Source organism: Saccopteryx leptura, chromosome 1 (genome assembly GCF_036850995.1).
Source record: "Saccopteryx leptura isolate mSacLep1 chromosome 1, mSacLep1_pri_phased_curated, whole genome shotgun sequence".
Lineage (NCBI taxonomy): Eukaryota > Metazoa > Chordata > Mammalia > Chiroptera > Emballonuridae > Saccopteryx > Saccopteryx leptura.
Genome location: NC_089503.1, coordinates 10120348 through 10249796, shown reverse-complemented (window position 1 = coordinate 10249796; position 129449 = coordinate 10120348). Strand labels below are relative to the sequence as shown.

The window sequence follows — 129449 nt, the reverse complement described above, 5'->3', positions numbered from 1 at the left end:
CTTACCAAAAACAGTACTTAGAATGAGTGGTTTTTCTCCATATGAGGACAGCAGCTCAGTAAAAAATAATAATAACAATAATTTTTTAAGAAAGCTCTTGGCTTAAAACATTAATTTGTCTCTTAGATATGATTCAAGAGGCAAGTGATGTTTGGAAAAACAGGGTGTTCAAATAGAGAAGAGCAAGGCCTCCTGGACCACCAGCTCGAACCCCTGATGGGCCTCGCTCTGTGCACGCACCTGACACGCCTGCCTCCCACAACTAAATTCCTAGAATTTATTTTCTAGGAATTTAGACAATCCACACCGGCTGCCTCCACTCTCTCACTTGACCTCCCTAATCTGCCTGAAGGGCCCACTTGAAATTCAAGTTGTAGCCGAACTTGCACTGTTACAAGGAGAAAATGCTCTGTCATTATTCTCTCCTGCCAGCTCACATTCCAGCCCTCCCCACTGCCTGGCCACGGACACAGAAGACAGTGACATGGGCCCTGGAGGAGATGGCACGCCCAGGTTAACACACAAAACCCAGGCCACAGGGTACCGGCCAAAAAGGCCAGAGGTGAACTTAAAGCATTCCCCCTCATCTGGGACTGAGTGGGGACCTTAAGACAGGCAGGGGTGGCACGCCCCTCTACAGCCCCAGCCCAGAAGCTGCAGCTCAGCGTCTGAGGCTTTGTCAAGTCCCCAGAGGGGAAAGCAAGGGGAACATCAACCCATGTTGTTTGTGACACTTCGCTAAATGGCTTTCCTGTCCCAAAATACTCAGAGCGGGCCGCCCGCGGGACTGAAATAACCACCAGGAGGGCCTTTTTAAATGGAAATAGTCCAAAGTGTTAACATATAAGGCGCGGGCACTCTTCAGCACAGCAGTACAACGCTGTCGATTGAAGGAAGTCCGGGCTAGGAGAAAAGCCTGAGTAGGGGCTCAGGGACCTACCAGGGTAAGGGAGCTAGCTCCCGCGGCCACGCCCTGGAAATGTGAACCTGGCCTCGAGCCACTTCAAGACAGCCTCTCAGAGTCGTCCTTTCCTGCTTCTCTATCCTCTGGGCCCCACCCAACCAAGGCAGAAAAGAAGGCTCACCGCAGTCCAGAGGTGGATTAAAAAATCTGCCTGGCAACGGATCACGGGACCCGAATGCGGCCTGGCGATTGGCAGTTAGGCCAAACGAGGCGTGGCATCAGCTGCTTCCAGGAGACTCGGCCTCCCCTCCCTTCCTCGCTCCTCCCTCCCACTGCTCTGGGACAGCTCGCTCTGCGAGGCAGCCTTACTCCCTGGACACTGGCGGGTCCAGGATTGGGGGTTGGGGAGGGGGGTGTCTTAACGGTGTCATCTGGTTTCTGGCTGGAGCGGAGAACTTAACGTTGTAAGCACGCTGCTTTACTTAGGTTGTAAGTTCATTCGGGGCGCCAGAAGGAACTTACAGAGATGGGGAGGGGCGCCAAAGTACCCCCGAAGCCACTTGGTGCTGCCCCTGCTTTCTGTGGGTCCTCTCTTCTTCGCTTCTCTCTCCACGCCCTTGCACGTTCGCAGCCGTTCGTCCCAAATCTTCCCTCTCCCCTTCCTAGGCCCTAGGAAGGGCTTTGCTCCTCCCCTGCTGCCTCCTCCCCCTACCCCCCTAGCCACGCTGCAACCGCCTCTGCCCCATCCTGGGCTCGCTCTTCTGTTTTCTCCATTGATTTCTGTTTGCTTTCTTATTCCCTCGCGCCCCGGAATGAAAAGCCAGTGATCCAAGCTGGTGGAGGCCCCAGTTCCTTCTCCTTGGGCGGGACGCAGGTGATGGTGGGGTGGGGGGTGAGTGGTTAGGGCTGTTCTGTCCATACAGGAAGCAGGGCTGCCCCCCTCTTGTTCACACCGCTGGTTAAGTTCTAAAGCCGGGCTCCAGTGGGCCTCAGCCCTGGAGCCTAGCAGGGCCAGCAGACAAAGGGATTAAAGAGGGAGACTATGTCCACAGTTGGGAACAACTCGGTTCGTCCAAAATTCCTCTTGGGAGGCCCCTCACATTCTCAAGCCCTGCCCCAGAAAGAGGGCTCAGCCCCACGGGCCAGAGGGATGTGCACAGGCCCGGCTTGCATTCCCACGGCTGCCAACGCTGAATCCACAAGCTGGGGCTGGTCCAGAGGCTTCCAAGTTAAGAGGAGGGCGGTCAGGGATGGCAGCTGGGGCTGATTATAATGCAAATACTTTCATTGTTGCTTCTCTCTTATTTACCATCATCCTGGAACTGTGAAGACACAGGAGGTTTTGGAAAAGACCCAGGGTGACACCTGGACAGAGGGACCAGCAGACCCGAGGAGGCTTAACTGGGGCCAAGGGCTGACTTTGCTTGGGGCATGAAGCCTATCTGCTATCCCCCAGATGGGCAAATTGGTTAAGAGCCTTGCCTTGCCTTGCCTTTCTGGACTGGACCGGAAGCCAGCCAAGCTGCAGGGTGTCTCAAGTTACATTGCAAGTTATCTGTTCTCTTGCTCCTCCTCCCCCCGCCATGCTGAGCCTCCCCACCCACCTCACCCCCTGCACTTGACTCCTGCCCCATCTCTCTGCCTGGAACGCCTCCCTATGCTCCTCTCCAAACCTTGGAACAGTTATAAACTGTTACTAACAGTCTTACAGAACGCTGTTAGTCAAGCAGAGGCTTCTCAATCAAGCCAGACCCACGTTGAATCCTGTCTCTGCTATTTACTAGCTGTGTGATATCATTTCTCTGAGCCTCAGTTTCTTTGTAAGAAAAATAATATCCACCTCATAGGGTGTTGTAGAAGTTAATAAATATAAAGCATATATGATACACGTATGGTATGCCTAACGCAAAGTAGTATTCGATAGTAATAGCTAACACTGACAGCATTTATTACTTGCCAGGCACACGGTATGTGTTAGCTAACATCTTCACCACACAGCTCTGAGAGAGGCACCAAACCATCCCTGTTTTACAGGTAAGGACACTGAAGCCCAGAGAGATTCGATAACTTCCTCAAGATCACACAGCTAGGAAGTGGCCGGACTGATAGCTATTATTACTGTTATTATTATTATTCCCCTACTAGATTGTAGGCTCACTAAGGAAAGAAGCTTTGTAAATTAATAACTAGTTCTGGGATGTTGTTAAGAGATCAAGGCCTTCCAGATTTCAAAAGACATCTTCCATTTCCTAAAACCTGCTCAGAAAAAAATTCTCAACTTCCTCAGGGACACAGCAATGGCATCATGGGAAAGAAAAACACAAAAAAAAAAATTTTTTTTTTTTTTTTGGCTCTGGCCAGATAGCTCAGTTGGTTATAGCATCATCCCGAAGCACAGAGGTTGCAGGTTCAATCCCCAGTCAGGGCACATACAGGAACAGATCAATGTTCCTGTCCCTTTCAATCTCTCTCCTTTCCTCTTTCAAAAACCAATAAAATAAACATTAAAAAAAAAAAATTTTAAATCAGAACGCTTGGATTGACGTAGGCCGAGTCACCTCTTCCCAGCTCGGTGAGTTGAGGCCAATCACGGCACTCCTCCCAGCTTCGCCTTTCTGTGCCCTTCTTGCCAGAGTGGAGCTGAGAACCCAATGTGAGATCTCAAGAGATAAAGCACTATGTGGACTAGAACGCCAGGTCCAAAGAGAAGGTCCTTTTATTCTTAACCCTTTCCAATCCTGGGCCCCGCTGCTGGGAAGTTCTCCCATTGACACCAGGCCTCAAGCTTGTGGTGGAAAATAACAGAGGTTTTTAAAGGGATCAGAAACCACCCTCCTCAGCAGAATGTTCCCCACACACTTGCTGTGGCCCCTGGCAGCCTCTGCTGGGAGTGGTCAGCCTTAGGAAGCACTTGTGCCTGCCAGAGGGACGCCGCAGGGCCATGGGAGGCTGGTAAACAGCACATGGCATTCTCGGCCTATGGCAAGCATTCATGCCTCGAATTCTTTGTCCTCGTGAGGAGAGACAGAGGGCTGCTCTGTGCTGCACAGCCCAAAGCCAGAATGCCACTTGCCAAACCCCCGGCCGGAGAGCGCGCCAGGGCCGAGGCGCGCCTGCCACCAGCCCGCTCAAGTGTGCTTGCGAAATAAATTTGCCCAAACTTGGAGTTCTTTCTTGAAAACTTGGGTTTACTTGTTAATTCCAAAGGGAAACCATGGCACTGTTACAATGGAAAAAGATCAGCCATCGACATAATCGAGAGTGGGATCATTTGGGTCCTGAGAAGTGACCCCACGCCACTTCTGTGGTATTCCTGCCCCCAGAATGCACAACCTGAACCTAACCACGAGACAAAGCTGCATCTACACGTCAGACAAACCCAGACAGAAGGACATCTTTAAATCAACTGGCTCAATCAATATATTTAAAAAACATCAATGTCCCAAATGACACCAAAAAGCTGAGAAACTACCTGATTGAAGAAACTAGAGATCGTGACAGCTAAGTGTCACATGGGATCAAGGACATGGATTGAAGACTAAACAGGGAGGAAAAGAAACATTGCTATAAGGCAGTGGTTTTCAACCTTTTTTTAATCTCACAGCGCATGTAAACTAATTACTAAAATTCTGCGGCAGGCCAAAACGTGTATTTTTTGCCTATCTGACAAAAATAAATAAATAGGAATAATTTTGATTCATTCACCCCAGGCAGCTATTGCTGTGTTGGCTGTTGTCATTTTTATTTAACAACCTAAGGGAAAAAAGTCAGGGCCCCTGACTAAATGGTCAGGTTTTGCATGTGTTAAAAATTCCCACGGCACACCAGTTGGGAATTGCTGCTCTGAGGAAATGATTGGTTGATGAGTAAAAATTGAATGTGGACTATATATCAGGTACCAATGTATCCATGTTAGATTTCCTGAAGTTGGTGGTTGTATGCCTGCTATATAAGAGACTGTCTATACACGTTCAAGTGTTTAAGAGTAAAGGGTCATGGTGTTTGCATCCTACTTTCAAATGAGTCAGCAAAAATAATGATAATGATGACATCTATAAATAGAGAGATTAAAACAAATGAGAGAAAATGTGGAAATCTAAGTGAAAGGTATATGGATAAGCATTATCTTATTCTTGTAACTTCTCTGTCATGAGTTCAAAATAAATACACTTTAAAAAAAAGACAAAAGGAACCTCAATTGTATGCTTAGCTGCATCTCCTACATACTATTCATGTCACAGCTACTGTGCGACACCAGAGAGCTAAGGTGAGACTGAGGAGGTGAAGCACTCGTGTACTGGCAGCGTGCACAGCCCTGGTGGGGGCTGTGCTTTCGCTTCGGGCCACAGGAGACCCGGCAGTATTTTCGTAAGGCGCTCATAGCTCAAAGCATCTGATCCAACCTGCTAATCACACAGGAAGATTGGTTGCACCACATTATTATCACACCTTGCTTTTGACCCCAAACATCCCCATCCCCACACAATTAACCAGGCTAGTTTCTGAAAGGCTCACAAGCTATCGGAACTAGCCAGGACCTTCAGAGAACGCATGCTCTATCCATATTACAAATGAGGAAACTGAGGCTGAGAGGAATCTTAACTTGCCCCAGATCCCATCCAATCTCACTGACTCCCGGGCCAGTGCTCTTTTCAAGACTCTGTCCTGGGAATTTTGGAGTATCTTCCAAGCCTTTTGGCTTTTTGCAAAAATCAAGAGAGGAAGATTCCCCCCCCCCCCCAAGAAAATCGTTGTTTAACGTACAGGTGACATTGAGAGCAGTTCCAAGAAAGAGGGAACAAAAATATGTTTAACAATACGTGGAGGTCAGGGTAGAATTCCCGGCAGGCCGCAAGGTCCTCTCCGTGGCTACGGTTCCTGCCGTGATCCTTCCTCTGCTTCCAGCTCGCGCTGGATTCTGGGAACACCATTCCTCCCCCGGACCCCTGCAGGCCCGGGGTTGCTTCCCACCGTTCCTGGGAGACTCACCACCCCTTGCTGGCTCCTTTGCCCCTGCCCACTCCTCCACAAACAGTCCCCTTACTCAAGTCCATCTGCAGTGGAACTATCTTCAAGTGGGAATTCTATTTCCTGTAGGGACCCTGACAGACACAGAAATGAATTTTGAGTTGATGAAAAATATTTACATCCATTTGCGAGCATTCCAAAATAATTCGATTTTCCAGCTCTCCCTTTAACGATACCACTCCCCACCCACGGTCACACTGGCCGCAGCAAGCTGCACAGTGACGCTGCAGTCCCTGCTAGCACTCCATGCTGGAAACGTCCTTCCCAGCTCCCACGGGGACCGGGACCTGAGTTTAAACCTCGCACATCTGGACCCTGCAAGGACTTTGGGGGGGCTGAACTTGGACCATCCCCATCAGGGACTGAGAGAGGGCAAGGTGGGTGGCGATGACGGTATCAGGGGGAACAGAAAGAGCAGGGGAAAGGAGAGAGAGCAGGCAGGTCAGGCAAAGAAAGCCAGCCGGGAAGGGCCTTCCACGAGCCTCTGCAGCCCGCGGCACTCCTCCCTGGTGCCCCTCTAGGGTTAACACTCACTGCAGGGCGGAGGGACCCCTGGCCTGTGGCCACTGCCTCGAGCCTGGGCCTGGTGTAGGTAGAGGGCAGCTAAAAAGCGTCTCCTGTTTGAATGGCCTGGTGGTATGTTCCTTTTCCATCATACTCACAGCCCCTGACTGTCCTGGTCAACAAGAGACTTCATCTTGAGAGCCCGGGAACCATTACCACCCTCACCCTCCCTGGGAAAAGTATCATTTGCCCAAACCCACCATATCATTTGGTCTGTGGAGGTCAGCAGAGGAGGATTCCGAGGCCAGTGGGGCTCAAAAAATAGTTATGGAATGAATGAACACCGAGGGCCGTTACTAGCTTATGTCACCCCTTCCTCAAGCTTAAATTAAAAAATTAAAAAAAAAAAAAAAACGCACATATTTAATTGATAAACTATTGAACAACTTGGGTAGTTCATCCAGAGGGTCTTTCCAGTGTCCCAGGGGGCATCCCACACCTCTCAGGAAGCACACTGTCCCACCCCACATAGCTGTCAGCTTCCGAATTAAGGATCAGGAATTGGGCTTTGAGCTGTGTTGAGTGAAAGAAGCTTCCCTGGAGGGGCCCAGACCCAGCCGGGACAGAAGGCAGCTACGTGCAGGCATGTGTGCCAGCAGGGATGCACATGCTCTCACTCGAGTGTGTGCAGGGGCTCACAACCCCTCTCCAGGACTCCATACCCGCCCTCGTGCTCTCCCTAAGTTACCACGTGGCCGTGCCATGAATGCCACGTGTGTAAATGCGGTGCCCCTGCACAGCAGACAACCCAGCCACCGAAGGGACTCAGCCTATGGATATTACCCCACTGTATGGGCAGGGAAACTGAGGATCCAGAAGGGTTAAGTGTCTCGCCCAATTCACAAAAACAGCCGTAGGTCAGTCATCTTGAGGAAAGCAGCAGGGGGCCTGAGTGGTGGGGGCGCAGTGGATAGAGCATCAGCCTGGGACGCTGAGGTCCCAGGTTTGAAACCCAGGGCTCACCAGCTTGAGTGCGGGGTCACCAGCTTGAGTGTGGGATCATCAACATGATCTCATGGTCACTGGCTTGAGCCCAAGATCGCTGGCTTAAACAAGGGGTCACTGGCGTGGCTGGAGGCCCCCAGTCAAGGTACGTACGAGATGCAATCAATGAACAACTAAGGTGCTGCAACTATGAGTTGATGCTTCTCATCTCTCTCCCTGTCTGTCTCTCTCTCTCTCAAAAAAAAAAAAGAAAAAAGAAAAACAGCAAGAGGATCAAACACCTCCTTTGTTAACTATCTCTTTTCAAAACCAATAGCAAGCCTTGAACACCAACACCCCCAGGGACACAGGCTGTGGGGCTGAAGTGGGAAACACTCATTTGTCCAAGCAAGGACAGGGCAGGTGGAGCCCGCTGGGCAGTTCCCACTGCTACGTGCAGAACCCCTGACAAGCTGGTGCCGGAGAGGACGGTGTAGGGGCAGCTGTTATCTGGTCTGAGGGTGATCAGAGAGCTGCTTCCACTGGCAGAAAGGGGCAGCTCTGACAATGACAAGGGGGAAGAGCTTAGTCTACTTGCTTTGGCAAAAGTGAGCACTACCCTCATTGGGAGACCAGGTATTGTCTGCAGAGCTAGAAATCAAAAGGGAACTTTGGTCGGACACGTCTGCCACAAGGTTCAAGCCCTAAAATGGACTAGCGGGAACCAGAGACATCTAATAAAAGATCAACGCCCTTACTTTAAAGAAGAAACTGAGGCCCAGACAGGGCAGGTAACTAACTTGAGGCCACCCAGCAAAGCTGCAGCCAGGTCAGGATTAGATGGCAGGCCTGCGACCCAGAGCCAGATCCCTTTCTCCACTCCCAACAGGCCATTTTGAAAATTCACCTCTGCATCATTTTACCAATTTAGACCCACTTCTGAACTGTGTATTCATATCTGGGGCAGCAGAGTCGATCAGTGAGTCCTAAGCTTGGGCGGCCAGCGTACCAAGCCGCCCTTGATTTCTCAACAGTGGTGCGGCCAGCCTCCCCGTGAGGATCAGGAAGCCAAGAATTCCTCCCATCGCCCATTAATGAGACCAGTAATGCCACTGGATCGAGTGTGGGCTGTCAGGGCTGTGGTGCAGCCTCCTCGGGTTTCCTCCCCCCAACACACCAGGCAGAGGCACAAGACATCAGGTTAACAAATTTTATTTGCCTTTAACAGCATCAGTTTTCTTACATTCTTAATTAAGTTGCCATTAAAGTGCGGGAAAATTTCTTAATCATGATAACATTTGTTACAAGAAATCAGAACTAATACCAGGAGTATGGTGCCCATGAAGAAAACATTTCTCTTACAATACACAGAATGGAAGCCGCTCCTGTTGAGCTGGTGGGTTGGCCAATTTGCAAACAGTTCCTAAATCCCTCTCACCATGAGCACCACACTGGCTGGGACCACCACTCCTGGGGAAAAAAGCAAGGCTAAAGAATTCTGAAGTCACACCCACACGCCCAGCCTGCCGACTCCTCCCGGGCGTGTTTGGATGTTTGCTGTTTGAGGAGATCCACTCTTTGGAGAACTGGAAGTCTCTACTACCCTCTACCCCACCCACCCTTTCTAACAAAAGCCCCCAAAGTCATTACAATGAAAAAGTGGGTTTCCATGACCCCAACACTAACAATGTTCAGTAAAAATGAAGATAATAAACACAAAAGCTTGCATAGTAAACAGGAGCTCTCAGCATTCAATGCAAAAATAAAAATAAAAATGAAATTTTAAGGCAAATACTGTTGACGCCACACGTGGGCTGGACGGAGCACTTTACAACCCTGTAAAGCTCCGGGAGCCGCAGGGCGGCTGGCTCGTCAGCACCTGCCGCTGGCCGAGGCCAGAGCTTTGCACGATTGCTGAGGCTGTCGGTGTGTTTCTCTTTGGAGGTTATATACAAACACACCCAAGGCTGATGTATTTTTATACATATGTATGTACACACAGGCCTGCTACTCTTTCTTTGTGGACACCGCCAGCTCCACCTCGGGAAGCTGGATACCAACCTTAGTCCCACTGTCGTTGCTAGAAGAAGAGGACAGTCGGGACTTCTTAGAGGCCAAGGACACTCCGCTCCCCTGTAACTTGCCTGTCTCATCATCACTTCCAGTCACCTCATAATGACCTTTGCTCTTTGACCCTAATCCACCAAAGGTACCGAATTTCAGCTTCCCGTGCTTTCCTTTGACTTTTCCACCTTCGAGCGACACTTCCCCACCTTCAAACTCCAAAGTCCCGGTTGGGGTAGAAGATGCAGACAGCTCCCGTTCGTCGCTGAAGGAATTGGAGCGGTCCCGTGGCTTCCTGCTTTTAAACAAGGAGAATTTGGCTTTGGGTGAAGAGGCTTCGGCCTCTGCTTCTCCTTCCAAAGAGCCGAGGCTGGCCTTGGAGCTCTTCAGGTCGCCTTTAGACCCTGAAATGGATGCTTCCGGTGAGCTGGTGACGCCGCCTTTCCCTTTAGGTTTGGAAAAATTGAACTTGGGCATTTTGATTTTGGACTTTTTAAGTTTTACGTCGGATTCTTCCCACTCGCCCTCTCCGGCACCAGCCTGGACACTGGCCTCCGTTTTGGGGAAGTTAATATCCACCCCCACTTCTCTGCCAACCAGCTCGCGGCCAGAGGTGAATTTGGGGATCTTCATCTTCGGGAATGTTACTTTTCCAGATCTGCTTTCCAAGTGACCTTGAGGCCCAGACACACTCAGCCCAGGACCCTGGAGTCCAATCTGGGCTCCTTTCACACCTCCTTCTGCCTTTGGTCCTGAGAAATGAAGTCCCCCGGCAGAGGAGACCTGGGGTCCTTTCCACTCAACCCCGGAGCCTTTGACACTCATATGCCCTTCACCCAGGCTGAGATCCGGGGTGCTGACACCCCCTAAAACATCCACACCTCCTTTGATCTTTGGGCCCGTCAAGCTGACACCGAAATCGGACTCGGGAGATGTAAACGAAGGCCCTTTCACACTAATGCCAGGAGCAGTCCCGTGGACCCCCATTCCTGAACCTTTCAGATTGCCTTTGATTTCAGGGCCAGAAATCTGTCCAGTGGGGACTTTCACATTCACACCTTGCAGCTCCACGTCACATCCAGAGGCCTTAATTCCAGGCATCTGGAGGGTCCCTCCCAGGCCTTGACCACTGATGCCGGGAAGACCTCCTCCACCAGAGGGACCCTTTATCTCACCAAGGCCCCCGAAGCTCCCTTTTACTTTTGGTCCTTCCACGTTCAAGTCCACGTCAGGTGCTGAGATCTGAGGGCCCGAGAGCTGAGGCCCTTTCAAGTGGAAGCCTCCGAGGTTCACATCCATGTCTGGCCCCTTTAATTCTCCAGTAACCTGTGGCCCCTTGACATTAATGTCCAAGTCAGACCCTGGAGCGGAGATGCCGAACTGGGGCAGTTTCATTTGAGGAAGTTTAATACCACCTCCAGGTGCCTCCAAGCTTAGATCAGGGGCACCTACTGATACTTTAGGGCATTTGATGTCACCAGAGACAGCCAGGTCTCCCTTAAGACTTGGTCCTTTCAAGTTCAAGGCGAGGTCAGGTCCAGAGACTTTGGGCATAGAGAGGTTCACGGAAGGCAAGTCCACTTTTGGCCCCTGCAGAGACACCTCAGGCCCTTCGAGCTTAACATCTGGTGCGCTCAAGCCTCCTTCTAGCGAGGGCAGCTGGGCGTGGATTTCGGCTCCTCCACCCTCCATTTTCACACCAGGGACGCCAATCTTGGGCATTGAGAACTTGGGGAACTTGATTTTCGATTCTGGACCTTGCAGATCTATGTCTGGTCCTTCCAGTCCCACACTGGGGATGTCACCTTTTATCTTTGGTCCTTTCAAGTTAATGTTGACATCAGGGATGGAGACTTGAGGGGCAGAAATGCCAAAGGACGCTGTTTTCACTTTAGCATCTGGGCCTTCAATGCTGATGTCAGGTGCATTTAAGTTTGCCTGCACCTTGGGGCCTTTCAAGTCCCCCTCTATTTTAGGCCCTGAGACATCCACACCTGGCACCTTGAACTTGGGGGCCTTCAGCTTGACATCAGGACCTTCCATGTTAATCCCTGGTGAAGAAATATCCAGGTCATGGGCCTGGAATTCACCCTCCATTTTGGGACTAGGGAGGGAGGCTTCAGCTTTAAACTTCGGTGATTTAATGTCAAATTCTACATCTGGGAAGTACATTTTTCCAAACATAGTTTTCTTGGTTTTAGGAGATTTCACATCAGCTTTGAGTGTGGCATCAGGCCCCGCAACATTGATGTCCACATCAGGGGCCTTGAGACTGGCATCCATCTCACCTCCAGGAACATTCAAGTCAAATCCTTGTTTCTTGGCCTTAATTTTGGGACCACTCATGTGAATTTTAGGCATTTTAAACTTGCTCTTCTTGCCCTTGCCGCCAATGTCAGGAGTCTCAATGTTCAGCTCTGCCTCAGGAACAGTCACATCAACCGTAGGTGACTTGAAGTCAGCTTTGGGGCTTTTTGTCCCAAATCCAAATTTGGGTTTCTTAAATTTGGGAATTTTAACATCTGGCCCCTCAAGGTTAACATCTGGGCTCTCCAGGTGTACATCTAAATTTGGAGCTTCTAGATCAACTTTGGGCCCCTTAAAGTCCAGTTCACCACCTTCTAATTTGGGACCAGAAATTCCAATTTTGGGTGCCTTGAGATGCAAATCAACATCAGGAGCAGTTACTTTAGGCGCAGATATATCCAGTGATGGCATCTTCAAATTTGGGCCACTGAGTTTGGCATCAGGGCCTTTGAAATCCAGATCTGGACCTTTAAAGTCTACTTCTGGGCCTTTGAAAGTACCTTCAATTTTAGGGACAGATACATCAAAATCTCCTTTGACTCTGGGTCCTTTCAAATCTAGGTCAACATCAGGCATGGAGATTTTGGGAGCTTTGATATTTATCTCAGGCATCTTGAACTTGGGGCCCTTCAGTTTTGCATCGGGACCTTCGACATTCACATCTGGAACATCAATGCCCACCTTAAGTCCTGAGACATCAATGTCAGCCTTGGGCAGGTTCACATCTACCTCTGGGCCCTCTCCTTTGAAGCCAGGCATGCTGAACTTAGGCATTTTCACCTTGGGCATCTTCAGGTGCCAGTCTGGGCCATGAACGTCCACATCTGGGGCATCAATGTCCACTTTGGGGCCAGAAATATCAATGTCGGCCTTGGGCAGGTTTACATCCACTTCTGGGCCTTCTCCTTTGAAGCCGGGCATGCTGAACTTGGGCATTTTCACCTTGGGCATCTTCAGGTGCCAGTCTGGGCCGTGAACGTCCACATCTGGGACATCAACATCCACTTTGGGCCCTTTGATGTCAATTCCAGGGCCCCTGAGGTCACCTTTCACCTCAGGCAGGGAAACGTCCACATCGCCCCTCATTTTAGGGCCCTTCAGGTTCAGATCAAGATCAGGCATGGAGATCTTAGGAGCTTTGATGTTCATCTCTGGCATTTTGAACTTGGGGCCCTTTAATTTTGCATCTGGGCCTTCAATATTCACATCTGGAATATCAACGTCCACTTTGGGGCCTCTGATGTCAACTTCAGGCCCCTTGAGGTCACCTTCCACTTTGGGCAGAGAAACGTCCACATCACCCTTTACTTTGGGACCCTTCAGATTCAGGTCAACTTCAGGCATGGAGACCTTGGGAGCCTTGAGATGCAGGTCAGGCATTTTAAACTTGGGGCCCTTCAGTTTCCCTTCTGGGCCATGAATGTCGATGTCAGGAGTGTCAATGTCCAACTTAGGGCCTTTAACATCCACTTTGGAGCCTTTCAGATCGCCCTCCAGTTTAGGAATGGAAACGTCCAAACCTCCTTTTACTTTAGGGCCTTTCAAGTTCAAATCAATGTCACTCATGGAGATTTGTGGGGTTTTGAAATGCACATCAGGCATCTTAAATTTGGGGCCTCTGAGTTTCCCTTCAGGCCCCTCAATGTCCACCTCTGGCCCTTTCAGACCACCCTCCACCTTCGGCAGTGAGAGGTCCACGTCACCCTTTGCCTTTGGCCCTTTCAGGTGTAAGTCAAAGTCGGGCATGGAGATCTTAGGGGCTTTAATGTGCATCTCCGGCATCTTAAATTTGGACCCCTTCAATTTGCCTTCTGGACCTTCAATATTGATGTCAGGAGTATCAATGTCCAATTGGGGTGGCTTTATGTCGATTTCAGGGCCTCTGAAGTCACCTTCCACTTTGGGCAGAGAGACGTCCACATCACCCTTCATTTTAGGGCCTTTCAGATTAAAGTCAAGGTCAGGCATGGAGATCTTGGGGGCTTTGATGTTCATCTCGGGCATCTTGAACTTCGGACCTTTCAACTTTCCTTCAGGTCCTTCAATATTCACATCTGGGGCATCAATGTCCACTTTGGGGCCAGAAATATCAATGTCGGCCTTGGGCAGGTTTACATCCACTTCTGGGCCCTCTCCTTTGAAGCCGGGCATGCTGAACTTGGGCATTTTCACCTTGGGCATCTTCAGGTGCCAGTCTGGGCCGTGAACGTCCACATCTGGGACATCAACATCCACTTTGGGCCCTTTGATGTCAATTCCAGGGCCCCTGAGGTCACCTTCCACCTTAGGCAGGGACACATCCACATCGCCCTTTACTTTAGGACCTTTCAGGTTTAAGTCAATGTCAGGCATGGAGATCTTAGGAGCTTTGATGTTCACCTCAGGCATCTTGAATTTGGGGCCCTTCAGTTTCGCATCTGGACCTTCAATATTCACATCTGGAACGTCAATATCAGCTTTGGGCAGGTTGACATCTATTTCTGGGCCCTCTCCTTTGAAGCCGGGCATGCTGAACTTGGGCATTTTCACCTTAGGCATCTTCAGGTGCCAGTCTGGGCCATGAACATCCACATCTGGGACATCAACGTCCACTTTGGGGCCTTTGATGTCAACTTCAGGCCCCTTGAGGTCACCTTCCACTTTGGGCAGAGAAACATCTACATCACCCTTTACTTTGGGACCCTTCAGATTCAGGTCAACTTCAGGCATGGAGACCTTGGGAGCCTTGAGATGCAGGTCAGGCATTTTAAACTTGGGGCCCTTCAGTTTCCCTTGTGGGCCATGAATGTCAATGTCAGGAGTATCTATGTCCACCCTGGGTCCTGAGATGTCAACGTCAGCCTTTGGCAAATTCACATCCACATCCGGGCCCTCTCCTTTGAAGCCGGGCATGCTGAACTTGGGCATTTTCACTTTGGGCATCTTCAAGTGCCAGTCTGGACCATGAACATCCACATCTGGGACATCGATGTCCACTTTGGGGCCTTTAATGTCAACTTCAGGCCCCTTGAGGTCACCTTCCACCTTAGGCAGAGAAACGTCCACATCACCTTTCATCTTAGGACCTTTCAGATGCAAATCGAAGTCAGGCATGGAGATCTTGGGAGCTTTGATGTTCATCTCGGGCATCTTGAATTTGGGGCCCTTCAATTTTGCATCTGGACCTTCGATATTCACACCAGGACATTCAAGGTCCACTTTGGGGCCTGAGACATCAATGTCAGCCTTGGGCAGGTTCACATCCACTTCCGGTCCCTCTCCTTTGAAGCCGGGCATGCTGAACTTGGGCATTTTCACCTTAGGCATCTTCAGGTGCCAGTCTGGGCCATGAACATCCAGATCTGGTGCATCAATGTCCACCTTGGGGCCCTTTATGTCAACTTCAGGGCCTTTCAGGTCACCTTCCACCTTAGGCAGAGAAACGTCCACATCACCTTTCAATTTAGGACTTTTCAGGTGCAAATCGAAGTCCGGCATGGAGATCTTGGGAGCTTTGATATTCATCTCAGGCATCTTGAATTTCGGACCTTTCAACTTTCCTTCTGGTCCTTCAATATTAATGTCAGGGCCCTCAATGTCCACCTTGGGTCCTGAGACATCGATGTCAGCCTTGGGCAGGTTCACATCCACTTCAGGGCCCTCTCCTTTGAAGCCAGGCATGCTGAACTTGGGCATTTTCACCTTGGGCATCTTCAGGTGCCAGTCTGGGCCATGGGTATCCACAGCAGGGGCATTAATATCCAATTTTGGACCTTTGATGTCGATTTCAGGGCCTTTCAGATCCCCTTCAATCTTGGGAAGGGAAGTATCCACATCCCCCTTCACTTTGGGGCCCTTCAGGTTTAAATCAATGTCAGGCATAGAGATCTTGGGTGCCTTTAGGTGCATCTCTGGCATCTTGAATTTGGGGCCCTTCAATTTCCCTTCTGGGCCTTCAATGTTAATATCAGGAGTGTCAATGTCCACTTTGGGGCCCCTGATGTCCACCTCAGGGCCCTTTAGGTCACCTTCCACTTTTGGCAAAGACATGTCCACATCGCCCTTCATTTTGGGACCCTTCAGGTTCAGATCTAAGTCTGGCATGGAGATTTTGGGAGCTTTGATGTTCATTTCAGGCATCTTGAATTTGGGGCCCTTCAGTTTTGCATCTGGACCTTCGATATTCACATCTGGAATGTCAATGTCAGCCTTGGGCAGGTTCACATCTACCTCTGGGCCCTCTCCTTTGAAGCCGGGCATGCTGAACTTGGGCATTTTCACCTTGGGCATCTTCAGGTGCCAGTCTGGGCCATGAACATCCACATCAGGAGCGTCAATGTCCACTTTGGGCCCTTTGATATCAACCCCTGGCCCTTTCAGATCTGCATCCACTTTGGGCAGAGAAACATCCACATTGCCTTTCACCTTGGGGCCCTTCAGGTTTAAATCAATGTCAGGCATGGAGATCTTGGGAGCTTTGATATTCAAGTCAGGCATCTTGAGTTTGGGACCTTTTAAGCCTCCTTCTAGACCTTCCACATTGATTTCTGGGCCCTCAATGTCCACTCTGGGTGCCTCTATGTTGATATCTCCTTTTGGCAGGTCCACAGCCATATCTGGCCCTTCTGCTCTTATGCCAGGCATGCCAAACTTGGGCATTTTCATTTTGGGCATTTTTAAATTCCAGTCTGGGCCATGTACATCCACATCAGGTGCATCAAGATGAACTTCTGGTGCCTTAATATCCACTTGGGGTCCTTTAAAGTCACCTTCTAAATTAGGACCTGCAACATCTAAGTCTCCTTTGACTTTAGGACCTTTCAGATTTAACTCCACATCAGGCATAGCAACTTTAGGAGATGAAATACTCAGGAAAGGCATTTTGAACTTGGATCCTTTTACTTTTCCTTGGACCTCAACATCGGGAGCATTGATATCAACTTTTGGGCCTGTCACATCAATATCTGGCTTTTTAACTTTAACATCCACCTCAGGTGTCTGAACTTTAGAACCCGAAAAATTAAATTTGGGAAGCTTAAAACGAGATTTCTTTGACTTGCCTTCAATGTTGAGCTTAGGACCAGAAATATCCACTTCTGGGCCCTTTACATCCAACTTGGGAGCTTTAATATCACCTTCAAATTTGGGCCCAGAAACATCAACATCTCCCTTAAGCTTTGAGCCTTTCAAATTGAGGTCAATTTCAGGCATGGAGATCTTGGGCATATTTACATGCATGTCAGGCATCTTCAGTTTTGGGCCTTTTAACTTGCCTTCAGGGCCATGAATGTCAATATCTGGAGCATCTAAATCTATCTTTGGGCCTCTGATGTCCAGAGCAGGCCCTTTCAAATCACCTTCCATTTTAGGGCCTTTAAGATTAAGGTCCAAATCTGGCATTGTTATCTTAGGAGCTTTGATGTTCATCTCTGGCATCTTGAACTTGGGGCCCTTCAGTTTTGCATCTGGACATTCAATATTCACATCTGGAACGTCAATGTCCACTTTGGGTCCTGAGACATTAATATCAGCTTTGGGCAGGTTCACATCCACTTCTGGGCCTTCTCCTTTGAAGCCAGGCATGCTGAACTTGGGCATTTTCATCTTGGGCATCTTCAGGTGCCAGTCTGGGCCACGAACGTCCACATCTGGGACATCAACGTCCACTTTGGGGCCTTTAATATCCACTTCAGGAACTTTAATCTCACCTTCCACTTTTGGTAAAGAAACATCCACATCCCCCTTCACTTTGGGTCCTTTCAGGTTAAGATCAAGGTCAGGCATGGAGATCTTGGGAGCTTTGATGTTCATCTCTGGCATCTTGAACTTTGGACTTTTCCACTTTCCCTCAGGTCCTTCAATGTTAACATCAGGAACTTCAATGTCCACCTTGGGTCCTGAGATGTCCATGTCGGCCTTGGGCAGGTTCACATCCACTTCTGGGCCCTCTCCTCTGAAGCCGGGCATGCTGAACTTGGGCATTTTCACTTTGGGCATCTTCAGGTGCCAGTCTGGACCATGAACATCCACATCAGGGGCATCGATGTCCAATTTGGGGCCTTTGATGTCAACTTCAGGCCCCTTGAGGTCACCTTCCACCTTAGGCAGAGAAACGTCCACATCACCTTTCATCTTAGGACCTTTCAGATGCAAATCAAAGTCAGGCATGGAGATCTTGGGAGCTTTGATGTTCATCTCGGGCATCTTGAACTTCGGACCTTTCAACTTTCCTTCTGGTCCTTCAATACTAACGTCAGGGCCCTCAATGTCCACCTTGGGCCCAGTAACACCGATGTCAGCTTTGGGCAAGTTCATGTCTACTTCTGGGCCCTCTCCTTTGAAGCCGGGCATGCTGAACTTGGGCATTTTCATCTTAGGCATCTTCAAATGCCAGTCTGGACCATGAACATCCACATCTGGAACATCAATGTCCACTTTGGGACCTCTGAGATCAACTTCAGGACCTTTCAAATCTCCTTCGATCTTGGGACCTGTGAGATCTACATCTCCTTTTATTTTCGGACCTGTTAGATTAATATCTGGCATGGATATCTTTGGAGTCTTAAAATGCATTTCTGGCATCTTGAACTTTGGACTTTTCCACTTTCCCTCAGGTCCTTCAATGCTAACATCAGGCCCTTCGATGTCCACCTTGGGTCCTGAGATGTCCATGTCGGCCTTGGGCAGGTTCACATCCACCTCCGGGCCCTCTCCTTTGAAGCCGGGCATGCTGATCTTAGGCATTTTTATCTTGGGCATCTTCAGATGCCAGTCTGGGCCTTGAACATCCACATCTGGTGCATCGATGTTCACTTTGGGGCCTTTGATATCAACTTCAGGCCCTTCAACTTTAGGCAGAGAAACGTCCACATCACCCTTTACTTTCGGACCCTTCAGATTTAGGTCAAGGTCAGGCATGGAGATCTTGGGGGCTTTGATATTCATCTCTGGCATCTTAAACTTAGGACCTTTCAACTTTCCATCTGGTCCTTCGATGTTAACATCAGGGCCTTCAATGTCCACTCTGGGTGCTGAGACATCAATGTCAGCCTTGGGCAGGTTCACATCCACTTCTGGGCCCTCTGCTTTGAAGCCGGGCATGCTGAACTTGGGCATTTTCATCTTGGGCATCTTCAGGTGCCAGTCTGGACCGTGAACATCTGGGGCATCAATGTCCACTTTGGGGCCCTTTAGTTCACCTTCCACCTTAGGCAGGGAAATGTCTACATCTCCTTTGACCTTAGGACTTTTCAAATGTAAATCTACATCTGGCATGGAAATCTTTGGAGCTTTGATGTTCATCTCTGGCATCTTAAATTTAGGCCCCTTGATTTTTCCCTCTGGACCCTCAATGCTCATATCTGGGCCTTCAATGTCAACTTTCGGTCCTGAGACATCAATGTCGACCTTGGGCAGGTTCACATCCACTTCTGGGCCCTCTGCTTTGAAGCCGGGCATGCTGAACTTGGGCATTTTCATCTTGGGCATCTTCAGGTGCCAGTCTGGGCCTTGAACTTCAGGAGCACTTATGTCTACTTTGGGGCCTTTGACATTTACATCTGGTACTTTAATTTTACCTTCTACTTCAGGCACCGACACATCAGAATCCCCCTTGATTTTTGGTCCTTTCAGATTTAGGTCCACATCAGGCATGGAAATATTTGGGGCTTTGAAATGCATGTCAGGCATCTTGAACTTAGGGCCTTTCAATTTGCTGTCCGGCCCTTCAATGTTGATATCTGGCCCGCTGATGTCACCTTTGAGATCACCTTCCAATTTGGGAACATCTACATCCACTTCTCCCTTGATCTTGGGACTCTTTAAGTGTAGATTAATGTCTGGCATGGAGAGTTTGGGAGCTTTAAAATGCATGTCGGGCATCTTAAATTTAGGACTTTTCCATTTGCCATCTGGGCCTTCCACAGCAACATCTGGCATGTCAACATCCAATTTGGGTCCCTTGACATCCAATTCTGGACCCTTTAACTCTCCTTCCATCTTTGGGGCAGAAACATCAACGTCTCCTTTCATTTTAGGCCCCTTTAAATTGAAGTCAACATCAGGCATGGAGATCTTGGGGGCATGAAAGTGCATTTCAGGCATTTTGAACTTAGGACCTTTCAGTTTTCCTTCTGGGCCCTCAATGTTCACATCTGGGACTTCAATGTCTACCTTGGGTCCAGAGATGTCAATATTGGCCTTGGGCAGGTTCACATCCACATCTGGGCCCTCTCCTTTGAAGCCGGGCATGCTGAATTTGGGCATTTTCATCTTGGGCATCTTCAAGTGCCAGTCTGGGCCTTGAACATCCACATCTGGAACATCGATGTCAACCTTGGGCCCTTTGACGTCCACACCTGGCACCTTCATTTCACCTTCAATCCTGGGCACAGACACATCCACATCCCCTTTGACTTTGGGGCCTTTCAAGTGTAAGTCCACATCAGGCATGGAGAGCTTGGGAGCCTTGAAGTGCATGTCTGGCATCTTAAACTTTGGACCCTTAAGCTTCCCTTCTGGGCCCTCAAGGCTCACATCTGGGGCTTCAATGTCCACCCTGGGTCCAGAGATGTCAATGTCAGCCTTGGGCAGGTTCACATCCACCTCCGGGCCCTCTGCTTTGAAGCCGGGCATGCTGAACTTGGGCATTTTCATCTTGGGCATCTTCAGGTGCCAGTCTGGGCCATGAACATCCACATCTGGGACATCAACGTCCACTTTGGGTCCTTTGATGTCTACATCTGGCACTTTCATTTCACCTTCAATCTTGGGCACAGACACATCGACGTCCCCTTTGACTTTGGGGCCTTTCAAGTGTAAGTCCACATCAGGCATGGAGAGCTTGGGGGTCTTGAAGTGCATGTCCGGCATCTTAAACTTGGGGCCCTTCAACTTTGCATCAGGACACTCCAGGTCAACGTCAGGGACTTCCACACCCACACTGGGGCCCTTCAAATCTCCCTCCAATTTGGGCACAGATACATCGACATCCCCTTTGACTTTGGGGCCTTTCAAGTGTAAGTCCACATCAGGCATGGAGAGCTTGGGGGTCTTGAAGTGCATGTCCGGCATCTTAAACTTGGGGCCCTTCAACTTTGCATCAGGACATTCCAGGTCAACGTCAGGGACTTCCACACCCACACTGGGGCCCTTCAAATCTCCCTCCAATTTGGGCACAGACACATCGACATCCCCTTTGACTTTGGGGCCTTTCAAGTGTAAGTCCACATCAGGCATGGAGATTTTGGGGGTCTTGAAGTGCATGTCCGGCATCTTAAACTTGGGGCCCTTCAACTTTGCATCAGGACACTCCAGGTCAACGTCAGGGACTTCCACACCCACACTGGGGCCTTTGATATCAACCTGTGGGCCTCTGAGATCACCTTTCAGTTCTGGCACAGAAGCATCTATCTCTCCTTTGAGTTTGGGTCCCTTCAAATTCAAGTCCACATTTGGCATGGATATCTTAGAAGTTTTGATATTCAATTTAGGCATCTTAAATTTAGAGCCTTTTAATTTTCCTTCTGGTCCCTCAATATCCAAATCAGGAGCATCAATGTCCACTTTGGGTCCAGAAACATTAATGTCCGCCTTTGGCAGGTTCACATCCACTTCCGGGCCCTCTCCTTTGAAGCCAGGCATGTTGAACTTTGGCATTTTCATCTTGGGCATCTTCAGGTGCCAGTCTGGGCCATGAACATTCACATCTGGGACATCAATGTCCACTTTGGGTCCTTTGATGTCTACATCTGGCACCTTCATTTCACCTTCTACCTTGGGAACAGAGACATCCACATCCCCTTTGACTTTGGGGCCTTTCAAGTGTAAGTCCACATCAGGCATGGAGAGCTTGGGGGCTTTGAAGTGCATGTCTGGCATCTTAAACTTGGGGCCTTTCATCTTTCCTTCAGGACATTCAATATCAATATCACCAATGTCCACATCCACCTTAGGAGCTTTCACATCTACTTCAGGAACTTTCAAGTCTCCTTCCACCTTAGGAAGCGAAACATCTACATCGGTTTTCAGCTTAGGGGCTTTCAGATTAAGTCCAACATCAGGCATAGAAATTTTGTGTGTCTGTATATTCATGCTTGGCATTTTGAACTTGGGACCCTTTAGTTTCCCTTCTGGACCTTCAAGAGTCACATCTGGAGCATTAAGGTCAACCTTGGGTCCAGAGACATTAATGTCAGCCTTGGGTAGGTTTACATCCACTTCTGGACCCTCTCCTTTGAAGCCGGGCATGCTGAACTTGGGCATTTTCACTTTGGGCATCTTCAGGTGCCAGTCTGGGCCGTGAACTTCCACATCTGGTGCATTAATGTCCACTTTGGGACTTTTAACGTTAACATCAGGAGCTTTTATCTCTCCTTCTACTTTTGGGACTGTCACATCATAATCTCCTTTCAATTTGGGACCTTTCAAATGCAAACCAACATCTGGCATGTGTATCTTCTGAGGCTTTATATTCATTTCTGGCATCTTAAATTTCGGACCCTTCAGCTTCCCTTCTGGTCCTTCAAGGCTCACATCTGGGGCTTCAATGTCCACCTTGGGTCCTGAGACGTCAATGTCAGCCTTGGGCAGGTTCACATCCACCTCCGGGCCCTCTGCTTTGAAGCCAGGCATGCTGAACTTGGGCATTTTCATCTTGGGCATCTTTAGGTGCCAGTCTGGGCCATGAACATCCACATCTGGAGCACTGATGTCAACTTTGGGCCCCTTAAGGTCAACATCTGGCACTTTTATTTCACCTTCTACATCAGGCAAAGACACATCAGCATCTCCCTTCAGTTTTGGTCCCTTAAGATTCAAATTCATATCAGGCATGGAGATCTTGGGAGCCTTGACATGCATCTCAGGCATCTTGAATTTCGGACCCTTAAGCTTCCCTTCTGGGCCCTCAAGGCTCACCTCTGGAGCGTCAATGTCCACCCTGGGTCCAGAAATGTCAATGCCAGCCTTGGGCAGGTTCACATCCACCTCCGGGCCCTCTGCTTTGAAGCCGGGCATGCTGAACTTGGGCATTTTCATCTTGGGCATCTTCAGGTGCCAGTCTGGGCCTTGAACATCCACATCTGGGACATCAACGTCTACTTTGGGTCCTTTGATGTCTACATCTGGCACTTTCACTTCACCTTCTAACTTGGGAACAGAGACATCCGCATCCCCTTTGACTTTGGGGCCTTTCAAGTGTAAGTCCACATCAGGCATGGAGAGCTTGGGTGCCTTGAAGTGCATGTCTGGCATCTTAAACTTGGGGCCCTTCAGCTTCCCTTCTGGTCCCTCAAGGCTCACATCTGGGGCTTCAACATTAACCTTGGGTCCGGAGATGTCGATGTCAGCCTTGGGCAGGTTCACATCCACATCAGGGCCCTCTGCTTTGAAGCCAGGCATGCTGAACTTGGGCATTTTCATCTTGGGCATCTTCAGGCTCCAGTCCCCACCCTGTACGTCCACATCTGGTGTTTTCATGTCCACTTTGGGGCCTTTGATGTCTACGTCTGGAACTTTCATCTCACCTTCTATTTTTGGTGCAGAAACATCTAGATTTCCTTTCATTTTGGGACCTTTAAGATTTAGGTCTACATCTGGCAGAGTCATCTTAGGAGCTTTGAAGTGCATCTCAGGCATCTTAAACTTGGGGCCCTTCAGCTTCCCTTCTGGTCCCTCAAGGCTCAGATCTGGAGCACTAACATCTACCTTCGGTGCAGAAAGGTCCACATCAGCCTTGGGCAGGTTCACATCCAATTCTGGGCCCTCTGCTTTGAGGCTGGGCATGGTAAACTTGGGCATTTTCATCTTGGGCATCTTTAGGTTCCAATCAGGACCATGAACTTCAGCATCTGGGGCGCTGACGTCTACTTTTGGCCCTTTCAGGTTACCTTCCAGCTTTGGCACGGTGACATCATATTCTCCCTTTACCTTGGGGCCTTTCATATGCAAGTCCACATCCGGCATAGAGATCTTCGGGGCCTTGATGTTCATCTCAGGCATCTTAAACTTGGGACCCTTCAGCTTTCCTTCAGGTCCTTCAATATCCACATCTGGAACTTGATGTCCTGAGATGTCAATGTCAGCCTTAGGCAAATTCACATCCACTTCCGGGCCCTCTGCTTTGAAGCCGGGCATGCTGAACTTGGGCATTTTCATTTTGGGCATCTTCTGGTGCCAGTCTGGGCCGTGAACATCTACATCTGGGATGTCAATGTCCACTTTGGCACTTTTAAGTTCAACATCAGGAACTTTAATCTCACCTTCAACCTTTGGCACTGTGACATCATATTCTCCTTTCACGCTGGGGCCTTTCAAATGTAAGTCCACATCTGGCACAGAGATTTTGGGGGCTTTGATATTCATCTCAGGCATCTTAAATTTGGGTCCTTTCAATTTTCCATCTGGTCCCTCCATTCTGACATCCGGACCACTAACATCGACCTTGGGCCCGGAAATGTCCACATCAGGCCTGGGCAGGTTCACGTCCACATCTGTGCCCTCTGCTTTGAACCCAGGCACACCGAATTTGGGCATTTTCATCTTGGGCATCTTCAGATGCCAGTCTGGACCGTGAACATCCACCTCTGGGGCATCAACATTCATCTGGGGGCCCTTCAGTTCTCCTTCAAGTTTTGGAACCGTTACATCATACTCTCCTTTGGCCTTTGTGCCTTTAACATGTAGTTCAACATCAGGCATGGAGATCTTTGGTGTCTTGACACTCACTTCAGGCAACTTAATATCAGGACCTTTAAGTTTTCCCCCCAGGCCTCCTAGGTTGACATCTGGAGCTTCAATGTTGACCTTGGGCCCTGTAATACTGACATCTCCTTTGGGTAGATTCATGTCTACCTCTGGGCCTTCCCCTCTGACTCCTGGAGGGCTGAACTTGGGCATTTTCATCTTTGGCATTTTCAGGTTCCATTCTGGGCCATGAACTTCCACATCTGGGGCACTGACATCCACTTGAGGGCCTTTGACATCAACTTCAGGGACTTTGACTTTCCCTTCTACTTTTGGGAGTGTGACATCTACACCCCCTTTCACTTTAGGTGCAGCCACATTTAAGTCTACATCTGCCATAGAGATACTGCAGGTTCCTATTTTCCCAGAAGGACCACTCAGCTTGGGTCCTGCCAGGGTCCCCTCTAGGCTGGGTGTCTCTATGTCCACTTTGGAGCCTTTCACTGCCACTTGAGGGCCTTTTACATCACCTTGTACCCCCAGAGCAGAAACCTTAATATCTCCTTTCAGTTTGGAGGACCCAAGGCTCAGATCCACATCCTGCATGGAGATTTTAGGTTTCTGAATAATCATTTCAGGACTCTTAACTTTAGTGCCCTTCATCTTTCCCTCTAGGCCCCCAGGGGCAACCTTGGGCAGGCTGATGTCTGCAGAGATCCCAGGCAGAGTCACTTCACCCGTGGGGAGTGTCGTATCAATTCCAGCTCCCTCTCCCTTAGAACCTGATACAGAGAATTTAGGGACTTTCATCTTGGGCATATTTAGTTTGCCTCCAGGCCCATGAATATCAATATCAGGGCCTTGAACTTCCACACTGGGGCCAGTGATATCCCCCTTGATTTTGGGAGCAGAGATGTCCACCCCTGTGCTCCCCTGCAGCTTGGCACCTTTCAAGCCTAAGTCTCCCTCAAGTGATGGGCCAGTAATGTGGGGGCCCTTCAGCTTCCCCTCAACATTGGCACAGGGAGTACTGACTTCTAGATGAGGCGTCTGGATGTTGCCACCAATGGTCACGCCTGGCTTGCTGCCCTTGTGCCCCACAGAGAACTCAGGTGCAGAAACACTCAAGTCTGCCTCTGGTACCTGGCCCTCAAGCCCTGTTGAGACACCAAATTTTGGCACCTTCATGGCGGGAATTTTAATTTTCCCATCACTGTTACTCTCAAGAGATGGGCCCTGCACTTCTACTGCCCCACCCCCAGGAGAAGATAAAATGCCCAGTCCTGCCCCTTGGCCACCCAAGTCCAAGCCCTTCGCACTGACATTGACATCCGGGCTTCCCACCTTTATTCCAGGTATGGTGACCTGGAGTTTCGAGTGGCCAGCACCCTGGAGCTCTGGACCCGAAGTGGAAATGGAGCCTGCTCGAATGCCCACAGCAGAGCCTGTGGTTGGAGACATTGCCCCCGAGCCCGAGGGCAGTCTGATCACTGTCTTCCCAGACTGGTTCTCCACATCCACAGTGGATATTTCAGTCAGTTCGTGCCGTGGAATCTTGATCTTGAACTCAGGGCTGTTGATGTCAATGTCCTTGGCTCCTTCCGGGCCCGTCACATCCACAGTGTAGGCTGTGACCCTTCTAGTCACAGTGATGGTGCGGCTCTGGGTCTCCCCAAGGTCCCCTTCCACTCCGTCCTCCGACTTCAGCCGAGGTTTGATCTTCGTGGTGTAGATGCGCTGGTACTCCTCATCATCCCCGCTCTGCAGAGAGACACGCCCAGCAGAGGTTGCAGCAGAGTCTGCCTGAGGTACAGACACCTGGCCGCAGCTCAGCCTGTTTCCCAAAGAAGCTGGGACCTTAACAGAGGTCCAGGGAGCCTCCTGGGATGGAGCACAGAGGGCTGACAAAAGGGGCCGACAGCCACATCACAGGAGGAAAACAAATTACTCGGGGACACTCCCGTAAGCAAAAGCCATGGGGCAAAGAGGGGTGTGTAGCTCCTGGACTACAACGTCTAGGAGAAGGATTTAAAATCAATTCTACACTCAGGTCGACTGGTCAAGTACCAGGGATGCCTCCGGGCAACCAACTCTGCACCGACTTGACCCTAAGGCTCTGGACTCTCAAATCCCTGGCGTGGTTGTTTAAGTGGGTGGAGGATCCTGCAAGGACCCCCGGGTTGAGAGAGGCTGTGCTTAGGCAAACCCTTTCCCCTGAGCACCCATTATTTGTTACACAGACAAGCCATCAGAAGGAGCAGGGGCACGCCCCTCAGGCACTGCGCAGCTGCCCGGCTCACAGATGAGTCCAGGCCTCCGAAAGTAGAAGAGTGTTCTGTGAGGCAGGGCTGGGCCCCTGGGCAATCGTGCCAAAGATTCCAGCCAAGCAGCCGACCTTCCTCCTGGCAGCTGGGACCAGACAGCACGAGTCGGTTCCCACACTGTGGCACTCCGAAGAGCCTGACTTTTAGGGGCAGCAGCCACATGCCACATGTGAATAGGAACAAGCAGGCTGACTCAACAGAGAGTGCAGAGGGGTGACATTAGGAGTGGAAATGACAAGAGAGGCCCACTAGGCAGAAGAAGGCTCAACAAGTGGGGCCAGCAGGTCAGCGTGGCCAGGGGAGGTCAGGACGCAGACAGGCGGGCAAGGCACTCACCAGAACCACTTCGGAGCTGTGGGAGCTGAAGACTTCGTGGGTCCAGGTCTGGCCGGGCTCAGGGGAGCGGTCCCCCTTACGGTGCAGCTTCAGACCCACCGTGTGGTGCCCCATGGTGCTCAGCAGCTGCGTCACCTCGCCTGACTGCAGGTTGTCAAAGTAGATGGTGGCACCCACAATCTGGTCCCCTGAGCAGGGAGGAACAAGAAGCAGGTCTCATGGAAAAATCACACAAACACTGCGTGCTCGGCACTCGAACTGGCTCGTATTTAATGCACGTCACGACCACTCTGCAAAGCAGGTATGAGAATACGCACTGCGCAGATGGAAAAACCGAGGCTTAGGCAGACAGGTCAACGCATTTGCCCAAAGTGTAAGAGCTTTGGAATCAAAACTGAGGACTGTGTCTCCACCCCACCCCCACATGACCTGACCACCTTCCTCAAGGACTGTGAGCAAGTGACAGATGCAGAGAGTGCGGGGGACAGGAGGCTGGGGTGCTGACCATCCCGATGGCGCTGGGACCTGGCCGTCCCCAGTCACATGCCCACTTCTGCCGGCTCCCTGTCCTTCCCTCCATCAGCCGTACCCACCCCACCCCAGCACCCAGCCCGCACCCTGAGGTGACTCACCCTCCTTGACCACCCCAGTGCGGGCCGCAGGGGAATTCTGCATGACCTCCTGCACGTAGACGCCGTCGTCCCTCTGGGCAATGGTCAGCCCGTGGGAGCCACTGCCCTGCCAGTTGGGCAGCAGCAGCTCCCGGGTTGTCTCCTCTTCCTTCTCCATCTGGGACAAGGGAAGGGGATGAGCTGAAGACGCTGGCCACAGGGCGTCTGGCCAGGAACGAGAGGCCAGGGATCCTGGGTGCAGTGACCTCCCGGGGAGAGGCACGCCATCTCCCAGGTGGCTGCTTCCACGCCGCAGATACTCCAAGGCGCAGCAGACAAGGTGGGAAGCGGACAGTGTATGCAAGTGGCCTTGGAGGTCACCAGCCCCTCGTCGCTCCCACTGAAGCCCTGCCTCCCGATGTCACCCAGGGGTTTCCACCCTCTCCTCCCATTACCTCCACATCTATCACCCTCCCTTCTATTGACCTTTTATTTTTCCCATTGATTTGAGAGAGGAAGGGAGGGAGAAAGGGAGGAAGAGAGGGAGGGAGGGAAGGAGAGAGGGAGGGAGGGAGGGAGGGAGGGAGGGAGGGAGGCATCAAATTGTTCAATTTAGTTGTGCACTCATTGGTTGCTTCTCACATATGCCCTGACGGGATCACACCCGCGACCCTGGTATGCCAGGATGACACTCTACCCACTGAGCGATCCGGCCAGGGCCCCCCTACTGACCTTTTGCAGGACTCGGTTCAGGAGCGAATGCCTTGCCAGGAGCCCGCCCCTCCTTCCTGTCCTCTCTTCAGTCTCTCTTGTGGGGAATCGCGGTCACACGGCCTAGGGAAAAGTCACAACGATATGTGCACTTAACAACTGCTTGTTCGAACCCGAACAGTGGCCATGCCAGCAGTAGCTGGACGTCCTGTTCCCCAGGCCAGACCAAAACCCCAACGCTCACGGTCTTCAACTCCATTTCAGACATGGCTCTCCAGCCGGGAGGCATGGGAGGGGGGTGCAGAGGAGGCCAGACTCAGTCAGACCCAGGCTCTACATCCTCCCAGCGGGTGACCCTGGCCGGGTCACTCATCTTCCCTGAACCTCCATTTCCTCATCTGTGAAAACGGAGACGATACAGGCCCCCCGTGTGGACTGAGGGAGAGAGCGAGCATGCATGACAAGCTCCGGTGCCCAGTAGCCACGCGACACACACGTCCCCATTAGGACCTTGACGCCAGCTTCGGGAGGGAGATGTTACTGTCCCCAACCTACAGACGGAAAGGCTGACATTCAAAGGCCAATGTGCCCCGGGTCCACAAAAAAGGAAGCGACCGTGCCTGGGCTGGGACCCAAATCTGTACCTCTCTCACCCACACCCTGTCACGTCACGTCTGCAACTTTAACACAGCAAGATTCCTCAGGGGACAGATACTCCTCGGTGTCTCCCTCACTGGTGGCAACTGGCAGGCCTGCAAGCAGGGATGGTGCCGACAGTGACTCCAGGTTACCCCGTCTAACTCAGTCCTCGAGCCCCGGGGGACCCACGCCAGCTGGGAGCTCCACCAGCCCTGTGTCAGGCAGCAGCTGAACAAAGGAAGCCCCAGCCTAGGTCTCTGGGTGCAGCCGCGGCCTGCAGCCACCCACACAAAATGGCGGGGCAGCATCATCTAGAAGCTTGTCTGTGAAACTGAGGGGGATGCTGGAAATCCTGGAGCACCCGCCCCACACCCCGCCCTAAAGCTGTTTACATGCGGAACTCGGTCAACCCATCAATAAATGTGTGCAAACTGATCCCCTCCTGTGCGTGTCACAGTGTACCGGCCTCTGCTGAGCAAACAAGCGAGGGACACGCAGCTCAGCTCGGCGCTGAATTACACGCTGCGTTGGACTGTCACCTAACTTCCCTCCTGATCCCCTAAACATTTATTGAATACACTCCATGTGCCAGATATGGAGATTTAAAGACTCAGTTCCTGTCCCATATATAAAGTATGAGCAAGGTGTTCTGAGGATGATCAGTTTAGCCTCAGAATGTTCCAGAAAGATTGGGACACTTCTAGTGGGAATAAACTATATATAAATGGAGTCTGCAAGATGCTAGTTAGCCTCTGAGAAAAAGCACGATTGTTGGACATTCACAGGCACTTAGCAGACCACAACCCGGGGCAGACAACCACATGGACCCCGACATGTCCCCAGCGCCTTGAACTCACACCTGCGCTATTTATGACGGGTCTCCTCAGCACTGGTGCTCTGCAGAGCCATGCAGAGCGAGCAGCCTCTGGCACAGGAGTGAGGGGAGCGCTGCCTGTCCCTTCCTGACAGGCAGAGGGCGGTGGGAAGTCATGCTGACCCTTCCCAACCTGAAAGCAGAGCTGGGACTTCACCGGTCCCTCCCCAGTGTCCGGCACTGAGAAGCCAGCCCTGCAGATGAGAGCCAGGCAGGGCAGGGCAGGAAAAAACCTTCCAGCTGGAGGGCTTCTCAGATCTCTGAAGCCACCGAGTCACCTGGCACCCCTGTCTTCCTCCTTGAGTGGGGCCCTGCTTCTCAGCCCAGCATCCTGGTGCTGAGCCAGCAGCGGGCGAGGGGGGAGCGCGAACTCACCCTCGCCCACATCTCAGCCCCACCCTCCCTCCTTCCCCAATGAGTCACTGCGGCCCCAACAGCTCCAAACATGCTAAGGGTCACACCTACAAACCAAGGGACAAAGTGTTTCACAGGCCAGACCCCCGGGGCCAGAGAGACTGGAGCATCAGTGGACACACAAGGTCGGCTTCCCCACCAGCTCCTCAAACGGAGCCCCCAGCCAGGCGGAGCCCTGGGGACAGAGTCCCTAGAAGCACTGCTGGGGGGGCTTACGAGGGACTTGCTGCATGCCTGGGCCCGTGCTGCTGGGGAGGGGAGAACGCCATCCAGAGGAGAGAAGAGGGGTCCACAGGCTGTGGGAATGGGAGGCACGGCACCCGCAGCCACGGGACGGCCCTGGCAGAGGGCCCCTGGCTCCCTGGCCAGGTGGAGCTGCCAGCCGCCCTGCCTGCTCTGGCTCGGCCACCTCCTGGCACAGCCAGGAAGGACTCCCGTCCCCTCTCATCTGATCTGGGCCACGCAGATGACTGGACATGGGGGCACTGATCGGGATTCAAGGCCACCGTGGCCAGGGCGTGTTCTCTGCATCGGGGCCCCCCCCCCCTCAGCCTCTCCTACCCCTGGAGCCTGGACCAAGCCCAGCCGGCCCTTCCTGCCTCCACACAAGATAGGGGAAGCCAGGCCACCCAAAGCAGGGCCTTTGATGCTGTGGGGAATTCTGTACACTCGCCAAGTGTCAAAAGCTTTCGGAGCTGTGCCATCCAATGTGGTGCCACATGTGACTATTTAAATTTAAATTAACTGAAATTAAATTCAAAATTTCGTTCACTGGTTGCAGCAGCCACATTTCAAGAGATCAGCAGCCATACGTGGCTACCATATCGGACAGCACAGATAGAGAACATTCCCACCACTGCAGAGAAAGGTCATAGCACGGCCTGCCACTTACACACAGGGAAAGCGAGGTCCAGAGGTGAGAATGGGGGAGTGTGAGGACCCAAAAGCCCAAAGCCTGCTAGCTGCCCACCCGTGCTCCACCCGACACTGGCCCACAGTGTCTCTGCTGAAGGGACAAGCTGGGCTGGAGTGGAGACCCGCTAAGGCCAAGGGCTGCTTAGATGGCTAAAAAGGAAAAGGTGAGGTCATGCGGCTGCGAGACGGAAAGGACACATATCTGAGATTAAGGAACAGAGTGAAATTCAGGCCAGAAGCAGCGAGAAGAAGAAGACGAGACTGCCCGTCCATTAAAAACCTCAAAGATGGCCTGGCCAGGCGGTGGCGCAGTGGATGGAGCGTCGGACTGGGATGCAGAGGACCCAGGTTCGAGACCCCGAGGTCGCCAGCTTGAGCACGGGCTCATCTGGTTTGAGCAAAAGCTCACCAGCTTGGACACAAGGTCACTGGCTCGAGCAAGGGGTTACTCGGTCTGCTGAAGGCCCACGGTCAAGGCACATAAGAGAAAGTAATCAATGAACAACTAAGGTGTGGCAACGCGCAACGAAAAACTAATGATTGATGCTTCTCATCTCTCCGTTCCTGTCTGTCTGTCCCTATCTATCCTTCTCTCTGACTCACTCTCTGTCTCTGAAAAAAAAAAAAAAAAAAAAAACCCTCAAAGATGTGCAAAGCAGCAGGGTTCTGCCTGTGCCATCTTCGTAGACTGGGAGCAACACCTGGGCAGATCCAGGAAGAAGACCCCTCGCCCTGGGTAGAGGGTTTCCACCAGGTGTGGCCCGCCGAGGAGCAGCCTTCCCCACTGCCACCAGGAAACAAATTCCCTTTTTCCCAAAGCCAAAGCCAGCATAAAGACAGCCAGCGAGGGACCCAGCCTACTGCTGCAACAATCAGAGACAAGCTTGCGGCTAGCATCAGTGTCAAGATGACAGGAACTGATACACTCACACAGCCCGAGACACAGGCCAGGGGCCTCAACGCCCCAAACCTGAAGACAAGACATGCACCAGCCAGCACCGGAGGGACACAAGAAATGACGCTAAGGCAAAGAAAAGCACGCCCACCCACCATGAGGAGGACACAAAGCGCAATGAAACTTCCACGCAAGCGCGCGTGCACACTCACGAGTGAACTGACTCACCATAGATACAGGCCAGGCAGACGCAGTCCCGCGCTGAGGGGCATGAAATGACTCACCATCAGAAGTCGAGACCACCACCAGGGGGAAAGCCCCAAACATGTACAACCAGGAGGAAGGGCTGGGACATTCAAAGAATAGAGGGACACGCCCGGAGGGGCGACCTACTCTCATAAACACCCCGCAGACGGAAAGCAGTCCTCAGAGAGGAAGAGAAAGCTGCACGTGGGAAGAGAACCCCCACAGGCTGCAGGAGAACTTGGCAAAGTGCCCACGGTATGCCAGGCCCTCGCTCCAGTTCCACGCCTGGGGTCTCATTCGATCCTCAAACAACCCTATGTGATTAAAAATTGATATCCTTGTTTTAGAGAGCCAGAAACAGGCCCCAGAGGTAAATGACTTGCCTAAGCATGACCCGGGGTTGAAACGCAAGCCCAGAGTCCTCCGACAGCAAGGCCAACAACAGCCTTTACCCAGGTCGGGGAGCGAAGGCACAAATACACACACACACACAGGACGAGAAACCACAAAGAAAAACGCACAAGGCAGGGAAGCAGAGGAGAGAAACCTACACTGGAGGCGGGCAGGGTGAGAACCAGAGAGACTCACCCACAGGAAGATGGGCCTCGTCCTGGTCCAGATTCGGAACAGCAAACCCAAATGGGCAGCGTCCGAGCATCACGGAGCCCAGGATCTGAGGGGTCTTTTTGGTTCTGAGGCTTAACAAGGCGATGCCCCCAGGGTTCAGAAAGCCTGAGCTGTGGAAAACTCAGCTCACCTGAAGACTCTCTTGGGTTGCAGCAGGTCCAAGCCAAGAGAAACATCCCCTTTTGGGCTCGGCCGGCACAGAACCCGAAGAGTGGGGCACGGGGGAGGGCGAGGCAGTAGGTCCACTCACTGGACAACGGGAACAGCCATGGCAGGCAGACTCTCATCCCAGAGGAACAAGGAGAAACCCAGGGGTGGGCCTCTGCTGGGGCCTAAGCCTCCCAATGGAGGTCCACAAATGCAGCTGCCAAGACCTCTGAGGACCAAAAAAAAAAAAAAAAGCAAACAGGCCCTATTGTAACTGGAGTAGACCTACACAGTCATCTCCAGATTCTAAGCTGGAAGCAAAAACTCTAACACGCAGCTGATTCTGGGCGGCACACCCCCAGGGGTCACTTTCAACTTAAATGGGAGGATGGAATTGTCACGGAGAATTAGACAAACACCAGTGACATGAGCCCTGCAGAGACATTCAGAGAAGACACACAGGACACAGACAGACCCCATGCACACAAGACACACTTGTCGGCCACTTTGCCCGTTCCTCAGAGCCCAAAGCAGGCCCGCAGGCCCGGCCTTCACCTGATCACAACAGACACCTGTCAGGGCAGCCCCAGGCCCTGCCCATCCTGGAGGGCACCTATACCTGTTACCCTGGTGCTCAGGGTCTCTGCCTCTCTCCACCTGCGTGCACCTGCCTAGCTTGCTGGCTCGTACCTGGCTTGCTGGCTCGTACCTGGGCCACTGGCCCTGCCCACAGCTCACCAGGAGAAAGTGTTTCTAGGCTCATCACTCCAGCCCTCTACAGCCCTCACCACCATGCTGGTTTTCTGCACCTGGACTTCCAGGCCATGGCCGCTCCCACCCCAGCCCCCCAGCTGCTTGCTGGGCTCTCTCCCCTGACCACTTCCCCAGGGAATTCTGAAGCCCAGGAGTCCCTAGTTCTCACTTCCAGCAGGGAGGGAGCTTCCCTCTTCCTCCCCTGACCAAGAGGGACTCTCCCTCTTCCTTGTAACAGGGAGCTGGGGACAGCATTACATCTCCAGCAGGAAGTCCCCGCACCTGGTCACAGAGCGAGGGAAGAGCGGGCCTTGACCCTGAGCTGCTGGAATTCGGACACCAGCTCTGCCGGTGTCGCCCTCCACAGGGTAGAGGTGAAGAAGGAGCTGGCTCTCCTGGGGGGGAGGGGGCAGATTACAGTTTGGGAGCTGCCCCCTGGCCCTCCTGGCACCCTAAGCATAGCCCACCAAGGCCCAGCTCTCCACCCAGTGGTCAGGCCACGCCAGTGCAGGGCACTTGGCTGCCAAAGAGCCACCCCCAGCCCAGCCAGGACGCGGAGCCGGATCAGCTCCAGGCACTTCCCCTTCCCCTAGAACCTCCGTTCTGGCCCCCAGGGACACGGCAGGATGCCCCTCCCGACCGACCAATGCAGAGCCTCACTCCCAGGGCTGTCCTTGCCCTCCTGCGGGCCTCTGGACACGAACTCCAGGGCCCGGAACCATCCAGGATGGAGAAACAAACTTACTCCCCGGTCCTTATCTACAGCCCTCGCAGCCCCCAACAAACCTCTACAACCAGGGCAGAGTCCCATCGTTGTCCCCTGCCCTATAAGCTTCTGGTCACAAGCAACGGGGACACACACAGGCCCACAGTAATGCGAGGACCACCATGTTCAGAGGGAGGGACACCCCCTGACAGGTAATAACACACACCTCTCTGCTGTGACACTGGCAGACCCAAGACCATAGTGAAACATCAACCTCTGGACCCAGGACCGCCAACTACAACAGCCCAGCGGGTGCCCTGGTGGGAACCAAGGCCAGCAGGAAGAAAGAGGGCCTTCACCAAAACATACATTCCTGCGGAGCCCTGCCGTGGCCCACCAACACCCCCTCAGCAAGCCCAGACACGGAGGAGACTGCGCTTGCTCAGGAAGGCCTGAGGGCCAGCAGGGTGGATGGAGCCTTGGGAAATGGCAGCTCCCTGGGAGCCTGGGTGAAGCCATGCAGACAAAGAGAGCAGAAGGCCCTAAACACTGGCTGCTATAACATCCAAAACCCTCTGCAGTGGCCAACTCCCTTCCACACGGTCAGCCCAGCTCCAGGGAGAGAAACTTGGGGGTGGCTAGGAGTAGGGGGGAGCTCCTGTCAGGAGTCAGACTAGATCTCCCAGTCTGCCCCTTAGTCTGCCCCCAGGCGGTTCCCAAGTTTGGAGGAAGGTGACCACACCCCAAGCCCCACACACCCCTCCACCCCCACAGCTTTGCCCCAACTCCTCAAACCAGCTCCTCAGGCTCTGGGTGGTGAGCTCTGCCAGGGCCAGCCAGCCAATTCCCGGTTGAGCCAAAGAATCCAGCCTGGTGGTGCTTAGGCAACTCCGCCAGGGCCTCCCTGGGACTGCGGTGACCCAGGGACCCCCCAGCGCATGCCCTGCCCTTGACTGACGCTGGCATCCTCCCTCACAAGTCTCCCACAGTTCACTCTCTCCTGTCCCACCGTAGGCCCTGACACTCACCCCCTGACCCAAGACTGGCTAGGACAAGCCCTCAACTCTGTGGGGTTCGCTCTTCAAAAAGCCCCCCAGACCAAGATCCTTAATTCACTGCTGTGGGGCAGTGCTGAGTCCGGAATGACTGATGTGGCTTCCTGTGTGTTCTTGTTCTCCGATCAATGTCTATGGGTGCAAACTCTTACTGACAGGGTTTAGAGGCACCTTTCACTCTGTCTCCAAGCACCTGGACCCTGTGTCCTCTGCTGGCTAAGCTCTTCCAGTCCCAGCCCCTCTCCCAGCCTCCCTGATCCCCCAGCTCACAGCTCACAGGAAGCACCCCCTAAGCCTGGGGCTCCCTCCACTCCGCACTTTGCACACTCACCTCCCACACGCTGGCCCAGCTTATCACCCTCTGTGGGGAAGGACGCTTCCCCATTCAGCTTCGGAAAGGAAGTGAGTGCCACACCCTGCCCCAGGGGTTTCCCTCGTGGCAGGCAGGGGAAGAGGGGGGCATGACAGCAGAATCGACTCCCCTAATTTAGACCCAGCACAGGTGTGAAGGTCCTGAAAGGTCTCCCAAGGCACCTGCAATCTCTCCCTCTTCCCCCCACTCCCTCTCCTTCACCTATCACCACCGCCTCCAAGCATCACTGCACCCCGCAAAATCAGCCCAATCCCTACCATGTGTCAGGCTGTACAAGGAGGGGCATGTGATTCCTTCAATAAAGGCTGGATTCTAATAACAGGAAGCTTTCAAAGCCAATTATTGGGTGCCCAGTGCTGTGCTGGGGACACGGGTATATATCTGGGTCCCTTTTCCCCCAGAAACTCCAGGTCATTCTCTAAGGACCCCATTGCCATGGGAAAATCCCACCTGGATCTTCCGACCATTGGATTTGCCTTCCCACAAATCCACTCCACAGAGCAGGGCCCTAAGCAGCCGCCACAGGCTCCCTGGGGGCGCCGCACCACTGCCTCTCCGTGGCCACGCCCAGTGAAAGGCGCGAGCACACACACTGCACACAATTCTCTGTGGCCACATCAAGCAGAGGCGCCAGAGCCATCCCCCACGGTGTTCCGGCCCAGTTAGGGCTGTGAGATGCCCCATCGGCCCACTCCGCTCCACTCCCACGCAAGGGGCACTGCCAGCCCTGCTCAGACTCGACGTGTCCCTCTGGCCAGCGTCATAAAGGGGCTGCGCCCCCACATTCCCCTGTCCTGACACAGCAGGGGACGCCCAGCCCTATCAGGGGAGAGCCAGGCCCTTGCACACTGTACACGTTCTCCCAGCATGGGAAAGCCTTACATAACACAGTCCGAACACACCCTAAGCACGCTGCCTTTCCAACTCCACGGCGGGACCTGGCCCTCGGGCCCTCTCTGCCGGAGCGCACCGCTTCAGCGCACGGTTGCAGAGCGCAGCTCAGCCCTCCTCCTACGCCAAGCCCGGCTCCAGCCCCCGGCTCCCGCATACAGCCCCTTCCTCCTCCCCTTTGCCCCTCACCACTCCTCCCGAGTTCTGGTTTGAATTAGTCACCGGCTCCAACCACCACATTCCTCAGGCTGCTGGCGCCAATCCAGGCGCTGGGGCGGGGGCCGTCCCGCCCGGACGAGTTTGGGAGTGGGTTGGGGGAGAGAGCACCGCCTCCCGAGGGGAAGGGGCGGTCCCAAGGGCTGTGCTGCGGCGCAGTCCCCCTCTCCGCCTGCCCCAGTGCAGGAATCTCCCTAATTATGTCCTCCACCCCCCACTCCCACCAGTCTCGCTGGGAGGCGCGCTGCAAACTTCCAGGTCCGCGGCCCTAGAGAAAGAAGGGAGTTTTCGGGAGCCGGGATACGGAGGGGCAAGACTAGGGTGGGGCAACTGGAGGGGGACTGGAGGGCAGCCGGGAGCGAGAGCGGGAGAGGCGGGTGGTACAGAATTGGGTGGGGTCGGGAGGACTCGAGACGCGAAGTTCTGGGCGGAGACGTGGGGAGAGGGGAGGAACAGCAGAGGGTCTTACGGCGCGGGGGCGCCCGGAGGGGTTGAGGGGCCGCGGCGACGATCTTGGAAACTTGTCCAGTAAACATGGACTAGGACCCGAGCAGCGCGCTGAGCCACCGCCCCGTGGAGAGGGAGGGGGTGGGCAGGGGCCACCAGGCCAGGAACGCGGCGCCCTGCCGTGCAGTAGAGCCAACAATCAGCCCTCGAGAGAAATATGGACTGGAGCAAAACACGCTTTGGAGCGACTTTCCAACTTTGCCCAACTTGCACCCCAACTCCGGAGCCAGAGCTCGGCTTCCAGAACGCGTCGCCTACCTGCGCAGCCCCGGGCTGCCCAGCTAGTTCCAAACTATTTGAAGCCTCACAGTGACACCCACCAAAGTGCCTCGCCCAAGCCCAGCACCCCACCTCCGCTCGCCTGTTCCCCGTGTCCTGTTTCCCGACCGCGCCTCAGGGCGCGCGGCGCCTACCTGCGCGCTCAGCCCCAGGGCACAGCCATGGCCCGCGCGGGGCCAGTGGTCGCGGTGCTGTTGCTGCTGCAGGCGGCGAGCCCCGGTCGGGGCGGGTCCGGCAGGGCAAGCGGTGCAGTCCCCGCGGCGGAGTTGCTCCGAGTGGCCGGGCCCCCGCGCGGGGAGGCGGCTCTTGTAACTCCGGCTGGGGCGGGCGGGTCTGCCCCGAGCCGAAGGGAGAGGGCGGGGCCGGGCGGGGCCGGAGTGGGGTTGGGACGAGCGAGCAGGGCCGACTCCGGAGGGACCCTGGAGCGGGCTCCTGGGGTGGGGGAGGAGTGGAGGGGAGAGACCAGGGAGCTAGGGGGCGCGCCAGCCCGAGGTGCTGCTTCCCCCCACCCCATACCACCGCCCCCTGTCCTGGCCGGGCCTGATTCTACCACCAGCGGATGCAATGTGTTATTTCATCCGCAAGGAACCCGTCGCAGCTCCAAGTCCCATCCACCCAGCTGGAACTGGGAATCAACATTTTCCAGGAAGGACCAAGGGGTTCAGAAAGCGGCTGGGGGGGGGGGGGCGCTTGGGACATTCTGCGACCTCCATCCTGACACTGACCTTTTGGGTTTTCTCTCAACACAGGCAACTACACTCCAAACCCTAGACCCCAGGCTCCTCACTTAGTTCCCAAACTCCATGCAGCCGCGCCCATTTCTCTCGTCTTAACTCTTTCTAGGGGCCCCTGAGCCCCTCCCCCACAGAACCGACCTGGAGCCGCTGCCCCACCTCCTGGAGCCAGGGTCACCAGTGCCTGAGTCAGGCGTGCAGACCTTGGAGGAGCTGCCGGGGCTGCCCACCTTTCTCCAGCCTCCCTGCGAGGAGCCAGGAGCCGAGCGCTGGCGTGTCCTCTACCTGCCCATTCCTTCTCAGATCCCCTCTTCAAGCCCCTCCCCCACCTCCCCCTTGCAGGACGCTTTGTTTCCAAATTTACAGCCATTTCCCACAGCCACTTAAAACTGCGTGGAGATTTTATTAAATGCTTAATGATGGGGTGCGGGGTCCTTCTGGCTACACACACCCCCTTCTACACCCCTATTCTCCCCCATGAATCCCCTGTCTTTCCTTCTGAATGGCCCTCCACCCACTGCCCACATCAAGCCAGCTTCTCCTCCTTCCCAAATGCTGCGAAAGGGAGACCCTGGGCTGGGGACCTGAGAAGACCTGGCCCCCGGGCAGGAGCACCCTCCTTGCTGCATGATCATGAGTGGGCTGGGGCTGGGACCAGAGGCCCTGTCCTCTGAAATGGCAAACATGTTTACAGGCTAAAAATACCCAGCAGCCAACCCTGCTGCCAGCCCTGGGGGCTGTGTCCCAGGTCCAGTTACCCACACAGGGTACAGGACATGGGGGAGGGAAGAGGCAGCGAGGGAGACACAGACATGTAGACACTCATCTGATGGGCACAGAAAGGTGGAGACACATGTGTAGACATTCAAACAGGCACAGACATGCAAAGGCACACAGAGAAAGCAGAGAACTGGGCGCCAGCATTTTCTGTTTCTGTCTCTGTGACACACACACACACCTAGATAGTGACTCAAAACTCACAGAGGCAGTCCCACATACACATCCCAAGCACACGGCCATAGACCAGACTTTTCTCAACAACCTCCTTCATTTTGTTCTGCACCTTCTAACACATACCTTCTTTTTTTTTTTATGTATTGATTTTTAGAGAGAGAGACAGAAACTCCGATCTGTTTCTGTATGTGCACTGACTGGGCATCGAACCAGCAACCTCAGTGCTTCCAGGTGATACTCTCTAACCAACCATGCTATGCAGTCAGGGCCAGTACCTATCTTATTTAAAGAAATCTAAACTTTTCAACTTTGGGATGCTTTTGTTTATTTTTTAACTTTTATTGATTTTATTTTTTTTTTTAAGATTTTATTTATTGATTGATTTTAGAGAGAGAAGAGAAAGAAAGGTGAGAGTGGGGGAGAGGGGAGGAGAGGAGAGCATCAACTCACAGTTGCTTCTCACATGCATCTGTGTCTTGATCAAGCAAGCCGGGGGTGGGGGTTCGAACCAGCAACCTCAGAATTCCAGGTCAATATTCTATGCACTGTGCCACCACAGGTCAGGCTTTATTTATTGATTTTAGAGAGAGGGAGAGAAGGAGAGAGAAAGCGACAGAAACATTAATTTGTTGTTCCACTTATTTATACATTCATTGGTTGATTTTGTATGTGTCCTGATCCAGGATCAAACCCACAACCTTGGGGTGTCCAGAGGATACCCTACCAACTGAGCTACCCTGCCAGGGTCTGAGATGCTTTCAAAAAATAAAAACTAGGCCCTGGCCGGTTGCCTCAGTGGTAGAGCATCGGCCTGGCGTGCAGTAGTCCCGGGTTCGATTTCCGGCCAGGGCACACAGGAGAAGCACCCATCTGCTTCTCCACACTTCCCCCTCTCCTTCCTCTCTGTCTCTCTCTTCCCCTCCTGCAGCCGAAGCTCCATTGGAGCAAAGTTGGCCCAGGTGCTGAGGATGGCTCTGTGGCCTCTGCCTCAGGCGCTAGAGTGGCTCTGGTCGCAACAGAGCGGCGCCCCAGATAGGCAGAGCGTCGCCCCCTGGTGGGCATGCCAGGTGGATGCCAGTCGGGCGCATGCGGGAGTCTGACTGCCTCCCCGTTTCTAACTTCAGAAAAATACAAAAAAAAAAAAATCCAAACAAAAAAAAAACCTAAGAGCTAATTATTTTTTTTACCAATGGCTTTTAGATTTTTATTTCCTTTAACATTTATTTAGCTTTTTTAATATGGACCAATACAAGTAAACTAAAGTGACTTGTAATGCTACAGGTCAGCTAATCCTTGATGAAATATTTTCAATAAAATCAATACCTCCATATGGTGAAGAATGTAAACCATGCACAAAGGTGGAACCATGAGGAGTGAGTCTCTCCTCCCCCCAGCCGGTCCCTCTCCCAGAAGTAGCCACTGTGAGCAATTTTTTTTATTTACTTTTTTAGATTTATTCATTTTTATTAGAGAGAGAGGGGAGAGAGAGATAGAGAGAGAACAGGGGAAGGAGGAGGAAGCATCAACTCCCATATGTGCCTTGACCAGGTAAGCCCAGAGTTTTGAACCGGCGACCTCAGCATTCTAGGTCCACGCTTTATCCACTGCGCCACCACAGGTCAGGCCGCCACTGTGAGCAATTTACCAAAAGATTTTTAACTTCATGAAATGAATCATTTGCAAGTTTTCTCCATGCCTATTAAAAATGGGAGCTGCTTTACACCTAGGTTTTCAGAAAGATAGTTACGTGACATGTGTCACAAAGACATGAGGTGTCTGCAAAAGAGGGCTATGAGGGCTTGGGGGGGCTGGAGCTGGAAAGGCAGAGGGGGCAGGGTGTGGCCCTTGTGCCCACACCTCAGCTTGGGCTCCCTTAGGAGTCAGTGCAGAGGCTCGTGTCCTGGGCTCTAAGCCAACTCATCTGCTCCATTGTTTGTTCTGGCCACCCTCTTGGTCAACAGGGAAGAAGGCAGGAGAGGCAGGTTTTTGGAGCAGCCGCAGAGCAGGTACCTCATTCATTCAGGGGTATTACTATGGCGGCGAGGGGTGTGTCCTGAGTACTGTCACTCACCCCCTTCCAGGCTCGAAGGTAGGGATGAGAAACCAAGGCTCTTGCCCCTAAGACACCGTTATCCTGTCTGCTGCAACCTGAGCTGGGGTTTCCTAAGTCAGCCTATTAAATCCCCAGGGGAAAGGAATATTTTCAACAGGTTTTCTTGTTTGGGTTTTGTTTTTTTATACCACAGTTTTCAATGATGTAATTGAAGACACACACTAAGAAATTTCTGCCCACTGCTGTAGCCCTCCCACTCCTCACCTCCCAGACTGCCTGCAGCGTGGCTGTGTCTCACACTGCGGCAGGCACTTTTGTGGGTTAGCTCATTCAAATCCTCACATGCTCCAGAGGAAACGGTCTCAGAGAGGGTTCATGATTTACCTAAAGTCACACAGCCCTCAGAAGCAGGAATCGAAGTTTCCACTAGCATCTAAGCTCCACAAGGCCAGGGATATCTTGTTCTCTGCTGTATGCCCAGCCTAGCAGTGGAGAGCAGTGGCTGGCACGTAACAATCACTCAAACACATGTTGTTGAATGAATGAATGAACTACAGGTGTCACTGGCCCCAAAACCCTTGTTCTTTCCACCATAGCATCCCGCACCCCCCACTCCCCTCACGCTCAGCTCCTCCTCCCCAGCAGTTCCCCTACTTGTAGACTTTTTTTATAATACATTCTATTTTCAGTACAGTTTTATTTTTTTTTATAGATTTTATTTATTCATTTTCAGAGAGAGAGATAGAAGGGGAAAGAAGGAGGAAGCATCAACTGATAGTACTCCCATATGTGCCCTGACCAAGCAAACCCGGAGTTTCAAACCAGTAACCTCAGCATTGCAGATCGACATTATATCCACTGCGCCACCACAGGTCAGGCTTTTTTCTTTCTTTAACATTTTATTTGCTTGTTTTAGAGAGAGGAGCAAGAGGGGGGCGGGGCAGGAAGCAGCAACTCCTGGTAGTTGCTTTTCTTATATGCCTTGACCAGGCAAGCCCAGAGTTTCTTATATGCCTTGACCAGGCAAGCCCAGAGTTTCTTATATGCCTTGACCAGGCAAGCCCAGAGTTTCGAACAGGCGACCTCAGCATTTTAGGTCAATACTTTATCCACTGAGCCACCACAGGTCAGGTCTACTTGTAGACTTCTATGCAGCTGCACAAACATTTACTGTGTCCAACACTGGGCCGGCACCTGTGGTGCCAGTGCTGGTACAGATGATAAAGAACTTGACAGCATGGAAGCTCCGCCCTCCAGGCCCGCAGTCCTGCAGTCCGGAAGGAAATGTACTCTGGTGTCCCCTTACCCTGTACTCTGAGTCCCTTGCAGGTCCCACGCCTTGGGGAAACTGGATGTTATCATTCTCACGGCTGCCTCACCCAATCGCACCACACACAGAGATGCACACACTATTTTTCAGTTATAATGCATCCTCGTGGTCCCAACATTGCAAAGAAAAGCTATCAGTTTTCAGATTCTTCTGTCAAAATAAGGGCCCTCCAGGAATCAGGGAGGACTTCAGCCAGCCTGCACCTCCCCCAGAGACAAAGTCCCACGCCACAGTCCCACAGACTCCCTTGGCAAAGCAAGGTGAGTTCCAGGACTTGTCATCACTGGGATACCCCAGCTTCCTCACAAGGGCCACTCCCTCTGGGGTTCCCTGATAGTACTGTAGTTTCAGAACTTGGACTCCTGTTGCCCAGCAACAGTGCCTCTGTTTGTTCCTATTATGCCAGTTTCCATAGCAACCACAAAGGAGCGCTCTGTGGGCAGGCCCCTTGCCAGGGGATTCCCCTTCCCCTCTCTGAAATCACTGTCTTACAGAGCAGGAGAGATACCAACAACTCAGAAAGTAATCATAGTTTTTAAACTTTGATCCCAGACAGGAAGTGAAGTGTGCATCTGTACGAAGTCTCTGAATACAGGTTTTCCCCTGCCATGAGGGGCCCCTCTGGCCTAGCAACTTTAGAAGCAGAGAAATGACTGTCAGCCCTTTTTTGAGCCATGCAGGATTGCCCAAACCCCACCTCCACCCAGCCCAGACCAGCCCGGTCCAGCCGAACACCAGGCCCTTCTCCATTCTCTTCCATGTTTCCTAATCTGTCATCTCCCCCAGCAGAACAGCAAACCTGCTGGGTGATTCTGGGATCCAAACATCATTTCCTAAGCAATGCTCAAACCCCCACACTCCCCATCCAAATTCAAAATCTGACGCCAGGTAAAATCAGGTTCCTCCAGCTCAGTTTAAATCCCAGCCTGTATTTAAGGCTCCGGCTTCAAATAAGGAGTTCCTGAATTACTCAGACCAGACAGCTGGGAGGCCTACCGGCAACCCCACCTTATACTCAGTCCTAACTGAAATCTCCAGACCCTCTGAGCAGAGGCCAAGTCACAGCTGATTAGAGAACAAGGGACAAGACACAGGGCCCTGAGAACAGACCCTGGAGGAGAGGAGGCAAAGGAAGACTGTCGGGGCAAGAGCAAGGGAACAGCAGTGGCAGGGAGGGCAGCCCTGGTGGCTGCACCACCGGGCAAGGTTGGTTCCAAGCAGCCGGAAGAGACGGCTGAGAGGCCCCTGCGTTGTGGGTGTGGGGACCCGCGGGAGAGAGAGATGGTAATAGGGAATGGGGTCCTGGCCTTGAGGAAGAGCCGGGGCAAGACAGGATTGAATAAGGCTGTGTGAGGATAGAGGGAGGGACAGAGAGAGAAAAGAAGAGCTCAGAACTGGGCTGGGGACTGGGCCGACTGACTTGTAAACAGGAGCTGAGGGAGGGAGCTGGAATGGTTGGAGCAGCCAGCCTGCCGGGCCTGCTCCCTCCCCAGCGGGGCGCAGGGAGCAGGGAGGGAGGGGCCCAGCCAGGGGAACACTAGCCTCCTCGCCTCTTTTTCAGAATCTGCCCTTCTCCCATCCTTTCCAACTTCTTCGGCCTTTTCCCCAGTTCCCTGGGGAAAGGGAGACCAGTCCAGGTTTCACTCTGTCCTCTGCTTACACTTTCCAAGTCTGGTTTAAGGAAATCGGGCTGCGCAGGGAAGGAAAGGCCTCGGCTGCCCAGAGCCTGAGTCACCACATAGTTGAGGTTCCTGTTACTGGAAGCCCAGCCTCTTCTACACCCTGTGCCCTCTGTCCGCCCCAACCCCAGGACTTGGATCCCTAGGGCTGACCCTGCCCCAGGATTTGCTCCACTTCCACCCTTCTTATCCTGGTCAGCCTTCAGAGCACCTTCTCCCCGCTGCCCAAACCTAGGGTGCTTCGTCCACCGTGCTTACCCCTCAGCTTTGGAGGAAAGCGTCCTCCTGCTCTTCTTGGGAGCAAAAATGACTCAGTGAGCGGCTGCAAGAACTGGGCAAAGACTAGCATGTGCCCTTGATAAGTCACTTCCCTTCTCTGGGCTCCAGTTTCCTCATGGGTAAAATAAGGGGCTGTATGGTGTGATCCCTGCATGAGGTACATTCTGTGAGTCTGAGTCAAAGAGATGGAGAGTCACTACTGAGGAGAAGGGGATAAAAGGGGTGTGTTTGCTCACCCCTGTACTAACAGTGGGAGTGGGTGGAGTAGGGCACAGGCACTGTCACCACAGGGCAGCCAACACCCTAGGCAACTGGGTGACTCAGGTCCCATGTAGAGGCAGACTGGCAGGAAAGTACCCTGTGGCCGCCCCTGAGTCAGGGGAAATAAGGCTCTCCCTGAGGAATGACTGGCCAGGTCCCGCTATAACCAACTCTCCCTCACACCTAGAAAGCGGCCAAGCCTAGTGCAGCCTGCTCCCTTTGCCGGGCCAGACGCCCTCAGCTCACCACACTGCCTCCCCGCCTGCTCAGCCTGTCCCATCCCTCTCACTGGGCCTCTGCAAGCCTTCCACCCTCAGCACTCAACTCGACAGCCTTTCCCTCTTCCCCGGGCTGCCTCTGCCTCTGCCTCTGCCTCTGCCTCTGCCCTGCCGTGTCCCCTCAGGTATCCCTGAGCTCTGCCCATCCTGACTACCCACCCCTGTTCTGGCAGAGCCAGCCAGATGACTGCAAAAGGGCTGAGGCAGCGGGAGAGGCCCTCACAGGACAGCTGCTCCTGCTGCAGAGAGGAGGGGGCAGCTGAAACCAGAGGCAGGCACATTCCTGGGAGATCCAATCAGAAATAGCCCCAAACCCCGACCCAGCGCTCAGCCCCTCCTCAGTTTGCCCAGCCCATGGCGTAAACAAGGTAAAGGCAACAGGCTCCCTCTGGAATCCTGAGGAAATGGGGGGGGGGGGGGGGGCAAAGGTGGGCGGGGCTGCAAGAGGGCATGGGTCACAAGAATGAAAAGAATCTAGGAACATCCAAGGTCATCAAAGATGTCCTAGCCACTGACCAAGCCCAAGGAACTCTGTCTCTTATGAGATTCAAGTCAAGGGCTCCTCTCCATCAACTGCCATTGTCCCCCACTCCACCCGTCCCCCTAGTGCTGAGGCACGGGGACACCCCAGTAATGCCACTGGAGTAAAAGGACAGCCTCCTCTGGGAGCCATGCCAGCCTGATTACAGCAAACAGACAAGAACAGGTGGCATAGTTTCTCTAACCTTTCAGGAGCGCCAATATATATTTTTTAATTTTTTAAAAAGATTTTATCTAGGCCCTGGCCGGTTGGCTCAGTGGTAGAGCGTCGGCCTCGCGTGCAGAGGTCCCGGGTTCGATTCCTAGCCAGGGCACACAGGAGAGGCGCCCATCTGCCTCTCCACCCCTCCCCCTCTCCTTCCTCTCTGTCTCTCTCTTCCCCTCCCGCAGCCAAGGCTCCATTGGAGCAAAGATGGCCCGGGCGCTGGGGATGGCTCCTTGGCCTCTGCCCCAGGCGCTAGAGTGGCTCTGGTCACGGCAGAGCGACGCCTGGGAGGGGCAGAGCATCGCCCCCTGGTGGGCAGAGCGTTGCCCCCTGGTGGGCGTGCCGGGTAGATCCCGGTCAGGCGCATGCGGGAGTCTGTCTGACTGTCTCTCTCCGTTCCCAGCTTCAGAAAAATACAAAAAAAAAAAAAGATTTTATCTATTGATTTTACAGAGAACTGGGGGGAGGGACGAGAAGTATGGGCTCATACTTGAGGAGCGCCCATATTTTAGCTCTGCAGTATTAGGGACTGGAGGAGAGGTTGGGCACCCCAGAGTGACATCCAAACAGGCAGGACCAAAGCGAGCTCCGGACATTACCGTCTGTAGGTACTGCCAGTAGGGTGAGCCAGGGAAGGCCCTGCCACCGGCAAAATCCATGATGTTAGAGGGACAGTTCTAGGTTCTGAGGACAGAGTGCTGGTTGCCATGAAAACCACAGTATTAACTTCAAAAACGGCTGGGCGGAGCCTCCAAAGGGCTTCATTCCTCTCCCTTCAACATTCTAGGCCCTCCCCCACCTTTGGAAAGGGGAAGTGGCACATTTGGGGCATGTAGGCAGCTGGTGGGATGGGTCTGACCCAGGGAGAGCAGCTGTTCCAGCTCCTGCTCAGAGCAGGGCATGAGCAAAATGACAATCTAGGTCTTTCTTGGAAGAACTTTAAAGGCTTTTGACTTTTTAATAAGTGACTTAAGCCAGAGTGCCAACAAAGCTAAAATAAATAGCTGCTTATAACCAGTATCTACTGGTTTATCTACAAGCTTAACCGGATCTCAGCCTCTCCCATTCACACTCCAGGCTCTGGAGAGCTTTTATCTGCCCTCAAATGCACCTCTGAGCCCGACCGACCCCTATTGTTTCTCAGCCTCCCTTTCTGGAGGCTCGGATGTTTGGGCCAGTAGGTAGATAAAATAGCCTTCTCTTTCCCTCATCCTACTCGGGTTCTCCAAGACCACGCCCTGCTCTCAGCCTCACCCCCTCACTGCACCCCCCACCAGCCCTCTTAGACCCCAGCCCCTGCCAGCACGCGCTGCCCTATGGGCAGAAGGATGCCAGCATTGGTGGCATGGGTGGCACAAGCCTCTCTGGCACATCGGGAAAATGGCCCGGCAACCAGAGATGTGTCCCAGACGCAGGTCTCACTGGCTGCCCACAGCAAGCCGGGTGCCCCCAACCAGAGCTGGGAGGAGCGGGAAAGGCCAGGCTCCGGGAGCCACTCGGGTCCCCACCAGGATGAGATGGATGGGATCAGGCAGGGACGGTGAGTCCAGAGCCCTCAGCTGTGCAGGGGTGCGGTGACTCAGGCCTCCCAGGGGCAGGGCGGGGCCGAATCAGCTCCAGATGTCCTTCCCCTCTTCCCAGCCCCTCATCTGCTGCTAGAAACCACCGCCATTAACCTCTTTGTCCATCCAGGCAGGAAAGAGGCCCTTCTATCCCAGCCCCTTTGGAGGCCAACCGCTACCTTCGTGAAGCCACAACCCCTCCCCTCGGCCTCCCAGCCCACCTCCACTTGTGGGTAACTGGCTGTACCCCAAGCATAGGCCTGGCCTCATCCAACAACCTGGCTGCCCTCCTCTGCACCAAACTGCCAGAGCTAGAGGCACAGGAGGCAGGAGGTGTGGATGAGTCACTGTTCCTGCAGTCTCAGAGGGAGGCAGGTCCTAGCCCCCTCGGCCAGAGCCAGACTGTCCACATGGGCTGCCAGGCCTGCTGCTGCTGGAGATCCTGAGTCCCCTGCAGAACCACCCCCTTTTCAGTGGGTCCCACTCCTGGGCTTCTCAAGCCTGCCCCCTCAAACCTACTTGCACAACTTGGTCTTTCCTGCCCAAATCATCAGCTACTGGGAAGATTAAGGATACCAAGAAGGCAGTGAAGATTACACAAGCAAAGGAGCAGGGGGTGTGGTGGGAACAGGGAGTCTGACAGGTTTGGTGAGGCCCCAGCAACAAGCTCAGGGCACACCCCAGCCAGCATTTAGCACTTTGAGATCCTATCCAAGAGCAGCCCAGAAGGCTCAGATGCAAGACAGGTAGCAAGCAAGTCTGGATCTAATATGAGATGCCAGGAAGCAAACTGAGCAAGAACCAACCCATCCTCACCCACTGGATTCCAATCCCCAACTGCATTCAAGGTGCCCAGCTGGGCTATAGCCCTACTGCTCCCTGGCTACCAGTCCTTTCGGTACCTGGGAAGGTCATCTTCCCCTCTCAAGCCAGGAGCCCATTTAGACTAAAAGAAAGACAGAAAAAGAATGCCCTCAACACCACAACCGGAATACCAAAGAGTCATGATTTCCTGCACATGCCTCAAAACGTGACTCAAACTAGGCTTCCAAGTTCACCTGAGCTACTAAATTTATAGGGACATCAACAATGCCCTTCAGAAAAGATAATCGGGAGTAGGGGCAAGAATCTCTGAAAATAGAATAAAAATTAAGCTCAGCCCTGGCCAGATAGCTCATTGTCCCAAAGTGCAGACGTTGTCGGTTTGATCCCGGTCAGAGCACATACAGGAAACAGGTCTATGTTCCTGGCTCTTTTTCTCTCTTCCTCTCTATAAAACCAATTAAAATAATAACAGTAAACTCAAAAGAAAAGGATGTAGTAACCACTGATTTGAACTGGGTTACTAAATGACGATTATGACCGCTCTAAGTCCCAGGACACAACAACGTATTTATAGGCTTCAGGGACACCTACTGGGTCTAAAATCATGCCCCTACCACTTAAGACGTCATCATAGGCAAGTTACTTCAATCTCTGAACCCTTGTCAGAAAGTAGGGATGCCCCAGAAAGGAGCTGCAGGCAGGTGAGGGCCAATGAACGGCGGGTGTGCAGACAGCGGATGCTGCCGACCCCTGGGCGGAGCACCTCCTACCTCCCGGCAGCTGCGGCAGAGCACGCAGTTCCTCTGCACACAGTGCGGCGCGTGTCAGAGCATGCAGTTCCTCTGCACACAGTGCGGCGCGTGTCAGAGCATGCAGTTCCTCTGCACACAGTGCGGCGCGTGTCAGAGCATGCAGTTCCTCTGCACACAGTGCGGCGCGTGTCAGAGCATGCAGTTCCTCTGCACACAGTGCGGCGCGTGTCAGAGCATGCAGTTCCTCTGCACACAGTGCGGCGCGTGTCAGAGCATGCAGTTCCTCTGCACACAGTGCGGCGCGTGTCAGAGCATGCAGTTCCTCTGCACACAGTGCGGCGCGTGTCAGAGCATGCAGTTCCTCTGCACACAGTGCGGCGCGTGTCAGAGCATGCAGTTCCTCTGCACACAGTGCGGCGCGTGTCAGAGCACGCAGTTCCTCTGCACACAGTGCGGCGCGTGTCAGCTCTCCATGGTTAGCGAGCGTGCTCTCCTCTCACTGGGGAAGGTGTGGAATCTGAGTCCTAAGAATTAGGTAGTCAGAGCCCCGTGTCACCCCCGCCCCGAATTTCGTCCAAATCTTCCTCAACTAGAAGACAGTCATCACAGGAGGAGGCAGAGCAACCAAATCACAACCGAAGACAGGCCCCTGCTCTTCTGAAGCTCTCCGTCCCGCAAAGGCAGGCAGTGCAGGCGCAGGAACACCTGTTTCCACCTGTCCGCTCCCCTCGTAAGAAGCCACCACTCACAAAGGAGGCCGGACAAGAAAGTGTTCCATGTTCAGTTTCCTTTAATGACCCCCACCTCCCTGAAGGACAGGTGCAGGCAGCTAGGCGACAGCAAGAGGTGTTCACTTGAAGACCTTGCCCTGATTGAAGGCTTTGCCCACATGCTGGAAGGCCCCCTCCCAGCAAAAGTACTCTCGGACCAGCGTCCGGGTCTCCTCGCTGCCAGGATCCAGTTTCCGCCACGTGTATGACTCGTAGTCCACCTGCCAATCTGGACTCAGCTGAGGAGAAAGAGCCAGGTAAGAAGCATGTAGTCAGGTTATCAGACACTGTCTCGCATCTGTTACTTCCAGCGACAAATGTCATCAGATCCCAGGACTCCTGTTAACATGACAGCCCCATCCTATACACATTCCTTGAACGCTCCTGAACCCCATGAGTCCAGGAATCAAGGGACTCTCGTACCCGTGCCCCACACTAAAGGGACAGGCTCCTCCCCGCACTCTCCTCACCGGGAAGGCAAGCTCCTGGCCTCGGAAGACCCAGACTCCAGAAATTGAGCTGCTGTTGTTGGTTCCAAAGAGGATGACACTGGCAAAGGCATTCTTCCTCAGCTTGTCCAGTCGCTGGAACATTCCTGAGGAGCAAGGGAGAACCTTCAGCCTTCGAGGTCACTTTGCCTCGCCTCCCTTCCTCATTCCTGGCCCACCCTCTTCTCACCAGTGATGAGGTTGCAGCTCATGAAGGTCTGGGTGAGCTCCTCAGGGAAGCGGTACTCCGAGTACCACAGGGACCAGCCATCCTTATCGAAGTGCTCCCAAAAATACGGCACTGCCACTGACAGTGTGTCCTCATTGGAGTATTTGCGCTTGAATTCATCCAACACAAAGGTACTGAACAGGGAAAAATGCAAGGAGGTCAATGTGGAGACGGTCCTACTGAGGCAAAGGAAGGGTGCCAGGCCGACAGACATGAAGGGCGTTTTCACTTAAATGTCCCAGTTTCAAGGAAGAATCCATGTATCACCTTATGGAGGAGGGCAGAAGGACATGAACAGGGGCCTAGGGCACGCCCCTGGTTCCCATCCCCAGACCAAGTCTGCCTGGTCCGCCAGGGTGCAGCCCCAGGGGCTCTGTGGGAGACCCGCCCCAGGAAAGGCACAGCGAACGGCTGCCCCCTGGTGGAGACACAGGGTGAGGGCTCCTTTTCTTCCCTGGCTAGCCCCTTGCAGGGCTCTTTTCCATGAGTCACACTCAGTCAGCGACTCACCATTCTCTGTCCCATCACACAGGCCTCTTGGGGTTACACACACTATAATATGACAGCAGTGTCGGGCAGGGAGCCTTCTCGAAGCGCCTCCACCCCAAATCTCACACCGTCCTTTAGTCGCTGCCCAGAAACAAGGCCAGCTGCTGGTAAACCCTAGGCTCAGGTCATCTGTGCAGCAATCTGGCACACTGCGCCAGGAGTGCCAGCCCCTCCCCCCAAGGGGGGTCTGTTTTCTTTCTTTTCCAATTATAAAGAAAACATGCTGCCCAAAGAAAACCACCCACAAACCCAGCAAACAAGACAACCAGTATTTCTGTGTATTTCCCTCTGGTGATTTTTCCAAGGTGATACAGGTAGTTCTGTGCTTTATAAATTGTTTATTTAACACTGCGACATACTACTGAGAATTCTTTGCAAATGTTTTAATAGCTAGATAACCTTCTACTACACAAATGTGCCGTAAGTCTAATAAACCGCCTATCCGAATGAACATTTAGTTCAGGTTGGTTCAATTATTCATTAGTATTAATAATGCCATGAGTTATCATCTATCTCACTCATCCTTATAGTAAACCCTAGGGTGAGACCGTTACCTTCCTCCCTGCACAGAACAGATCAGGTGAAGTGAGGTGACCTGCCCAGAGAACCTGTCCTTTAACCCGAGGGCCCAGGTTCCTCCCTGACACCAGACTTCAGCGAGCTTTACCACCTTACCTCCCCACACACACATCTTTGTATGAACCGTTTTTATTACTCACAACCTTCCTCCTCCACCACCACTCCCTCAAGTAGCACAGGCTCCGAACAGCTCCTGAAATAAGTTAGCTAGGAGCCTTAAAAAAGGACCTGAATGGACTCTGGACAGGATTGCCTTGGTCTCTGAAGGCATTAACTCTGTGACATTAAAAATCCTGGGAGACTTGTGGTGGCGCAGTGGACAAAGCATCAGGCTGGGATGCTGAGGGCTGGCCGGGTCAAGTTGATGCTTCCCACACCTCACCAACCCCCTCAAATCAATCAATAAAATCTTTAAAAAATAAGTTTGTTTGTTTTTGGGGTTTTTTTGTGTTTTGTTTTGTTTTTTTTACAGGGACAGAGAGAGAGTCAGAGAGAGGGATAGACAGGGACGGACAGACAGACAGGAAGGGAAAGAGATGAGAAGCATCAATCATCAGTTTTTCGTTGCGACACCTTAGTTGTTCATTGATTGCTTTCTCATATGTGCCTTGACCGTGGGGCTGCAGCAGACGGAGAAACCCCTGCTGGAGCCAGCGACCTTGGGTCCAAGCTGGTGAGCTTTGCTCAAACCAGATGAGCCCGCGCTCAAGCTGGCGATCTGGGGGTCTCAAACCTGGGACCTCTGCATCCCAGTCTGACGCTCTATCCACTGCGCCACCGCCTGGTCAGGCAAGAAGTCATAATTTAACCCCCCAAAAAAATTCCTGAAGAAAATCATCTTGGCAACTCCACAGGGCACCACAGTAATGCAACAAATAGGTATTATGAACACTCTCAAAAGGCCTTAAGAAATGTAAAACTTATTAAATGTTTTAAGTTTACAGCCTGATTTTCTGCCCAGAGTACAGACCCACCATGTGAAAATCTGTAGCTAACAATAGTGTCGATATGACAACAGCACATGTAATTTGGGTTAGTACCAGTTCATTTATACACACCGAAAATCCTGGGTTTTTAACCCTGTTCAGCCCTTTCATAAAGGAGGCACAAATAAATCCTCCCTCCTCAGATTATGGCAATTTTAACCGATCCCATAAGCACAGCCACTAAAATTTAGTACTAGAAATAGAGAAAATGTGGTAAACACTCACTCATGACCTGCTCCTGTGCTAGGTTCAAAGTAAACCAGTCCAACAAGATGCACATCTTTAAAGAGCAGCTGTATCCGGGGCCCCGTGAGTCTGGCTGTTATGCCCACTGCCAGGGCATGCGCCTTCACACCCTCGTCCCGTCTCTCCGCACCCTCGTCCCATCTCTCCGCACCCTCGTCCTGTCTCTCCGCACCCTCGTCCCGTCTCTTCACACGGCCCCATCCGGTCTCTTCACACCCTCGTCCCGTCTCTTCACACGGCCCCATCCGGTCTCTTCACACGGCCTCGTCCCGTCTCTTCACACCCTTCGTCTCGTCTCTTCAATCTCTTCACGCGGCCTCGTCCCGTCTCTTCACACCCTTCGTCCCGTCTCTCCACACTGCTTTTATCCTGTCTCAAAACCACAGCAAGCCCTGGCCGGGTAGCTCAGTTGGCCGTCAGGGTATCATCCCCACACACCAATGCTGAGGGTTTGATCCCCAGTTATAGCGTCTACGGCCACACCACCCTGATTTTAAATGCTTTAAAAAATGACTTGAGGCAGTGACCAAAGAGAGATTTGATTGTAGAGCGTGGAGGAGAAGCTGTTCAGCTACAAGACTGTGCCGGAGCTGGAGCTAGCCCCAGCTAGGCCTGCCGCCCTCAGCCCCTCCGAGGCTGTGGGGTCAACCCCCCCCCCCAGGCCTGCTGATCTGTGCTGGTTCCTGCCCGGAGCAAACATGCGAAGCATCTTCCCTTGTCTGGGGTGGGTGACCCGCATCCTGTCCTACAACAACCCTGCGTCCTACACCCAAGGGCATGGAGATCTCCATCACCAGCAGCAAGAAGCTTCTGGTACATAACATCCCTTAATCAACTCTAATGATGGACTCAATCTCTTTCCAAGGTCTCTCAGCCCCATGCAATTTTACAAGACAGAGAACTGGCAAAGCACTGAGTGCCCTACTTTTTTCCACACCAAAATCTCTTTTACCGTATTTTTTCCAAGAACGCCTACATTTACTGAAAAGAGGATACAGACAAGCACCCCCCCACTCCCCTCTGAGGGGTCTAACTCCCCCACTTTGGAAAGCGAACCAGACAGGCAGTGAAACCAGCCATGGTTATTATCTTTTCTCTTTTCTTTTTTTCTTTTGAGAGGCAGGGAGAGAGACAGGGACATGAAGTTGCTCCTCTGTGTGCCCTGAGCAAGGCATCCAACCGGTAACAGCCTCCAGGAGGGCGCTACAACTGACCGAGCTATCTGGCCCCGGAAGCATTCATTTGTCGTTCCACTCAATCACACACTCATTGGCCACTTCCCCTGTGCGCCCCGACTGGGGATCAAACCTGCAACCTTGTTGCTTTGGGACGACGCTAACTGACTGAGCTACCAGCCAGGGCACATCATCCTTTCTTGGTGAGCAGTATTTATGGTCCTATTCACCAAAACAGCAAGAAAGACAATGCAGTGACACTGACGTGGCGTCGCTGACTCAGCCAAGCCGGCCTGGCAGGGCTGACAGGGGCCTTCCCACCACACCTCTCCCTGTACTGGCTCTGAGTGGTCCCGAGGCCGGGGTGCTTCCACGCTGGGCTGTGCCTGTCTGCCTTCCCCCATACTGGAAACATACCTTCTACATACTTTCAAAACTCACCCAATTCTTAAGTCGACTTATTCACAACTAAAATATACACTTACTGCCTGACCAGGCGGTGGCGCAGTGGACAGAGCCTCGGACTGGGATGCAGAGGACCCAGGTTCGAGACCCCGAGGTCGCCAGCTTGAGCATGGGTTCATCTGGTTTGAGGAAAAAAAAAAAGCCCACCAGCTTGAACCCAAGGTCGCTGGCTCCAGCAAGGGGTTACTCAGTCTGCTGAAGGCCCGCGGTCAAGGCACATATGAGAAAGCAATCAATGAACAACTAAGGTGTTGTAACGAAAAACTGATGATTGATGCTTCTCATCTCTCTCCGTTCCTGTCTGTCTGTCTGTCCCTGTCTATCCCTCTCTCTCACACTCTGTCTCTGTAAAAAAAAAAATTTTTTTTAATTAAAAAAATAAAATATATACTTACTTTTGTACGGACGACCTATAATTCTGGACCCCCTCCCCCCACCTCCCAATACCCTTACCTCTTGGGTAGGTGAGCAAAGGGGTCCTTGGCCTTGGGCTCGGCAGCCAGCGCCTGCTCACATTCGTCCATCTCCTCCTCGGGAGCAGGAGCAGCGGCCTTTTTCTCCTCTTTCCGCTCGGCCTGGGGTTTCTGCTTTTCCTCCCGAGATCCCTTCTCCTTCCGTGGGGTGTCCTTTTTAGACTGGCTCTCTGCAAACTTTTTAGCTGCCACAGAGAAAAGGAGGCAAGTCAGTGCTCTGCCCTGTCCACTCCCCTCTGAAACCAGGAGCAAGCAGGGCGCTGGTGGGCATGGAGGACAAGTGCTGGGTGGGGCGGCTACCGGCCAGCTCCACACTGCCACCAGGCTCCACACTGCCACTGGGTCACTGGGTGGCCCTGAGCAAGAGCACGGCCCTCGGTCACAGACACACGTGCATCTGCGTTAACCCAAATGAGTATGTGTATAAAACAAGGCTCAAAAATCTTAGTTATCCCACTGGGTGCCCTCCACTCCATGGGCCCACATCACTCGTAGGCTCGATGGGAAAGCCAGAGCGGAGACTGAGCGAACCAGCCCCCCTCCCTCAGCAGCACAGTCCCCGACTTCTCAGACTCACCGTCAAACTGGGCCATCTTCTCACAGAGCTTCACCTCCCCCAGGACGGCGCGGAACTGGGGCTGGTTGATGCAGGTGAGGAACCAGCGGGTGGTATTGGGGAAGGCCTGGCGGAAGGAGGGCTCCAGGACCTGCCGGACGGATGGAAGGCGGCAACAGTCAGCGGCGGGGAGGTCTTCCAGTCTCAATCAGCCAGAGACTGAGACATCCTTGCTTCTCTCTCTGCCCCGCACCCCATCTTACCCTCCTTCCCACCGCCTTCCTGATCTCTTTTTGGCGGCCCAGTCCTATTTAAAGAATGCTTGCTTGGTCTCCACCCTCCATTTATCAAGACTATTTGAAAGAACAACACTTTCATGTTTATAACTATTTTTACAATATATGTGTAATTAGCACATTACAATTAAATTTATATATATAAAAACATTTATACTTATATAATATTATTCCTCCTACAAAGCCATTTCACACAGTTTCTAATCTTTTAAACTTGCTTATTAACATTAGAGAGAGAGGAACAAGGACAGACAGACAGGAACACTGACCTGTTCCTTTATGTGCCCTGATCACGGATTGAACTGGCAACCTCTGCAACACGGGACCATGCTCTAACTGAGCTATCCAACCAGGGATCTAATCTTTTAAATTTAACACGTCCTACCACTTTTTAAAAAGGTTGGGATCGCCTGACCAGGCGGTGGCACAATGGAAGAGTGTCAGACTGGGATGTGGAGGACCCAGTTTCGAGACCCCGAGGTCGCCAGCTTCAGCGTGGGCTCATCTGGTTTGAGCAAAAAGCTCACCAGCTTGAACCCAAGGTCCCTGGCTCCAGTAAGGGGTTACTCAGTCTGCTGAAGGCCCACGGTCAAGGCACATATGAGAAAGCAATCAGTGAGCAACTAAGGTGTTGCAACGAAAAACTGATGATTGATGCTTCTCATCTCTCTTCATTCCTGTCTGTCCCTCTCTCTGACTCTCTCTCTGTCCTTGTGGAAAAAAAAAAAAAAAAAAAGGTTGGGATCACCTGACTGGTGGTGACGCAGTAGACAGAGCATTGAGCTGGAATGCTGAGGACAACAGTTCAAAACCCTGGGCTTGCCTGGTCAAGGCACATACAGGAAGCAACTACTACAAGTTGATGCTTCCTACTTGTCCCCCCTTTCCCTCTTTCTCTCTCTCTCTCTCTCTCTCTCTCTCTCCATATATCAATAAGTAAAAAACTTTAAAAACAAGAAGCAATCAATGAACAACTAAAGTGCCACAACTACAAGCTGGTTGACGCTTCTCATCTCTCCCTTCCTGTCTCAGGAAAAAAAAAAAAAGTTGGGATCAACAGAGGGCTATCAATTACTCATTTTGTCACAGAATAAGTAAAAAAATACGCAACAGCATAAAAGTTATTTCAGAATATCAAACAGTCCTTTAACACATCTTCATGAAAAACTCATTTACCATTTTTTAGTTTGCCAAGATCACAGGGAAATAACCTTACTGGGGAGGCAGACAGCAGTCAGCTCTGCAGTGCTGGTTCTGCCGTGGCTGATTCCAATTCTGCCCCACGACAGCCCAGCTGCAGACCCTCAGACCCGTGACATTTTCCCTCCCCCATACTGCAGGCAGGACTCACTAGGTGAGCCCTGTAAGGCCACTGGCGCGGGTCCGGCACAAGTGGGGCTCTTTCCCTTGTTAGTATCATACTACTACGCGGGGCCAGCAGCAGTCCAAGAGCTGCTAGTTAGGAACCAGCAGCATTTCATCTTCTTTGATCCAATAAGCTCAAGTGATTATCAGTACTCCGGTTTTATAGTTTACAGAGAAGAAAAACAGGACCAAAGGGATTAACTCATACCCCCTACCTCTCTCCGTACAATTAGTAAGTAATGAGGCCAAGAACGGAACCTAGCTCTGTCCCGGAAAGATCTCAATGCTGAAGCTACCACCCCTACCTGCTGTCTTCACAACTAAGTATCTCTAGGCTTCACAAGTATCTCAGCTGCCGAACAGAAACTAAGGGCAACAGAGTATTACCAAACCTCTGAGAAGGAAGGAGAGCAGGCAGGGTACCCAATCCTGGGATGCCTACAGACCACTCAGATGCCCTGACAGCCATGTCCTCCAATCAGGATAGAGAGCAACCTGGAAAGCTTGTCACTTGGGCTCCAATCCCACCCACCCTCCACCAACCTGATTCTTTACAAACTTACCTGTTTATAGAGCCACAACAGGGTGCAGACAACTGTGATGTCAGCCAGGGTCACACGCTCACCCACCAGAAAAGTCCTCGTCTTCAAGTGAGCATCCAGCAGCCCCAGGATTCGCCTGACCTCCTCCTTAGCATTCTCTGTGGCCTATTGATTTAAAGTGATCAAACGTATCAGCAACCACCGGTCACTTTCTCTCACTCCCAAAAATGGAACTAAGGTCGCCATTTCACTCACTGAGTCCAGGCTCATCCCTACTCTCAATGGAATCAGATTTTAGGAGCATTCCAAATGTATCACAAATGAAGTTCTCAGTGTTAAAATTTCTTCACGGTGCAGTCCGGCTTCATTTTCCACTGTACTGATCATACCCATGTGTACGCCTTTGTATCTTAGAGGGAACCTTGGCAGTCACCTGGTCTAACCGCTCCCCTACCACCTGGTGTAACCTTCCTACAGCAGAAACCTCTCCTCTGACCGCTCGTGACAGACACCACGTCCACGGGGTCTGACAAGGAACTCAGATACAACAAAACAGCCCAGTGCTCCAAACTTACAGTCCAAAGATTAGGTCCTGTTACCCACATATTCTTTTTTTTATTTTAATTTATTGTGTTTACACAGATTCTAGTGTTGAACCCACATATTCTTGGTGTTCCCTTTCCTCAGCCTATTTTCGTACTGCCGACACTCGGAAGCTAATATAACCCCTGCCTTTGGCCTCTCCCCAAGTTGCACGGCTTACCTGCTTGTTGTAGTGCATGATGCCCAAGGTGGGGAACACCCAGGTACTGGCTGGGGGCACGATGTCGCTGTCAGCAAAGCTCACCCACTGGACCACCTGGGCGGCTGCCCCTGGACTGCTTCCCCTCAGCTCCTCATTGCCCACTGCAGGGGCAGACACAAAGGTCAGAACCTTGCGGTCACGCCAACACCAATGCAGTCCCTGGAAAGTCCCCTCCTTGTCCACTCCAGCTCCCCCTCATCCTCTCCTACACCCCTCACGTCCAGACCCTCCCGCTCCCACTGAAAATTACGGTAGTAGGCGATGGCATTGCTCTCGAACACACAGAACCCGTCATCGCCTTCAAATGCTGGAACCTGGGAACGAAGCAAAGATGAATAAAATACACAGTCATTTCTCAATAGCCAATCCCAGGAACTGAATGTTTTGGATAAAACTGTTTAAATCAGGCCAACAACCTTTGCTAACCAAACTCTTGGTATTAATCTAAAACTCAGGAACCAAAAATATTTGAATTTGGTATCCCTTATAATTTGAACGCAGAGAAGGAACCCAAAACGATTTAGATATTATCAGCTATTTTGATAAAAAGCCCTCAATAAAATTAAGCAGAAGACCAGAGGGCAAGTCTTATATCCATGACCTCAATATTCAATTATTTTGGGCTCTACACACTGCAGTTGACCTCTTCCCCTCTTAAGATGAGTATTTACCTATCTCTGTAAGCCTCTAGGAGAAACAACCCTACTCATAGCAAAGACTCAACAGTCAAAATTCATTCCCTCTCCCACAAACACAAGTAAGCCTGGAAACTTGATTCAATGTCACTGAATAGCTCTTTACTATTTTTTAAATCTTTTTTTATTTCTTACAGCTGACTTTAATATTTTTAAATATTTTTATCTTCTCTTAAAAGTTTTACATACTGATTTTAGACAGAGAGAAAGGGGAACAGAAATATAAACATCAATCTGTTCCTGTATTTTGCCCTAATCAGGGATCAAACCAGCAACCTCTGCGCACTGAGGCAACTGGCCAGGGCCATTGGTTTTTTCTTGTATGTACCCTGACCAGGGATCGAACCCACAACCTTGCATATCAGGACGATGCTCTAATCAACTAAGCTACCCTGCCAGGGCTGACTCTATTTTTTTTTAAATTATTTTTATTTATTCATTTTAGAGAAAAGAGAGAGAGAGAGAGAGAGAGAAGGGAGGGAGGAGCAGGAAGCATCAACTCCCATATGTGCCTTGATCGGGCAAACCCAGTTTTGAACCAGCGACCTCAGCATTCCAGGTCGACGCTTGATCCACTGCACCACCACAGGCCAGGCGATTCTATTATTTTTAACTACACAGGAATCCGTAATTATCTCAAAATAACCACTTTTTTAATTACTAAAATGTTAAAAATAAAAGAAAGGTGGAGAGCTCTTTCAACGTGGAGGCCATCTTCGCCTGACTTGTGGTGGTGACTGAACGTCCGTCCACCTGTAATGCTGAGGTTGCTGATTTGAAAATCCTCGCTAGCCCAGTCAAGGCACTCCTACCAGCTGATGCTTCCTGCTCCTCCCCTCCCTTTCCCTCTCTCAAATCAATCAATAAAATCTATAAATACATAACACACACACACACACACACACACACACACACACACACGGAGGCCATTTTCGAAGTGACAGAATCCTACCGTCAATTGGGTTCTCAGGATCAAAGACTCTTTTCTACTTTCCTACTCACCTTGCCGGCAGGAAATTTGCGGAGAAATTCAGGGGTGCGGTTGGTTTGGCCAAAGTGGAAATGGGGTGGTGCGGAGAGTACGCGGACCTGAGTCCCACTGTACTGGGCAGCAATGAGGGCCTTGAAGGCCCTCCAATTTTCAGGATATGTGTACAGGGTCTGTGTAAGAAAGAGGGTAGAGCATATTAGTATGAGTAGAGAGGTCCCAGTCCTAAATGTCACCTCCCAGAATGACTTCACTGAAAACCCCCAATCTGTTCAACAGCTCCTACTCTGGTTGATGATCCAAGGTCTGCAGTTATCTGCCATATGTAATCAGAGTCCTCCGAAACACCAAAGACAGATATACACACCAACTGCTAAATAAAGCTCGCTGACAGATTTGACCTTTCCTAAGGACATCTTCAGAAACATTCTCTTCCCCTTAAATGTATCTCCATGAAATCCAGAACTTCAAGCTCCCTCAGACTCCATCTGTGGACAAACATACACCCCTCCCTTCCCAGAGCCGTTTCATTCATTGATGGGTTACCATGCCGGCTACTTCATTACTCTACTGCTGAGCCGCTCACCACTTCAAAAGCATCACCCTTCTATCTGAGACACACACACCTACCTACCGAGAGACTTCCAAGTCTCACTCAGAACGGTATCTTCTCTTCCTAATCAACTAGGTCTCCCTTTAAAAGAACCTCTTTACTTGTCCCTCATACCATCCCTCCGATCCTGTCCCGCAGTGAGTTCCATGGTGTTGCCTTCTCGCCTTCTATTGCCCTGGCCAGCGGTGTCCAATGGTCTGACTCCACCGTCGGGATTTTCTCGTTCCCAACCTTCCCGATGGACGATCCTTAACCGTGACCAACTGTATATGTCCACAAAGATCCTCCGCTTCGCCTTATCCCTACTCTTGCCCCCAAAACGGTCGCAAAAGTTCTGTCAACCTGTCTAGAGGCCCCGTCTCGAGGCGACAGTAAACCCGAACCCCATTCTCAGGGCCGAGACGCCCAGGATCCGGCATCTTTTTTCTCCACTAACCAGACCATTCCACCTCTTTGGCCCCGACAGTCCCAGCATCAGTTCCTCTGCGGGGCCTGGAAGCCTTGCTCTCCAATAGTACAATCTCTAGGCTCTGGAGCAGTTCCCCACTCGGCCCCAGAACTCCCCTGACGCCCGTTGGTCCCATGTGGGAAGAGGATGGCGTCGGATAGGGTGAGTTGGACGTCCAGAGCCGGCAAACTTACCCCAGCCGCCATGGTGATTCCGCAGAGAAAGGGGGTGGGGCTCTCAGTGCTGCCGCAAAGTAAGCCGCCTGGGAGAGAAACGGGGTGGGGGGTGGGGGAGAGCCGTGGAGAAACAACAGCCGGAAAGTGAGGACGGCATAGAGGGCGCACGCACGACAGTTTAGTAGACCGCGGCGGCGGAATTGGAAAAGGGGTGGGGCCTGCTGGTCTTCGCGTTAAAAAAAAAAAAAAAAAAAAAAAAAAAAAAAAGCTTGCGCCTGCGCAGTGGGGCACCTGGCTAGCCCGTCCCTCAGATATGGCCAATCGGAGTCCTTATGTGGAGGGAAAAACCGCGGAGTAGGACCTGTGGGAACTAACTGGACAGCTGCCCATTGACGGCTACGTGGCACTGCTGCCAGTCCTTTGCCTTGCCAGGTTCTGCGGACCTCCCCCTCCGACCCGCGTATAACTGAGGCCCAGGGACGAGCGACTTGATGGGAGGTCCTGCCGAGCCCCTGACATCATGTTTGTGTGATAGAAGAGCGTGGAAGTGGCAGTGTGCCGAATTCCTTGTGACCGCTCTGGGTTTTTTTTAAAGGATGTCTAATCGGAGCCCAGTCTGAAACCCCTTGTTAAACTGAGGTTTTCTGCCTTGTGGCTTCGAGATGTTGTTCCTATGAGAAGGGCACTAGTCCGCAGGCCTGCAACAGAGGGTCTTAAGAACAGCCCTTTCTCTTCATCTGTCACCTTGAAGGGGCTGACGAACTGATAGGTTGCCCTTTACCCATAATCAGGTCTGAAAACCTTTTTAGAACAGGATGAATTCAAAGTGAGAGAATGTATGAAAAACCCTGAACCCAAGTTTCAGGCCCAGTCGCCATTCATAAATCTGCAAGGTAAAAGTGGAGGCAAACGTGTTTTCTCTCACAGGTACTGCCTGGTACCTCCACGCAGCACTCCATCATCCCAGAACTCTACTAGAGTGGGCTGCACGTACCAGACACAAACGGTCCTAGCCACTCCTTGCAAGTTGCGATGAATGGTAAGAGAAACAGGCTGAGATCTATTTCTGGACGGCCAGAGAAGGCACCTGAGGCGGCTGTATTAAGGTCTGGGGAGGGGAAGTTCTGGGTGGAAGGAGGACTGTCACCAGGTGGAAACGAGAGGAAACTATAGTGTTTATTAAACTAGCAGCTTTATTGCCCTTTAGGGTTCCTGTCTTCACTTAAGGAGATTTCGAAGCGCTTGAGGGAGGAAAACCTGTAAGAAATGATGGAGATCAGGGAACAGGCCTTCGGAATCCTGGAGTGGGGTCACAGTGAGAGTCTGGTTGGCCTGGGAGGCAGATGCCACAAAGGTCAGGAGTGGCTCAGCCTCTAGCCTCTGTTTAGCACTGCTCAATGCTCTCAGTTCCTGGGTCACCCGAGCCTCCGTCGCCAACCACTCCACTCCTGTGCCAGCACCACCTCCACCACCTTCCTTGGTTTGCTGCTGCAAGCGTCTCCGGGCACGCCGCCGCCCCTGCCACACTCGGTGCCGCAAAGCACAGCGCCAGCTCACTGATGAGGGTGACGTCCCCTTCCCTGGCTCAACGTGGGGCCCTTCTTGGGCTGCCTGAGGTCCTTTGGGGGCCAGCTCCGCCAGAACCACATGGCCTGACTGCTCCTCCTCTCCAATGGCCAGATGCTTTGCAGTCACCTGGGGAGGCTCCCCTGGCTGCCCAGGGCTCCACATGGCCCAGTCCTGCACTGTCTCTCCTACCTCTATAACCATTTCTTCCACCCCATCCTCACCACGGTCCCCTGCACATCCCTGCTGCTCCTGCTCCTCCTCTTCAGGGCTCTTACTCTGTCCATCTAGTTTCAATCTTTTGCATGACCCTCCACAGGGAGAATCCCCAGTTCCACTTCCCTCTGACCGCAGTCTCTTGGTACCCTGTTCTATATGGCACCCCAATGCTTCCCTTAACACCTGGGCCAGAGCAGCAGTGAGCTGGGTGAAGGGTGCGGGCGGTAAGGGGATGGGTGTTGCGGACAGCAGGGAGCTAGGGGAGCTGGGCTGCAGAAGGGGAATGAGCCCCCAGTCCCGACCCCGGGAGGAACGCTGCTGGTACTGGAGGCTTCGGCAGTAATTGGCTGCTGCTCGGCAGCAGTTCTGTAGCCGCCCAGCTACCCGGCTGGTGACGTTGGCTGCCACATTGTGACTCAGGTCGAAAGGGTCCTGGAGGTTCATGGGGCCGAGACGCAGACCCTCCCAGAGATGAGAAGGCAGGCCCCCAGACACAGGCAGTGACTGGCCCTCCCTCAAGGATAGCAGGGAGCCACGAAGATCCCAGCCAGAGACGCAGGAGAAGAACTGGGCTAGCAGGGAACCTGGAGGAGGAGGAAAAGGGGCTACTTAGAGCTCAGAACTGAGGCCCTGAACCAGAGCCATTCTCTTAGCAGGACTTTCCTTTTCCCTTCCAAGGGGCTCAGAACATGTGCCAGAAGCCAGGTCTCTCTGATCCCTGTAAACAAAAAGCCAGCCCCATGTGCCCCTGGCAACGTCCTCCCCCAGTGCTATGCCTTCCCCTTGCTAACAGTGTAACCCTGGGCAGGCCACTGCATACCCCAAGGCATGGTTTCTCCATCTGCGAAATGACAATAACAACACTAGCTGTCCCCCAAGGCTGCTGTTAGAACCATGCCCAGCACATAGTACCCATGAGATATATGTTACCTACTGCTATGATAAACATCTTTTATTAATCCCCAAACTCACTCAAAGGCTCCTTATTGGTGCTAGGCTCCAGTCTTGAGGCATCCCTGGGGAAACTACAGTCCCAGCCATCTACCTCTACCTGCTCGCCCTCACCTGTGAAAGTGAAAAGGTGAGGGTCAGCCTGGAAGCTGGAGGTTGGGGGGCAGGGAGGGTGAAGGGTAGAAATAGGGGCGATAGCTAAGATTGCAGTCCCAGGGGAGCTTGGTGTGTCTATACCAGATAAAGGGGAAATGAAGCTAATGAAATAGAGAGGGTAAAGGCCGGGCTACTGTACCTGCTTTCTGGGTGAGCTGGGACACAGTGGGCAATACAGGAGGGTCCCTGGTCTGAAGGAAATAGATCACGAGCAAGGTCAGGGCGTAGTTATTGAGAAGGGGGCCACTCCCTGGGTAAATAATAAATTGTTAAATTAGAAGGGCTTCTGCCTGACCAGGCGGTGGTGCAGTGGATAGAGCGTCACACTGGGATGCGGAGGACCCAGGTTCAAGACCCCGAGGTCGCCAGCTTGAGCGTGGGCTAATCTGGTTTGAGCAAAATAAAAAGTTCACCAGCTTGGACCCAAGGTTGCTGGCTTGAGCAAGGGGTTACTCAGTCTGCTGTAGCCCCCCAATCAAGGCACATATGAGAAAGCAATCAATGAACAACTAAAGTGCCACAACGAAAAAACTGATGATTGACGCTTCTCATCTCTCTCCGTTCCTATCTGTCTGTCTCTATCTATCCCTCTGTCTCTGTAAAAAAAGTGCTTCTGATCCCCTCCTGGTGGTTTTTCTCAATGCTGGTATAGTACCTGCCTCCCTTCTCCTTTGCCCCAACACCAGCTCAGCCCAGGTCTGTCCTGCCTCTCACCTGACAGTCCTCGACCCTGAGCCCAGCAGCGAAGGGTGTACACAAGGGGCCGCACTCGCCCATCCAGCTCAGAGCAGAGACTCAGGAAGCGGGAGTTATGGAGGGCAAGCCTGGGACAAAGAAAAGACAGGGATGTTGGCTCAGGAACCCTTTGGAGACCTATCACCCCCACATTTGTGTAAGGGGAGCCAGGAATAAAGCCAAGAGAGGCTTTCCAAAGTGTTCGCTGACATACTGGCCTCGTGAGAGGGTATACAAAGAACACTGCATCCTATACACCCATCTCAGACGTCCACGGAGTGTGTCATTATAAGATTGCTCAGAACCTTTAGTATGCAAAGAAACAAAGACAGGAAGGGAGGAAGAAAAGGAGGAAAGAATAGAGGGAAGGAGGAAGAGAAAGAGGAAGTAGAGGAGAAGGAGGGAAGGCAGACACCTGTTTACATTTAACTTAGCACTTCCCAAACTTATTCAACCATGAAACTCTTTTTAAATCCCTGAAAAATTGTATTCCAACGAACACCGAAATGAAAGCCAAACAGGAGATGGGTGGCAGACAGAACAGGACCCAGCGAAGTAACCTCGAGGCTCAGCACGTACAGGAGCTCCCCACAGCGGGGCTCCCGCCTCAGCCACCCCAGAATGCTCAGTTGGCCTTCCCCAACCACCCCCCTAAACAAAGGTACCGGTTACTGAGGGAGACGTCACCATGGAGACCTGAAGGCCGATGGCAGAACTTGACCACAGGGCGACGGGCAGAGGGCACAGTTTGGACTCGGTACACTCCAGGGACACAGCCCCGAAGAATGGATCCCACCAACTCAAGCATGGCTCCCTGCTCTGTTTTCTCCCCCTTCAGTGCCTCTGCCAGTTCCAAAGCCTTCCCCAGGTTCCCCTCTCCCTGGTCTTCCTGCAGCGGGGAGGCTGGAGGCAGAGACTGGGGAGAGGCCAGGGTCTCAGAGGCCAAAGCCGAGTCCGGAGTCCGGGGTGCCAGGGAGGAGGAAGAGATTTCAAAGTCCAGGGCTTCCAAGTCTTGGGGAGAGGCTGGAGGCTGTGAGTCTGGAGGGGAAGCTGGGGTGACAGCCAGGGCTTGAGGATCCAGTGGGGACGCAAGAGCTGAATCCAAGGATGGGGACTCTGGAGTCTTTGGGACTGGCTGCGGATGAAAGTGAACCGATTGAATTCCTCTCCCGCTGTCCCCTAACCAGGAATATTCCAGTCCCAGACACGCCTATGGCTTACTGCTTATTATGTGCCAGACCCCATTCCAAAGCCTTTATATATATTACTCCTTTAATTCTCATAATACTTTTTAAAAATTAAAAATAACCATTTAAAAAAATTTATTTTAGCCTGACCAGGCGGTGGCACAGTGGATAGAGTGTCAGACTGGGACACAGAGGACCCAGGTTCAAAACTTCGAGGTCACCAGCTTGAGTGTGAGCTCATCAGCTTGAGCACAGGCTCACCAGCTTGAGCGCAGGGTTGCAGGCTTGAGCATGAGATCATAGACATAACCCCCTGGTCACTGGCTTGAGTTCAAAAGGGTCACTGGCATGAAGCCCAAGGTCACTGGCTTGAGCCCAAGGTTACTGGCTTGAGCAAGGGGTCACTAACTCTGCTATAGCCCTGGGGTCAAGGCACATATGAGAAAGCAATCAATAAACTAAGATGCCACAATGAAGAATTGATGCTTCTCCTCTCTCTCCCTTCCTGTCTGTTTATCCCTCTATCACAAAAAATAAAAATAAAATAAAATAATAAACCACCCCTGGCCAGATAGTTCAGTTGGTTAGAGAGTTATCCCAAAGTGCAGTGGTTGCCAATTTGATCCCCAGTCAGGGCACATATAGGAACAGATTGATGTTCCTGTCTCTCCCTTCTCTCTAAATCAATAAAATAAACATTAAAATAATAATAATAATAACCTGGCCCTAGCTGAGTGGCTCAGTGGATAAAGCGTCATCCCAGTGCACTGAGGTCACAGGTTCGATTCCCAATCAGGACACATACAAGAACCAACCATTGGCCTGACCAGGCGGTGGCGCAGTGGATAGAGCATCGGACTGGGATGCCGAGAACCCAGGTTCGAGACTCCAAGGTTGCCAGCTTGAACGCGAGCTCATCTGGTTTGAGCAAAATAAAAAGTTCACCAGCTTGGACCCAAGGTCGCTGGCTCGAGCAAGGGGTTACTCGGTCTGCTGAAGGCCCACAGTCAAGGCACATAGGAGAAAGCAATCAATGAACAACTAATGTGTTGCAACGCGCAACGAAAAACTAATGATTGATGCTTCTCATCTCTCCGTTCCTGTCTGTCTGTCCCTGTCTATCCCTCTCTCTTACTCTCTCTCTCTGTCTCTGTAAAAAAAAAAGACCAACCATTTTTTTTTTATTCATTTTTTAGAGAGGAGAGGGAGAGACAGACAGAGAGAGAGAGAGAGAGAGAGGAGAGACAGAGAGAGAGAAGGGAGGAGGAGCTGGAAGCATCAACTCCCATATGTGCCTTGACCAGGCAAGCCCAGGGTTCCGAACCGGCGACCTCAGCATTTCCAGGTCGACGCTTTATCCACTGCGCCACCACAGGTCAGGCCAAGACCAACCATTGAATACACAGATCAGTGGAACAACAAATTAATGTTTCTCTCTCTCTCTCTCTTTCTTCTCTCTCTAAAACCAATCAATAAAAATAATAATAATTTTGCAAAAGCAGAATGTATATATTAGATGTTAAAAAATATAGATAAGCAGAAAACATAACTGCCTGACCTATGGTGGTGTAGTGGATAAAGCGTCAACCTAGTCAACCTAGAACGCTGAGGTCACCAGTTCAAAACCCCAGGCTTGCCTGGTCAAGGCACATATGGGAGTTGATGCTTCCTGCTCCCCCCTTTTCTCTCTTGCTCTCTCTAAAAAAGTGAATAAATAAAATCTTTAAAATAAAAATAAAACCATAACCCCAAAATTACCTTATTGTATGCCCTATTACATTTTTTTTTTAATTAAGTGAGAGACAGGGAGGCAAAGACAGACTCCTGCATGTGCCCTGACCAGGATCTACCCAGCAAGCCCCCTACTGGGCAATGCTCTGCCTATCTGGGGCCGCTGCTCAGCAACAGAGCTATTTTTTTTTCTTTTCTTTTTTCATTTTTCTGAAGCTTGGAAACAGGGAGAGACAGTCAGACAGACTCCCGCATGCGCCCGACCGGGATCCACCCGGCACGCCCACCAGGGGCAACGCTCTGCCCACCAGGGGGCGATGCTCTGCCCATCCTGGGCGTCGCCATGTTGCGACCAGAGCCACTCCAGCGCCTGAGGCAGAGGCCACAGAGCCATCCCCAGCGCCCGGGCCATCTTTGCTCCAATGGAGCCTTGGCTGCGGGAGGGGAAGAGAGAGACAGAGAGGAAAGCGCGGCGGAGGGGTGGAGAAGCAAATGGGCGCTTCTCCTGTGTGCCCTGGCCGGGAATCAAACCCGGGTCCTCCGCACGCTAGGCCGACGCTCTACCGCTGAGCCAACCGGCCAGGGCAGCAACAGAGCTATTTTAGTGCCTGAGGCGAGTCCAATGAGCCATCCTCAGCACCTGGGGCCAACTTTGCTCAAACCATTTGAGCCATGGCTGTAGCAGGGGAAGAGAGAAAAAGAGCAAGGGGTGGGGGAGAAGTATATGGTCACTTCTCCTGTGTGCCGATTGGGAATTGAAACTGGGACTTCCACACAGCAGGCCAATGCTCTACGGCAGAGCCAATTGCCCAGGGCCCATATTTTTTTTTCAAAATAAGATTATACAAGCCATTTGGAAATCCTGCTACAAATGCCATCTGCATGTCAATTCATTATCCTATACACGGCCATATTCACATTTCTCAAATTATAATAACCTTTTCAGGTAGGTTCTATTATCTTTTTGTGTGTGTGTATTTTTACGAAGTGTAGAGGGGGGCAGACAAACAGACTCCCGCACCAGCATGCACCAACAGGGATCCACCCAGCATGCCCACCAGGGGTGATGCTCTGCCCATCTGGGACGTTGCTCCGCTGCAACCAGAGCCATTCTAGCACATGAGGCGGAAGCCATGGAGCCGTCCTCAGCACCTTGGCCAGCTTTGCTCCAATGGAGCCTTAGGCTGCGGGAGGGGAAGAGAGAGACAGAGAGAAAGGAGGGAGGAAGGGTAGAGAAGCAGATGGGCACTTCTCCTGTGTGCCCTGGCCGGGAATCGAACCTGGGACTTCCACATGCCGGGCTGACGCTCTACTGCTGAGCCAACCAGCCAGGGCCTACTATCCTTTTTGAACAGATGAGGAACTAAGACATAAGAGGTAAGTGCTTGCCCAGAGTCACATGACCATCCCCACTGACTACCTCCCAGGTCACTCACCGGGAGCTCTTCCAAGTCACCCAGATCCAGGAAGAGGTCAAGATCACAGCCATGGACGTCAAAGCTATTTATGGAAGAGCCAAAAGGATGGACCACACAGCCTGGGTGCCGAGCAGAGAATACAGGTCAGGAGACATTGTGGGGCCAAGGGGTGGAAGAACATAGCGAGGCATGATGATCAAAGAGCAACCAAATAAACCTCTGGAGCTGCAGGAGCACTGGGGAGGCAGACATGGGGGCGGAAAGCACAGGATGGGCTAAGACACAGTGCGGGAGGTTACTCACCAGGGAAGAACTCTGTGAAGACCTCCTGTATCAGGGCCACCACGAGGCTCCGAAGCTGCCGCTCAGCCTGGGACAACTCCCTCAGCCCCACTAGCTTTACCATTTGTGTCCCTACGTCTGGGGCCTCTGCCAGTGCTGTGATGAGCTGGTGACACTCATCAGGGACTGCTCCTTTGGGAGATTTGGAGGCCGGGCTCTGGAATTCTTTCTGTTCTCGTGGCCGGACGCGCAGGCGACGTCCTGCCAGGCTATGCTGGGGCTGTGACAGAACAGCTTCCCGGGCACCCACGTCCCCCATCTCCACGATGGCAAACACTCCCTGGAAAAATCACAACAGGGGCAGGGATGAGGGTTTTGAAATCAAGAATCCAAACACGGCCTGACCAGGCCAGTGGCACAGTGGATAGAGCATTGGACTGGGATGCGGAAGACCCAGGTTTGAGACCCCGAGGTCGCCAGCTTGAGCATGGGCTCATCTGGTTTGAGCAAAAATTCTCCAGCTTGGACCCAAGGTCACTGGCTCAAGCAAGGGGTTGCTCGGTCTGCTGAAGGCACGCGGTCAAGGCACATGTGAGAGAGCAATCAATGAACAACTAAGGTGTCACAATGCACAACGAAAAACTAATGATTGATGCTTCTCATCTCTTCGTTCCTGTCTGTCTGTCTCTGTCTATCCCTCTCTCTAACTCTCTGTCTCTGTAAAAAAATTTAAAAAATTAAGAAAAAAAAGAATCCAAACACGTGGTTTGACAGTGGGTGAGAAAGTTTAAAATGGGGAGCACCCTATAAATTGGAAATATCTGCTCGCTATTTCTGGAACAACAGAGAACATATTTAGAGAAGCAATTCTCTTCTTCACTTAGATCCCATACATGTTACTCTCACCCCAGTTGGCCTCTGAAAATCTCATTTTACCTATCTCTTTGTCCCCTACTCTTCCCAATGACATGATTTCACTGGTTATACTATGACGCATCCCCTCATTTTTCCTGCTTTAATTAAGACTTTTTTTGAGAGAGAGGAAAGGGGGAAGGGAGAGAGAAGCATCAGGGTGTTCTGACCAGATAAGCTCAGTACCCCTCACTATAATTTAATAAACTGCTAGCTGATTTATCAACCAGTCCTTTGTGGGGTTAGGATTAATCTCCCAATGATGTGGTTTTAAAGCACCCACTTCGGCCCTGGCCAGTTGGCTCAGTGGTAGAGCGTTGGCCTGGTGTGCAGAAGTCCCGGGTTCGATTCCCGGCCAGGGCACACAGGAAAAGCGCCCATCTGCTTCTCCACCCCTCCACCTCTCCTTCCTCTCTGTCTCTCTCTTCCCCTCCCGCAGCTGAGGCTCCACTGGAGTGAAGATGGCCCGGGCGCTGGGGATGGCTCCTCGGCCTCTGCCCCAGGCGCTGGAGTGGCTCTGGTCACAACAGAGCGACCCCCCGGAGGAGAAGAGCGTCGCCTCCTGGTGGGCAGAGTGTCGCCCCCTGGTGGACGTGCCGGGTGGATCCCGGTTGGGCGCATACGGGAGTCTGTCTGACTGTCTCTCCCCATTTCCGGCTTCAGAAAAATACAGAAAAAAATAAATAAATAAATAAAATAAAGCACCCATTTCACCATAATTACTCATCTAACTGCCTACTTTCTCCACACTAGACTGTAAGCTTCATGCAAGCAGGGACCACATCTACCCTACTCAAGACTCAGAATGCAATTCTAAGCCCAGTGCAGAGTACAAAGTTAGGAGTTAATAAATATTTGGTAAATAAAAGATTAACTGAATAAATAAATGATCAACAAGTCCCCCAGTGACTAATACTTGTGATCTGAGAAAATTCAAGTTGGGTGTTATTCACAAAGCTGGATCAGTCCAAGTACTGTGGTGTCTACCATGGACAAGTCACATTAGGAAGCAGCCAAAACAGACTCCTGGTTTCTCTCATTCCATTTGGTATGTGGCACACGTGACTCATTATTTACCCTCAGAGCCATTCGTTTTACCTTGTCCTTATCCATGACAACACTGGCCACAGGTCCAAATGTCTGGAAGTACTCAGAGAGCTGAGTAGAATCCACATTCCGGGGAAAGCCACTGACAAATACACTTCGAAGTCCCTGGGCCTTTCGAGCAGCTCGTAGTTCTACCAGATGCCGGTGCTTCCGGCCTCCTAAATGGGCATTTAGGCTGGGTCCTGCAAAGACAAACATGAAACAAAGCATCAAAGTTACTCTGCAGTGAACCTGCCCCTGACTTTGCTCTCTACATACCTAAATCCTACCAATGCTTCCAAGCCATAAAATTGTGAACTTCAAATAAACTAAAGCTCCTTTTACTTTCCTCTCCTGTTCATCTGTCTTTACATGTAGTGCATTCTAAATGGTTCCTAGAAGTGACTACACTGTATTTCTTAATCCATCTATAAGCACTAGGAAGAGCAAAACCTACAAGTTGTAACAAAATTAACAGGTAACTTATCCAAATCATATATAGAACCAAATCAAGATCCTAGACTATTTCCCATGAGTCATCTCTGAGTATGTTATAAAGAGTACAAGTGCAAGATATGAATCCACACTATCCCCGTTCAAATCCCAGCTCTAGCAAGCTGAGATCTTGGGCAACTAACTTGACCTCTCTGTGCATGTTCCTCAGATATCAAGTCGAGATATTAAAGTTCTTAACAAACAGGTATTGTCCACATATGGCACTTGGCTGAGGGTCTGGTACATAGCAAATGAGAAAAAAGTTTAGCTGCCATTATTTTTATTACATTGTGTCAGCTGCTTGATGTCATCAATGTACATGTGGGGCCAGGGAAGTCTACCCTGGATTTCTGGCTAGCCCTACTGGACATAGCAGTAGCGCCATTCACAAAGAAAAGAAAGAATGGAGGAGCCTGTTTAGGGAATATCGTGATTCAGGTCCTCAAAGTGACACTTGCGGTTTCACTGAGGCCCCTGTGCTGTCATACAAAGACCATGTTAACTTTTCCAAACCCTTCCAGCCAGCCATGCATGCTACGCTACTTTACCCACCTTCGCTGTAGAGCTTCCCTGACTTAATTACTACCTTCTCTGTGATCCCACAGCTCCCCACTGAAATTGTCTCCAACTCTAGATGGTGAGCTCCTTCATTTCTGAATCCTCTCTCCCACCGCAGAGCACAGCTGAGTACAGGCACAAAGGAGATGTCCAATAGACGGCAGTTGAAGAGGGAATAAAATAACGAAATTTTCGTCGTGCAGACTTCAGATACTGAGAAGGAGGGTGTAAAGTGGTGGAACTTCCCACTCTCGAATCCCTTGGGACGGGCGGAATGAAAAAGGAATGACCTGTAACCCTAACTTTCGCTAGGACCCAAAGACGAAAAAGCCCACACCCACCCCTCCTCACTAGCCACCCCTTACGGTTGGCTGTAGTGACGTGGCAGAGGCAGCAGCGGAAAGCTCCACGAGGCAGCGACTCGACATCCGAATCCACAGCCGCCATCGCGACTTCTCTGTACCGGCAAATACAACCACTTCCGCCACCAGCGAAATTCTCCTAAATCGCAAAGCTCTTGAAAGCAACTTCCGCCAGTACAATAGGAAGTGACGTAATGGCAAATTACCGGCATACGCCTCCGGAAACCGTGTTCCTTTGATTTAGGGTTCCGTTTCCAGCAGGTGTTATAGTCTTTACGGGCTTTAGGAAAAGCTGCTTATCTACGATTCTTACCTGCATGCAGTAAACCTGTTGGTGTGCTCTGAGCTATTCAGGCGCTGATTAGCCCAAAGGTCGTGAATATTCATAACAGACACAAAGGCTGGCGCGGGGTTGACAGCCAGCCGTTTCTTACTGCTGGTGTCGGGTAGGCAGTGCGTTCCTTCAAGGGACAGTAGAGACCTGCGCCGCTGTATCCTTAACCCCGTATTTACCTAGCGAATAGAGACGGAGAATGGGCAGGCTCCACGAAGCCCAGGGCTACCCCTGGACTCCCAATCTAAGAGCTATTGTTACTCTCTCCCTCTGCCCTTGGTCCTCCCCACAAACGGTGTTCTGCTATCGCTTCCTAGCCCTAGTTGAGCTCTGCCCGACCCATAACGTTCCGGACTCCAAGAGGCCACAGCCAGATCACTGCAGTTCAGATAAGTCAAGCTTTCCTTCCAAAATAACGGGTAGCACTCACGGGGAGCCAGAGCCACTAGTCCACTTAAAGGCATGCGGCAGAAACTGCTATGGTGGCAACTGAGTAAAATTTGGAGGGGAAAGCACTGCTTTCCCCGGACTAGTATAGTGGTCAGTTCATTTTGACACTATACGTGTAAGCTGAGGAGGAGAGTAAAGGAGCTGGGAAGACCCTAGGGACAGGGATAATGATATAAACTCTATATTACAGAGGACTGTCAGATGAGCTAAGCAGCTCTTGCTGTGGTTATCAGCTCACAGCAGTAGATTGTGGAAGGAGCAGTGGACCTGAGGCAGGAGTCTCAAAATCTGTAACCTTGAGCAAGTCACAACTGCTGAGTCTGTTCCCCATCTCCAAAGGAAGGGCCCAAGAACATAATAGACTTCTTGATCTCTCTCCTAAGATGTGTAGACCCTGAGAAAAAAGACACCTACTAAGAAAAGCTCCTGGTGGCTAACTGGGCTCAAATTTTTTTAAAAAAGAACCCATTAAAACTTACAAAAATAAATACGTAAGACCTTGGCCAGCTGGCTCAGTGGTAGAGCGTCGGCCTGGCGTGCGGAAGTTCCGGGTTTGATTCCCGGCCAGGGCACACAGGAGAAGTGCCTATCTGCTTCTCCACCCCTCCCCCTCTCCTTCCTCTCTGTCTCTCTCTTCCCCTCCCGCAGCCAAGGCTCCATTGGAGCAAAGATGGCCCGGGCGCTGGGGATGGCTCCTTGGCCTCTGCCTCAGGCGCTAGACTGGCTCTGGTCGCAACAGAGCCACGCCCCGGATGGACAGAGCATCGCCCCCTGGTGGGCGTGCCGGGTGGATCCCGGTCGAACGCATGGGGGAGTCGGGAGTCTGTCTGACTGCCACCCCGTTTCCAGCTTCAGAAAAATACAAACAATAAATACCTCCCCGTTTCCAGCTTCAGAAAAATACAAAAAATAAATAAATAAATACGTAAAAATAAAAAACAGAGCCTAGTAGCCATTTCTACAGTGGCCTCTCACACAAATTTAACTTAAGGGAGAAGCCTGCACTAACATGCCTACCTTGTTCTGCCAGCTGAGCCAGCCTTTATAAAGGAGTTCCTAACCAATCAGGACACTGCCTTTTGGACCAATCAAACTCTGACGACTTGGAGCCCTCATTTGCATGAAGACTGACCAATCAGGGACAAGGAACAGAGACTTCTGTCCTATATGCCAGCTCCAGACTCTTACGGGTGTACTTTTCCTTTCCTCTGAAGGCTGTTTCTCAGGCTGAACTAAACTAAGAGCAGAGCTGTCTAGCAGAGAAGGGACTGGCCCTGAAGCCACCTGGCTCTGGGGCTGCCTCACAGGTGTTTTCACAGCTGTGCTATCACAACTGAGCTGTTTTGCACTAAAAAAACTTTGCTTCTTCATCACACCCCAAATTGGAGATTCCTGTTGGCACTGAATTGGCACCAACCACCATCAGTTGAAAGAGGCTTCTCCTTTTGGACCTAGCTCGGGTGTCTAATCTGTCTCTCAAACCTAAAAAGGCAGGAAACTGCACTAGAGTGGGCCCTGATATGAAGGCTGAGGCTGGCCCTGGGGACCCACGAAGCAGCAGGGCAGATATACCCGAGCTAGTGTGGTAAGGCCCTGTAGTACTCCCTCCAGGTGGATTAGGTCTTACCCTGTTCTCTAGCAACTCCCAGGATTCCAAAGTAAAAGGCAGAGGGGAGCTAGGAGTTGGGGAAAGAGGAAGAAGCATCTTCACACACACACATACTACTCCCTTTTGGAGGAGTTCCATCCAGAGAACTGCTTTGAATAAATCTGGGTCAAGCCTGACCAGGCGGTGGCGCAGTGGATAGAGCATCAGACTGGGATGCGGAAGGACCCAGGTTCGAGACCCCGAGGTCACCAGCTTGAGCGCGGGCTCATCTGGCTTGAGCAAAAAGTTCACCAGCTTGGACCCAAGGTCGCTGGCTCCAGCAAGGAGTTACTCGGTCTGCTGAAGGCCCCGGGTCAAGGCACATATGAGAAAGCCATCAATGAACAACTAAGGTGTCGCAATGAAAAACTGATGATTGATGCTTCTCATCTCTCTCCATTTCTGTCTGTCTGTTCCTATCTATCCCTCTCTCTGTCCCTGTAAAAAATAAATAAATAAATAAAAATAAACTTAAAAAAAAAAAAATCTGGGTCAAGATGGTGCTCCAGCACAGCACCATAGGGAGCAGTATGGGTCCCACAAGAAAGCTAGCAGGAGCAGGCCACCTGTCCAAGCTGCATATCTCATCAAGCTGTTCCCAGGGCAAGCCTCATCTGTACTTTTATTATCCTTTGTCCTTCTATTTTCCTAACTGAAGATACCTACCCCCACACACACTCACCCATGGCAGAGAACTGCTGAGCCAGGAGGAGCTGAAGAAAACAGCTTTTTATTTGTTACTATAAGAACCAATTACAGAATCCAAGGTTTAAAAAATGGACAAAAGTTCTTTTATTTCTCAGAATTGGCATACAAAAGGCGGAGGAGACAAGGGGAGGGAAGGAAAGAGCGAGCATGGGCTGGGGCTGATGCCAGCTTAGGGGCCTTAATCTATTTAGGAGAGTCCGGACACCGGACAGGAAGAGAAATCCCCAATTAGAAAAAAAAAAGACATGGCAGTCATGGCAGTGCACGTACCCTCCCCCAACCAGGCACCACCACCTGATATCTGTTTCCTCTTCCCCTCCCCCATCCCCTTTCACAAAGGGAGGTAAAATTTTTAAAAAATTAAAAAACCCTCCCCCTAAAACTGTCCAAGACAACTGTGGGTCCTACCCTCCAAAACAGGCTAGGTTCCCACAATGGGCCAGGTTCCTGCAGTCAGCCTTCCATCCCCAGGCACGGAGAAGCATGGGAAGGGGACAAGCCTTGAAGTGGTGACACCAGAGGGCGCCCAAACCCTCCAAGAGCACACACTTGCTCCCTTCCTCTCACTCACTCCTCACTCCCTTGATTCTAGAGAGGGGAACTTGGGTGAGCTTAGCACCCATCCTCTAGCTTCCAGCCCATATCCCTTCCCCACGGATGTTCAGTCTTCCAGGACAATGGGCTCATTGGTGCTGGCAGGATGCGAGGGTACAGGCAGAGAGACTGGGGGCCTCACTGCCATCAGCGGTGGTTTCACCTTCAGGGGCAAGTTGGGCCTGCGGGCAGCTCGCCGCATTTCCAGGTGAGTCAGAGCCTTCCGCAGGGCCCTGGCCAGGAAGGAAAGAGGGGAATCAAGAAGGGTAAGACCCTCAAGTTGAAACCCCACATTCCACACTGCAATTCTGTCCCATTCTTTTCTGGCCTCCCCACCCTGTGCCCAGCTCTCCTGGAGCTGGTCTTGCTCAGATACTCCCACTTCCCATACCCACCAACCTGAGCTGTCTACCTCTCAGCGCTGCCCACAGTGGGCTCCCTACCTGGTATCTTTTGTGGCCACAAACACCACAGGATTGGGGGCATCAGCTGGGTTTAGTTTCTGACGCTTGGCTGCTGGCTGTGAGCTTGAGCGAATCCCTGAGGCCAGAGGCCTTCCATTGGCAGAGAAGGGAACCCCTGCCCCTGCCATCTGGTAAAGGATGGGGCAACACAATGAGAGGGGACTCTCTCAGACTCCTATCAGAAATCAAAGCCCACCCAACTCAGAGTGGCCCACTCCAGTCTGTCAACTCACAGTTTCATAGGCCCGTTTCACCATAATGCCCCCCAGTCCCCGGTTCTGGGTCAGCTGGTTTCTGTTGATCGGTGTCTTGGAACCCCGAGGTGTTTTTGGTTTCAGAGGTGCCTGGGCCACTGCCAGGTAAAAAGAAAAAGAGGGAAAGAGAAGAAAATTTAAAGAACTTTCATACTTTCTTTTTTCTGTGCAGTTTCCCTGGGCATCCTTAAGAGTAGTGATGGGGAGGGCTCTGACAAGCAGTTACCAGTACCACTGAGCCCTGAACACAGGGGTGGGGACACTGACCCCCCCACACAATCAAAAATGCCTATAGTGAGCCCTGGCCGGTTGGCTCAGTGGTAGAGCGTCGGCCTGGCGTGCAGGAGTCCTGGGTTCGATTCCCGGCCAGGACACACAGGAGAAGCGCCCATCTGCTTCTCCACCCCTCCCCCTTTCTTTCCTCTCTCTCTCTTCCCCTCCCACAGCCAAGGCTCCATTGGAGCAAAGCTGGCCCAGGCGCTGAGGATGGCTCTATGGCCTCTGCCTCAGGCGGTAGAATGGCTCTGGATGCAACAGAGCAATGGCCCAGATGGGCAGAGCATCGCCCCCTGGTGGGCATGCTGGGCGCATGCGGGAGTCTGTCTGACTGCCTCCCCATTTCCAGCTTCAGAAAAATACAAAAAAATACAAAAAAAAATCCCTATAGTGGCCCTGCCCTGATAGCTCATTTGGTTAGAGCATCATCCCAAAGCAAAGAGGTTGCCAGTTCAATCCTTGGCGAGGGCACATACAGGAACAGACCAATGTTCTGTCTCTCTCCCTCTTCCTCCTCTCTTACTAATATCAATAAAAATTTTTTTATCTTTTTTTTTTTAAATACTTAATACAATTAGCAATAATCGCACCTCGGATAAACCTCATTGGCTACGATACTGCCACTGCGCAAAGCTCAATAAGTTTTTAAAAAAATTTAATCCCCATATAGATTTTGACTCCCCAAAAGCTTAAGTAATATTCCAAAAATCACACAGGGTGTGATATTGTCAAATCAGTATGGTCATATTGGATGGGGCATGAGAAAACATTATTAACCTACAAAAGTACAATTTGTTAAACTATCTCTGAGGGCTGAACGGAAAAGAAAAAAGCAGGAGGAGTGAAGTTTGACAGTAAAAGGCTGAGAGCCTAATAACTTGTTCCCCACCCTATCCACACCCTGTATCCACAGTCTGGTTCCCTATCCCATACCCAGATCTTTGACGATAGTTGCCAGGGGCAGCCGCACCAAAGGGTGAATCTTCAGTGGAGTCTTGGCGGCCTTAGGAAGTCGAATGGAGCCTGAAGAACAAAGGTTACAGTTCCTGAAGGAGCTTATCTGTTCAGGTCTCCTCCGGGGCCAGGAGACATGTCTCATTTCCTAACAAACCGCTGTAGGCTACTCTCTCTACGGCCGTGAGACATCCAGAGAAACACTGGGCTCTGGCCAGGGCAACCCCAAACCGGCCACTAGCCTCGGCACTCCTGCTTACACTCTGCCTTGATGGCATTGGCATTGATAGGGGCATAGGGTCGTCGGGCAGCCCTCCTCGGCTGTAACAGGTCCCTGCACATGCGTCTGGCAAGACGGGTCAGCTTTGTGGTCTGCAGCAGGAATGTTTGCCTGTTCTTAGCCAGTAGCTTGGCCCGGTTGGCGCTGGTTGTATAAGGGGAGAGACTTTGGGCTTCAGGTCTGGACAAATGACCCCTTGAGTGTGGCTCCTGGAAGGACACAGGAAAAAGGGAAAACACAGATAGACACCGAGGCTCCCTTCTTTCTTCCATTCTCTGAAGATGACTATTTATTCCTGGCTGATCCCTCCTGCCATCCTGACCTACCTGGCTCTTAAACCACCTCGCCCACCCTCCCCCCCCCTACAAGCACCAAACCATCGCCATATATGGAGATGGGTGTTCTGGCCTTCACCTAAGTTCACATCAGTATGTTTACTGCCCTCCCCTTCTCTGTCCCCCATCAGTCCTTACTGTTGTGCCCCGAGCAGCCCCCTCAAGCTGGGTTGGTGTCTTCAGTCCCCCATACTTCTTCCAGTAGATCCAACAGGAAGCACAGAGGCGGCACTGCATGTTGGGTGGGCCCCAGGCGTACCACTGAGCAGACTGTGTGGCTTTAAGAGCACAGAGGAGGTGGAAGTCGGGGGGGGGGGGGGGACAAGCCACTTAGGCCACTTAGGCAGGTTCTTGGGTCAGAGCAGACCTCTCACCTGCCCCCAACATCCTGTCCCTCCCTGGAACTCACTGTGGCAGCTCTCGCAAGTCAGGCCCTTCTGGAATCCAGCCCCATTCATGCCAGGTTTTGAGCCCACAGAGATGATCTGGTTAGGGTTTGGCTTGGTGCTAATAAGGGCAGGAAGGGGGAGAAAAGAAAAGAAGCTATTTCCACCCTGTCTCTAGAACCCTCTGGCCCCGCTTCCTGCCCAGCCCTCCTCACTGAGGAAAGCGCTGGTTGGGGGAGTAGAGGAAACATGCGAGGCTCTCCTCCCATCACACTCACTAGGTGGGGATGTAGACTTGTTTCAGTTTGCTGTCTGCTTCAGCAGCTTTCAATCGCTTCTGCAAGAAGGAAAGAAAGAGAAGGATCAGAGCATCTTGGCACGAAGCCTCTGGTCCAGCCTCCCCAGCCCGGACCATACCTGCTGAATATAGCGGTCTGTGGTTTTCCACATGTAATAAAACTGGACTATGCTGGCAAGTGACTTCCAGGGTAGCTAAGGAGGGCAGAGGGAACAAGGATGAGCTCACATCTGCCCCAGGTCCTGGTTCCCTCATCTGCCATCTCTTCCACCTCTCCTCCTAGCCCCATCCACTTACAAAGTCCTGGCGAATATCATTGAAATCCTTCCCATACTTCTCCAGGGCCTCCTCAAATAGCATGGCCTCTGAGGCAGACCATTCCTCCATCTCATCCCGGCACAACACTGGGCCGCCCTGGGGCACCAGGGTCGACATGGCCTTTGCCAGGTCATAGCCGTTCCTTTGCAATGTGTCCATTGCATGAAACTACAGGGAAGGGAGATGGCAACATTGATGACCAGAAACCTTCAGCATGCTCCCCTGCTGCTTTTTAAATGAACCCACTCACTCTTAGAGACCCCACCCCTTCCGTCCCAAGGCTCTGCAGTTCCCCACAAAGCTCAGCCTGCCCAACCACCCACCAACTGCTGCTCACCAGGGTGATATCTCTGGAGGCAGCAGCTGCACTCATATGTAGGCTGGGCTGCCGAATGGAGCTGCTACAATCTAGGGCTCTCGCGAAGGTCCCCACGGCTCTAAGAGAGAAATTGAAGTCAGGAGACAAAGAAGAAAACACAAGTGGACTGAGGAACTAAACCAGATGTGTAAAAAGGTCAACAACACCCACGCTAAAAAGATAATAATGTCCATCTCTAAGCATGGGACTCAGAACTCTATCCACACCTCCCCCAGCCCATCTTCCCCATCCACCCACCCCTCACCGGGCCACCACGAGAAACTGATCAATCTGCCGGTCTGTGAGAGGGTTGTCTGGGTCCCACACTTTCATCTCCATCTTCTGTTGGTTCCGGTTATCAGATTCTCCTGGGGAACAGGCAATGGCATCAGCAAGGAGAGGGAAGGGAGAAGAGTTGTCTTGATGCTCACAACAGTACCTAGTTCTTCCTCATCTCCCGAATGGATTCTACCAGCCACCTCAACTCAGACATCTCACCCCAAGTATGCCCATCTGCCCCTCCAGGTCCTGAGGTCACATTCTGTCAGTCATAGCACAGCGCCATGCCGCCTGTGCACTGCACAACCCCAAGGCACATGATTCTCAAGAACTAAGATAGATAACCTAGTAGCCATACAGTCTGTCCTGCTGCTTACCTTCTGCTAGGCGATCTGGGATCTCAGCTTGGTATTTGCAACCAACTCGGATCTCCCCCTGATCAGCTAGAAGTGTCTTCTGCACAGGGTCAAACACCAGTGAGTAAAAAAAGCAGTCCTGAGAATGGAAGAGAGAAGGTAAGCAGAGTTAGTCCCCGTAGGCAGTTGACAATGTACCCAGCGTTCCCAAGACAAGCAGGCTATCAACCTGTACCTCATCAGTCCTACTTTCCTCTTGCCTCTTGGGACAATACCCACTTCCTCCCTCTTCTCCCGACACCTTTCTCACCTCCTTTTCCAGGTACTGGCTCAAGATATCTGTCTCATTCAAGAGGGTCACACTGCATTTTCCCCTAAGGAAAGAGGTCAGAAGACTGGGTGAGCTCCTCATTCCCTCTCCCCAGCATCCCCCATACACCCCCCCTCCATCTTCTGAATACATGCACGCCGGCCACAGGGGCCCTAACTGTCCCATACCGTATGTGGGTGGCTGGTAAGGACTCAAACTGCCGAGAAAGGAAAAGCTCCCGGTGCTTCAGCTGATGTCGCTGCTGCTCCGACACCCCTGGCTGCTTTGATTCCTCCTCAAACTCTCCTGGGAGATTAAGGAGGAAGAAACCAAGTCAGAAACTAATGCATAAAGAAGCCACCCCAGGGAAAACATTTCCTGTCTCAGCTGTCTTTCTTCTACTCCCCAGACATCTGCCTTCATACCCTTCCCCCAACAGCTTTCTTGCTTAGCCCTCTCCCTCACCAGAGATGCTCCCAAATGTCCACCACTAATGCTCTTAGAAAGAGCTGAGAGTACAAAGAATGCCACAGAAATGTAGGTGCCAATACCAGGCATCACTCATAAAGCCCAAATCTGCCCACACCAGGCCCACCAAGAATACCACACTTGTCTCTTTCTTGCTATACCAGCCTGAGGTCCAGAAACTCATCAGGAAGATGAAAACGCATGGCACAAGGTTATGTTTACACTTCCTCTTTTCAGATTTCAGGAGACTCTTTGCTCTTAAACATCACATGCAACTCATAACTAGCCCTCACTTTCCACTTGATTAAGTTTGTTGGGGGGGCTTTCAAGGATAGTATCTCTCAAACCAGTGCCAACACCTTCCTCCCCAAAGAGCTGCAACTTGCCCTGAAACCTTGGTGGAAAGGGTTAACCTGGCTGGGCGCCAACCAAAGTGGGAGGGGGCAGAAGAGCTACAGGCCCAGGCTCATTGGTGCATTGTTCCCAACCACAAGGAAAGGGGGGGTGGGGGGTACAACAGGCTCCACCCCTCGCCTGTGTGCTCCGGAAACCCTATGCTAAGGAAAGGGGGACCACACCCCCCACACCCTTTCTGATTGGATAAGGCCAAGGTCAGCTCCTGCTAGATGGGGCTGGAAACCCCAAAGGACCAAAAAAAACTTGTTAGGCTCAGCTTCTCAGTAACCCCTTCATGCCCAAAGCAACCTGAAATATGAAAATAATTTAGAAAGGGGTATCAAGAGGAAGGGGAAAGAAAGCCAAAGCAGGAAAGGAAAAAGAAACTAAAGAAAATTGAAGGACATACATTTTTTGAAAGGAGACAAGCATAAAGAGAAAGAAAGGAAAAAGGAAAAGATGTAAAATGAAGTAGAGGGGAAAACAGGAGAGGTGAGAAAGAGGAAAAAGTGCAAACTTTTCTGCTTCCTATTCTGTCCCTTCAATGTATTCTCACCACCTCGTAATTACAAAATAAGTCTCCTTCCCTATCATGCAGACTTCTAAATACAATGTGTTCCTCTTCACTTTGACCTTCAGTCACCAGCCACTGGCTCAACATACCCAATACTGTCTCCCCAAGGTTCCTGTTTCTCTAAAGCCCCTCCTCATCCCCTATTTAAATACTACCATACCTTTGAAACACATCATTCACATAGACGCACTCACAAGCCATATTCTGGCTCTCCTTATCACCACGGTCTCCCCACCCTGCTTCCAACCCCAACGTGTAAAAACAGGCCTCCCTCCACAGACCTAGGCAGTTCCCACCCCCAAACTCACACCCTTGCCGTGGGCATGCTACCAGGGGAAACACCTGCAGAGACATGCCCAGGCCTCAGACCCTGGGGAGGAGGAGGAAGGGGGCTCGAGAACAGGGTGGGGATACAGAGACACTCACTGGCATTACTGTCAGCCAGACTGTTGAGGCTACTAGAAATGTCCCTTCTCCGGAAAAGGCACACAACCTTTGCCTCCACGTTTCCATTTGCAGTCTAAGAGGAGAAAAACAGGGCAGTGAAACCTGGTCACTGAAAAGTAGAAATTCACAGAGGCTAACAGCAGTCAGTAAGTTTCTATGGAATGTAGAAAACCCCAAGAAAGTATAAATAATGAGAAACACTTAAGGGCAGACTTCCAAATCCCTTTCCTTAGCCCCCAAGAGATAGAATATAGTAAAGTTCCCACTAAGCTCTCAATAGTCTTTCCTGAATACAACAAATGAATGAATGAATATGAATGGGTACTTAGGATAAGGTCCTCCCCCACCCTTCCACCCTAAGTTAGAGACGTTAGAAGAAAGAGACCAGTTTAGGGAAGGGGGTTGGGGGGGACTCTGCGCCACTCACCTTGTTGAGCTCCTCAATCCGTCTAACCAGGTAAGGATTGCTGGAGGAGTTCTCAAAATAGACGTAATCTGTAGGAGGGGTGGGGAAGAACCGGGAAGATCAGAGAAGTACCCGGGTGGGAGGAGAGAAAGAAGGCCTGGGTGGGCCAAAAGGAGATGTGATGTGGGTCCAGGTAGAGAGGACGCTGAAAAGTGGAAGTAGAGAGACTAAGAGAAAATAAAGGCTAGTCCCCAATCCCTGACCACCTAGTTATAAAATTAGATCCTTCACTAAAAAGTGAGCTTTAAGGAAGAAAGAAGCAGGGAGTTCCCCTGCAGCCCCAACTCAGCGATGGGGTTGCACCCCAGGCGCAGCGAAGCAAGCAATTGTTCGCTCTAACGCAGGGCCCCCACCTTTACGAGGCGCCGCGCACAACAACGCCTGGGGACAAGAGAGCCCGGTGGCTCCCCCGCAAGTGGGGGGCGGTCGCCCAGGCCCTTCGCGCCCCCCGCTGGCACGTCAGTTCCCTCGGAACCACTTTCCCCAGCCCCGCTGCCCGACGCGGCGGACCTCAGACGCAGCCCTGGCAGTGCCGTCGGGGCTGCCCCCAGCCTCTCCGGGAGCGTCGGCGTCCGGTCGCGTCCCCGTCCCCGCACCCTGGCATCCCGTGCCCCCGGTTCCGGTTCCGGTCCGCGCTCGGGACGCCGCCGCCGGGGGCCAAGCCCCTCCGGTCCCGCCCGGGGCCCCGCAGCCCTGGCACCCAGTACTCACCCCCCACCCGGTACATGTTGGCCGCCATGGCCGTTCCCGCCGCCGCCTCCGGCCGCACAAAGGGCTCCGGGAGGCTCGGGGGGCAGGGCTTGGCTCGGGGCGAAGCCCAGAGTGCGGGGCTAGCGTTTCGCGTAAGTCCCGGTCGGGCCGAGCAGCCGGCACCTCCGCCGCCTCAGCCGTCGCGGTTCATGCCGGCCCGCGCGGTCGCCGCCGCCGCTACCGCCTCACGCCTGGGACGCCGAGGCCGGCACCGGCCCGCTCGGCTTCTTCCGGAACGGCTCCGGAGTCCCCCGCGCTCACGGGGCGCTAGCAGACGCTGGGCTCTGCCGGCGGCGGGGAAGGTTGGCCCCGGCGGCCTCGGGTTTCGCCTCCTTCCGGAACCCCTTCGGCGGACCGGGAGAACAAGGCCCGGCGCTCGGCTCGGGTCGGAGAGCGAGACCCCGCAGCTCGGCCGCTTCCGGAAGCCGCTCGGCTGCCCCCGGCCCCCGCGGCCCGGCGCTCGGGTATTTCCGTCGCAGCTCCGCCCCTCCCCCGAGGGCGGGAGGCGAGCGGGGCTTAACACTCTGCTCGCCACGCCTGCCGCTCCGCCTGCGGCCCGGCCAGAGGCGCGCGCCTGAGCGTTTCGCGGGATTATTTGGTGGCGGCTTTGCCTGTCATTTGCATGAAAGGTCTGTGCTCCCTTACCCTCTCCGCGCCCCTCTTTTTCTTCATCCCCACCCCCACACGGCGCTGGAGGCGCCCCGCCGAGCCCCACAAAAGGACTGGGAGGCGACTTTGCGTTTGGTTTATTGCCCCTCGCCCCTCAGCGGGCAGCCGGGGTCAGGGCCCGCGCTGGGCTGCCCGGCTCGGCCAGCGGGTCTATACAGTGTGTGCAAGGGTGCCGCTCGCCCCTCCCGGGAAACTCGCGATCGGGAATGTCTCCAAGTCGAGGAAAAGGTCAGCCCTGGTCCTGGGGTGTCGAGTGGGCCGGGGGGCCCAGTCTCGCAGCCGTCAGACGTCAAGAGAGGAGGCTGGGGACAGAGAAGGGGTTCGAGAGGGCGTGGCGGGTGCCGGCCCTGAGCCCCCGGCGCTCAGCACTCGCCACTGGAAGATGCTGGCGTCCTTGCCGCCCAGCGAGATGAGGTGCGAGTCATCGTGAGTGAAACGGACGCTGGTCACGTGGCTGCCGTGGCCACCATACACGAGACTCGGAGCCTGGGTTGGGAGGAAGGTGGACTTGAGACTGCGGAGCCCCGGCGCCCGCGCCCAGCCCCCATGCCCCAGGAGGCCTCACCTTGGCGCGTGCGCACGGATACTGGAAGAGGTGCACTTTGCAGAAGTCGTCGGCCACGGCCACCACGCGCTCGTTGTGGGAGCGGCACAGGGAGTTGATGTCGGTGCCATCCGAGCCGTCTGGCCACACGCCTAACACAGCGGCTGGCCTCAGCCCAGCATCCTCCCCGCCTCCACCCACAGCCCAGAGCTTCACGGTTTCCAGGCTCGCGTTGGCCACCCACCCGCCGGTCCAGGCAATCCTTCCCAGGGCTGGAGGGGGCTCCCACCCAGTCACACACGCCCCGCATTCAGAGCACTGGGCAGGCTCCACCTTACCCTGCCAGCCCTGAGGCAGGGCCCCCCACCCCTGCAGCCCTGCTGACCGTAGACGTGGAAGCCCAGCACGCAGGTGTAGGTGGCCCACTCCCGGTCTCGGCTCTCATAGCGATTCCTCAGCAGCTTGCAGCCTCCAGCCACATCCCCTGAGAAGGGAGCCCGCCCAGCTCAGCCCACACCCAGCTCCGAGGGGGCCAGACACTGGGAGTGCAGCCTGCAATCCCCAGCCCTGCCCCCCAAGGAGAGGAAGCCCGCTGGGCTAGGCTTAGTCTGCCCGCAGTGGGGAAGATGCCAGGAGGCCTGGTTGGAAAGACTGGCTTGAGGTGGCAGCATGTGATCTGGTCACCACAGTAGCCCTCAGCCAGGGTAAAATGCAGCCTATGTGCTTCCTGAGTGCTGGCTGAAGTTCTCCTAAGTTTCTCATCAGTTCCTCCTCCCTAAACAAGGCGATCCCTCCACACTTGCCCTGAGAAACTTTCCCAAAACAATCTTTTCCTAGTGTACGTCTCAACTCCCTCAAATCCATGTGGAAATAAGACATGGTTTAAAACTGTGTGTTTTTTTTCCAAATCACAAAATTTCTCCTATATGTATAATTCCAACTCCAACCCCATCTCCACCTCCCCATCCAACAGCCAGCCCCTCCCGGAGTTCCCACCTATTCTTCCTCCCTCCCAACCAGGAGCCTGCACACACACAAACAGAACCCACCCCATGCCCACCCTATTGCCACTCACAGTAGAGGATCTCATAGTCCCCAGAATTGGACATGATGAAGTTCCCATCCTTGGACCAGTCAAGGTGAGTAATAAAGCTGGAGTGACCCTGGGAGCAAGGGTCAAGAGACTAAAAATGGAGTACTATTTCCAACCCCCCAAACCCACGTAGTGCATTGGACCCTTTGAGGAGTTTCCCTGCAATGGCAATGCCCCACCCTTCACCCTAGCTTTCTTACCACACAGCGGCCAAAGCGGCTGGACTTGGCACCATCACTGGAAACGCTATAGATGTAGATCATGTTGTCATGGGAACCAATGGCCAGGTACAACCCATCTACAAAGATAGTCACTCAGAGAGGGAAGGGCCAGGGACAGGTCTGGGTCCATGGTGGGGGTGGCTCCCACCTGGGCTGTACCGAACCACTGAGAGCTGTTCGTTGCCGTCGGTGACATCAGACACGATCTCTCTGGTCTCCGTATCCAAAACCAGCCACCTGGAAGGGAGAGGGTTGGGAAGCAGGTGTGAGGATAACTGTCCTGGTCAGCAGACTGACAAACTGGAGAGACTCGGAGGCACCCACAGAAAAGCTAGGAGGTACACAGGAAGGTCCACGCTGCATTCTTATGCTGGGAAATGGGAGGGGGTTGAGGGCAGATAAAAGCGGAGGGGCTTCTGATGCCGTCAGAGAAAGGAATACAGGGCTGGACTACAAGGGCCTGTGGAGTCCGTGAGCCTGTCACTTTTCTGTGTTATCTGCTGTGCCCCTCCCACCTCTGCTGCTGCTCTGTCCTGAGCTGGGGATGCCTGGCTGCAGGGAGAAGCATGAGGAACAGGAAGGTGCAGTCAGGGCTGCGAAGCAGACACTGATCACGCTCCTGCACATGCACACACCCCTTTACCAAGAACCCTTCCCATACCTCCTGCTTTCCCCTGGCTCCCTCTCACCTCCCCGTGTTCAGTCCTACAGCCACAACTGCCCCACTGGGGTGGAAGTCAGCACAGAGACCAGTCTCCTGGGAGGGGAGAAAAGGTAAATTCAAGAAAATGCCTTTCGCTTTGGCTGAGTAGCTCAGTTGGTTAGTGTCAGCCCGATACCTCAAGGTTGTGGGTTAATACCCGGTAAGGGCACATAGAAGAATCAACCAATGAATGTACAGATTAATAGAACAACAAATCGATGTCTCACTCTCCCTCAAATCAGTAATTTTTTTTAATGTTTTAAAAGGAAAATGCCTTTCTAGTGAGGGAACCAAGACAGACACATTGCCATCTCGGTAATGTCAAAGCCTCTTCCTTGCAAGGAGACAGAGAGAAGAGGGACAGTAGACCTGGGGTGCCGGCAGCATGTCACTACAGCCCAAACAGGAGGCAGTATTCAAGACATTTAACAATCAGAACTGAGGGTTCCAGCTGGGTCAGAGATCAACCATCAGGTGCTGGATTGAGAGGGGCACTGAAGGCATCAGTACAGAAGCATGAATATTTTAGTATCCATACCAGTACAAACTGGCTACCTCTGGGGGGGGTACTGGGGGAGGAGCGGTGACCACAGGAGTCATGGGGGCGTGATGCTGAGGGACCAGGGACACAGGGCCCTACCTTGAGGTCGATGCTCCAGGCCAGAGCGTGGCCCTCCCCGTCCCACAGGCAGAGCTGCCTGTCGTGGCCGCAGGTGAGGAAGCGGTTCTGGAAGGGATGTGTGCACAGCCCCCAGAGCTCGTCCGTGTGGCCCTGCAGCAGAGCACGCCATCACCTCCGCCCCTCCCCGGCAGCTCTTCCCTCCCTCCTCCCCAGAGCCCTTGGCCCCCCAACCTGGATCACTGGGGAGAATCCCTGGGCCAGATCTCCTCTCAGCAATGCATTCTTCGTGGTTCCCACCAGCAGCTCAGAGCCCAACCCCTCCGCAATGGCCCTCACTGCCCCAAAGTGTTCAGGAATCTGTAGAGTGGTGGCAGAAAGTCAGGGGCCCACACGCCATTCCTCTTTCCCCTCCCACTCAACCCCAGCCTAGCCCTCACCTCAGCCTCCTGGAGGGCCACCAAACCCGGCCCCCACTGTACCAGGCGGCGGTCCCGCCCGCCACCACTCAGCACAGTCCCGTCCCGCCGGAGACACAGGGCAAAGATGGAACCTTCGTGAGCATGGGCCTGGGCCACAATCCCATAGGTCTCTGTTGGCAAAGTCCTGGTGGGTCAAGTTCTTGGGATGCAGGGAAGTAGGGAACAGGAGCAGTCTAGGCAGTCACAATAGAGGAATAACTCCCAGCTGTCAAGTGCCTACTGATTACCATCTCTGATCCTTGGCTATTATTCTCCCATTTACAGACTGGACAACTGAAATTCAAAGAAGTGAGGTAACTTCCTAAAGGCAAGACAATCAGCGGCAATGCTGGGAATTAAACCCAGGATCTGGCAGACCCTAAAGCCCCAGCTGGTTACTCTTTGCCAAGCTGTCCCTGCCTTTCCAGACTGGCCCCACCACAGAGAACTATCAACTCTCGTGGTCAAAACAAAACAAAACACAAAAATAGGCAATCCTCTTCTCTGTTCCCATGAACCACCTAGGGTACCGGACTTCCCAGGTGCCACCCCCAGCCACATACCTTTGGTCCCGCCCCTGCCTGGGGTCTTGGAATCTGAGAGGCTCCTCCCCCAGGTGAGAATGTTCCCTTCCGAGTCCCCAGTGAGAATGTCTCCATCCGGGAGGAACACAAAGCAAGGGATAAACTTGGGTTTCTTGTATTTCTAAGGGAGAGGTGAGGTCAAAGGTAAGGGCATAGACAGAAAGTCACGGGACAGTGGGAGCTGGGTAGCACTGGGTCTGCAGTCCTCAGAGCAATACTTCCATCTTCTCTCCGCCCTCCCCCACCACCCTGCACCCATCCACACCTCACCCCAAAGACACCCTGTTTCCGGGTGAGGGTCCCATTCCCAGGAACCCCTACTCCACCACTCCAGTTCCAGAAGTGAACGTGGGATTTCCCGCTGGTGACAATGCAGCTGCTGTCACGAGGGCTGAAGCCAACAGCCAGGACTGAGTCATTTGTGCTCTGAAGGAAAGACACTAGAGTCAGCTACCCCATCCCCTGAGCACCCTCTCTCCGCTTGCCTCTTCATTTGCATCCTGACAGCTGGTCTGCAGAAGCCCAGAAACCCCAGGGCACCCTTCCTTCCAGACCCCGGTCCCCTAAGAGCACTATTCCTTATCACTCATGATCGGTCACCCAGTTGCCTAATATGATCTCCTAGGAGATCAGAACTTCTATAGTCTCCACTTCACAGCCCCAGGCTGGAAGGCTGGCCCAGGGGACCCAGCCAGAAGGAAGTAAATGTGTGGTAAGTCTGGGCTCTGCACATCCCACTCCCACCTTCCAACCGTCAGGGCTCTGCATGCCACCGGCTGCTCACCTTGATCTCAGCCAACTTTGTGCCCCGGCTGCAGTCCCACACAGACAGCATGTGCTCATTGGAATCATCCACCACACAAAGAAAAGCACCCTGATCCTGAGGATGGGGACACAGTGCAGGGGCTGCGTGAGGATCAGAGGCCCTGGAGTTCATGGTCATCAGGCAAGGGACACCAGCAGAGTTTGGGAGGGAAGGAGAAGTAGACACAGGAACCCTTCTCAAGGAGAATGGGCCGGGCAGGGTTCAGGAAGGCTAAAACACCTGAGGCTTCCTGGTGGGGTGTAAGAAGGGGGTTCCTGAATAAGAAAGACGGGGGTCTAAAGGCTTGGAGGCCAGCTCACCGCAACTGAAAAAGCCAGGGCCCCCACACCCCGCTCGAAGGCCCCCAGTCCGATCTCCTGCAGCTTCAGCAGCGTCTCTGAGTCCCAAACATGAACCACAGGCTGCAGGGGCTGCAGCGAGAAAAGGGGGCAGGGATGTGAAGGAATGCTGGGCTGGAATCTCAGTTGTCTTTTTGGGTTTCATTTCAGCCTCACCTTCCCATCCTTATCCACTCCAGCTGTCTGTCCTGAGGCTACACGAACACCATCAGGGTGAACGGCCAGGCTAAATGGGGGAGAAGACACTCTAAGGAAGGGAGTGGGTCTCTTAAGACTACCCAACACCCCTCTGCTCCTGCAGAGCAGCAAGGCGAGTCCCCTCCTGCCCCTCCACAGCCGCCCAGACCTCGTCCAGCCACGCCCATCATCCCCGTGCCTGGAGCTGCCCGCTCCCAGACCCCTGGACCCTCACCATCGAACGCAGTCCGTGTGCCCCCGGTAATGTCTCTGGCCGCCACCTCCAGGACCCCCTGGGCCGCCCCCAGGCCGGTACAGCACCACCACACAGGCAATAAAGTAGACCACCTCCCCAGAACGCAGCACAAACAGATTAGAGCGGGAGTCACGACCCCTGTACCCATAACTGGGGTGGGGATCACAGTCAAGGAAAGGGTCAGAACAAGGGCAGGACGAGAAAAAAGGGAGGACAGAGCTTCTGGCTGGCAGTGCCATTGGCAGAGAATGGTAAGGGAGGATTCAGTGGTCCCCTGTCCCTGCAGGCCCAGGAGGAAACCACAGAGAAGTGGGGGAGGTCCCAAGACAGGAAAGACGGTTCCCATGGGCCTGGAGGGAGCAGGATACACCCAGTCAAGGCTGAGGGTCTCCGGGGGCGGGCCGCTGGGCAGCTCCTCAAGGCTGCGGATGCCAGATGGGATGTACATGGTAATTGGGCGGCCGCGAAGGAACATCTTCACTGAGATGCCTTCTACAGAGAAAAGGGGGGGGCATCAACCACCACCCTGCAGCCTCCCTGCAGGAAAGCCAGAGCAGAACTCTACCCACCAGACCTCACACGGGGCCCCAAAGTAGCTCCTGGAGCTCTAGTCCATACCCTAACTCTTTCGTCCAAATTCTTCCAGACGCTTCTGCACTTACCCAAATTATAATTGCTCCTCCGAGACCCAGGACCCCCGGGGCTGGAGAGGGGGTCTTTCCCCCCACGGCTGTTGGGAAGAGAAAAAGAGCACAGGGCGTGGGGTCAGGTCCCAGGACCTATGCGTGGAGGGGCAGAGCACAAGGGAGGCGACTCCAGAAATCAGTCGCCTCTGCGGCTTTATTTGCATTTGGGTGCTTAGGGCCCTAGAGCAGACAGGGACTTTCAGCTCCATTTGAGAAATGAGAAGACTGAAGCTACAGGGGCTGAGCGTGCGGCACCAGGCCGTCCAGCTGGGAAGAGGCAGTGCGGGCTAGCAGGGCGGAGCCCTTCCCTCCAGCCCGCCAGGTGTCCGGCTATGGCCCTTTCATCTCCCTGCCTCCAAAGAAGACAAATGTGAGTCCAAAATGTACACCAGCCCTTCCTTTCCGGGACCTGGGAGGTAAACAAGAAAGTCCTTATCTCTCAAGAGGACAGTGACAGAATTCCAGAGATCACTGTCTTTAGATATTAATAAGGTGCTAATATCCCTTCAGAGAATAAAGGAGAGGCCGAGGAGAGGGCTAGAATGAGCACGCACGTCCTGGGGCTTGTACACACTCTGAAATGAATATGCTCAGCCTCTAGATTTCCCTTTGCTCTCTAAATGTAAAGTCTAGTAAATTGGGGGAGGCGGAACCGAAACTCTGAGGACAGTCAGCCATGAAAGTTGTGGAAGCTTTTGAAAAAGCCTCTTGGAATCTTGGGAGATATATTGTAATATGGTGGAAAGGGCAAGGGAACTAGAGTCAGGAGGAGTTGAGTTCATATCCTGCCTCTAGCTGTGTGATCCCAGGTAAATGACTTACCCTCTCTGAGCCTGCTTCCTCACCTGGACAATGAACAGCATGAGACCACCTACCCCCCAAAGATGTCGTGGGACTGAATGAGATGGAGGAGGTCGAGGATTTAGCACAGTGCCAGGTACACAGCAGGCGCCCCAGGAGTGTGTGTTCTTTCTTCCTGTTGGGCGACGAGGTCCCCCCACCCCACCCAGGGAAGCGAGTGAGGGATGAGGAAAGTCAGGAGCCTGAGCCTGGGGCGGGGCGGGTTGGGGGAGCCTCGCGCACCTCTCCGTGCTCCCGGACCGCAATAACAGGTTGGCCGAGGAAGCTGCCTTCCGGGAGAGTTTCTGTCGAGGCCGCTCTGAGGGAGACGAGGAGGAGTTTCTCCGTGTCCTGGTAGGAGCACAGCGAGCAGGGAAAGGTCATTCCTTCCAGTCGTGCCGCCCTGTCCTCCCACCCCTCCCAGCCCCTGCCGCAGGCCACTCACGTGTCAGTGCGCTGCGCCGGCTGGACAAGCCTGAGGACACCCGCGGAACCAGTGCCGCCTGGGGAGCCGGTGCCGCTGCTGCTGCTGCCCCCTCCTTCCGACTGGGTCCCGCTAGGCTCTTCGCTGCCCGCCTGCGGGGCTGGGGGCCCATTGCTCAGGCCAGGGGTCCCAGGAGAGGGCTCCATCTCCAGTTCCGTCTCTGTCTGGGTGCCTCGGCTCACCAAGGCGGGGCCGTGTGAGGATGGCAGTCCTGGTGGGGCTGCAAGGCTGCTGAGGAGACAGTGAATCAACCTGACGCCCTCAGAGGCCCCGCGAAGGAGGAAGAGGGTGTGACGACACGCATACCTGTCCCTTGCAGGAGCTACCCTGTCCAAATCCTGCAGGGTGGTGGAGGGCGCCTGCAGCCGAAGCAGGCGAAGGGCTTCTGCCAGGGCCGCCTTTACCAACTCCATCTCCTTCTCCTGCACCTGGAGCCGCCGGCTCAGGGACTGCAGGGCCTCCTGTGCAGGGCCCTCGCCTGCGAAAGGGGCAGGCGACACTGAGAATGTACCACTACCTGGGGAAAGGGCTGAGGGGCTTCTTTCTCCCGCCAACTTTGCGCCCAATAGGACTGCCCCCTTCCAGCAGCCCCAGTCTTGGAGGCTCGCCCGGAGGGGAGGAGACGGGTGGTAGAGGATCAAGGGCCTCCTTCTGGCAGGGCAGACGAGGAAGCTGGCGAAAGCCCTCTCCTGCTGCCGTCTCAGCCTCCGCAAAGGCAGGGCGTACCATGCCAGGGGGAATATATGGAGTACTGCCCGGGAACGTGGGAACCACAGCCGAGCTGCAGTACTGGCGCGGGACGACAGGGCCCACCCCAGAGCAAGCTCAGGGCTCCAGGGAAGGCAGAGAAACTGGGCAGGCAGCACTGGGACAGAAGGGGGGACACAAGAGCACAGTCATTGTGGGGACTCAGAGGACCAGAAGAAATCTAGAATGACAGGAAAGGGCATCAGTGGAGACAGAGCCGTAGTAAAGGTCCAAGAGTCAACAGTTGGGGTCAAAAGTAAAAAGACCCGAAATACCAGCAGCAGAGGCCCAGAGTAGCATAGGGAACAGGGAAACATCGAGGTGCCCGGAGTAACACGGGGGGTAGGATGACGTTGGGTAAGTCCGAAATGACAGTAGCAGGACCCAGATAACTCGGGAGAGCGACCTGAGGAACAGTGGAGGATGCTCAGAGCCGCTGGGGTGGAGGAACACGCGGGGACGCCACCAGACGGCCGGCGGGCACTTGCAGCGCCTGACCGACCGGCCGGGCGCTCCGGGAAGGAGCACGCCGCCCGCCCCGCCCCATACTCACCGGGCCCCCCGGCCCCGTCCATCCGGCCCCCCGGCTTGCTCCGAGCGGCGGCGGCGGAGGAGGCGTCTAAGCCGCGGGGGCCATGGCCAGGGAGAGGGGAAGGGGAAGCACCCCGGGGCGCGCGCGCAAGGGCGCCGTGCCACCCCCCGGGGGCGCTGTCGGGCTCGGGGAGAGGGCCTGGAGTGGGCAGGGGACGCAGGCTCCGGGGCCCGCCAGGGCCTCGGGCTCTCCCGGGGCCGCTCTCGGCTCCCGGGGGTGGGGTGGCGGGGCCGTCCCGGGCCCCAGCGCTGCAGCACAAACAGGCGCCGGACGCGGAGCCGCCAGGAAGCGCGGGAGGGGGGGCGGGCCGAGGGGGGGCCGGGCAGCCTGGTAACCCCTCCCTGTCCGGGCCCCGAGGCTGAGTACGGGGCGGGGCAACCCGCTGACCCCCTGGCCCCTGGCAGGTCTCCGCCCTCAGGGCCCTTCCGGGATCTCGGCCCCCGGACTCCCTGGGGACACCGGCGGGAGAGCGGGCCGTGAAGTCCCTGCCCCCAGCCCCTAGCCCCTCAGGGCAGAGCCGACCAGCCCCGCCCTCTTCCGGGAGGGGCCCGGGGGCGGGGCTCTTCCTGGGGGCAAGGCCAAGGCATCCCGAATAGGGCTAGGCAGAAGATAGGGTAGCGGGTTATTAAGGCTGGAGTGGGAGGATTCCCAGGGTATTGGGGTCAGGATGGCATTAGCCCAGCTCAAGCCGAGCTGGGCTGACTCAGCGTCCTGACCCTGCCAACCCGGCCCTGACAACTCTGCTCTTCCCTGGGCAGAGATGGGAGATGGCGCCCGTGCTGCCCGTGGTGCTGCCCCTACAGCCCCGTATCCGCCTGGCACAAGGGCTCTGGCTCCTCTCTTGGCTACTGGCGCTGGCTGGTGGCCTCACCTTCCTGTGTAGCGGGCACCTCCTAACCCAGCTGTGGCACCTTCGCACCTTCTTGGCTCCCACCTGCCCATTCAGTGCCCTGCCCCAGCTTGCCCTGGCAGCTGGTGCAGTGGCTCTGGGCACAGGATTGGTGGGTGCAGGAGCCAGCAGGGCCAGTCTGGATGCAGTGCAATACCCTCCCTGGCGAAGGGTCCTGGGCCCACTGCTAGTGGCTGGTACTGCTGGGGGTGGAGGGCTCCTGATCTTCGCCCTGGGGCTAGCCCTGGCTTTACCTGGGAGTCTGGACACAGGGCTGGAGGAGGGCCTGGGGGCTGCCATGGCTCATTACAAGGACACAGAGGTGCCCGGACACTGTTTTGCCAAACGACTGTTGGATGAGCTGCAGCTGAGGCACCACTGCTGCGGGCGCCATGGGTACAAGGATTGGTTTGGGGTCCAGTGGGTCAGCAGCCGTTACCTGGATCCCACTGACCAGGACGTGGTTGAGTGAGTGACTTGCTTCTCTCCTCCTCCTCCTTCTCCTCCTTCTCTTCCTTCCCTTAAAACCCCACCTCCCCTAGTCAGGCAATAAATAGAGCGTAGTGATTGAGAAGATAGGTTACATCTCTGCCATTTATTAGCTCTGTGACCAAAGGCATGTCACCAAACTCCTCTGGGCCCATTTCCTCATCTGTACAGTGGAGATAATAATAGCACCTATCTTACAGAGCTGCTGTGAAGACAAATGAATTATGCATGCCTGGCACATAGTAAAACAGTTAGTAAATGTCTTACTTTCACTTTTCCCTTCTCAACACCTGTGCCCTGCAGCTTCTTCCCCAGGCCTCTATCTCAACACCCTAACACCCTGTCCCTCCCTTTGCAGCCGGATCCAGAGCAATGTGGAAGGCCTATATCTAATTGATGGGGTCCCTTTTTCCTGCTGCAATCCCCACTCACCCAGGCCTTGCCTGCAAAACCAGCTCTCTGACCCGCATGCCCACCCCCTCTTCGATCCCCGTCAGCCCAACCTAAACCTCTGGGCGCATGGATGCCACAGCGTGCTGCTGGAATACCTGCAGGGCTTGGCCAGCACCCTGGGCAGCATGCTGGCTGTCACCTTCCTGCTGCAGGTGAGTCAGCAAAGTGTCTGAGGACTCTCCATCTGAGCCTCTTCACTGCCTCAAACCCCGGGGACCCTGGAATCACTGACTGTCACTGACCTCTTTCCCTTTGCCCTCCCCAGACCTCAGTGCTCCTGGGCCTACGGTACCTGCAAACAGCACTGGAGGGGCTCGGAGGAGTCATCGATGGGGAAGGAGAGACCCAGGGCTACCTCTTCCCTGGTGGGCTGAGAGACATGCTGAAAACAGCAGGGCTGCAGGGAGGAGTTGCCCCCAGCCCAGCACCTGAGGAGGCCCCCCCAGAAGAGGCTCCACCTAAGGAGGATCTACCTGAGGCCTAGTGGCCTGGAGCTTGGGGTACGGATTGTGGGAGAGGGGGAAGGGGTAGACAAGACTGGAAACCTCATGACTCTCAACTCTTTTACCAAGGCTCCGGTGGGGACGGGGTTCCCTGGGATTAGAGGGGCTAAGGATACTCAGCGAGCTGGACTGGGCAGGAGAGAAAGGATGGGCCTTAGGGCCTGGTCCCTGTGGCCAGAAGCACGCGTAAACAGAAGACAGCAGGGTGACGGGAAAGTGACACAGGAAGGACTGGAGACTGCAGACTTAATAAAGCTTTTGGACTGAAGCCACCAAGTTTTCTCTCCGTGGAGGGCAGGGCCCTGAGAGAACTGATTTCTGTCTGAGAGCGAAGCCAGGACCCCAAGGCTTTGACCCTGATAAGAACCGGAATGCAGTAACCAGACTTGCAAAATGAAAAAAATCAACGGCCCCTCCAGGTTGAGATTTTTTATTCTAGAGGTAGGTGGGGGGTCAGCATGCTCAGGTGGGGAGGGTCCAGCCCAGCTCCTCCAGCCCCCCAGTGCATGCCCAGCCCCAATAAGTTACCCAGTTACTCAGCTGTCCTCCCCCCTGAATCTGTCTGTCCTTCTGTTCCGCCCTAGACAGGGCTGACCCGGTTCAATACAAGAGCTGCTTGTCCCCAGCCTGTGGGCAGTGCCACATGGCAGGCTGGGGGAGGGGGAAAGCAGCTGGGCCACACCCTAGGGCTGAAATGGCAGAGGGGCCCAACTCCGAGGGGTCAGGACTTGGAAAACCGCATCCGGGGCAGGCCAGGCGCCCAAGGCCACAGGTCTGTGCCTGATGACGTGGTAGTCGGGGTGGGGCGTCCATCACACCTCCACGGCCGGGTCTGAGCCCCGGCCCTGCCGCTGCAGCTGCTCCTCCTGCTTCAGCTTGGGCTTTTCTGTCCGCGTGTGCCACACCAGAACCTGTGCCGGGAGGGCTGCCGTCAGAACCAGGCCTAGCCATAGTCAGGCCTCTGTGGCCCCCGGTGTAGACCGGATTCTCCAACCCCCTCTAAACAGTGCTTTGGCAGCAAAGTGTGAAGGACAGGGTGGAGGGAAGCCTCGGTGCCTCTAAAATGGGGACTTAACTAACCCCTCAACCTCTCTGTGCCACATGGGTGCCCAGGACTCTGGGAGAGACGGAGTGGCAGGACACCACTTTCCATCTCTGGCTCCCAGCTTCCCCTTCAGTAGAGAGAGCAGGTTGCGCCTGAGTTCTGGAGTGTATTTCCTGTTCAAACATCTGTCTTTCGATCCTCCTCCCAGGGCTTCTCTCCATGTCTCCCATCACCTGCCCACCCCAGAGCGATGGGAGCCCCCTCCATCTCCTTACCCGAGTGCAGTTGGCAGCCCGTGGCTCCAGGTCTTTGGGATCGACCAGGTGGCTCAGGAGACTGCTCTCCAGGTGGCCCCGGGGAGCAGTTGCGTCAAACTGGGCATTGGGCTTAGCCAACAGCAAAGGCAGGGCAACCGCAAATCCCGCCATATCCATTGGGAAGGGCCGGTTGGGCTCCCATGCTGTGTGGAAGCCCACAACCCGGCCATCCTGTACCCGAGGACCCTCGAATCGCAGGCCGCCCACCAGCCCCACAGGCCACACTGAGACACCGCGGGTCCAGCGCATCTAACAGAGGTCAGGAGACAAGAAACAGACCAGGGTAACCCAGCGGAAAGGGAGCAACAGAAAGGACCACTTGGGTCACTCTGCTCCATGTTCGCCCCTCCTCACCCAAAAGCCTAGGCCCGAGAGCAACACTGGTAACCAAGGCAACAGAGGAAGCTGGCCACTTTCCCAGCCCCATCCCAGTGCTTACCTCCTCAAAGAGTTCCCGGCTATAGGTATTGTCATCATCGGCAAAGTACACAACTCCCCGGGTCCCTGGCGGGGGTGGGTCCTTCTCCCCACCAACAGCGCCCCCTCCACTCCGGAGCCAGTCTAGAGCCCTGTTCCGTTGCTCTACACCTCGGGGATGAACCCAGCCTGGCTCGCCCTCCCGGAGCCGCTGGGCCTTGGGAGTGAGGACTGCCAGGTGTGTGAAGAGGAGACCAGATGCAGCCAGCAGCCCCGAGACCAATGGGGTGGGGCCATCAGCGTCCTCCACCAGCAGCCAGTGGAGCCGGGGCACCAGACTCAGGGTCTGGGACAGGCGCACCAGCTCTGCCTTCTGCACCAGCCTGTGGGGTGGGCGATGGGAGATGCACCAGGAGGGAAAGGGGGAGGCATGATCTACCCACTCCAGCCAGCTGACATAGCTTTTCCTGAACCTACCATACCCCAACTCCCTTCCTCACCTGTCAGCTTCACACTGACCCTCACCTTTCCTGTTCTTCCCATCCTGTCTGTCACCCACCTCAACCCCCACCCTGTGGGAGACTAGAGGGGAAGGGCAGAGACTTAGAAATCAGAGAGATCTGGATTTGAATGCTAGGTTTGTAATTAGGTGAGACATCTGTGGAAAATGGCTCACTCTCCTCAAGCCTCAGCTTTCTTGGCTGTAAAATGGGAATAACAGTACTTTACAAAGATGTTGTCTTAAAGATTAAATAAGATAATGATTTTCTAAAACACCAGTAGAACCAGGTTCTTTTCCTTCTGTGCTCGGGTTTCCAGGTAGAGGAATTTAGAGCCCCTTGGCTCATTCCAGGGAGGGGAAGGGAGATTTGAGTTTAGACAAAGAACTGGGAAGTATGGCCCAGTCTCTTCTAGGCTGCTTTACCCTTCAGACTGGCCTGCCTGCACAGGCTTGATGTGTGTGTGCGGATGGGGAAAGGGTCTAGAGCCACCTGTACCTAGATGGCTCAGCCATCTGATTCCAGAGAGCAATTAGCAGGCCCTTTGGCTACAGATACAAAACCATAGTTCCCCACCCACTTGGTTTGTCTGAGTAATAAGGTATATTTTAATTTTTTAAAAAAAGCAAAGCACTTAGCAGAGAACCTGGTAAGAGTAATGCACTGTAAATAATAGCTAGCATAACTATTTCTAGACCCTGGTATAACTACAGGACCTAGAGGACCAAGCCCTTTTCTACTTCAAGTTAGGTATGGGGGCCTGACTGTGGTGGCACAGTGGATAAAATGTCGACCTGGAAATGCTGAGGTCACCAGTTCGAAACCCTGGGCTTGCCTGGTCAAGGCACATATGGGAGTTGATGCTTCCAGCTCCTCCCCCCCTTCTCTCTCTATGTCTCTCCTCTCTCTCTCTCTGTCTCTCCCTCTCCTCTCTAAAAAATGAATAAATTAAAAAAAAAATTTTTTTAATTAAAAGTTAGGTATGGGCTTTCAAACTTTCTCAGCAAAGGATCCCTGAGAGAATAAACTCATTGGCAAGTTCCAAACCTCTTTGAAACTTTTTTTTTTTTGTATTTTTCTGAAGCTGTAAACGGGGAGAGACAGTCAGACAGACTCCCGCATGCGCCCGACCGGGATCTACCCGACACGCCCACCAGGGGCGACGCTCTGCCCACCAGGGGGCGATGCTCTGCCCCTCCGGGGCGTCGCTCTGTTGCAACCAGAGCCACTCTAGCACCTGGGGCAGAGGCCAAGGAGCCATCCCCAGTGCCCGGGCCATCTTTGCTCCAATGGAGCCTTGGCTGCGGGAGGGGAAGAGAGAGACAGAGGAAGGGGGGGGGGGGAGTGGAGAAGCAAATGGTTGCTTCTCCTGTGTGCCCTGGCCGGGAATCGACCCGGGTCCCCCGCACGTCAGGCTGACGCTCTACCGCTGAGCCAACCGGCCAGGGCTCTTTGAAACTTTTTTGTTCTATCTTATAATGTCTCAGGAATCTTGTAAATCTGCATGGTCTCTTTTACTAGAAAATAACCATTATCCCACAAATCTTTGAGTACAGGTGTGGTTCATTTATCCCGTCATTTGGCACGCCCTCATTTGAGGAATACTCCCTAGCCCAATGCCTCCCCCAAATCCTCTCCCAACCCAAACCTCCTGGTCCATGCAGACTTCTTGGGTGCACCAGAACCCATACCTGGCATAGGTCGGGGTCACAACATAGATAGTAGGCAGGGCCTCAGGCTCAGGGGGCTGGGCAGGGGCAGGGGCTGGACGGTGGAGGTCAGCTTGCAGCTGGGAAATCCTCAGATCCTTCTGCCGAAGCTGCTCTGCTGCTGCCCGCAAGGGAGGGAGGCAGTCACATGGCTGGCCTGGTCCCAGGAAGCAGGGATGGGGGCAGAGAACCACAGCACGTTCAGCATCCCAAAGGGCCAGAATCTCATTCAATTTAGGAAATGCAGGAATTTCCTTACAACTTCCCTAACAGCCTTTCTACATCCCCGGTGGTGTGGTACTCACCGCCTCAATTAGCAGCCCCTCTCCCACTTTAATAAATTCCATCTGTTACAATTTTCATTTGGATATTGAGCCTCCAATATCTGCCTCCATCCTTTCTACTGGTTGGTTCTAATTTTGCTTTAAAGCCATAAAGACCAAGTCTATCTCCCTAAAACAGGGCAATCTTTCAAATACCCGAGGATCATGCAGTGGCCCTGTAGGAAATCCCTGCCTCAGAGGCAGGGTTCAATCTGTTCCCTTGGCTGTGCAACCCAAGACTCATTAAATTGATCAATTCCATTATTGGGTATATATTTATTGACTGCTCCTCCTGGGAGGTACTGCCTTAGGTCCTGGGATACATCAGGGAACAAAGCAGACATGATCCCTGCTCTCATGGGGATTTCACTTTAGTGGAGGCAGACACTAAGCAAAGAAAGTAAAGAAACAATACTACAAATTGTGATAAGGGCCATAAGGAAGCGACTCGGATAGAAAATAAAAGAGAATCCAGAAAAAAGAACGGTTAGTCTAAATAAGGTGGTCAAGGAAGGCCTCTCTGAGGCGGTGACATCTGAGCTGAGACCTGAAGGATAAGAAAGAGGCAGCAGGAGAGGTGGGAGAAAAGCCCCACAGACAAAGGTAACAGGTTAAGGGCTTGAAAGAGCAATGAGCGTGTGGTTTTCGAGAAACTGTCATGAAGCCAGGTGGCCGGAGCAGAGCGAGCCAGGGTTAGGAAATGGGGTTAGAGAGGCGGACGGTGGCAAGGATCATGCGGGGCCCTGAATGCCCTGGGAAGGAGTCTGGATTTCAGACGCGGTGCATCCTAGCGAGGGGAGGGTGTCCCGCAGCCGCAGAGGGCTGTCGGAGGGCCGAGCCGGATGAATGGTGTCTGCACAAGGGTTCATCCCCAGGGCTGGAAGCACGGCAGCGGGCGCCCGAGGGCAGCCCCGCCGCATCCCCGCTCCGCCCCGCTCACCAAGCTGAACCAGCGCGTAGAGGAGGCCGGCGATCGACACCAGGAAGTAGGCAAGAAACACGTTCTTCAGCTTCAGCTTCATGGCCGTGCCGCCGCCGGCGTCCTGGCAGGCGGGGTCCTGCGGGGACAAGGGGTCCCCGCCCCCTGCCGGACAGCCTCCAGGCCCCGCCCCGTGTCCCGCCTTCCTCACGCGCCTGTCCACCAGCTCCCGGGAGCTGGGGCTGGCGAACCCGCCCGAGCCCACATCCGGTCAGTCTGCAACACCCCCCTACCCTCCGTTAATTTCCGGTCCCACCGCCTAGTTTTGGGAACCTCGGGAGTGGGTGACGTCATATCCGGCGTATCAAACGCGCGTGGCCTGCAGTCAGAAACCCGATGGGAGCATGTGAGAGCCAGTTTGAGACCTTCCCCTTGAACTCCAGGCTTTGTGCCCAAATTTTCTCCTTATATTCATTCATCCATCAGTGACAGCACCCAGTAACAGTAGCTCAATAAATACTTGTTACTTGAATGAATGAAATCTCGGTCCTATCCTACCCCAGGCCTGGGTTCTAGATGTTTTATAATATACAAGACTTACATAATCCTCACTATAATCCTAGGAAATATATGGTATTGTCCTATTTTATAGATAACAAAGGTTGACAAAAGTTATGTAATTGCCATTGTGCAACTTTCTACATCCCTTTTAGATAACCGACTCCAGGTATCCTCTGACCCACATTTCTCAGATGACAATGAGGGCTGGGGCAGGGTGGCTGCCAAGGCAGCCGGCTGTATCCCAGGGAGTTGGTTGAAATATTTTCTGAGCTGAGGAATTACATGAACACATCCCTTAACTCCTGAGAGGAAGCAGAGTTTTGTCCCCTCAAAATGTCTTTTTGGGATATTATTTTAAACTTTAAATTTATTGATTTTAGCCTAACCAGGCGGTGGCGCAGTGGATAGAGGATTGGACTGGGATGCGGAGGATCCAGGTTCGAGACCCCGAGGTCGCCAGCTTGAGTGTGGGCTCATCTGGTTTGAGCAAAGCTCACCAACTTGGACCCAAGGTCGCTGGCTCGAGCAAGGGGTTACTTGGTCGGCTGTAGCCCCACGGTCGAGGCACATGTGAGAAAGCAATCAATGAACAACTAAGGTGTCGCAACAAAAAGCTAATGATTGATGCTTCTCATCTCTCTCTTCCTGTCTATCCCTATCTCTCTCTCTCTCTGTCTCTGTAAAGAAAAAAGAAAAAAAAGAAGGAAAAAAAAAAAAAGAAAAAAAATTTATTGATTTTAGTGAGAGGGGAAGCAGGGGGGAGACAGAACATTGAGATGCTCCTGTGTGCCGGCTGGGGATGGAACCGGCAACCTCTGTACTTCTGGATGACACTTTAACCAACCGAGCTATCCAGCCAGGGCTGGATATCCTTTTAAACAGTTTTATTTGTTCATTGATTTTAGAGAGAGGAAGAGAAACATTGATCTGTTCTTTTATGTTCCCTGGCCGGGAATCAAACTAGCAACCTGTGCATATCAGATCCGTGCTCTAACCTGGTTATTTTTAAGAAATGATTCAAGAGCCCTTTACCTCCCCCTTACCTGCTTCAAGGAATTCAGAAAAACCTGCTTAAAGGAAGGGAACTATCACTTTAGCATCCTAAGTCTGGTAGGCAGAGAGAAATCTTGCAACAAGTCTGTTAGGCTTCCCTGTGTTCCATTGTTTCTGAGTTGCCAGGCAAGAATTTGTTTACCAAATGTTTGCTCTTCCTCATTTACCTGCAAGTTGCCTGCACTCTCTTTGAAGTCCCAAACCCCTGCCTCCTTTTCCTTACTCCAGAACAGCATGGAAACCCAAAATACCTGATTTGTCCTCGGGTCCCACATTCTTAGGAAATCCCTTATGTACATATATAATAAATCTGGTTATTTCCTCCTACTAATCTCATTCAATTTGATTAGACCAGCCAGAAATTAGAAGAGTAAAAGGAAAATTATTTTTCCTCTCTACACCCCTTATTTGGTACAAGTCATACTAAGCAATCATTTTTCCTAAAAATAAAAATACTAGCTTTCGTCTGGCCAGGCAGTGGCGCAGTGGATAGAGCGTCGGACCGGGATGCGGAGGACCCAGGTTCGAGACCCTGAGGTCGCCAGCTTGAGCACGGGCTCATCTGGTTGAGCAAAGCTCACCAGCTTGGACCCAAGGTCGCTGGCTCAAGCAAAAGGTTACTCAGTCTGCTGAAGGCCCACGGTCAAGGCACACATGAGAAAGCAATCAATGAACAACCAAGGTGTTGCAACGAAAAACTGATGCTTCTCATCTCTCTGTTCCTGTCTGTCCCTATCTATTCCTCTGTTTCTGTAAAAAAAAAAACAAAAAAACTAGTTTTCTTGTTAAATGGTCTCTAAGATTTGTGGTCAATGAAATGGAAAAAAACTATTCTGTCACTAAATCAGTGAGAAACATTTTATTTGATTTTAGAGAGAAACATCAATTTGTTGTCCCACTTACTTATGCATTCATTGGTTGATTCTTTTATGTGCCCTGACCAGGGATCAAACTTGCAACCCTGGTGTATCAGGACGATGCTAGCCAACTGAGCTACCCTGCTAGGGTGACAGTGGGAAATTCTTTCAAATACTGCTAAAGAGAAGCAGCCACATGACCGTATAGTTATTTCTATCCAAGACAGACCCCATCAGCTCTGGTCACCACTATCAACTCCTAACTAAAATATTGTTGACATAAGAAACATCCAAACCTGTAGAGAATTTTTTGTTTGAGCCAAACTGAGGACATATAACCAGGGATCAAGTCCTCAAATACTCTAGAGAATGGCAGTTTTGCAACTTATTTTATACATTACAATCAAAGATGTAAGAAAGGTGCATGAAATCCACTGGTGGAGATTAAAGAGGCAGGAGAAAGCATAGCAAGGAAATCACTAGGACTGGATAAAAGGCAAAATGGAGAGACACGTACTTTTACATTGGTGGGCACAGGAGAGTTGGTAATTCTAACATTTACAGCATGGACAGTATGTGGGCACACGGTAACAATGAAGGGTCCTGTGGTCTCCTGCTCTGGTGCCTGTGGCTGTGCCTTCCAGGGGTAGGAAAAGAAAATTACTCTGACATTTCAAAGGTATGTTATCCTAAATATATAAGAACAAGGGACAGAGCTCACAGCTTACACGCTGACCTCTGTAGGCCTAAGATGTGGCTCCCCACTATGACATGCCCAGTTAGGAATTTGTGACCAAGACCATCCTGTATGGTTACTTTCTAATAGACCTTGTCAGGTCTGCTACGCGGGGTCCTGAGCTTGGCAGGTTTCCTGCATAACCTTGTTTGTTTCTCTATGAAAACCCGGCATCTAGCAAGCTGCGGAAAGCTTGCCCTTGCCCGTTCTCTGAGACTAGACAAAACGTCAGGCCCCCAGGCTCCTAAGGCTCTGTTTTTCAGGCTAGAACTATCGATAGAATGTAAAAAAACAAGTTATTTATCATTTATCTCTTTATTGTTCTTCCTTTTATCAAAACCTGTCATAGCTGGGGGCCAAGAGGAAGTAAAAAAAATTGTCACAAATATGCCCCCTCATCCCCAGTTAGTCACCCCCCTCCCCCCACCCAGGGCTCAGGCCAACCCTGGGCACACATGATCATCTCCCCCCGACCCTCAGCCTTCTCCCAGCAATAAATACAGGTGACTGTGATTCACTGAAACCACAACTGATTTCTCCATCTTGAATGCCCTCCAAGGGGACAAAATAAGTTTAATGCCCACCCCCACTTAAGAAGTGGAAACTCTTTCTCCTAAGGGACAGGGGAGGTAGAACTGCCCGTCAGAACTGCAGCAGCTCTAGAAGGAATGGAGGAGAGGAAAGGCTGGAACTGAGGGAAGGGAGGGAAGAGAAGAGGAAGTTCTTCAGCAATCTCACTCCTTTGATCCATTCATCTGTTAGCAGGTAGGGGGGTGATCCCAGTGTATCAGTGGGGTGTAAAAAGGGAAGCAATGACATCAAAAAAGTCAGGAGGAAGAAATAAAAAGAGGGAAAGCAGTCTAGTGGGGAGGAAAGAGGAAGGATAAAGGAGCCCTAAAGCTCACTGCCCACAACTTCTTCCAAAAAGTGACATCGACACACAAGAGGCATGAATGGACAGGGTCTGGAGGATTGAGGACCCCCAAAGGAAAGAGAAGGGAAAGCAAGGGCTCCGTGGTCCCCAGGTTTTCACAGGTGAATGTGCTCCAGATAGAGCAACAGAGTGTGGGGGATGAAGGGAGGCTTGGTGTCGATGAGTGGGAGAGGTCAAGAGATCACAAGAGGATTCAGAGCCCAGCGACTGCCTTCTCATCCTGCCCGGACGTTGGCAGAATCTGGGTATTGGGATAAGAACGATGAAGTCTGGGGAGGGTCCAACTCCAAGGATGGAGGAAAAGTAACTCTCGTCACAATAGCACCCCACCCACCCCCGCAACATCCCTTGGGTTATCGCAGGTGAATACTCCAGTCGGAGGCCACATTGACACCAGGCTTGCGCAGAATCAACACAGAGGTCTCAGGGTCATGCTGGAAGGACAGGCGGCTTTCGGGAGATCCTGGTGGAGGAAGAAGAAAGAGTGCCAGTCATAGCAACAGGCTATAGCATAACAACCACTTTCCTACAGGCAAGGTGCCCCCCACTGCCTCTGCTTCCCCCCATCCTCACCCGGGACCCAGATCACTCCCTCACCTTTTGTCTGGAGTACCACAGCTGCTGGCTTTCCGGTCCCTATTATCACCACCCGCTCGATCCAGACAGGCGTCTCAAAGTGGCCCTTGGGGTCTGCTGAGCTGGAGCAAAAATGGATGCCCAGCAGGGAGAGAGTCAGAGCAGACGGAAGGAAGAAACCCCGAGTAAGAAAAGGGCACAGTGAGCTGTAAGCATCCCTGAGGCTCAGCCTCCTTCAGGCGGCTACCAAGGCAGAACGGGCACCTCATTACCTGGAGACGAGGGTGTTGCCCGAGAATGAGAATCGACGCAGCAGGAACTCATGGCGAGTCTGATAGTTGAACGTGTGCCCGTCATCTAGAAAGAGCTCTCCTTGAGCTGTGCCCTGGGGAGGAGGGACAGGTGAGAACCTGAGCCCAAGAGTGTGAAGGGCCCAGTATCAGGGGACTGGATCCTGCAGGCAGAGGGCAGAAGAGGCTCCCTGCCTATGCCCTCACCTGGGGACTGAGTGCAACGAAAAGAGTGATGGGGTCATCCTTCATGCAGTCTGAAGAGCGCCGCACTCGCAGCCATCGAGGTACAATTGTCCCTCCGCGCTGGAACACAGGGATCTAGGGCAAGAGCAGTGCTGGGATAAAGCTGTCCAACTGTCTGGTGTGGCCTTGCAGCATCTTCTGCTTTTGCCCATCTTGGGTCCTGGATCCGAAACACACACTCTCTCCTGTTCCGGAAACCTACAGGCAGATGGAGCTGGGAAGTGGGCCAGGCATACTCACACTGCTCAGAGTGACAGGAAGGTACAGGGTCTGGGGACCGTGATGTTTCTGATAGCTCTGAATGTCATACCACACCTGTGGGCGGCAAGAGAAATATCTGGTCACTCACCACACAGGGCCCCCATCCCAATTACTGCATTTGGCCTCCCCCACCCACTGTTCCCCACCACACCCTTCCTTAACTCACCTCCCCTTGGCCAGGCAGATAGACCTGCACGCCATGAGCCCCCGAGTCCGATACAGGGTGTACCAGCAACGCGTCCCCTAAAACACACCAGAGTCAACCTGGAACTAAGGAGACAGTTCCCGGACAGGGAGCGCCTAGCGCCTGCCTCCCGGCACCACCAGCCTCCCTCCTCCCTCCCCTCCTTGTGCATCCACAGACTGTCTCCCACTCTGCTTGCTCCTCAGCCCACCCACCACCAAGTGTCCTCCCCGCTGCTCACCAAGCAGGAACTGATCATCTATGCTGAAGGTGGTCACATCCTGAGGATAATGCACCCACAGGGGCCTTAAAAGGAAGACAAAAAAGATACTTGCTCTTTTCACTGATGTAAAAGATGCTACCCCCCAAATTGATAAAGATAGCACAGGGGTAAGACCCAGGAGCTCACAGCCAGACAGCATGTGTGGAAGGGCTCCACGCCTCAGCTATGCACCTGTACCTTAGTCAAGGGATCCAAACTCCTAAGCCATCTCCTTGCCCCTCCTGCCCTGTCCCCCATTGCACAGCAGCCTTCCAAGAGGCCACTGCGTTACCCTGGCCTGAAAGGCCCTCCAGGGTCAGGTCGTACCTTTCCCGCCTCACTCCTACCGCCCCCTCTGCTTCCTCATGCCTGACACACCCCGCTTTCTTCCTGCTCCTGGGACACAACAAGCTCACGTCCACTTGAGAATTTCTGCACTTGGGAGTCCTTCTGTTAGGAACATTCTTCCTCTATATCAGTGGTTTTCAACCTTTTCATACTTGGGGACTGGTGAAAATAGAATTATTTTAGGAACCATTAAGGCAGAAATCACCCTGATCATAAGCAAACTTGACTAAGATCATGGGTCTATAATTTTTTTTTTAAATTTATTGATTTTTAGAGAGGAGAGCAAGCAAGCAAAGGGAATGACAGGGAGCATTTGCTTCTTGTATATGCCTTGACCAGGCAAGCCCAGGGTTTCAAACTGGTGACCCCAGTGCTCTAGGTCAGCACTTTATCCACTGTGCCACCACAGGGCAGGCTGGGTCTGTAATCTTCTTCTATCAGGGTGGTTAATTCTTTTGTGGGCAGGCGGTTGAAAAACACTGCTCGAGGTCACAAATATCTGTCCTAGTCATCACTTAGGCATCATTCACGTTGCCTTCTTCTCAAAAAGGCATTTGTGGAAACTAATTCCATTTTCCTCTTCTATTTTTCAAAGAGCTTGTCACAATTGGCAATGTTCTTACTCATGTATTTGTTTCCTCTCAAGAATGTTCACCTGACCAGGCAGTGGCACAGTGGATAGAGCATCAGACTGGGATACAGAGGACTCAGGTTTGAAACCCTAAGGTCACAGGCTTGAGCACAGGTTCATCCGGCTTGAGTGCAGGCTCACCAGCTTGAGTGTGGGCTCACTTACATGAGCGTGGGCTCACTGGCTTGAAGCCCAAGGTCACTGGCTTGAGCAAGGGGTCACTCGCTCTGCTGCAGCCCCCCAGACAAGGCACATACGAGAAAGCAATCAATGAACAACTAAGATGCCTCAAGGAAGAATGGATGTTTCTCATCTTGCTCCCTTCCTGTCTGTCCCTATCTGTCCGTCTACCACAAAAAAAAAATGTTCGTTCCACAGGGTAGGACACCTGTCTGCCTTATTTCAGGCTCTGTGGATAGTGAGGAATAACGCCTGGCATGTGCTAAGCTCTCTAATATCTATTGCTGTTCATCCCCATTGGTCTCGGCTTATTCCTGACATTGAAACCAGATTTCCCTCCTTTACAAGGCCGTAGTGAGTGAAGAAAAAGGCCCAGAGATGGAGTCCAGTCCCCAGTGTCCCCCAGCCACCTCAGTCCAACTGAATGCCTCACCTCATGACAGGAATTCCTTCACGATGGGCCTGATAGAAGAGAGTGTACCAGAAAGGCAACAAGGAATATCGCTGGCCCAAGGCATCTCGAATTATGTCGCGGTACTGAGACGGTAGCAGCCACGGCTCTCGCCGCCCGGTGTCTAGGTGGGCGTGTGCCCGGAAGAACGGCTGGTAGGCACCCATCTGGTACCAGCGCACAAGCAGCTCCGGCTCTGGGTTCTTGAAAAAGCCGCCCACATCAGCTGGGAGAGGAGAGGAAGCAAGTTGGCAGAGGGTGAAGAAGAGCCGCTGCCTAGGAGCCCCCAGACCCCATGCTGGACTCAGCTCTCTGTCCATGCCCAGGTTCTGCGCCCTCGGCCATGTCCCTCTCCCTCCAAACCAAGGACCACGAAGTCTCCTCCCTCTCACCCCCACAGAAGGAAAGTCCCACCAGCCCCAGGCTGAGACACATAGGGATAGAGATCTTCAAATGGTCCCATTCAGCAGTGTTGTCCCCTGTCCACACAGCTCCTGAGGAAGAGAAGAGGGAGGGAGCTTCACACAGTGCAGAGGCTCAGCTTTTTATACAGCTGACCTCTCTGACCTGCCACATCTGCTCCGGGGCCCCCAGGGTCCTGCTGAAGATGGCAGAGCACCAGAGCAGGCCTCCCACCTCCAGCTCCCTTATAGTACGGTGGAGGGGAGGATGCAGACGGCAGCTCCAGACGACGGCTGCCTGAACAGACCCCTCAGAGAACCAGGCCTAGTCCACAACCTCTCCCACCGGGCTTTCACACCCTCTCCCTCAGCTCCCCTCTCCAGATCTTACCATAGCGCTGGGAGCCAGCAAAGAAAGCCCTGCTCAGAACAAAGGGGCGCTCTACCCCCCCGGAGCGCTGCACCAGTCCATCAGCAGTCGCCATGTGCTGAGTGAAAACAGGAGAGAGAGGAGGGGCAGTGAGGAGCAAAAGCCAGCTGTCATCTGTTGCAAGTCCCTGGACCTCAGTCCCTCCTCTCAGCGCCTTACCACATAAAAGCCATAGATGTTATGCACGTCACGGTGCTCCCAGCCCCCATAATGCTGGGCATCCTTGAGCATGGTGACCTCAGGACCGTTGAACACAGATGGTTCATTCATGTCGTTCCACACATAGAGGTTGGGAGCTGAGCCCTAAGAACATAAGGAAGAAAATGGGGGCAGAAGGACAGAGGGAAGGAAGAAGTCAAACAGTGTCAGTCAGAGAAAAGAGCTTCTAGGAATCCAGAATGATGCATTTCTCAGGGATCATCAGGGCCCCCGACATATTAAAGGGAACCGATCACAGCAGGGTTAACATGCAGAGAACAACCGACTCAAGGAGGCATGGTGGGAAAGACAAATGCAGGACAAGGGAGAGGCCTGCGTACCTTATACTTGTCAAAGCCGAACATGCTAGCCCACCAGGCCCTCATTGCGGGGTTAGTGAAGTCGGGGTAACTAGCTGCGCCTAGAAGTTCAAGGTAGTTGTCAACCCCAAGTGGTCAAAGGGTCACTATGCACGTCCCTGGTCTTCCCGGTATCTTCTCCCTCAATTCTGGGCCTGCACCACCTACCTGGCCAGCACCAGCCCTCGTAGTCTGAGCCATCCCGGGTTTTAACATACAGACCCTGGTTCTGCAACTCTTCATGGACGCGATAGCCGGGGTCCACCTTGATGTGGGGATCCACAATGGCGACCAGCTGGGAGCGAGGAACAACGGTGGTCAGAGCTCTCCCAGGCTACTTACTATGCTAGAAGACTGACCGGGGCTGTCGTCCTCTTACTTTCCGCCTCTTGGAAGCCAACTGCTCGAGCATGGTGAGGGGCTGGGGGAAGCGGCTGGGGTCCCAGGTGAAGTACCGCTTGCCGTCAGCATGTTCAATGTCTAGCCAGATGACGTCGCAGGGCAGGTTGTGCTCGTCGAAGCCCTGATTGACTTCCAGCACATCGGCCTCGTCCCGGTAGTTCCAGCGGCTCTGGTGGTAGCCGAGGGAGAAGAGCGGGGGCAATGCCTGGGTCCCTGCAGGTTCGGTGTGGGACTGGAGTCACAACGGAATCAGGCCAACCTGGGGCCCGTGGGGACACCCAGAAATTGAGGGAGATTTATAAACTAAAGGGAGGCTGAAGGGCACAGGACTTCTAAAAATGCAGTCACTCCTCTCAAAAAGACAAAGGCCAGAGGGAGGCCGCCAGCCGGCGGAGCAGGGAGCCGCACCTGTGAGACTGGCATACTGCCGGAAGACGTCGGAGACGGAGGGCCCGAGCAGCAGGAAGACGTCGATGATGCCGCTCTCCGACATCCAGCGGACATCTGTCTGTGGGGTCTCCCCGGAGCCCTGCAGGTAGTCCAGCATCTTCCCAAACAGGGTCTGTAGAGGGGACCAGAAAGGTCCAACACCCAATTCTCGTTTCCCAACCCAAAGACAAAGCAGCAAGGTTTTCCTCAAAGTCCTCCTAACACTGGCCCCTAATGAGTCGCTCTGAACAGCGGAAATGTCTCCTCCTCAGTGAGGCTTTCCTGGACGCCACCAACTAAAGCACAGCTGCCCTTCTCCCCACTTGACTGCTGTGCCTCTTTCTCAGCAGTCAGCCCCACTGAACCATCTGCTGTCTTCCTCCCGGAGGGCGGCCCTCTCCTACTTCAATGAGCAATACAGCCCCGCACCTAGAAAAGTACCTAGCACGTACTGTGTCCTCAGCGACAGACATACTGACAGTAAGTGCAGACACAAGTGTGTTTTCTGGAAGTGACGGGAAACTCAGTCTGCGCACCGGGCCCAGGACCCCTTCTCTCACCCCGTTGCAAACAGACTACCCCACCGCCTCGCCTCTTCAAAGCTAACGCCCCAGCACATCCATCTGTCTCTAGGCCTAAAGAGTCCCTCCCGTCCTGCGCCCCTGCCTGTGTGCTCACCTTCCCGGCAGTGTTGGAGGATATGTCCACCCAAGTCTCTGCGGCATTGAGCCAGAAGACGCCCAGGTCCCGACGAGGGCTGTGCGCCAGGAGCACAGGGACGGCCCCGTACAGGGCCATGGGGTTGTGCAGCTCATACTGGAACACATCCAGGTTGTAGAGGCGGTACGGCTCCCCACCCCTGAGGGCAGACAGACGAACTGGCCCAGGCCCGGCACAGACCACCTCATCCCACAGACACAGGTGGGATGAACTGGCCACTCTACCCTTTCTCAAAGAATGTTCTAGTCTCTAAAGGTGACCTGGGCACAGCAAGTGATCCATGCCTGTCTAGAGTATCCAATCTGCATGCACATCTCCCACATTTCTGACCCCTCTATCCCCCAGATCCTGAGGTCACCATGGGACTCACTCAGTGACCTTCAGCCTCAGGCTGTCTGCATGCTCAGGGATCCCATACACATGCTCCATGCCTGGCAGAGAGAAGTCCAAGCCCACAGACGTGGGGCCTGGAAGGAAAGCAAAGGATGAGCTCCAGAGCTTCTGCCTGGCGAGTGCCCCTGCCTCCTGCCCGCTGCCCAGGGCTCTCCCAGCCCCTCACCATACGGCTTGCTGTCAGAGTGAGTTTTGAACGTCTCCTCCCAGGCTCCTGGCTCACTGCTCTCCGCCTTGCCCTGAGTCTCTTCGGGCTGCGAGGAGGAGAGTGAACCGCTACCCCGTCACACACCAGTTCTCTCTCCTCCCCTCCCGTTTTCTAAACCACACCACTGATAGGGAAACTAAGCTCAAGTTCCTTGAGGGCCTTTCCCCTCCCACCTCCCAGCCAGCCCTGTGCACCAGCCACCCAGCCCACCGACTTGCCTTGTCACCATCCCCAGGTGTTTCCTCGGGCTGGGCCCCATCGCCCTCGGCTGGCTCTTTTGATCCTTGCCTGGAAGGTAGGAGAGCTGTCTGCTCCAATCCGGAGGGGCAGGGACAAGGGACTAGTGGAAGGAGGGGTGAGGGGATAGAGAGCCCAGGGTCCAAAGGAACGAAAGCATTGGAGGAAGGGACTGAATGTTAAAGCTTGGAGCGGGACCCCCAGGGAAGTGTGCAAAGGAAGGGGAGAGATGAGAAAGGGAAAGGAGGAGCAAATGCCACCAGGAGGTGCCTCTGCCAGCACTCCAAAAGAGACAGGCAGGCTTAAGAAGCTGGGTTCGGAATGCCAGGCCTGGCCCTGCTACCTCCACTGAGACACTCTGGCCCCAAATGCCCTCCCTGGGCCTCAGCCTCCTGACCTAACAAGGGTTCTGCAAAGGCAAGTGGGTCATACTATGAACAGGCCTCTGCAGATATGTGCAGGGACTCAAACAAGAGGTTGTGCCAAAGAATGCTCTCAAGGGCAGCTGGCAAGCAGCTCTGCCCAGAGCATCAGTGCACCCCAGCTGAGCCAGGAACCCCAGCAACAGGCAGCATCTCTCCACCCCTGGCAAAGCAAGAAGCTCCCTACATTCCTTAAGGACCTCCAATATTGCATCTTCCTTCTCCCAGTCAGGAGACAGAAGACAGGGACCAGATACCACAGAGCTGGAGAAAGAGAGATAAATGAAGGGCAGGACCCGAAGGGTCTGGGGCACCTTCCCCTGGGGGTCAGAGTGAAGGGTGGGTAAGGGCAGATGAACACATACAGTACCAATGGCCATGATTTACCTAGAGAAAATGTTCTTGATCTTATCCCAAATGCTACCGAGCGTGACACTAACTTTATCCGAGAAACTAGGGCAGGAGGAGATGGGTAGGGAAGGGAACAAGGAGGCACAAAACCAACACAAAAACAGAAACATAAAAGTGAGTTTCAGTGGACAAACTTCCAGAGATGGGGGGGTGGGGGAGGGAAGGAAGAAAATAAATCTGAAAAATGTGATGGTGTGAGAAGGGGAAAAGGGAAAAGCAAACCCAGGCAGGCCTCTCAGAGGAGGTGCCCAGGGTAAGCTCAGGGATAAAAGTGACTGCCTCCTGGTCTTCCGAGGAAATGAAGAAACTACAACCCAACCTGCTTCCTACCCTCCCTGACAGCTTCTCCCAGGCCTCGGCCCCCACCTGACTGTCCTGCCGCCCTGTTCCTCCCAGGGACTCAGTGCCAGACCCACAACAGCCCTAGGCTCTTTCACATGAGAACACCTTCAGTCCCAACCCCGTACTCACGAGACCCTGGGGGCCCTCTGATGCTCAAAAGCCAGGAGTCCTCGGGCATTGACACTGAGCAGAAGGCTGCGGTCCTCTAGCAGGTCAAGGCGGAATGGCTGTGCTGTCAGGATGATTTTGTAGGGCCCCCCAGCCACGGAAAGCTCCACACTGCTGTCATCCCGGCCAGAGACAGAAAGCCTGGGAAGGAGATGCAAAGGGACATAAGCAAGTGCAACAAACCAAGAGTGCAGTCGCGCCCCTGCAGAAGGGAGGGCCCTATTAGAGCTTTAGGCAATGTGCTGACAGTACAGAGACAAACTTACCAAAGAAACCAGACTCAGGAATATTTAGAACTTTGAAATATAAGAGGTGGCATGGCAGCGCAGTGAGGTCAGGAGGAGTAAGGAGAGCTATTCAATAATGAAGATGAAAGACAAATTTTCTGGATAGGAAAAAATAATGTCAAATTTCTACCTCATATTATATACAAATATCAACTCTAGACAGATTATGACTTAAAATTTCAAAGTAAAATCTTTGAGGCCCAGTGCACGGAAGTCCCGGGTTCGATTCCCAGTCAGGGCACACAGGAGAAGCGCCCATCTGCTTCTCCACCCTCCCCTCCCCTTCTCTCTCTCTCTCTCTCACTCCGTCTTCCCCTTCTACAGCTATGGCTCAATTAGTTCAAGGGCACTGGCCCCAGAAGCTGGGGACGGCTCCATGGAGCCTCCACCTATTTAGCTTGGTTCCAGCATGGCCCCAGATGGGCAGAGCATTGGCTCCAGCGGGCATTGCCAGGTAGATCCTGGTCAGGGTGCATGAGGACTCTGTCTATCTCCCCTCATCTCACTTGGAAAAGAAGAAAATAAAATAAAATCTTTGAAGAAAATAAAAAATAAGTATTTTTCTGACCCTGTGATAGAGAAGGATTATTTAAACACAACTTAGAAAACGCTATCAGCAGAAGTTAAAAGACTGATACAGCATGACCAGGCGGTGGTGCAGTGGATAGAGCGTTGGACTGGGATGCGGAGGACCCGGGTTCGAGACCCCGAGGTCACCAGCTTGAGAGCGGGCTCATCGGGTTTGAGCAAGGCTCACCAGCTTGAGCCCAAGGTCGCTGGCTCGAGCAAGGGTCACTCAGTCTGCTGTAGCCCCTCAGCCAAGGCACATATGAGAAAGCAATCATTGAACAACTAAGGAACCACAACGAAGAATTGATGTTTCTTATCTCTCTCCCTTCCTGTCTGTCTGTCCCTATCTGTCCCTCTCTCTGACTCTCTCTTGTCTCTGCCACACACACAAAAAAACCTTACAAATTCCAGTGTATCTATAAGGACAAAGAACATAAAAGGAAAATAAGCGTAGGTGGCAACAACCATTTCACAGACCGGTAAGCCAGAATGACAGATCAACATATGAAGAAATGTTCAGTATCGTTAATAAACTGGGAAGACCAACCAAGTAAAGACCACCACATGGTATTATTGTACACATTCTACTGACAAAAATGAAGTCCAACAGTACCAGTGTGGATCAGAGTAGATCACACATGGCTGGTGGGTATGTAAACTGGTAAGCCACGGTAGTGTTACCTTAGAAAGTTGATCATTTCCATGCTCTACAACTCTGCCGTTCCTCTCCTAGCTATACACCAAAGAGAAACTCCTGCACAGAGACACAGGAGACACGGACAAGAATGTTCATGCGGGGTAGCTCAGTTGGTTAGCATGTTGTCTCCATACGCCAAGGTTGTGGGTTTGATCCCTAGTCAGAGCACGTGTAAGAGGCAACCAATGAATAAATAGATAAAGTGGAATGACAAATCAATGTTTCTCTATCTCTGTCCCCTAACATTCCCCCTCTCTAAATTGATAAATAAAAATAAAAAAAAAAAAAAAAAGTTCATGCTAACACACTAAATAGCAAAATACTGGAAACAACCTTAACGTCCATCGACATAAAAACAAGTAAGTTGAGATATATTCATACATTACATAGCAGTAAAAATTAACTATGTGCAGCCCTGGCTGATTGGCTCAGTGGTAGAGCATCGACCTGGCATGCAGGAGTCCCGGGTTCGATTCCCAGCCAGGGCACACAGGAGAAGCGCCCATCTGCTTCTCCACCTCTCCCCCTCTCCTTCCTCTCTCTCTCTTCCCCTCCCGCAGCCAAGGCTCCACTGGAGCAGAGTTGGCCCCGGCGCTAAGGATGGCTCCATGGCCTCTGCCTCAGGCGCTAGAGTGGCTCTGGTTGCAACAGAGAGATGCCCTAGATGGGCAGACCATCGCCCATTGGTGGGCATGCCAGGTGGATCCTGGTTGGGTGCATGTGGGAGTCTGTCTGGCTGCCTCCCCGTTTCCAACTTCAGAAAAAAAAAAAAAAAAAAATTAACTATGTGCAACAGAGTTAAATAAAGTTATGTGAGCCCTGGCTGGATAATTTGGTTGATTAGAGCATCATACCAAAGAGCAGAAGTTGCTGGTTCAATCCCAGGCCAGGGCACATACAGGAGCAGATCAATGTTCCTGTCTCTGTCTCTCTCAAAATGATAAAATAAACATTTAAAAATAAAGATATGTGAAAAAAAGAAATCCCAGAAGATATTATGATGAATGTCCCTATAAAGCTCAAAAACGAACAAACTCACAATTTACTGCTTAATCACAAATATAAAAATGTATACACGTTTATATACATACACACATGAAACAACTGTAAGAAGAAAAAGCCCAGGGAATGACTAACTTCAGAATGACGATCATCACTGGGGCAGTCAGTGGTATAAGACAGTGAGAAGTATATGGATGGATTGAGTAGAAGATTTATGTTATTTCTAAATTAAACCCTTAAAGCCTAAGCTGTGGTGGCGCAGTGGATAAAGCATCGACCTGGAATACTGAGGTCGCCAGTTCAAATCCCTGGGCTTGCTCAGTCAAGGTATATATAAGAAGCAACTATTGAGGCCCTGGCCGGTTGGCTCAGCGGTAGAGCGTCGGCCTAGCATGCGGAAGACCCGGGTTCGATTCCCGGCCAGGGCACACAGGAGAAGCGCCCATTTGCTTCTCCACCCCTCCGCTGCGCTTTCCTCTCTGTCTCTCTCTTCCCCTCCCGCAGCCAAGGCTCCATTGGAGCAAAGATGGCCCAGGCGCTGGGGATGGCTCTGTGGCCTCTGCCTCAGGCGCAAGAGTGGCTCTGGTCGCAACATGGCGACCCCCAGGATGGGCAGAGCATCACCCCCTGGTGGGAAGAGCGTAGCCCCTGGTGGGCGTGCCGGGTGGATCCCAGTCGGGCGCATGCGGGAGTCTGTCTGACTGTCTCTCCCTGTTTCCAGCTTCAGAAAAAATGAAAAAAAAAAAAAAAAAAAAAAAAGAAGCAACTATTGAATATATAAGAAGCAACTATGATTTGCTCCAAAAATCAATAAATAAAATCTAAAAAAAAAAAAAGTAAAATTAAATGAAACACTTAATACTCATTCATGGAATAATGATGACAGTGAGTTACGACCCAAGAATTTGAGTAATCTTATCCTCGATTCTGAATATCTGAGGAAAAAGAAAAAAGAAACGAGGGGAAAAGAAGTGAAGGGAAGAAGGAACCAACCACAGACATTATACTCCTGGAGGGCAAGGTCTGGGCTTCGCTTATTTCCTCTTATACCCGTAGCCCCCAGCCCAAGACCTGGCCCAGGACAGGAAGCAGTTACTGCTGAGTGGAGATTAAAAGGTGAAAGAAAATAAGTGAAATAGAGAAAGAGATCAGGAAAGGTTGAGGTCAGCCATCATCCCACTGAGGGAAAGGTCAGATGCCAAGTAAAAATTCATCAGGAGGGAAAAGGGCCAGAAAGATGGAGAGGTGTCTCTGAAAAAGCTTACCGAGCTGTGGGGGGGTCGGCCACCAACACGTCCGGCACACGGTACCGGGGCCGCCGGGGCTCCAGTTCGTCAATCCTAATCCGAGTCATGTTCTTCTGAAGGCCCTGGAGCTCCAGCACCAGCAGCACCTGGGGGGCAGGGGTTTAGATCTGGACTGAGTACAGGACACCACCACCCAATGCCCTCTGCACCCACTCCCTTCGGAGGGGGTCTCCTCCTTCTAGCTGTTTGCCTAAGGGACCTGAGATCAGATTCCTCACAAGGTCAAAGTCCCAAGATTCGGCTAGGACCAGATGTTGGCTATAGGTTCCTCTTCCCTGAATTACCCCTTCACCACTTCCCATTTCCCCACCCCACCAGACTTTTTCTCCCCTGACCTTGGTAACCTCATTGATCAGATGGACTGTGAGGGCATCAGGACCAAGCTGTAGAGAATCCAGCAAGGCTCGGTATGGAGAGAGGCCTGGCCGTACGCTTCGCTGCCTCCTGCCAAGTGAAATGGTTAAGCAGGGAGGGCACTGCAACGTCTGTAGGCCCCCTATCACCTGCAGTGTCCTCAGTACCCCATCTGCCACGGGTTCCACCCACATTACTCTACACTCCATCCCACTCTCTTAGAAATATCATACTTGCAGAAAGAACTTTCTTCACAGGTCTTAAAGTTGCTTCTATCCACGGCAAGGGTAATTCCCAGGCAGACCCCTACACAAGCCAGTACCAAAACTGTCCAAGACCTAGGGAGAGAAAGGACAAAAGAGGGAATAATCAGCCCAGGAGAGGAAAGGCCCTCACTTTCAGAGGTAAAAGCCATAGCCCTAAAAGACAGTTTAGAAAAGAAGACAGAAAAGAAGGCAGGTGGGCATGGGCTAAGTTGTCAGGTCTGAGGAGCTGGCTCACTCACACTTTCCCTTCAGAAAGGCAGAGGAAGCCTGACCTGTGGTGGCACAGTGGATAAAACGTCAACCTGGAATGCTGACGTTGCTGGTTCAAAACCCTGGGCTTGCCTGGTCAGGGAACATATGAGAAGTACAAGTTGATGCTTCCCACTCCTTCTCTCTTTCTCTTCTCTATCTAAAATCAATAAATATAAAGGTAAAGGAAGTGGACAGATCTTGGCCTTCAAAGACCCTGGTATTGCCTCTGGTTACATCAGCCTCTCAGAAGAAAGAAGCAGTAACAGCCAGCCCCCAGGGAAGTGGTGGTACCCCTTGTATAAAAAAAGAAAACAAAGCAAGCCATGCTTTTCCAGGGGGAAAGCAGTGGGTGGAGCTACAGTGAATAAGCTAAAGATGTCCTCTCAGGAACCTGCCAGTCACAGTTGTTAGGGTCCCAACATTCCTAGTACCCCAGGTACCCTGCTCCTCTGATCTCTACTCCTACATCTTCAAAATAAGCAACCACTATCACTACCTAAGCCTGAAAAGAATAACAGTAACTTGTATTGAATCCTAACATACTCACAGGGGCCTGGCTCACTGCTTTCTATCCTCGGTTCCAACTTGGCCTGCAGTTTTTTAAAATGTCAATGCCTGGCTCTCACCCCCACTGAGCCTGATCTAACTGCTTTGAAGAGGGGCCTGGGCATCAAAATTTTTTAAAGCTCCTTAAGCAATTCTAATGTGCAACCAGAGTTCAGAATCACCTCTTTATCAACCCTACTTTCTTTCCTTTTGTTTTCTTGGCGACTCTAGGGTTGAGATTTTTCCCAGATGGGAAAATTGAGGCATTAAAGATTCAATAATTCATCCACTAAACAACTAGTAAGGGGTGAAATGGGACTGCACTCAGCTCTGCCTGATTCCAGGGCCCACGTATTTCATGATGCACAAATACAGCACACCAACCAGCAGCAGGGCCTGACTCATTGAGGACCGTCACTCCAAAGTCTCATAAACTATCACTTCCCTGATATAATATCAAATGACAGATGAAAGATTTAACACGCTTACTTAAACAAGTTAATTTGAGAGATATATTCATTCATTCTAAGTATATCTTAAACAGGGGTTCTTAAACTTTAGTGTCTGTTAAGAATCTCTTGCAGCCTGACCAGGCAGTGGTGCAGTGGATAGAGCATTAGACTAGGATGGACTGGGACACGGAGGACCCAGGTTCGAAACCCCATGGTCACTGACTTGAGCACGGGCTCATCTGGTTTGACCAAGGCTCACCAGCTTGAGCCCAAGGTCTGACTTGAACAAGGGGGTCACTTGGTCTGCTGTAGCCCCCTGGTCAAGGCATATATGACAATTCAATCAATGAACTAAGGTGCCACAATGAAGAATTGATGCTTCTCATCTCTCTCCCTTCCTGTCTGTCCGCACCTGTCCCTCTTTGTGACACACACATGCGCGCGCGCACACACACACACACACACAATCACTTTCAGTTCTTATGAAGATTCTCAAAGCCCAGGGATTTGCGTTTTAAACATGCTGTTCTGGCCCTGGCCAGTTGGCCCAGTGGATAGAGCGTTAACCTAGTGTGCAAACTCCCAGGTTTGATCCCTGGTCAGGGCACACATAAAAAGCAACCATCTGCCTGACCAGTTGGTGGCGCAGTGGATAGAGCATCGGACTGGGATGCGGAGGACCCAGGTTCGAGACCCTGACGTCACCAGCTTGAGTGCAGGCTCATCTGGCTTAAGCAAAAAGCTCACCAGCTTGGACCCAAGGTCGCTGGCTCAAGCAAGGGGTTGCTCGGTCAGCTGTAGCCCCACAGTCAAGGCACATATGAGAAAGCAATCAATGAACAACTAAGGTGTCCTAGTGGAAAACTGATGATTGATGCTTCTCATCTTTCTCCATTCCTGTCTGTCTGTCCCTATCTATCCCTCTCTCTGACTCTCTCTCTGTCCCTGTAAAAAAAAAAAAAAAAGCGACCATCTGCTTCTCTTCCCCTCCCTCTTCCCCTTCTCTCTCTCTTCCCCTCTTGCAGCCAGTGCCGAGTGTTAGCCCTGGCACTGAGGCTTGGTTGCTCTGAATGTCAGCCTCAGGCGCTGAGGATTGCTCTGACGGCAAGGGGGTTGCGGGGTGCATGCGAGTGTCTATCTCCCCTCCTCTCACGTAAACAAACAAACATGCTGTAGCAGGGATTGATGCAGCTAGTCTTAAGAGCTTCCAAATAGGGGAGAAAAATACAAACAAAAACCCAAGCCTTTTCTACTTATTAAAACTGTGCAATGTGCCTGACCAGTGGTGGCACAGTGGATAAAGCGTCAACCTGGAATGCTGAGGTCGTAGGTTCAAGACCCTGGGCTTGCCCAGTCAATACACATACAAGAAGCAAGTTGATGTTTCCTGTCCCCATCCCCATCCTTTCTCTCTCTCTCTTCTCTCTAAAGTCAATAAATAAAATCTTCTTAAAAAAAACAAAAAACACTTTGCAACCTGCTAATAGGAAAACTTAAAGAATAGGGCCTCCTATAAACATTGTATCCAGCACTAGCCTCAGTATGTACTTGAAAGCCAAAGGGAAAGAAAATCACCAGAAAGGTCACAATACAGTAGGCCCTCCAGTTCCAGAAGAATACACGAATCAAGCCAGGCCAGATAGAAAGCTGGGGAACACCAGATGTCTCAGTTAATACCCGGAGGAGGAATAAGCAGTGGCAGACATGCAGAAGAACTGCTACCACAAAACTCAACAAGGCATGTGACCCAGGTTCTGAGTGACGGCAATACGCACCCTCCTACCCCATCCCACTGAACCCATGTCCACCTGCCCAAAACAGCAGTAACCATAAGTACAGTGAGTTAAGTACCCTCTGGAGTCCTATTTGCACAGCCTATAAAATGGCTTTGGAGCGGTGCCAAGTGGGATAGGATTTCTAAAAGATCTTTCAGATGTGACCTGTTGGAAGACTCTAAGAACTCCGGGGATGCCTTGAATGCCCTTGAGCCAGAGGTGGTCCAAAAGCTAAAATCAGAAATGAGCCACAGGGCAAGTCGCACCCGTTTGTTTATTGTTTCAGATCAGAGGCTTACAGAGTTGATTCACGACCCACGCTTTTTTCATTGCTGCCGACAGTGCATGCCTCTCCCATCCCAGCACATCCGTTAGGTCCTGGTAAACGCTTTGTGGAACTGGTGACTCTTTCGAACCGCTTTTCGGTCATATGAACTCGAGAGCGCAGGCCAAACCGATTACATGTGGTGTTTGAGCAACATCATCCAGGCAGACTGTCAACTTTCTGGATCCTGCCCCAGCCGTGCCCAGCAAGCGTGAACAACGAACCAGCCAGGGCTGGTGTCCACGTGAGGGAGAAAGGGCAGGGCAGGGTCTGCAGCTCTGGGGAAGGGGTGGGGGGACAGGCAAGAAGGGCAGCGCAACCGGGAGTGCCGGCTGCAGGATGCGTCCCCGGAGGCCTGGCCCAGTCTCGCCCCCCGCCCCGATGGCTCCGCGCACTGCAGGAAGGAGGCGGCAGCGTTAACCGCAGCGAGCCGCCGAGGAAGGGCGGCGGCTGAGAGCGACCAAAGCCAACAAGAGCGCACGGCTGCGGCCTTTTTGAGCCGCGGAGCCGGAGCGAGGAGCACCAAAAGTATGGACCCTCAACGCCGCGAGGATCTACCGCGAGGTAGCTGGGGGCGCTTGGGGCCGCCGCCAGAGATACAGAAAGTCCTCGCGAGGTTGGCGGTAGAAGAACCTTACGAAGACATACAAGAATAAGAGATATGGGGCCTGGGGGATCTGGGGGCGTCCCGGGCGCGCCCCCGGTGCCGGACTCCTCACCGCCTCCTACGCGCAGCCAGTGCCGCTACCGCCGCCATCTTGCGCCGGATTTGCTCTTTGACCCCGAGCCTCCCTTCCCCCTGCGCGGGTTGAGCCACGTACCTTAGCGCCCGCCCCTTCCGGCTTTCGGATTGGCCTGGTCACGGTTGGCTGTCGCATTGGCGGAGCGCGCACTAAACGCTTGCGGGGGGCGGGGCCTGGGACGGAGGCGGGATTGTCCAGAGCCCGGCGCTGTCTAGCTTTGCCGGCTCTAAGCATGAGACAGGCCCTGGGCAGTTTTTCTCAAATCGCCAGGTTTTATTTAGAAAAAAAAGGTAGGAGGAAAAAGTGACAGCGCTCTTTACAATAGGTCTTAAAAGAGAACCCTCCCATCTTTCTGCAGCACCTGAGCGCCGTCTCATTGCTCAAACATCCACGGCTTCTAGAGCGTGGTAAAGGCTATGTCCCTTGTCGAAGTAGAGTGGACGGTGAAGGTGCCTGGAAACGGCCAGAGAAAAGGCCCAAGCGGTCAATGTTGCGGTGGAGAACACTGTGCAACACAGCCAGATGAGGCCCACCCTCACCTCCACCCTCTCTGGAAAAGTCCCGGATGAAGCGGCCCCGCTCTGACTGGAAGATGAACTTCTGGGGCAAAGGCCCATGCTCCCGGAGAAAGCCCCAGACACTGAGCAGCAGCAGACGCACTTCAAAAGGTGCCAGTTGGCTAAACACCTCATGCATATTACCCAGGGCTGGTGGCAAGAGGCTACCCTCAGCCATGACAGCCACCAGAGTGCAGGATGCCTCCAGGTGCCAGGGGGAGTGAGCTGTATCAGGGTGACGAGAAGCTTCCCAATGGCCCAAGAGGGCGGCCAGCAGCCCCCGCAGTAGCACGGAGCAGTAGCACAGAGCTGGGGGAGCAGCTGCTACCAGCTTTAACAGCTCAAAGAGTAGGGGTTGTTCCCGGAAGCGCCGGCCAATGCGGAGATCCCGCTCCACAGTGGCCCGGGCATGCTCCTCAGGGGGCCAGGCCAGCTCAGCACCAGCTGCATCAGGACACACATTCTCCACCAAGGTCACTGCCACAGCTTTGGCTGCCTCTGGGCTCAGGGTGGGAGCCCCCCAGCAGTCCCCAGATTCAGTGCCCCCAGAGGCACTGCAGCAGTGCACCAAGAGGCTGAGGAGGCTCTGGGTGTTATAGATCACTTCCTGCTGATTTTGTGCCTGGACAAACTTGGGTGGCTTTAGGCCACGGCCGATGACTCCAGCATGGAAAACAGACCAAATCCCTCCAGGACCGGGTACAGCTGCAGTGTGCCGCCGGTTTGTGTCCAACAGAGAGGCAGATGCCAAAGAAGCTGAGACAACTGAGAGAGTCTCATTGTCCCCTTCCACTTCTCCTCCAAAAAGTTCTGTGTTGCCCCGATGTAAGGCTCCTTCAACTAGCAGCTGCAAAACAGCCTTAAGCCCTGCAGGCGAGGTCTGCGAGAGGCGGGTAAGAAGCTGGGAGGCCGATGCTACACCTGGGGGGCCATGCAGCCTCAGAGAGGCAAAGAAGCGATGTACTCCAGCTCTCAGCAGTCCCAGGAGTTGGGAGGGAGACAGGCCTTCTGGAGGAAAGGGACAGATGGCCAGGAGAGAGGCAGCAGCTTCAGCTACCTCCTCCTCAGGATGTAGCAGGAGAGGAGCCAAGTCAGATAGATGGGCTGAGGCAGACTCCCCAAACCGGGCCCCCAGGGCTGCAGGGCCCTCGCCACCCTGCTGTTCCCACCCCACTAGCAGGGCCAGGTTGCGCAGGAACCTCGCTGTGAAGGGAGGCTGCCAAGTCCCTGCATGCACTCGAGCCAAACAGCTTCGGAAGGCCAGGGGCAAGAGACCAGAGAGACTGACCACCAGCCCAGCATATAACTGGGTGGCCAAACTCAACTCTTCGGGGCTTCGGGCCCGGCTCAAGAGATGGCCCAAGGCCTCAGGTCCACAGCTAGGCCGAGTATAGACCGAGAGCAGGCCCAGGAGCTGGTGTTGCCACAGGAAGCGCTTCCGTTCCAGTCGCAAAGTCTCTCCACATAGCTCTCCAACATGGTTTCTTAGCGCGTCTAGAAAGGGCACAGGGCGGGGGGGTGGGGGTGGGCCCAGCACCCCTTCCCCAGGAGACCCTCCCCGGTGATGAACCAGTTTTTGCAGATGTAGCAGCAGCAGCTGAATCAACCGGTCACAGGCCTCACGCACAGTATCTGGCACAGCCAGACCCTGGGTTGTAATGACTGAGGCAGGCATGGCTGTGTCCACCAGGAACTGCAAGAGGCGGTAGGCACCTGCCCCAGAGGCCTGGCTCACCAGGTGCACAGCCAGGTTCAGCATGTTGTCCAGCTCCTCTCGGGCGAATCCCTGCAGGTGTTGCTGCAGCTGGCTCAACACAGCTGGGGGCTTAAGGCAATCCACCAGCTCTCCAGAGACTGTACCCAACAAAGCTGGTGACATGACCGCCAATTGCAGGAGGAAGGGAACTGTGGCCTGAAGGGAGGGATCCCCACTCCGGCCCCCAGCGCCCCCTGCCAAGCTATCATGGAACATTCGCAGGAGCTCCCGTCGAATGCTGTCTCCGTGACGGGAAGCCAGGTGCCCTAGGATGCCAACAACAGAGGCGATTTTGGGTACCCGCTTTTCCCCAGCGATAGCAGGAGATCCAGGGAAAAGGTCTGTAGAAGGGATTTGAGAAGAGCTTCCACCACTGCCACCAGCTCCACCTCCAGCCCCACCATGAACACAGAAGTCCTTAAGGCCACAGGAGAGAACTCGGGAGATGATGGTGCCAGGAAAAGAGGAGCCAATGTGCGCCACAACCCAGTCAAAGTGTGGGGAATGCTGGACAGAGGTATCTAACAAGGCATCCACGCAAGCATCTGGGCAACTACCAATGAGAGCCGAGAGGCACTGAACATAGATGTCCATTAATGTGCGTGTAGCCCGACAGCCCATCCATAGCTGCAGCAATTCGTTGAGAGAGCCAGTGGCATGGGGCACACGCTGGTGCTGGCCCGAGTATGTGCTGCTTAGTTGCCCCATGAGATCAATGGACCATGCACTAATCACAGGTGCCCAGGCCTTTGGGTTGGCCCGGATAAACTCAGACAGCACCTGCTGCACTTCCTGCACCACATCCTCTAGACCAGGTCCCCCAGCAGGGACATGGGAGGGTGCAGATGGACGGAGATGAGGTGGGCCAGCCACAGGGCTTTCATCCAGGGCAGCCAGGTGGGCCCGGACACTCTCATCAAAGACACCTCGCAAGTGGTCAAGCACAGCAGCCCGAGCAGGTGGCAAAGAACGGAGCAGGAGAAGACCACAGCGAGCATGTTCTCGGGCCGAGAGTTGGTGGCCTAGGATGGGGTCAATACCAGTCAGAAAAGCCTTGATTTCCTGGGACAGCTCCTGAGCACTGTAAGAAAGAGAAGCGATCTTAGTGTGTTGGAGATGTTCGGCAAGTTACATCCCCCCGTGAGCCTGTTTCTTTTCATGTAAAATAGGGATAACTGGACTTCCCTCATGAAATAATATTCATAAACCACTTAAGCACTGTATCTGTTTTACACTAATTCCTCAATAAATGCAGCTACCTTTCTTTCAATAGTAACACCAATATTAGATAACTCTGAGAATGTGTCAGGTACTTTATAAAGCAACTTATGTGTATTATTTCAATCCAGACAACAGTCCAATCAAGTAGGTACTATTGTGATCCCATTTTACAGATAAGGAAACCAAGTTTAAGTAATCAAACTATAAGATCCAAAAGGGTAGTAACCATGTCTGTACTCTGCAACACTGAATCTCCTTCTATGGAGGTGCCTGGTACATGAGAAGTACTCAATACATTTTTGTTGAATTGAGTATACTTTGTGTTCCTATAACATCTGCTCTAAAATGACCTCTCCAACTTTACATTTGCCACCATAACACAAACATTCTGGATTTTACTCTTAATGGAAAGAAAATTATAAGGTCAAGCTTGGCCCTTCCTAAGGGCTCTCCCTTCCTACTACCTGTTTCTTCCCACGTTCTGCAAAAAGCCTAAGCATCCACTAAATGGATTCCACATCAACAACAACCACCTCCCGAGCACCCTCAACGTGCCTAGGAATCAGGGTGTCCTGGGACACAAACAAGGCGTGTCTTTCAACCCTTCCCCTCCCAAAACATAATGGGTTCAGTCTTGGAGGTTCAGTGTTATGAGAAGAGGCAAAATCCCCTTCCTCTTATTGCCCTTTCTGCCAAAGAAGACAGCACCCTCTAGGGTACTGACTGTGCCATTCCTCTCTGGATCCTCCAAAAACATCCCACTCTAAGGTGAGAGGAGTGTCTCCGTTGGAAGACAAGGGAACGGCTAGAAGGAAGCATTCTGTGGGGTTCTGGGCCTGGGTTCTCAGGGAGTCTCCATGAAGTCAGGGGACCCTGGGAAAGGGGCAGGGCAGTTCGCTTCCCAAGAGTTCTGATATCCCCAACTCTTTAGAGAGGAAGGCCAGGATCCGGGGTACCTAGGCATTGAGGTTTAGAGGGAGGCAGTACCGAAATCTTGGAAGTGCGGGCACTGGAGCCCAGAGTTTTGGGGAGGCAGTCCCTGAATTCTGGGAAGACCCAACCAGAATCTCTGAGAACCCTGACGGGAGTTCTCCAGGCAGGATCCGGGTTTCTGCCGAGAAGGCTGGGGATCGGCGCGGGACCGCGCGGTGGGGGAAGATGACAGGGGCTCTGACTACCTGAGCGGCGCGGGACCGTGGGTGGCCGGGGCAGGCCCGGGAGGCCCTGGGGCCCTGGGAGGGTCGCACAATGCGGACATCCCGGAGCCCTAGCCCGAGCCCGAGGCGGGAGCGGCGGAGCGCAGGCAGCGCATGCGCGCTGACAGGAAACCTGAAAGGGAAGAGCGCCAAAGCCTCTCAAGAAAACCAACCCGGCGACGCCCGCGACTCTCCTACATTGGTTCCGCACTTTGCCGAGGTCCCAGAGCAAGACTGCAATGACAGCAGGAAACGGACCCGCCCTCAGCGCAACCTTCCGCCACCCACCTACCCCGCCCCCGCAAAGGGGCACTGAGCCACAGACTAATGCTAGCTGCTGCCATTCCGTTGGCTTTATTTTTCCTAGAGCCAAAATTACAAAGTGTTCCACTTTACTTTTTTTTTTTTTAATGAAGCACTAGGAAACATTCTATTCAAGAACAGTAGCAGCTGCCTGCCCTGACTGAATAGCTCGGGTGGTTAGAGCACGTGGGGAAGTGCAGAGGTTGCGGGTTTGATCCCTGGTCTGTAAGTCTCTCTTCTCTCTGATTTTCCTGTGAGCTGGCAGCAGCCCTGTCTGGGCTCACGTCTGTCTCTGTGAGAGTTCTCTAGGCTCACTTCTTTCGCATAACATTTTCAGACAGCGAAAGCAGCCCACCTAGGCTCTATCCTTTTGCTTCTTCTGTCCAGAGCCCTTCCTTTTTTTTTTTTTTTTTTTTTCTTTTTCTTTTAGATTTTATGTACTGATTTTAGAGAGAGGCGATTGTGAGGGAGAGAAAGGGAGGGGGTAGTGAGAAGCAGTTGCTTCTCATTATGTGT

The 129449-nt window shown here is 52.9% G+C and overlaps 9 protein-coding genes, 2 non-coding genes and 2 pseudogenes across 19 annotated transcripts; 3 read left to right on the top strand and 10 right to left on the bottom strand.

Annotated features, from left to right (window-relative positions):
- Positions 1-8616: 8616 nt before the first annotated feature.
- On the bottom strand, positions 8617-38265 carry AHNAK (AHNAK nucleoprotein). The gene is made up of 5 exons (XM_066360543.1): positions 38108-38265; positions 28458-28559; positions 27747-27903; positions 27115-27302; positions 8617-26215 (listed from the first exon to the last, which is right to left on the bottom strand). The coding sequence occupies exons 3-5, from the start codon at positions 27901-27903 to the stop codon at positions 9428-9430; spliced, it is 17133 nt and encodes a 5710-aa protein (XP_066216640.1). The 5' UTR covers positions 28458-28559; positions 38108-38265; the 3' UTR covers positions 8617-9427.
- Positions 38266-46319: 8054 nt separating this feature from the next.
- On the top strand, positions 46320-46395 carry TRNAA-CGC (transfer RNA alanine (anticodon CGC)). Its single transcript has one exon. It is a non-coding gene; the product is annotated as a tRNA-Ala (tRNA).
- A 3802-nt stretch (positions 46396-50197) lies between these two features.
- EEF1G (eukaryotic translation elongation factor 1 gamma) lies at positions 50198-61984 on the bottom strand. The gene is made up of 10 exons (XM_066360534.1): positions 61888-61984; positions 60647-60805; positions 59200-59263; positions 58908-59050; positions 58166-58309; positions 55963-56092; positions 55366-55570; positions 50874-51046; positions 50666-50790; positions 50198-50434 (listed from the first exon to the last, which is right to left on the bottom strand). The coding sequence occupies exons 1-10, from the start codon at positions 61897-61899 to the stop codon at positions 50276-50278; spliced, it is 1314 nt and encodes a 437-aa protein (XP_066216631.1). The 5' UTR covers positions 61900-61984; the 3' UTR covers positions 50198-50275.
- LOC136389891 (small nucleolar RNA SNORA29) lies at positions 53115-53244 on the bottom strand (annotated as a pseudogene).
- A 1058-nt stretch (positions 61985-63042) lies between the features above and the next one.
- On the bottom strand, positions 63043-73653 carry TUT1 (terminal uridylyl transferase 1, U6 snRNA-specific). 4 transcript variants are annotated; one of them, XM_066360508.1, is made up of 10 exons: positions 73531-73648; positions 73160-73424; positions 72125-72315; positions 70136-70454; positions 69851-69951; positions 66162-66631; positions 65476-65585; positions 64901-65011; positions 64627-64719; positions 63043-64238 (listed from the first exon to the last, which is right to left on the bottom strand). In XM_066360508.1, exons 1-10 carry the CDS (start codon positions 73591-73593, stop codon positions 63088-63090), a joined length of 2874 nt encoding a protein of 957 aa, XP_066216605.1. In that variant the 5' UTR covers positions 73594-73648; the 3' UTR covers positions 63043-63087. The 4 variants fall into 4 exon arrangements, with proteins under 4 accessions (XP_066216605.1, XP_066216613.1, XP_066216618.1 ...); XM_066360516.1 differs by lacking the exon at positions 73160-73424 and having other exon boundaries at positions 73507-73653; XM_066360521.1 differs by lacking the exon at positions 73160-73424 and having other exon boundaries at positions 73531-73653.
- A 3020-nt stretch (positions 73654-76673) lies between these two features.
- Positions 76674-85835, bottom strand: MTA2 (metastasis associated 1 family member 2). Its single transcript, XM_066360473.1, has 18 exons — positions 85192-85835; positions 84442-84509; positions 83994-84087; positions 82318-82435; positions 82130-82193; positions 81841-81958; positions 81450-81552; positions 81164-81263; positions 80806-80994; positions 80628-80702; positions 80489-80547; positions 80234-80331; positions 79963-80102; positions 79470-79698; positions 79189-79278; positions 77959-78077; positions 77705-77853; positions 76674-77494 (listed from the first exon to the last, which is right to left on the bottom strand). Exons 1-18 carry the CDS (start codon positions 85217-85219, stop codon positions 77329-77331), a joined length of 2007 nt encoding a protein of 668 aa, XP_066216570.1. The 5' UTR covers positions 85220-85835; the 3' UTR covers positions 76674-77328.
- On the bottom strand, positions 78776-78890 carry LOC136390149 (U4 spliceosomal RNA; annotated as a pseudogene).
- A 124-nt stretch (positions 85836-85959) lies between the features above and the next one.
- Positions 85960-95166, bottom strand: EML3 (EMAP like 3). 2 transcript variants are annotated; one of them, XM_066360454.1, is made up of 22 exons: positions 95032-95166; positions 94038-94209; positions 93693-93962; positions 93491-93598; positions 92384-92451; positions 92090-92213; positions 91701-91871; positions 91445-91514; positions 91250-91360; positions 90909-91004; positions 90395-90550; positions 90104-90245; positions 89520-89671; positions 89314-89439; positions 89101-89232; positions 88447-88514; positions 87906-87994; positions 87737-87834; positions 87519-87606; positions 86829-86927; positions 86465-86595; positions 85960-86385 (listed from the first exon to the last, which is right to left on the bottom strand). In XM_066360454.1, exons 1-22 carry the CDS (start codon positions 95051-95053, stop codon positions 86182-86184), a joined length of 2697 nt encoding a protein of 898 aa, XP_066216551.1. In that variant the 5' UTR covers positions 95054-95166; the 3' UTR covers positions 85960-86181. The 2 variants fall into 2 exon arrangements, with proteins under 2 accessions (XP_066216551.1, XP_066216559.1); XM_066360462.1 differs by having other exon boundaries at positions 93693-93959.
- A 342-nt stretch (positions 95167-95508) lies between these two features.
- Positions 95509-97672, top strand: ROM1 (retinal outer segment membrane protein 1). Its single transcript, XM_066360484.1, has 3 exons — positions 95509-96427; positions 96807-97053; positions 97167-97672. Exons 1-3 carry the CDS (start codon positions 95838-95840, stop codon positions 97383-97385), a joined length of 1056 nt encoding a protein of 351 aa, XP_066216581.1. The 5' UTR covers positions 95509-95837; the 3' UTR covers positions 97386-97672.
- On the bottom strand, positions 97535-102955 carry B3GAT3 (beta-1,3-glucuronyltransferase 3). 2 transcript variants are annotated; one of them, XM_066360499.1, is made up of 5 exons: positions 102656-102955; positions 101375-101510; positions 99206-99566; positions 98725-99015; positions 97535-98315 (listed from the first exon to the last, which is right to left on the bottom strand). In XM_066360499.1, exons 1-5 carry the CDS (start codon positions 102735-102737, stop codon positions 98217-98219), a joined length of 969 nt encoding a protein of 322 aa, XP_066216596.1. In that variant the 5' UTR covers positions 102738-102955; the 3' UTR covers positions 97535-98216. The 2 variants fall into 2 exon arrangements, with proteins under 2 accessions (XP_066216596.1, XP_066216591.1); XM_066360494.1 differs by having other exon boundaries at positions 101375-101549; positions 102656-102954.
- Positions 102956-106883: 3928 nt separating this feature from the next.
- GANAB (glucosidase II alpha subunit) lies at positions 106884-123956 on the bottom strand. 4 transcript variants are annotated; one of them, XM_066360437.1, is made up of 25 exons: positions 123877-123956; positions 119775-119879; positions 119523-119631; positions 119146-119273; positions 115286-115465; positions 114791-114856; positions 113963-114032; positions 113703-113790; positions 113514-113610; positions 113102-113282; positions 112403-112556; positions 111972-112207; positions 111761-111887; positions 111575-111654; positions 111195-111338; positions 110997-111093; positions 110597-110698; positions 110187-110430; positions 108574-108638; positions 108315-108391; positions 108128-108202; positions 107849-107962; positions 107624-107736; positions 107373-107473; positions 106884-107238 (listed from the first exon to the last, which is right to left on the bottom strand). In XM_066360437.1, exons 1-25 carry the CDS (start codon positions 123912-123914, stop codon positions 107129-107131), a joined length of 2901 nt encoding a protein of 966 aa, XP_066216534.1. In that variant the 5' UTR covers positions 123915-123956; the 3' UTR covers positions 106884-107128. The 4 variants fall into 4 exon arrangements, with proteins under 4 accessions (XP_066216534.1, XP_066216520.1, XP_066216540.1 ...); XM_066360423.1 differs by lacking the exon at positions 123877-123956 and adding an exon at positions 123132-123784; XM_066360443.1 differs by lacking the exon at positions 114791-114856.
- TRNAA-AGC (transfer RNA alanine (anticodon AGC)) lies at positions 118233-118308 on the top strand. Its single transcript has one exon. It is a non-coding gene; the product is annotated as a tRNA-Ala (tRNA).
- A 202-nt stretch (positions 123957-124158) lies between the features above and the next one.
- Positions 124159-128751, bottom strand: INTS5 (integrator complex subunit 5). The gene is made up of 2 exons (XM_066360414.1): positions 128613-128751; positions 124159-127294 (listed from the first exon to the last, which is right to left on the bottom strand). The coding sequence occupies exons 1-2, from the start codon at positions 128690-128692 to the stop codon at positions 124315-124317; spliced, it is 3060 nt and encodes a 1019-aa protein (XP_066216511.1). The 5' UTR covers positions 128693-128751; the 3' UTR covers positions 124159-124314.
- Between the last annotated feature and the right edge of the window lie 698 nt (positions 128752-129449).

Excerpts from the sequence above, each read along its gene's own strand:
- B3GAT3 (XM_066360494.1), bottom strand. The coding sequence starts at position 102,737 with ATGAAGCTGAAGCTGAAGAACGTGTTTCTTGCCTACTTCCTGGTGTCG. Across the intron at positions 99,567-101,374 it reads GTGACCCCGACCTATGCCAG|GCTGGTGCAGAAGGCAGAGC; the intron begins GTATGGGTTCTG and ends CCCACCCCACAG. Across the intron at positions 99,016-99,205 it reads GCCGGGAACTCTTTGAGGAG|ATGCGCTGGACCCGCGGTGT; the intron begins GTAAGCACTGGG and ends GACCTCTGTTAG.
- INTS5 (XM_066360414.1), bottom strand. The coding sequence starts at position 128,692 with ATGTCCGCATTGTGCGACCCTCCCAGGGCCCCAGGGCCTCCCGGGCCT. Across the intron at positions 127,295-128,612 it reads CACGGTCCCGCGCCGCTCAG|TGCTCAGGAGCTGTCCCAGG; the intron begins GTAGTCAGAGCC and ends TCTTTCTTACAG.
- GANAB (XM_066360423.1), bottom strand. The coding sequence starts at position 123,262 with ATGACCGAAAAGCGGTTCGAAAGAGTCACCAGTTCCACAAAGCGTTTA. Across the intron at positions 111,655-111,760 it reads CGAGGGCTGGTGCTGGCCAG|GCGCAGCTAGTTACCCCGAC; the intron begins GTAGGTGGTGCA and ends TTGAACTTCTAG. Across the intron at positions 111,094-111,194 it reads ACATCTATGGCTTTTATGTG|CACATGGCGACTGCTGATGG; the intron begins GTAAGGCGCTGA and ends GTTTTCACTCAG.
- EML3 (XM_066360454.1), bottom strand. The coding sequence starts at position 95,053 with ATGGACGGGGCCGGGGGGCCCG. Across the intron at positions 89,440-89,519 it reads TGGCCCTCCAGGAGGCTGAG|ATTCCTGAACACTTTGGGGC; the intron begins GTGAGGGCTAGG and ends ACCACTCTACAG. Across the intron at positions 87,995-88,446 it reads GTAGGACTGAACACGGGGAG|GTGGCTGGTTTTGGATACGG; the intron begins GTGAGAGGGAGC and ends TCTCCCTTCCAG.
- TUT1 (XM_066360508.1), bottom strand. The coding sequence starts at position 73,593 with ATGTCGAGTCGCTGCCTCGTGGAGCTTTCCGCTGCTGCCTCTGCCACG. Across the intron at positions 72,316-73,159 it reads AGGGAAGCTCTACAGCGAAG|GACCCAGCCTAAATGCCCAT; the intron begins GTGGGTAAAGTA and ends TTGTCTTTGCAG. Across the intron at positions 70,455-72,124 it reads TTGTCATGGATAAGGACAAG|GGAGTGTTTGCCATCGTGGA; the intron begins GTAAAACGAATG and ends TGATTTTTCCAG.
- AHNAK (XM_066360543.1), bottom strand. The coding sequence starts at position 27,903 with ATGGAGAAGGAAGAGGAGACAACCCGGGAGCTGCTGCTGCCCAACTGG. Across the intron at positions 27,303-27,746 it reads CACTGGGGTGGTCAAGGAGG|GGGACCAGATTGTGGGTGCC; the intron begins GTGAGTCACCTC and ends CTCCCTGCTCAG. Across the intron at positions 26,216-27,114 it reads ACAGCTCCGAAGTGGTTCTG|AGCGGGGATGATGAGGAGTA; the intron begins GTGAGTGCCTTG and ends GTCTCTCTGCAG.
- ROM1 (XM_066360484.1), top strand. The coding sequence starts at position 95,838 with ATGGCGCCCGTGCTGCCCGTGGTGCTGCCCCTACAGCCCCGTATCCGC. Across the intron at positions 96,428-96,806 it reads ACTGACCAGGACGTGGTTGA|CCGGATCCAGAGCAATGTGG; the intron begins GTGAGTGACTTG and ends CTCCCTTTGCAG. Across the intron at positions 97,054-97,166 it reads CTGTCACCTTCCTGCTGCAG|ACCTCAGTGCTCCTGGGCCT; the intron begins GTGAGTCAGCAA and ends TGCCCTCCCCAG.
- MTA2 (XM_066360473.1), bottom strand. The coding sequence starts at position 85,219 with ATGGCGGCCAACATGTACCGGGTGGGGG. Across the intron at positions 79,279-79,469 it reads CAATGCCATCAAGGCAGAGT|GCTCCATTCGACTTCCTAAG; the intron begins GTAAGCAGGAGT and ends TTTGTTCTTCAG. Across the intron at positions 77,495-77,704 it reads GTGGCCACAAAAGATACCAG|GGCCCTGCGGAAGGCTCTGA; the intron begins GTAGGGAGCCCA and ends CTTCCTGGCCAG.
- EEF1G (XM_066360534.1), bottom strand. Across the intron at positions 58,310-58,907 it reads TCATGCACTACAACAAGCAG|GCCACAGAGAATGCTAAGGA; the intron begins GTAAGCCGTGCA and ends TTAAATCAATAG. Across the intron at positions 55,571-55,962 it reads GAAGATGGCCCAGTTTGACG|CTAAAAAGTTTGCAGAGAGC; the intron begins GTGAGTCTGAGA and ends TCTCTGTGGCAG.